Here is a 121,160-nt window from a genome sequence, read left to right as displayed (position 1 = left end):
AGGCTGGTGCACCCCCAAAGGTACTCCCAGGGGAGTCCCGGCCACCACAGGGGGAAGCTGCAGTCTCTAAACAGAAGGGTCATCCCCGCCCCCCCACCCCTCCCCAGGCAGTTTGCTGGGCCCTCCTCCTTTTCCCCCTCCTCCCCCCTTCCTCCTCTTCCTCCCCCTCCTCCCACCCTCCTCCCCCCTCTCCTCCTCCTCCTCCTCCAACCCCTCCTCCCCCTCCCCTTCCCCCTCCCTCTCCCCTTCCCCCTCTCCCCTCTCCCCCCTCCCCCCTCCCCTCCTCCCCCCTCCTCCTCCTCTCCCTCCCCCTCCTCTCCCTCCCCCTCCCCTCCCTCCCCCTCCTCCCCCTTCCCCCTTCTCCCCCTTCCCCCTCTTCTCCCTCCCCCTCCTCCCCCCTCCCCCTCCTTTCCCTTCCCCTCCTCTCCCTCCCCCTCCCCTCCTCCCCCCTCCCCTCTTCCCCCCTCCTCCTCCTCTCCCTCCCCCTCCTCTCCCTCCCCCTCCCCTCCCTCCCCCTCCTCCCCCTTCCCCCTTCTCCCCCTTCCCCTTCCTCTCCCTCCCCCTCCTCCCCCCTCCCCCTCCTTTCCCTTCCCCTCCTCTCCCTCCCCCTCCCCTCCTCCCCCCTCCCCTCCTCCCCCCTCCTCCTCCTCCCCCTTCCCCCTCCTCTCCCTCCCCCTCCTCTCCCTCCCCCTCCTCTCCCTCCCCCTCCTCCCCCTTCCCCCTCCTCTCCCTCCTCCTCCCCGCCCACTCTCCCCGAGGTCCCCGCGGCGGCAGCTTTGTCTTCTGCGCGGCCACCGGGAGAGCCGAGCAGCCGCGGGGAGCTGTCCAGCGCCCCGGTGCTGAAGCTCGTCCCTCCGGAGCTACGATGTGAGCCATGAGCAGAGGCGCAGCCCGGGCAGCGCGGCCATGGAGGAAGACCTGTTCCAGCTCCGGCAGCTGCCGTGAGTACCCGGGGTGGAGGGCGGCGGGGGCGCTGGGCACGCAGCCTTTCTCCCCCGAAGCCCGCGGCCGGCCAAGGAGCGGGTGCAGCTCCGTCCCCCCGCCAGGCTCCTCGCCCCGTCCGCCGAGGGAGGAGACCAGGCCTGGAGCAGACAAGCCATTTTCCCAACCCCGGGGGGCCACAGCCGCTTCCACTGGGTTGACTCCCAGGGATTGTTTTACACCCGATCCTGATAAAGGGGAGTCGTGCCTGGGGGGAGGGGAGTCGTGTGCACCCCCCTTCCCCCCTTAAAAAAAAGGCTTCCCATTCTTAAAGAGATTGGAAGATCGGCGCTTTAAGAGAGCCTCGGCTGCCGACTGGAAATGTGGACAGAATTGATCAGGAACGCATGCCATCTGTCCTTCCCTTGGAGCCCTGCTCCCAGACTGTGACATTCCTGCTTCCTCCCCCCCCCCCATACGCCCCCTTTTTCTGCAAGGTCTTTTGGAAAGGAATGAAAGAGGTTGCAAAGAGGTTTCTTTTTTAAAAAAAAAATGCTGAGGTTCTTTCCTTCTGAGAAGACAGGCTGGGGCACAGTGCTGCTGTTTACGGAGCATGTGCGCGAGAGAGGCTGAGCTTGGGGGTGCTGGGGGGTGCGAGGAACCTCGCCCCTTCTTCTGAATGAAAGGGGAGGATCACCCTGGGATGGAGCTGTTCGGGAAGCTACTCCAGGCAACTGGAAGAAAGGACCGGGGCCTTGGAAGGAGGGGAAAGGGGAAGTCTTACAGATCTTTCTCATTACAAGCAGATGGCGACTCTTTTAAGCTAATTCCAAAAGTAAGGCAGGGAGCATGCAAAAAAGAATGTTTGGTTTTTTTTTTTTTGGGGGGGGGACTGTTCTGTTTTAACTTTTAGAATCACTAGCCATTTGGATGGCAAAGTAGACTCCATATGTGTCTGATGGATGCTGTTGAACTGGAAGGCTATTTTATTGGTAGCAAGTGTGGATTTTCTTGGCTTAAAAAAAAAAAAAAAAAAAAAAAAGGTGTGTTTTTCCCTCCTGGCTACTGAGGATTTCTCCCAAGTGACTTCTGAGGTACCTTGGTTGTTTTCTGAAGGCTCTGTTACTGAGGGAGATTACAGAGACCATAACTTCACCATCGGTGTGACATTTGTGTTCATCTGAAAAATTTTTAATTAATTTAAATTTCACTTTGAAGCTTGTAGTAATTGATCCACAAATGAATACACTGCTGTATTTTACACACGGGAATGGGTTCCTGGTTATACAGTCCTGAGATTGGCTCAGGAGTATATAAAAAGGCAAATGTCTGAATGCAAATCTCCCAAGCAGAGCACAACCACTTTCTTTTAAATTAACTATGCTAGATTTCATTTCCTAAATAGCAGAGTTTCTAAGAAAATGCAATCTCTTTTTTTTTTCTTTTTCTGGTATGGAGACTTAAACTCAGGGCCCCATACTCTCACTTAGCTTTTCCATGCAAGGCTGGCTCTCTCCCACTTGAGCCAAAGCTCCATGTCTAGCCTTTTGCTGGTTAATTAGAAATAAGTGTCTCTTAGATTTGTCTGCCTGGGCTGGCTTCAAACTGTGATCCTCAGAGCTCAGCCTATTGAATAGCTCAGATTACAGGCATGAGTCACCAGCCCATGTGTTTGATTATTCTTTTTGATGTCATATATATATATATATATATAATTTATTAGAAAGATCAAATTGTTTACTGCTCTGAATACTGGCTCTGAGTCAGACTTGGGTGCCAATCTTGACTGTTACTTTCAGCTGTGTGATGTAAGCAAGCATGTCAACCTTTCTGAGACTCAGTTTCCCTAGTTAGAATATTGATATCATAGCTGGGCATTTGTGGCTCACACCTGTAATCCTAGCTACTTAGGAGACTGAGATCTGAGGATCACAGTTCAAAGCCAGCCCTGACAGGAAAGTCAATGAGACTCTCATCTCCTATAAAACACCAGAAAACCAGAAGTGGCACTGTGGCTCAAGTGGTAGAGTGCTAACCTTGAGCTGAAGAACTGAGGGACAGGGCTCAGGCCCAGAGTTCAAGCCCTACAACTGACCAAAAAAAAAAAAAGAAATTGGTATTGTGAGGTTGGCAGTGGATCTCAGAGGGGAGTATGTGCTTGGCTTACTCAAGGCCCAGGGTCTGATCCCTAGCACCAAAAATAAACAAAATTGCAACATAATAGTACATACTTCTGGTGGTTATTTTGAAGACCAAATGAGATAAATCAGCAATACATTGAAGGTTGTGGGTGTAGCTCGGTGGTAAGAGCATTTGCCTAGCATGCACAAGGCCCTGGGTTTGATCCCCAGCACTGCAAAAAGAGACAAATGTGCTAGGTACTTGATTAAGCATAAAACATCTACCACAATTAGCTATGTATTGTTGCATCACTATTATTGTGGTTTTGACGTCTGAAACATCATTTGTAAAAACAAAAGATGTCGGTTCCTTAGTGCCCGACTCACAAATGGCCATTTGAAAGCCTCCAACTACATTTGAATGGAGTCAAAAGAATCCCTGAAACATATTGCCTTCAATTTATAAAAAGGAGGCATAAGTAAAAAGCCTTGTGAGTCTGAGTGGGTTACAAATCACGACTTAGATATTTTTTTAAACCATACCTTGCATATATTATGCACAGATTGCAAGCGACAGACTTCCTGAGAACAATATGATTTAAAAAAATAATTCAGATTGCCTCAGAGAGGGATGGAACAGACTCAGTCCCGTGGGAGGCCAAGTGTGAATGGATCACACTAATCACCCGGCAGTTGACAGGGTGGGGAAGGGGTGAGGTCCCTGGGGAGATACTGCCTTCTTGAATTTGGGGCCTTCGTACAGCTCTGGGGTGTGGTTCTTTTGAGCCCCCAGCCACCCCCTGATATCTCTGTGTTGTCCTCAAAGACAGCAGCATGCACAGGAGATCTGGACCGCTAAGCTTTGGCATCATGTCTACCTTTCTGGTGCCTTTACACATGCTAGGCTAGCACTCTTTCTCTAGGCTGGATCCTCAGGCCCCAGATGACTTCTTGTTATTCTAACCATGAATGACTAGAATTGTTTGTGTTCTCATTGACAGACCTACCCATTGGTCTACCCATCCATCCATCCACCTATCTACACACCCATCCATTCACCCATCTATCCATCTACATATCCATCCATCCATCCACTTACCTACTTTTCATTTACCCACTCACCCATCCACTACCCATCCCCCACTATCCATCCATCCATCCATTCATATATCCACCCATCCATCCATCCATCCATCCATCCATCTGTCCACCCATCCACCTATACATCTATCAATCCATCTATCCATCTATCCACCCACTTGGATATTATCCATAGCATAAAGGATTCTACAACTAAGACAGAATGGTCTCTTTTATTGCCAGACCTGGGGCTTGAATTCAGGGCCTGGGCACTGTCCCTGAGCCTTTCTGTGCTCAAAGCTAGCACTCTACCACTTGAGCCACAGTGCCACTAGCTTTTTTTTAATGTGGTACTGAGGAGTCAAACCCAGGACTTCATGGTTGCTAGGCAAGCACTCTACCAAACCACATTCCCAGCCCCAACAGAATGGTCTTTGTTTTGAGCTTTCACAATCTAGAGCTGCACTGTACACTATGGTAAATACTATATGTGGCTATTTAAAATTAAATTTATAGCCAAGAGCCAGTAGCTCACATCTGTAATCCTAGCTACTCAAGAGGCTGAGATCTGGAGAAGGACAGTTTGAAGTTAGCCCCAGCAAAAAGCCAGAAGTAGACCTGTGGCTCAAGTGGTAGAGTGCCAGCCTTGAGCAGTAAAGCCTAGCAAGAGCAGAAAAGCCCCAGTACACACACACACACACACACACACACACACACACACACACACACACACACACACACAGAGATTGTCTGTTTATAGATCAACCACACCTCCAACAGTATCTCCTCCATGGGTGACAAGGACCATCTTTCCTTTGTCTGTCCCCATGCTCAACACCCAGCCAGCCATCGGTCAGCTCTTATTGAAATAACCAAGTGATGGTGCCTGTCTCCTCCGGACTCTCTTTCTGGTGACTTCCTCACCTCCGGGGAAACCTGAGAGGCAGGAATTACCATCTCCGTTTAATACTGGGGAAACAGAGATTGAGAAAGGTGAAATAACTTTCCCAGGGTCACACAACTACTGAAGAGTGTGGCTCAGTGGTTCACACCAAAGTCAGATGCTCACCATAAGTGGACTCCTCTCCCTCCCACCCCCCAACCATGGTGGACCATCTGTCCTCACACAGGACTCTTAAGTTCAATCCTGTGGAAATTAGCTCCATTTAAGCTTCCTGTTCCCTGTGATAGATTTGTGAACTCAAGGAACAGAATTCCAGAAGCTCAGGTGAAAAGACAGAAAACTGGGAAGCCCTGAGATCCAAACCTAGTAGCACCAGAATTAAGCCAATAAATAAGTGAATCCACATTTTGTTCTTTTAAACTTCCTTATCTACATATCTTAATCAAGGACTGGGTATGGTGGCACCTATCTGCAATTAGGTAGTAGAAATTGGGGAGATTGTGGTTTGAGGCCAGCCTGGGCAAGTTAGCGAGACTGCCCACCCCTTCCCCCATCTCAACAAAGGTGTACTCATCTAAGCTACAGAGTTTATAGTTTGGAGGATAGAAGTCCAGCCTCAAGCAAAGCTGAGGCTGAGATTGAGAGGACTGTGGCTCCAGGTCTGGGCCAGCCCAAGCATCCATACAAGACCTCCTTCTCAACCAGTAGCTGAGTGCTATGATGCATGCCTCTCATCCTAGCTATGGGGAAAAGGGGATTGGGAGTACTCAGGTTCAAGCCAGCCCAGGCAGAAAAGACTGAGACTCCATTTCTATGGAAGAAGCTGAGCATAACAGCACACACCTGTCATCTCAGTGATGGTAGGAAGTGAAAAATAGGAAGATTGAAGTCCAGGCCCAATTCTAGTCAAGAAGCAAGACCTTCATTAAAAAAATAATGAGAGGGGGGCTGGGAAGGTGGCTCAGTGGTAGAGCGCTTGCCTTGCATGCCTGAGGCCCTGGGTTCGATTCCTCAGCACCACATAAGCAAAAAGAAAAAAGCCGGAAGTGGTGCTGTGGCTCAAGTGGTATAGTACGAGTCTTGAGCTGAAGAGCTGAGGGACAGCGCCCAGGCCCAGAGTTCAGGCCCCATGACTGGACCCCCCAAAAAATAATAATAATGAGAGGCTAGAGTGCTTGCCTAGCATGCATACAGCCCTGGGTTCAATTCCTCAGTACCACATAAACATAAAAAGCCGGAAGTGGCGCTGTGGCTCAAGTGGTAGAGTGCTAACCTTGAGTGAAAGAAGTTCAGGGACAGTGCTCAGGCCCTGAGTTAAAGCCCCAAGCCTGGTAATAATAATAATAATAATAATAATAATAATAATAATAGGTCTGGGAAGGTGGCTCAGTGGTAGAGCGCTTGCCTTGCATGCATGAGTCCATGGGTTCGATTCCTCAGCACCATATAAGCAAAAAAGGAAAAACCGGAAGTGGCGCTGTGGCTCAAGTGGTAGAGCGCTAGCCTTGAACTGAAGAGCTGAGGGACAGCGTCCAGGCCCAGAGTACAGGCCCCATGACTGGACCAAAAAATAATAATAATAATGAGAGTAGCCAGCCACTGGTGGCTCATGCCTATAATTCTAGCTATTCAGGAGGCTGAGATCTGAGAATTGTGGTTCAAAGCCAGCTTGGACAGGAAAGCCCATGAGACTCTAATCTCTAGTTAACCACCAGAAAACTGGAAATGGCACTGTGGCTCAAGTGGTAGAGCCCTCACTTTAAGCTGAAGAGCTCAGGGACAGCACCCAGGCCCAGAGTTCAAGCCCCATTACAGACAAAAAATGAGAGCAAAAAAGGGCTGGAGGTATGGCTCAAGTAGTAGAGTGCCTACATATTAACTATGATGCCCTGAGTTCAAACCCTAGTACCAACCACAACAAAAAAATAAAAACATAACAGACTACCCTAATTAAGTCAAAGGTGCTAAGGTAAGGGGCTGATGGTACATGTAAGATCTTTATGTTGACATCTATTTCCTTAAGTTATTCTCTACCTTAAATAGCAAAATTATGTAAAAGAAATGTTCCTAACTATTTTGGTAAGGTATAAGCTATATATAAAAAATACATACAACAGATGCCAAGAAATAAGTGAGGAGAGCCAGCCTGCTTGGGCCCTTATATATTAACATATGGCAGTGCTATTTGCTTTTTATTTCATATTAAGCTCCCCTCCACACACACCCCCTTAGCAAATCTTGGCTCATGTCATTGATATTTTTAGGAATCCAATTGATTCAAACATAGTCTGGGGACTGGGAATGTGACTCAGTGGTAGAGTGCTTGCCTAGCATGCATGAAGACCTGGGTTTGATTCCTCAGTAACACATAAAACAGGGAACAAAAATCCTGAAGTGGCGCTGTGGCTCAAGTGGTTAAAGCACTAGCTCTGAACAAAAGAAGATCAGAGACAGTGCCCAGGCCCTGAGTTCAGGCCCCACAACCGACAATAATAAAATGATGATGATGATGATGATGATGATGATGATGATGATGGCAGAAGATGGTGGGAGTGGAATGGTGGCTTGAATGGTAGAGCCCCTACCTAGCAAATGAGAGGCCTGGAGTTCGAGTTCTAGTACTGCCCCCCAACAAAACCCCAGGCCCTGCGGGTGCTAAGCTATCTCCTCAAAGTCACATTTAACAAAGGACCAAGATCAAGACAGAGGGTGTCGGAGGGCAGCTCCACACCTTCAGGACACCACCGCCCGCGTTGCACGAACCACAGGCAACCGACTTCCAGAGCCCAGAGGCCAAGAACCCCGAAACAGACACCGCTGTCGTTCATGCGGATAGCGAAGCCCTCGCCACCAACGCCAAACTCCACTGTTAGACCCAAGACGCAGAGGCAGTTTCTCCTCCATCAGAACTCCGCCTCCACTTAGCCACGCCCACCGCCTAGCCACGCCTGCTATTTAGCCACGCCCACCTCCCAGCCACACCTACCCAGCACATGGCCACGCCCATCTCCTAGCGACACCCAGCTCAAATAACAACCAGGAGGGGTGGGGGGCTGGGAGTTGGGACTATGACTTTGCCACAACCTAGTAGAGCCTTTGTGGGATCTTAGGCAAGCTTGTGTGGTCATGGGCAAGTTTCCAGCCTGTGTCTTCATGTGAGAAATGAGCATAGCAAAAAAAAAAAAAAAAAAAAAAATGTAAGGGTTAAACCCAGCACGTGGCTCACAGGATCCTAGCTTCTTGGGAGGCTGAGATCTGAAGGATCATGGTTCAAGGCCAGCTAAGGCAAAAAAAAAAAAAAATTCAAGACACTCTCAACAGAAAAAAAGCCTGATGTGGTGTGCATCACACCTGCCATCCTACATTGGTGACCATAGCAAATAAGAGGATCAGAGTCTGCACCCTCCTGGGCCAAAACAAAACAAAAACAAAAAACAAACCCAAGATCCTATTCTCCAAATAACCAGAACTGGAAGAATGACTGAAACAGTAGCGCACCTGCCTAGCAAGAGTGAAGCCCTGAGTTCAAAACCCCAGCACTCCTGATAAATAAATCAACGAATAAAAGCCCAAATGCAGTGACCCCTGTGCAACAAACTGAAGTCTGAGTGTATCAGTCTACAATCCGTACCAGGCAGCACTTGGACTGGAACCTGGCCTCCCTGTGCCGGTCTCTAGTCAATTACCAGCAAAGCAATAAACTTGGGAAAGACCACACATTACCTGCCAAAAAAGAGAGAGAGAGAGAGAGAGAGAGAGAGAGGTTTCAGTGTTGACAGAGGAAGTTCACCAGGCCCCAGTCAAGGCTCTCCACCATGCTCTCCTCAGAGTCCGGGCCGATCCACCCAGCTTCCCTTCATCGATAAAGTATGTCAGCAGCCTTCTCTCTCCTAGTAATCCTCTGTGTTCCCAACCTGGAAATTTATGTTTCTGATTTAGGGGTCAGGGAACCCAGTTCTTCCCTGTCATATTACTGGGACCAATTTCACATGGTCCCTAACTGAGCCAATTCTAGACTTAAAACCTCAGCCACCATCCAGGGCTTTTCAGAGGCCCAGGGTCCCTGCAGCTTGTCTTCCGGTGTTAGCACGTGTGTCTTGTTCTCTTTTATTCAACTTATTTTCTGGGGCAGGAAGTACAATGATTTCAACTCGCAAATCCATATCTCATTAAAACAATTTTTTTGCTCCAATAGAAAAATTCTAGAGGGCTGGAAAGGTGGCTCAGTGGTAGAGCGCTTGCCTTGCATGCTCGAGGCCCTAGGTTCGATTCCTCAGCACAACATAAGCAAAAAGAAAAAAGCCGGAAGTGGCGCTGTGGCTCAAGTGGTAGAGCGCTAGCCTTGAGCTGAAGAGCTGAGGGACAGCGCCCAGGCCCAGAGTTCAGGCCCCACGACCGAAACCCCCCACAAAAAAAATTCTAGAATTCAGATGGATTCTTGGAGGACAGGGAACAGAACACAATCTTGGATTAGAGGTTTTCCACTGGGCAGGGTGGCACAGGCCTGTAATCCTAGTATTTGTGAGGTGGAGATCAGGAAGATTGCCATTCGAGACCAGCCTGGGCATAAAAGTTCTTGAGACTGGGAGCCGGTGGCTCACACCTGTAACCCTCGCTACTCAGGAGGCTGAGATCTGAGGATCACAGTTCAAAGCCAGCCTGGGCAGGAAAGTCCATGAGACTCTTACCTCCAATAAACCACCAGAAAACTGGAAATGGCACTAAGGCTCAAGTGGTAGAGCGCTAACCTTGAGCTGAAGAGCTGAAGGACAGCGCCCAGGCCCAGAGTTCAAGCCCCACAACTGGCCAAAGGTGCCCAGTTGTTCCTTCCTGGGCGTGCAGACGGAGGAGTGGAGGCCGGGGCCGGGGCGGGTTTCCCGCAGCCAGGGGCCTCATGCTGAGTGGTTGTGGTTCCATGCAATGATTGTGGGGCCAGTCCACTCCAGTGGTGACCGCAGTATCCGTCTACCCTGGCAGCCGCCTCGGTCTGCAGCGGCCTGCTCGGGGGTGGTCACAGGGAGTGGCCCCTGGGTGTCATCTCAGACCATGTCCCCACGGTGATGCCAGGCCCGGCGCCAATGCTGAGCTGCGCTCGGGCCCAAAACAAACACCCCTTCACGTGCACGGCCATGCACGGGAGCTGAGCAACATGCCCTGCTGCACGTGGCAGCCCTTGATGCTCAGCCCTGGACACTGTCCTGCACATACCCCTCACCCACATGCCGTGGAAGCGCCAGTCTCCCCCAGCCCCAACTCCACCAAATGGCCGCTCACCTGAGCTGGGGGCCTGGGCCATGCTGGCCATGCTGACCATGCTGACCATTACTGCCATGCTGACCACGATGGCCATGCTGTCTATGCTGGTCATGCTGACCATGCTGACCACGCTGACCATGCTGATCATGCTGGCTAAGTTGACCATGCTGGCCATGCTGACCATGCTGGCTAAGTTGACCATACTGGCCATTTTCACCATGCTGACCATGATTACCATGCTGACCATGCTGGTCATGCTGACCATGCTGGCTAAACTGACCATGCTGACCGTGCTCACCATGCTGACCATGCTGACTGTGCTAGCCATGCTGACCATGACTGCCATACTGACCATGCTCACATTGGGGGTCATGCTGGCCATGCTGGCCATGCTGACCAGGCTGGCCATGCTGTCTGTGCTGTCCGTGCTGTCCGTGCTGGCCATGCTGATGGGCCGCACTGTCCCCCGCAGGGTGGTGAAGTTCCGGCGCACTGGGGAGAGCGCGAGGTCGGAGGAGGACGCGGCCTCGGGGGAGCATGAGGTCCAGATCGAGGGCGTCCGCGCCGGCCTCGAGGCAGTGGAACTGGACGACGGGGCCGCCGTGCCCAAGGAGTTCGCCAACCCCACGGATGGTGAGGGGCCCACATGCCCAGGCCGCCTCCCCGGGGGCCTCCGTCAGCTGGCATGAAGGGGTGCGGGGAGGGCACAGAGGGCCCCCCGGGGTGACACTGGAAATGGGGGTGCCACTGTGTCACAATCCCTGCCAGGCAGCATCACCACACACTTGGCTGAGGACAAAGCCATAATAGTGGTGATGATGGTGCTGGTGCTGGTGATGGTGGTGGTGATGATGGTGATGGTGGTGATGGTGATGATGATGGTGATGATGGTGGTGGTGATGACTGTAGTGATCTCCAGACTTCACAAGTTTGTCTGTGCCTCGGCTCCTGCACACCGTCCAGCACACCGCACTCTCTGGCCGCCGCGTTTTATTCAGCATGCCCCCGGCACATGTGTCACGCTGTTTACCTCAGCCCGAGAGGAAGATGTTTCTTGAAAAACACTCAGAAGTTATAGAAACATCCAGAAGTGGGAAGACAAGCATTATTCTCAAAGACAAGCCACCTCGCCCATGGCCTGTGGACGTCCACTTGGCCTTTGTCCCCACGCATCAGTCATGTGCTGGGGCACGCATTTGTGCACGTTGAGATGTGCTCTTGCATACCTTTTTATTTGGGTTGGCCTCGAATTGTGATCCTCCCAACCTTTGTCTCCCAAGTGGCTAGGATTACAGGTGTGAGCCAGCATGCCCACTGGCACATTCTTTTTAACAGTTGGTTCTTATTTCATCGTGTGTGTGTGTGTGTGTGTGTGTGTGTGTGTGTGTGTGTGTGTGTGTATCACAACTCATTTAAGCGCTTGATAGACTTTCTGAAAGGCACTTCCAGGATGAGGTCGGAACTAGACACAGCCCAGACCGTTAGGGAAGCACACAGGTCCCGCTTCCCTGCCCCCTCTCCTTCTCAGATACCTTCATGGTGGAAGACGCGGTGGAAGCGATTGGGTTTGGAAAATTCCAGTGGAAGCTGTCTGTTCTCACCGGCTTGGCTTGGGCAAGTATTTGGGGGAGTGTGTCTCCAGGGGTCCCCTCATGCTGCTCAAATGGGTTTCCATGTAAGGTTCAGGAATCTGCCCCCCGCCCCACACACACCACTACCACAAAAGACAATTTATCTTTGGCTTTAAGGAGATCTCCAGCCCTAACTCAGATCTCCACATGGGGGCGGCCTGATCTCCATTTACTAGTATAGGAGGCATGCGAACTATTTTTCCAAATGGATCATCATTTCTCCCTATCTATCATTTCTTGCTCCAGTCTGTTGTTTTTGTTTTGTGCCAGTCCTGGGGTTTGAACTCAGGACCTGGGCACTGTCCCTGAGCTTCTCTGTGCTCAAGGCTTGCGCTCTATCACTTGAGCCACAGATCCATTTCCGTTCTTTATTTTTTCTTCTTCCTGGTGATGAACTGGAGATCAGAGTCTCATGGGACTTTCTTGCCCTGGCTGGCTTTGAACCTCCATTCTCAGATCGCAGCCTCCTGAGTAGCTAGGATTACAGGTGTGAGCCACCGGTGCCCAACTTCTCTAGTCTGCTTTTAAACTCTAGTTTATAATATTCTGTCTAGTCCTGAAAAGATACTTAGTTACTAGGGCTTTCTAGTGTGTTTTAATATGCTTTACTTATTTCTTGTTATTAGTTATTACTATACAGGGGGTTGTCATTTCATAAATCAGATAATGAATACATTTATTTTTTTTGGATGACCTCACCCCTTCCTTCACTTTTCCCCAGTTTAAAAAAAAAATTCACGCTTGTTAAATATCCAGAGACTTCTACACAGGCAACCTACCATCCCAAAACAAACTAGTGTTTATTTACATCAGAGAATAGGGAAGAAACTTTTTTTTTTTTTTTTTTTTTTTGCCAGGCTTAAACTCAGGGCCTAGGCACTGTCCCTGAGCTGGTTTTGCTCTAGGCTAGCACTCTGCCACTTGAGCCACAGCGCCACTTCCAGCTTTTTCTGTGTATGTGGGTACTGAGGAATTGAACCCAGGGCTTCATGCAGGCTAGGCAAGCACTCTACCACGGAGCCACCTTCCTAGCCTTGTTATTGTTAAGTATGGGAAAAATAGAGTAAACATTCCCGGTCTCTGTGGGTCCCTGCCTGGCAATTCAGGTCTTTGACCACTGGAGGGAGCCCCGCTCAGCTGTCCCCAGCACAGGGTGGTACTGGGATTTGAACTCAGGGCCTCACCCACCTCCTTCCCCCCTGCAGATGGCGGATGCCATGGAGATGATGATCCTCAGCGTCCTGGCACCACAGCTGCACTGCGAGTGGCAGCTGCCCAGCTGGCAGGTGGCGCTGCTGACCTCGGTAAGGCGGCCCGGTGTGGCGGTGTCCACTTCTGGTCCTCTGGGTAGCCTTGAAGGATGTCCCTGGTTCCCTGGGCGGGACTTCCTGTAGTCGCTCCCTCCCCTAACTCCCATCTCCTGGCTGGTTCACGGCAGACACTGCCCCAATTCAGAGTCCAGTATGGGGCCCCCAGACATCCACCATGGACCCCTCCTACAGGGACCCCGCCCCCTCAGCTCGCTCCTCTCACCCAGGGGTGAGTTGAAGATCAAAGCCAAAGCCGGTACAGAGCTGGCACGTTGCAGGTGCTGAGAAATAGTACTCGGTGCTGCGGTCTGGACCGAGGGCCTAGCGGAGGACAGGGCTGAGCCCTCTGCTTTTGCTAGGGGATGGACTTTCTAAATGGGACGGGAGCCACCAGGCCAGCGTGAAGATCGCTCCAAAGCAAATACTTAGTGAGTTCCTGCAAGGCCAAGGGCTTAAGCCACGTTGTAGAAACAGTATGCATTGCCTAGTCTACAGTGGGCCTGCGGGGGTGGGTCTCCCGCTAACTGAGAAAAATGAGGCACAGAGAGATTGAGCCACTCCCTCATGGTCACACAGCCTGGCTGGTGGCAGAGATAGCAATTGTTAACAAGGGGAGAATGAAGGTATTATTATTATTGTTGTTGTTGCTATTGATAACTGTTGGAATAGCTTGAGTGCCTTCTACAACAAAACACAGCCTAAGGTCAGCAAGAAGGCCACTTGGGCTCAGTGACACAGCCACTGGAACTGTGACCTTGAGCCCAGGCTCCGAGGCTTACACCTGTAATCCAGAGGATTAAGGTTAGAAATCCAGACAGGAAAAAGTCCAAGAGATGCCGTCTCCAAGGAGCCAGCAACTACCTCCAGAGCTAGAAGCCGTGGGCCAGCAAGCCAAGCTAGTTGGGAAGCCATGAATTCAAGCCCTGGTACCACCCAAACCCAAACCCCAAATCATAAAACCAGAGTCCACGCCTGGGCCCCCCCTCCCCCGGCGGCAAATATAGGTGCCTCCTCATTCCTGGGTGTGAGGTCACGGGGCAGGATGTGTGATGTCACCGGTGGGCAGCATGACGTCACATCTCTCTCTCTTTGCACCCCCAGGTGGTCTTCGTAGGCATGATGTCCAGCTCCACGCTCTGGGGTAACATCTCAGACCAGTACGGCAGGAAAACAGTAAGGCAACCTCCTCCCAAGGCGCATGCGCTCCGTGTGTCCCCCCCCCCCACCGCCGGGACCCAAGGATGGGCATCTCAGGGTCAAGATGATGCTCCTGGGCCAGCTGGGGTCCCCTGGACATCCTCAGGCCTTCCTGGGGCACCTGAAGGGTGGCAGCGCAGCCAGATGGAAAGGCAGGGTCCCCGTGCGCCGCTGGCAGCTGTAGACGGCTTGTATCTGCTATCTGCTGGCTTACCCCACCCCCACCTCGCCTAGCCGCCTTCCCACTCCATCGTGGGATCACTGCCAAGTCACCACCACTGTGGTGGTGAACACCTGTAAGACCAGCACTCAGAAGACACAGGCAGGAGGGTTGAGAGTTTGAGGCCAGCCTATACCGAGAGACCCTGAATCAAAATGTAGGAAAAGAGCCTGGTGCACATGTCCCAGGGCTAGAATCTTAGCTATTTAAGAGGCTGAGATCTGAAGATGGAGATTCAAAAACCTTCCCAGGAAGTCACGTCTGAGACACTCTATCTCCAACTAATCAGCAAAAAGCTGGAAGTGGAAATGTAGCTCAAGTGGTAGAGCACCAGCCTTGAGTGGAAAAGCCAAGAGAGTGTGAGACCTTAGTTCAAGCACAGTACTGGCTCAAAAAAAAAAAAAAATCAAGAAAAGAAATAAAAGAGCCTGGTGCTGGTGGCTCACATCGGTAATCCTAGCTACTCCGGAGGCTGAGATAGGAGGATTGTGGTTCAAAGCCAGCCTGGGCAAGAAAGTCTGTGAAGCTCTTTATTTCCATTTAACCACCAGAAAACTGGAAGTTGAGCTGTGGCTCAAAGTGGTAGAATGCTAGCCTTGAGCAAAAGAGCTCAGGGACAGCATCCAGGTCCTGGGTTCAAGTCCCACAATGAACAAAAAACATAAAGAAATAAAAAGAGGGAGAGAGGGAGGAAAGGATTCTTGACCGTGAAGCAGTGAGAACACATCAGTTCTTTTTGGGCCTCAGTTTCCTTATTGATACCAGAGGAGGTTAGAATAGCTACCATTAACTACATTTCCCAGACTGAAGGACACCGGAGGCTTCTGTGCCTCTTCTAATCACTCAGTAATTTGGTCAGTTTTTACCCTCACGGACACAGACAACTTTAGGAAGTGGGGAGAGGACTTGTTTTAGCTTCTGGTTTCACAGGGTTCAGGTCCCAGTCCTGGCTCTGTCGTTAGAATGGAGTAGGGAATAGGAAGAGGAGAAGGGGGGGAGGAGGAAGGGGGAGGAGAGGGAGGAGAAGGAGAAGAAAGAAGGGAAGAAGGAACAAAAAGAAGGAGGGAGGAGGGAGCAGGGGAGAGGAGGAGGAGGGGACAGGAAGAGGGAGGAGGGACCGGGGAGAGGGGGAGGACCGTGGAGGAGACTAATCCCCCTGCTGTTAGGAAGCTAACTGAAGGAACAGGGGTGAGGGATGAGTTTGAAAGCCTTGACACACATACCCGCTCCCAGTGACTCCCTCCAGCTAGATCTCACTCACTAAAGTTTCCAGAACCTCCCAGAATAGTGCCACCAGCTATGGAACAACATAGGAGTCTTTTAAAAGGGATACAACATTTCCAAACTGTCAGAAAAAGTAGAAACATGGATTTGAAGAGCCAGAAAAAACCTCTTGGAATGGTGCTGTGATGGATTAGTGATGTCTGCCCTGGACACGGGGTCTACAATGTGGAATGATTGCTACACACTGAAGAAAGAGGCCAAACCTGTCTTGTTCTCTAAAATGGTCCCTGGTCTGATGCAGTACCTGGTTCATCACAGATCCGAAATAAAGACTTCCAGGCTGCTATTTCCTGTCCCTTTCACACCAGCAGCTGACTCTACTGATGAATGTTCCCAGTTTACTTATAGCAAAGGGCCCTGACTGTCCTAGGAAGAGTGAGTATTCTGCCATCCAGGATGGTCGCTCCTCTCTCTGTGCCCAGGAGAAAGTAAAGAAGAGCAATGGAAGCTTGCATTTTAAAAAGGTGTGTGTGTGTGTGTGTGTGTGTGTGTGTGTGTGTGTGTGTGTGTGTGTGTGTGTGTGTGTGTTGCCAGTCCCGGGGCTTGAACTCAGGGCCTGGGTGCTGTCTCTGAGCTTCTTTTTGCTCAAGGCTCTACCACTTTGAGCCACAGCTCCACTTTTGGTTTTCTGGTGGTTCATTGGAGATAAGAGTCTCACAGAGGGCTGGGAAGGTGGCTCAGTGGTAGAGCGCTTGCCTTGCATGCATGAGGCCCTGGGTTCGATTCCCCAGCACCACATAAGCAAAAAGAAAAAAGCCGGAAGTGGTGCTGTGGCTCAAGTGGTAGAGCGCTAGCCTTGAGCTGAAGAGCTGAGAGACAGCGCCCAGGCCCAGAGTTCAGGCCCCACGACTGGACCAAAAAAAAAAAAGAGTCTCACAGACTTTCCTGCCTGGGCTGGCTTCGATCCATGATCCTCAGATCTCAGCCTCCTGAGTAGCTAGAGTGACAGGTGTGAGCTTCCAGCGCCCAGCTGTAGTGGGGTTTTTGGTAAAGACATAACTCCTGTGGAATATGGCTGCATTTTCCATCTTCTAGAAGAATGAGGAGGGGGATGTTTGGCCGTGTTTAGACACATTTCGGGCTGTGACAACTAGGAAAAAGGGCCCCTCTTTGGTAGAAACTGAGGATGCAGGATACACCTCCCAGACGGAGAAGGAAGGACCCAGACCAAGCCATCACTGGCAAGATTGACAAAAGGGTGAAAAGTACTCTGCGAAGCCAAACTGCAGTATTTCAGAGCGCTCATCTCACACCTCCTTCTCCATCTCCGGGGACTGCCCAGCCCGCCTTGGGTTCCTTCCTACAAGTCACTCGTGTCGGCCAGGGGGCTGCTCCGTCTTTGCCAGGAGACGGCCTGGGCGCTGAGGCAGGCCGGTTCCAACCCCAGGCCTCGCCCCGGTGTCTCAGCGTGTTCATTCCAAAGTGGGAGAAAGCAGCATCTCCCAGGGGCTATGCTTAAGGGGAAACAGCTTTGCCCAGAAAGTTCTTGGCACTGAGAAAGAGTTCTGTTGTTATTCCCAGCACTGGCCAAGCCTGTGTGGAACCCACCGAGGTAGTATTAAGTAACGTAAAGATGCACGCGCCTCTGCCTCCACAGCTGCGTGTGACCTTCACTGTGACCTTGGAGGTAGAAGTGAATTCTCCCGCAGAATGCAGCTGATTGGTTGGGATGTCCATCCATCTCCAATAGGGAGGGCTTCCGGGCAGAGGGGCTGCCCATGGTTTCCTACCATTCTCCTGGCCAGCGGACTACGTTTGACCCTGACATGATACTGGTGGCCCCCATGTGGCACAGCTGCTGTGGTTAGCTGGATTCCAGCCACACCTCAGGCAACAGGGAGCTGGCCACCCTTAGAAAGCAGCTCGAGCCTAGTGCCAGTCTGGTGCCAGCTGTTTGCCAGTCCCTACAGGAGGGTCAGGTGGTGCAGGGCCCTGGAGGAACCTGTGACTGGGCTCTCCCTTCCTGCAGGGGCTGAAGATCAGCGTCCTCTGGACCCTCTACTACGGTGTCCTCAGTGCATTTGCACCCGTGTACAGCTGGATCCTGGTGCTCCGAGGCCTGGTGGGCTTTGGGATCGGAGGAGTCCCCCAGTCGTAAGTAAATGCCCCACCCCTACCCTCCAGCCAGGTAGACATGCAGGCAGGCAACTGGTCAACCTTCTCTATGCACAGGTTCAAAAGCCAACACAGACCAAGCCAGGTGCTGGTGTTCATGCCTGTCATCCTAGCTACTCAAGAGGCTGAGATAAGAGGATTGTGGCACAAAGCCAGACCAAGCAGGAAAATCCATGAGACTCTTATTTCCAATGAATCACCAAAAAACCAGAAGTGGTGCTGTGGCTCAAAGTGGTAAACTGCTAGCCTTGAGCCAAATTGCTCAGGGACAATGCCCAGGGGATGAGTTCAAGCTTCATGACTGACCAAAAAGAGAGAGAAGGAAGGAAGGAAGGAAGGAAGGAAGGAAGGAAGGAAGGAAGGAAGGAAGGAAGGAAGGAAGGAAGGAAGGAAGGAAGGAAGGAAGGAAAGAAAAGAAAAGCTGGGTGCTGGTGGCTCACACCTGTCATCCCAGATACTCAGGAGGCTGAGATCTGAGGATCCAGGTTCAAAGCCAGCCTGGGCAGGAAAGTCCATGAGACTCTTATCTCGGAAACCTGAAAGTAACGCTGTGGCTCAAGTGGTAGAGTACCCGCCTTGAGCTGAAGAGCTCAGGGACAGCGCCCAGGCCCAGAGTTCAAGCCCCATGACCAACAAAAAAGAAAAAAAAAAGAAAGAAAAAAGAAAGAACAGGAGGGTGCGTGTAGACTGCACAAATGCTGTAGTTTTATTAAAGGGACCTGAGTGTCCTTTGGGTTTTCTGCAGAATGTCCCATAGTTACCAGGAGATGCTCTCATTCCTCAGGGCTTTGGCGACTCAGGGGAGGCTCTGTGGGGCTGCATTAGAAGCTACAGTGAACTATGAGAGCAAGGTTGACATCTCTAACATAACCATAACACACAGGTCATAACAGTAACCACTTGAGCCACAGCATCCCTTCTGGCTTTTTACTGGTTAATTGGAGCTAAGAGGCTCACACACTTTCCTGCCCAGGCTGGCTTTGAACTTCAATCCTCAGACCTCAGTCTCCTGAGTAGCTAGGGTTACAGGTGTGAGCAGTGGAGATCCAGTTAAGCTATGATTTGAGTCTCCAAACCCTGTCCCTTCATGACTCCATGACCCAGCTCAAACAAAACCCAGGGCAAACAAAAACTGCACGCAAAATTACAAAAGAAATACTTAGCCACCCCAGAGACTGCCTGCTCTTTAGCACTTTACATAAAAACAATTATGTCTTAATTAGACAACGTTCTTATTAGATATAAAAATGACTCCCTAATGTTCATTATTGGGAGGCACTTAGTTGGAGATATTTTATGCAATTAAATGCAATTAAGCATTCTCATTCATTTAGAATAGCTTTACCCAATCATGACTGCTCCCCACACCATCTGAGTAAGATTGTTCTGTGTAGCTTAAAAAAAAACAAAACTCAGTAATATCTGGAAGTCTTTGTGAGTGTATTAGTCTGTTTTCCCTTGCTAATGAAGGTTGATTTATTTTTTTAATTTTTATTTTTGCTGGTCTTGGGGTTTGAACTCGGGGCCTGGAGGCTTTCCCTGAGTGTTTTGCTCAATGTTAGCATTCTACCACTTGAGCCATAGCTCCACTTCTGGCTCTGTGTGTGTGTGTGTGTGTGTGTGTGTGTGTGTGTGTGTGTGTGTGTGTGTGTGTGTGTGTGTGTGTGTGTTTAACTGAGATGGAGTCTTAGGAGCTTTTCTTTTTTTTCCTTGTGCTAGTCTCAAACCTTGATCCTCTGATCTCTGCCTCCCAAGTAGTTAATCACAGGCTGGGGTCCAAGCACCCAGCGTCTCCGCTTCTTTTTCTGCATCTACCAGGGTTCCAACATGGGAGGCTCTCACTGGGGGACCTTATCTAACTCCAACCACCTCCCCAAAGCTCTCACTTCTGGACACAGAATTGGGTTAAATTTCCACCCTCTGAAGACTTTGCTGTGAGATGAAAGATCTTTGCTGTGATTTTGGCATCAGTAAATACAAATCATGGGGCTGGGCATGTGGCTTAGTGGTAGAGTACTTGCCTAGCATGCACAAAGCCCTGGGTTCAATTCCTCAGTACCACATAAATAGAAAAAGCTGGAAGTGGTGCTGTGGCTCAAGTAATAGAATGCTAACCTTGAGCAAAAGAAGCTCAGGGACAGTGCCCAGGCCCTGAGTTCAAACCCCAGGACTGGCTAAATAAATAAATACAAATCATATTAGTGACGGGAAACCAATTCCTCTGCTCGTGTTCCTCCTCCCCTTGCTCTGTATGTTCCTTCATTTTTTCCCCTAGAGTTAAGGAATCCACAGTGGCGATAAAAAAACAAGTATAACATTTACTAACGACAGTGCCCACTGTAACCCGGCGAATCCATGGGTCAATGCGGGAGCTGGTGCTCAGGGCTCCTAGGTTGCTTGCTTAAGGTCAGACAGCCACAGGGTGAAGTGCGGGGTCAGCTTTTTGCCTTGTGATAAACTGTCACAACCATCATGGCTGAAGACAATGATTTCTTTAGCTCCCAAGTTCAGCAACTGGGGAACTGAGCAGTCTTTCCTAAGTCTTCCATCAACCCATGGGTGAGATCAGGGCTGGTGAGTCCAGCAAGGCCAGGTCCTATTTGTCTCTGCCCTGTAGGCCTCTCCGTGGAGAGCCAGGATCTGAGACAGCAAAGCCTTCTGCCATCAAATCTTGCAACTAGTAAAAGCTTCTGCTCACAGCTAGATTTGACCGGGACAGATAGCACTTTTCTTCCAGCAGAGGGCGCCATGTGCAGCAGCAGAGCGGCTGACAAGGTTTCCCTATCTGAGTGCTAGCTGGTCGGGATGCTAAGTACCCACCCAGCCCTGGGTGTGTGTGGCTCAGTAGGTAGAGTACACACTTAGCAGGCCTAAAGGCCTGGATTCCATCTTCAGCACCTAAGTAAGTAAAGAAATTAATGAAAAAAAGAAATAAAGCATAAGAAAGCAAGAAGAAGAAGAAGAAGAAGAAGAAGAAGAAGAAGAAGAAGAAGAAGAAGAAGAAGAAGAAGAAGAAGAAGAAGAAGAAGAAGAAGAAGAAGAAGAAGAAGAAGAAGAAGAAGAAGAAGAAGAAGAAGAAGAAGAAGAAGAAGAAGAAGGAGAGGAAGAAGAGGAAGAAGAGGAAGAAGAAGTAGTTAACACCCTAAGCCTGGTGCCAGTGGCTCACGCCTGTAATCCTAGCTACTCAGGGAGGCTGAGATCTGAGGATTGTGGTTCAAAGCCAGCCCAGACAGGAAAGTCCGTGAGACTCTTATCTCCAATAAACCAACAGAAAACCAGAAGTGGCACTGTGGCTCAAGTGGTAGAGTGCTTGCCTTGAGCTGAAGAGCTGAGGGACAGCACCCAAGCCCAGAGTTCAAGCCCCATGACCCCCCCCACCAAAAAATAAAATAAAATAAAAAAGAAAGAAATTAATACCCCAGGTAGCTTTCCACCAAAACCTTGATTTTTCCCACCCAGGGCTTGTGTTCTACCACTGAAACCATACCTACACTTGGAAGGCTTGTCTTTGAGACCTGCCTCTGATTGGCTCAGAAACCCATGTTTGTTTGTTTGTTTGTTTTGTCCAGGACCTGGACTGGAACTCTGTCTGATGCTTGCTTTCACTCATTAGCTCGTGCTCTACTACTTGAGCTACACTTTCAAACCCCCTAGACCCATGTTTACTCCACTCTTTCCTCCAAAGAAATGACAAATGAAAGTCATGGGTCATTTCTTCTTTCCAAGCACATGAATGAAATGCAACTCTGCAATTGCCCTGTGTGTTAAAAATGTGCTTATTTGCCAGGCGATTTATTTATTCCAGAATCAGCTGCTTCTTGGCATGGCTAATTTCATTATTGCTCATTCCTTTATCCATCCGCCTGATTGTTAATAATTGCCATTCCTTTGGGTGGAAATCAAGCAGCTTGTTTTCATAATGAGTAGCTGAAAATAACAGCCGAGAATGTGGGCCCAACAATGGCAGGGAAAGGTTTTGCGAGTGTAGCCTAGATGGCAAAAGCAAGACATTGAAAAATAATCTACGGGGCCCAGTAAGTAGGGTGGTGCACACTTGTTTAATCCTGGCTAGATGGGAAGTGGAGGTAGGTGGATCGCTGTTCTAGGCAGGCCCAAAGCAAAAAGAAAGATACTATCTGAAAAATAAAGCTAAACAGAAAGGGCCCAGAGTATGGCCAAATGGTAGAGTCTGAGGCCTGAAATTCAGACCCCCTGTTAGAATATTTTAGGCTTTGCCAGAAAAACCACGCAGACATCCAGGTACAAAGAACAAAGAAAAGGTTTATTGCGGGGAAAGGGGCTGGCAAGACCCGTTCTCACAGGGAGAAGTGAGAAGAAGCGCCAGCTATTGTCTGGGGTGACCTATATTACCTAGGAGGTTTAGGAGGGGCTAGAAGGGGCTAGGAGGCAGAGACCCTGGTGTGGATCTGAGGGCCAGGGGCTTCATCATGGCGGACTAGATTTATGGCTGCTGTTCCGACCAGAAGATCACTTTAAGGGGCTCTTGTTGCCTTATATGGTGGTAGTTGCCCCAGAGAAGTGCCAGCCCAAGGTAGAGGGGGTTGGAGGCTGATTATTTACTGGCTGATTATTTACTGCCTTTACTACATGAGCCTAGTGTTGCCTTGGAAAGGCACATGCTCAGCTGTGGAGAGGGGAAGGAGTGTACTAAGCTATGGGAAGGGAGCTCATTGGCCTAACACCCCCTCTACTGCCGGAAGTAAAAAGCAAAACCTAATTAGGAGGATTGTTCAGCTATTAAAAAGAATGCAGTCATGGAGCTGGGAAGGTGGCTCAGTGGTAGAGTGCTCGCCTTGCATGCATGAAGCACTGGGTTCGATTCCTCAGTACCACATAAACAGAAAAAGCCAGAACTGGCACTATGGCTCAACTGGTAGGGTACTAGACTTGAGCAAAAAGAAGCTCAGGGATAGTGCCCAGGCCCTGAGTTTAAATCCCAGGGCTGGCAAAAAAGAATAAAGTCAGGGAGACCCAGCATGGTGGCTGACCTCTATAATCCCAGCTCCTCTGGAGATGGACATAGAAGGCAGTCCTAGGGTTGTGGCTTAGTAACTGCTGACAGCTGTGGCTCTGGGGGGGCGTGAGCGGAAGCCATGGGGTGGAGGGAAGATCACTTAGGCCTCCCTCAATTGCTTGGCAGTGACTATGCACTCTGGTTCATACTTCCTAACCAAAATAAGAGGCAATAAAGTTGGAACACACACAAATACTTCCTGGGTTATACAAAACAAAAAACAAATCCTTGACCTCTGAGGATGGGAATAACTTTGTCCGTAGAATAAATTAGGGACATTTTTTTTTTCATCATCGTGAGTAGTTGGACTTTGTTTTGTTGGGCGAAAGGCAATGTGCCTCACATTTTAATATGATTCATTTTAAAAATAATATAAGCACGACATTTGGAAAATGGAATAAGATGTCAAAGAAGTCAGGCATGGTAAGTATTAAAAATCTCTTCAATTTGCCTCTTCAATTTGTCTAGATAGAGAGATTGCTCGTGGTATGGGAAGAGAGGTATCAGAAGGAGTAGAAATCGGAGCAATTTCTGGTCTATATCAAAAGTCTTAAAAATACAGCACAGCCTCTGACTCACACTCTATTTAGAGAACCTTCCTCAGGAAATTGTGTGCACACAAAAGGTTGAGCTTAAAGATTTGTTTGTTTGTTTGTTTATAGCTGCAACCTATCCAAATAAGGAAGCATGTGAGGGTTGCTTCTATGTCTGTAACTTATTAGATTTACAGTCCTGGACAAGAGCAGCTTTTCTGACATAGATGCAGATACGAAGGTGAAGCTGGAAGATACACAGACACATAGACACCCAGACACACAGACACATACAGTGGAAGTTATAACCACCGGCCTCATTCCTTGTAAATGCTACCAAACGATGTGAAACTCCCTGGCACACAGTAGGTCTGCAAATCAAACATGTGATTGTCATTAGGTTGACTAATGGCATGAAGTAGGGGTAAGGGTAGGTCCATGGTAGAAGAATTTTATGTTTTTGTTTTGCTAGTTCTAGGACTTGAATTTGGGGTGTAGTCCTGGAGTTCCTATTGCTCAAGGCTAGCACTCTGCCACTTGAGCTACAACGTCACTTGCAGCATTTTTTGTGGCCAATTGGAAATAAGAGTCTCATGGACTTTCCTGCCCGGGCTGGCTTCCATCCATCATTCTGAGATCTGGGTTTACGGAGAAGCTAGGATTACAATCATGACTCACTGGTTCCCAACTTCTGAAAGTTATTCTTGACATTTTATTATGTACTTAAAAATATATATATATGTATATATATTTACTGCCAGGTGCTGGTGGATCACACCTGTAATCCTACTACTCAGGAGGCTGACATCTGAGGATCACAGTTCAAAACCAGCCTGGGCAGGAAAAGTCCATGTGACTCTTATCTCCAATGAATCACTGGAAAACCAGAAGTGGAGCTGTGGCCCATAGAGTGCTAGCCTTGAGCAGAAAAGCTTAGGGACAGCACCTAGGGGCTGAATTTGAGCCCCATGACCAACAATAACAACAACAATGACAAAATGTCTTTACTACTACTATTATATTAGTTATACAGCCTCTCTATCTCCTTGTTCACCTAGGGTGACATTGTATGCTGAATTTCTTCCCATGAAATCCAGAGCCAAGTGTATTTTGCTGATCGAGGTGAGGTGGCTGGGCTTCCAGAGATTGGAAATTCCCTGGGAGATGCTAGCCAAGAGTCCTGAGCTGAAGGATCAGCTGAAGAAAAATAGACCTGGTGTGGGCGGGACTCTCGGGAGATGGGCGGCACCAGGGGCCAACCAGGCCATCGTACAGGCTGTCGGAAAGCGTCAGCCACTCTGACTTTTGCCAACTCCAGTGGCCCCTTTCTCACCTGATTCTCTCATCCACGGTGACCCCCCCCCCACCAAATTGCTCACTGTGTGGCCCACGCTCCCCCAGCCTCTAACGCTGAGCCCTGTTCTCCTGCGCAGGTCTTTTGGGCCATCGGGACAGTGTTCGAGGTCGCCCTGGCTGTGTTCGTGATGCCCAGCCTGGGCTGGCGTTGGCTGCTGGTCCTCTCAGCCGTCCCGCTCCTCCTCTTTGCTGTTCTGTGCTTCGTAGGTATCCTTGGAGCCTCTCCTTCCTGGGCCTTCACTGTGCTCTGTTTTGGTTGCAGGATGTACAGCCTCCTCTTAAGATGATTTCTTTTAGCCTGAAAATGACCCAAGGAATATTTGATTTTCCTTCAGATGGATGCTTTGGGGGGAGAGAGCTGGAGATGGGGCAAACACTGACCCCCTCATTGCAAGATAGATGTACGCTTAATGCGACTGTATTGGATTCATTAGGAGCCTTGAGTCCCAAGTGACAGAAACCTAATTCAGACCGGCTTGAGGAAAACAGAGGGATAGATACATGACAGATGATTCAGTAGTGGACTTCAGGCAGGAGCTCAAATGCTGTCTCTGCCTACATAAACCACACCCCAGACATTCATCATTTCATGTGTAGAACGCATGCATGAAACACTTTACAGCCAGTGAAGCTCCAAATAAGTGTATAAATGGATGGTTCTCACGTCTGAAAAATATTACAGTAATTCCCAATGAGGACAATAGGCATTCATATTTACTGAGCTCAACAGTTCCACAGGCTCTGTGCATGCGTTCTGATGTTTATTCTTCCCATTGGCCACGGGGGGGGGGGGGGGCGGGGATATTAGGCACCTGTATCATTTAGGATGACAAAAGCTTTTTGTTTTGTTTTTGGTGTCAGGCCTAGGGCCTGAACTCAGGACCTGAGCACTGTCCCTTCGCTTTTTTGCTCAAGGCTGGAATTCTACTACTTGAGCCATGGCTCCTCCTCTGGGTTTTTGCTGTTTAATTGGAGATACTTGAGTCTTATACATTCTCTTGTCTGGGCTGGCTTCAAACCTCAGTCCTCAGATCTCAGTGTCCTAAATAGCTAGGGTTATAGGTGTGAGCCACCACAGCGCCCAGCAATACCAGTTCTTATAATAGATAAAGCCACAAACTCAATATTTTTGGTTTGGGGTTTTTTGTTGTTTTTTTTGCAGGCCATGGGGCCTGAACTTCTGGGCCTGGGCGCTGCCTCTCAGCTCTTCAGCTCAAGGCTAGCGCTCTACCACTTTAGCCGCAATGCCACTTCCGGCTTTTTCTGCTTACGTGGTGCTAAGGAATCAAACCCAGGGCCTCATGCATGCAAGGCAACACTCTAACTCTGAGCCACCTTCCCAGTTCCACAAACTTAGTATTTTAACAGAGAATTTTATTTCTTGCTGGCAGGGAAAATGGGATTCTGTGTCCAGGTTTTCTTTCCAGCTTATGACTGCTATCCTCTGGACCCTTGGAGTTTTCTATGTGCAGATTACTGCCTGGGAAAGGAAAATGGAGATTATATACACCTGCCTGCTTCCATGCCATTGGTGGCAGCAAGTCACATGGCCCCACCTAGCTGCAAGGGAAGCCGGGAAATCTAGCTAGGTGGCCCCTAGTCAAGGGCAGTTCTGTACTTCGGTAAGGGAAGCATGAACTTTGGTGGGCATTAGCCATATCTGCCACATCCTTGTGTCATTGAGGAAGAAACAGGCCAGGGAGGTGACACACGTGTCAAAGGGCATGAAGGAAAAGAAACAAACAACAACAAAAACCAAGAACACACACACACACACACACCCCTCTTAATTTGAACCAGATTTTCTGATCCCAGGCCCATGCTTTTCTCAACTACTCCCGGCTACCTATTTCATAGCTCAATATGGCTTTATTTGGAAGAAGTGTATCTCTCTGGTCCCTTGGGGTTGGGACTCCCATTTAGGCTTAAAGGTTAGGAAATGAGGCAGAGCCCAGGTTAGGGAGCGTTTCTCTTGGGTGAGATTTGGGGGGGGGGGAAGGGGCTGGAGTGGAGAGTGGTTCTTTCAATTCAATCCTCACCTGCAGCTCTGAAAGCAGCATTGAATAATCTGACAACAGCCATGACCATAACAATCGCCACACAATCCTCCCCACAAGCCTATGAGGTTAGGAAGGAAGGAAGAGATGATGGAGGCAGAGAGATCAAGTCACCGACCCCAGGTCAGGAATCCATAGAATACAATGGAAAAGATAGCATTTGCCCCCAGGTGCCTGGAGTGCCTGCTCTTAGAGACCTCTCATAGATCAGCGTGTTTGGTGGCACCCTAAGCAGCCACACCCGTGTCTCCTGTCCTCCTCAGTGGCTGCCGGAGAGTGCGCGGTACGATGTGCTGTCTGGAAACCAAGAAAAGGCCATTGCCACCTTGAAGAGGATAGCGACGGAAAATGGAGCGCCCATGCCACTGGGGAAGCTCGTCATCTCCAGGCAGGTCAGTGTCTCGCCCACCAATGCAGGGGCCCTGTGTCCACGCATGCACACAGCCGAGGTGCGACTATTCACACACATGCGGGGGAGAGGGGGAGGTGCACGTGTGGGCAGTTTGCATGAGTGCTGTGTGTGCATCTGTATAAGCCAGAAGTGGGTGGGGTGCAGTAGGCTGGACCTGCTGAGGGGAATTGGGCAACTCCGATTTCCACTGTCGACTTCCGAAAATGCTACCAGGAGAATTTAGCCAGTGAGAGAGAAATGTGGTGTCCACAAATGAGTCCTGTACCTGCATCGGCTCCTGTGTTTACCTTGTAGTGCTGATCACGTCTAGCCAATGTGATGGATGGATGAACACTGTACAACAAAACCACATTAGAAAGTGAAATGTGCCCCCCCCATGGTGGCACATGCCTGTCATTCCAGCCCTTGGAAAGGCAGAGGCAGGAAGATCAGGAGTTGGAGGCCAGCTTGAGCTAAATGCCTGTCTAAAAAAAAAAGCAGGAAAAAGACCAGGCAGACACAAGCTTGTGATTCTAGCAACTCCAGAGGTAGGAATTTGGAGGATCGAGGTCTGAGGCTAGCCTGAGGGAAAGTTCATGAGTCTGTACATGCTGTAATAATCCCAGCTGAGTGGAGGTACAGATAGGAGGATTGTAGAGGTAGAATGATCGAGGTTTGAGGCCGATCCCAGGCAAAGATGATGAGACCCTAGCCAAAGAAATAAACAAAGAATCAAAGTTCTTAGCCGGGCGCTGGTGGCTCACGCCTGTAATCCTAGCTACTCAGGAGGCTGAGATCTGAGGATCGAGGTTCAAAGCCAGCCCGGACAGGAGAGACCGTGAGACTCCTATCTCCAATAAACCACCAGAAAACCGGAAGTGGCGCTGTAGCTCAAGTGGTAGAGCGCTCGCCTTGAGCTGGAGAGCTGAGGGACAGTGCCCAGGCCCAGAGTTCAAGCCCCACGACCAACAACAACAACGAAAAAAGAAACAAAGTTCTGGGTGGGGGCTTAAATACTACACTGTCCAGCATGTACAGGCCCTCCTTCCCTGAAGAAAAAAAAAAACAACTTCACAGAAAATGAAAAGGTATTTTTCTTGGTGACTAAAGTAGACACCTATAATCTTTCCCCCCACTTTTAGCATATCTAAATAGCAAACATTTCTGTTATCACGGTTATAGCATATGTGTTTCTGTGGAACATGATAAAGCTACGGTTTGAAAAAGTTCTTTAGTACTGACAGGTTGTTAGCAATTATATAAAACTTGCAAATGAGTGAGTCGCTAATCAATCTTTTGGCAAATGACTGGTAATAGGTTGTCTTTGTGGCACATTGATTGCTGACTTTGACTTAGAATTGGCTGTGTGTGTGTGTGTGTGTGTGTGTGTGTGTGTGTGTGTGTGTGTGTCCCTCCATGGGTCTGATCCCAAACTCCAGGCTCAGGGAACCAAGGCTCCTGGACCTTTGGTGCATCTCAGCTGCACAGGCTTCATGGCTGAACAGTATGGATTTGAGTCTTGGCTTCTTGCTCCTGGAGATGGGTAGGCACCGGTGTGTACCCACACATCCTGGAGGAGAGAATTGATAGCACACTTTTGTCTTGAGACAGGAAGACCGAGGCAAAATGAGGGACCTTTTCACGCCACATTTCAGATGGACAACCTTGCTGTTGTGGTTCATATGGTAAGATGGGCTTCTAACCCATGCGGCTCCACACACACCCCCCACCCCCCCGGCCCACTGCTGCCTTCCAAAATGCTATTTCTGGCTTCTTGCTAGTTAACTGGAAATAAGAGTCTTGTGGATTTTTCTGCCTCAATTGGCTTTGAATCTCTAACCTCAGATCTCAGCCTCCTGAGTAGCTAGAATTACAGGCACGAATCACAGGTACCTGGCTTAGATCTGTATCATTTATTTATTTGTTTGTTTGTTTATTTATTTTTCTATCCGTCTGTCCTGGAACCTGAACTCTGGGCCTGGGCGCTGTCCCTTAGGTCCTCAGCTCAAGGCTAGCGCTCTACCACTTGAGCCACAGCGCCACTTCTGGCTTTTTCTGCTTATGTGGTGCTGAGGAATTGAACCCAGGGCCTCATGCATGCAAGGCAAGCACTCTACCACTAAGCCACCTTCCCAGCCCAGATCTGTATCTTTTAAAAGAAAAACTTTGATCTTTAAAGGAAAACATGAATTGCAGGCCACAGATAAGAGAGCTTCCAGTGGAGCAGGGTGCCCAAAACTCACATCTGCAATCCTAGCTACTCAGGAGGCTGAGACCTGAAGATCACAGTCCCAAGCCAGCCCAGGCAAGAAATTCTGTGAGACTCTTATCTCCAAATTAACTACCAAGAAGCTGGAAATGGAGCTGTGGTGCAAGCAGCAGAGTGTTAGCGCAAAATCTCAGAAAAAACAACTAGACCCTGAATTCAAGCCCCAGGATTACCGTCCCCCAAAATAAAATAAGATCTTCCAGTAAAAAGTAGGCTCATTAAAGCTGGGTGCCAGTAGCTCACACCTGTAATCCTAGCTATTAAGGAGGCTGAGATCTGAGAATCATGGTTCAAAGCCAGCCTGAGCAGGAAAGTCTGTGAGACTCTAATTTCCAATTATCACCAGAAAACTGGAAACGGTGCTGTAACTCAAGTGGTAGAGCACTAGCCTTGAGCTGAAGAGCTGAGGGAAAGCATCTGGGCCCAGAGTTCAAGCCCCACAACTAACAGTTTGTCAAGACAACGAGCCTCTGTATTTAAGAGACTGAGGGAGAGGAAGAGGTTACAGATTCAATAGCATGAAACTGATACTAGGTTAAAATCAAAACAAGTGAAAGGAAACTTGAAAGGGATTTCTTTCCCACAACAAGGTTTAGTATTTGTGCTATTTCTTTTGTCACCTTGGGTCCCACCCACAACCCACCCATAGTTTAAAGACCCACCTGGAGCACCTGGCCATTCTTGGAACTTCCATTCAGATATTGTTCCACAGGGGAGGACTAGGGGAGGGGAGGTGTTTGCAGGGAGCAATTACCTTCCTCTTTACAGCAAATCAAATCCCAGCCATTCTCCCAACTCTCTTTCTACAAAATAGGCCTGGGGAGCATCTACAGTGTAAGGAAACCAGCCTGGCTTTAGGGCTTTGTGTTCTTTTTTTAACCTAGTCTCAATGTTCCTATTCACCTTTGAGCAGAGGGTGCTAATTAATAGGGAGTAGCCCTAGGGGTCAATTACAGAGACTAGGTGAGAACTGCTTTGATTATGCAAAGAACCCAGCTCAGCTCTACCCTGCAGTTCCTAGGAGATGAAGCAACCTCACCAGGGCTTGTTTTTTTTGTTTTTTGTTTTTTGTTTTTTGTTTGTTTGTTTGTTTTTTACAGCAGCTGAGAGCCCGGTACAGAGGTGGAAACTGCTGGGTTTGTTTTTTCTTTTTCTTTTTCCAGTTATGGAACTTGAACTCTGGGCCTGGGCGCTGTCCCTCAGCTCTTCAGCTCAAGGCTAGTGCTCTACCACTTGAGCCACAGCGCCACTTCTGGTTTTCCGGTGGTTCAGTGGAGATGAGAGTCTCATAGACTTTCCTGCCCAGGCTGGCTTTGCACCCGTGATCCTCAGATCTCAGCCTCCTGAGTAGCTAGAATTACAGGCATGAGCTACCAGTGCCCGGCTAAACTGCTGGAGTTTTAAGAAGGGACAGAGTTAAGAAGGCCTTCCTTTGAGAGTAATAATTCACTTGGGCCAATACTACTGAAGTCTTGAATTTTTTGGTGCATTGAAATTACTAGGCCAGATGACAGTGGCTCAAGCTTGTAATTCTAGCTCCTCAGAAGTCTGGGTTCCAAGGATTGTGGTTTGAAGCCAGCCCAGGCAGAAAAGTCTGTGAAACTCTTATCTCCAATTAACTACTCAAAACCAGGTAGTGGCGCTATGGCTCAAGTGGTAGAGCGCTAGCCTTGAGCACAAAGAGGCTCAGAAACAGTGCCCAGCCCCAAGTTCAAGCCCCATGACCAACAAAAATAAATAATAATTACTAGATTTGCTGGCACAAATTGTAACAACCCCAAGAAAATGGGACCATAGTGGTAGAGTGCTTGCTTTGCATTCATGAAGCCCTGAGTTCAATTCCTCAGTACTATATAAACAGAAAAAGCCAGAAGTGGTGTTGTGGCTCAAGTGGTAGAGTGCTAGTCTTGAGCAAAAGAAGCTCAGGGGCAGTGCCCAGGCCCTGAGTTCAAGCTCCAGGACTGGCAAACAAACAAACAAAAAACCCAAAACAAGAAATGAGCAAGGTGTCATTGCAGTCAGAAACTCTACACTCGTGTCCAACTTCACCAGGTTGATCCAGAAGCTGTGACAGATATCACTGAGTCTGTTAGCTTCCAAAATTTTTGTCCCCAGAGAAACAATGTTCATGTGCTTCCCCATTTCTGTCTCTCAGCCCAGTTTTTCTTTCTTTTCTTTTTTTAATGCTGGTACTGGGGCTTGAACTCAGAGTATATATATATGTCCTCATGGCTTGTTCACTCAAGGCTGGTGCTCTACCAACTTGAGCCACACCTCCATTTCCAGCTTTTTTTTTTTTTTTTTTGCTGATAAATTGAAGAGTCTCTCAGATTCTAGCACCGGTAGCTCGTGCCTGTAATCCCAGCTACTCAGAAGGCTGAGATTTGAGGATGGAGGTTCTGGGCCAGCCTGGGCAGAAGAGTCTTGGTGAGATTATCTCCAACTAACTACCAGAAAACTGGAAATGGAGCTATGGCTCAAAGTGGTAGAGCTAAAGCTCTGGCTTTGAGCAAAAAAAAACAAAAAAAAAAAAGAGTTCAGGGACAGTGCCCAGGCCTTGAGTTCAAGCCTCACAAACAACCAAAAAAAAAGTCTCTCTGATTTGTCTGCCTGGGCTGGCTTCAAACTGGAATCCTCAGATCCCAGCCTCCTGAGTAGCTAGAATTCCAGGCATGAGCCACTGGTGCCTGGCCCCAATGTTTTCCCTGTTAGGGAAACAGCCTTGAGAAAAGGGGTGTGTGGAATAGTCCATAGATTCTGGTCCTCCTAAGGGCACAGGAGCACTCCCCCTCCTCGCACCATGATTCTGGGTGCCTGCCAACTTCCTGCTCAAGACCTCCAGCCAAGCCCTAGAGACCCAGGGTGGTCCAAAGACTGGTCCCCAGCGGGCCAGGCGCTGGGAAGGGGGCGGGGGGGGGTGGCGTTCAGGGGAGGGGATGCGGCTCTGGTGTGGCTTTCTCTCCTCATCCCTTCATTGATCTTATTTGTTCCCGACAGGTTTTCCAATGCGTTTTCTTATTACGGGTTAGTGTTGCTCACCACGGAGCTCTTCCAGGCTGGGGACGTCTGCGGCAGTGAGTACCTCCCCGCCTCCCCCCACCCCGGGCTGCGCTGGCGCTCGCTGCCCGGGGCCCAGATCCACGGCTTCCAGGACACGGGCTGACCTTGTCATGGGGGCCTGTCACAGGAGAAGGGGTTAAGGGGCGGGAGTCCCACAGCTTCCCAATTTCTATCTCTTAGCCCAGTTTTTCTTTCTTTTCTTTTCTTTTTTTTTTTTTTATGCTGGTACTGGGGCTTGAACTTAGGGCCTGAGCACTGTCCCTGAATCTTTTTTTTTCCTGCCACAACTCCACTTCTGACTGTGTGTGTATGTGATTAATTAGAGATAAGAGTGCCACGAATTTCCATGCCCAGGTTGGCTTTGTACCATGATTCTCAGATCACAGCCTCTTGAGTAACTAGGATTATAGGCGTGAGTCACCAACACACACTGTGTGTGTGTATACTAAATTTTCCTGTCACCTCATCTATCTGTCTGTCTGTCTGTCTGTCTGTCTATCCATCCATCCTGCCACAAGTGGACAGGTTTGTGCTAAGCAGAAGATCCAGTGGGGTATAAGAAAGCTCTATTGGGAGCCAGATAGTGAATGTGCTCAGTGTTCCCACACAATGCTGCTGCTTGAGACAGGAAGGCAATTTCAAAGCAAGCAGCAATAGTATGTGCTAGATGTAGTAATGAAGGGAAATGTGCCATTCGCTGTCTGCAGGTTTGCTCGAGTAAACTGATGAAGTAGGTGTGCTGGGCTCTGGTGGCTTATGACTGTAATCCTAGCTACTCAAGAGGCTGTGATTTGAAGATCATAGTGCAAAGCCAGCCTGGGCAGAAAAGTCCATGAGACTCTTATCTCTAATTATCCACCAAAAAACTGAAAGTGGAGATGTGACTGAAATGGCAGAGTGCCAGCCTTGAGCAGAAAAGCTGAGGAACCGTGTCTAGGCCCTGAGTTCAAGCCCCAGTAACAGCACCAAATAATAATAATAATGAGGAGGAGGGAGAGGAAGAGGAAGAGGAGGAAGAGGAAGAGGAGGAGGAAGAAGAGGAGGAGGAGAAGGAGGAGGAGGAGCAGGAGGAGAAGGAGGAGGAGGAGGAGGAGGAGGAGGGGAATACACAGCAGAGCTCTGCTGTTTGCTTCCAAGCCTGTCACGCTTCCTGTCCTCTTTCTGGATCAGGTGCAGGGAAGAAGGGTGGGGTGCAGGCAGGTGTATGATTCCACACTCACGCTCTTCTTCCTCCCTCTGGCTCCTCTCCTAGTTTCCAGCCGGAAGAAGGCAGTAGAAGCGAAGTGCAGCCTGGCCTGTGAGTACCTCACTGAAGAGGACTACATGGACCTGCTGTGGACCACGCTCTCCGAGTTCCCAGGTGAGACCGGTGTCAGGTGAGGCCAGACATCCTCAGATCTCAGCCTCCTGAGGCGCTGGGGTGACAGATACATCCTTCTTGGAAGGTATCAAGCCTTCTTAGTGTCATGCATGCTGGCAGAAGACAGAAGATGCCTGGGTTGGAGGCATGAGGACTACTCTAGCAAATGGTTATCTATGGTGGAAAGAATAGTACCTTGCTGTCAGTGTCTCCTTGCCCCATTTCTACCTGGACAATGAAGAAGCCTGGGTGGATGATAGACATGTGATAGTTTCACAACACAGCTTGAGTATATGAGTGCATTAACAATGATGAAATACTTGAGCCTGGATAGTATATAAAGAAGAGACGTTCAGTGAGCTCACAGCAGCCTTGGAGGACTGCATGGTGGGTGACATCACAAAGGGTCACACACATGAGAGACAGGACAGCAGAGTCACTAAGGAGGGCACTCACCATCTCCCCAGTAGCCCACCTTTGTATCCAACTTCCCTAGGTAGAGATGGAGTCTCAAACCACAATCCTCCCAATCGCAGCCTCCCACATTGCTAGGATGATGGGCAGGTGCCATGGTACCCAGCTATATATTGAGATGGGAACTCTCAAACTTTTCAACCCAGTTTGGCCTCAAACCACAATCCTCTTGTTCTCAGCCTCCCAAGTACTTGGATTTCAGGTGTGAGCCACTGGTGCCTGGCTTCCAGCACCTCGTAACATCTGAAGAACAGTCCTTGGGGGACCCCCCCCCCTCAGAACTAAATACGAATCAGCTTGGTGGACCCCAAACTTAGGAGCCGCAAACCTGTTGTGAACATTGCCAGATACCTGCCCGATCTTTTATCCCAAAGGGAGGCATCATCTTTGTTATGTTCCTCAGTAAACCAATCTGCCCATAGTTCCCAAGGGAAAAAGCGTCTCTATCTTGCAAGGCTGTTTTTAATCAGATAAACAAACTTGAAAAGGTAGTCCTGAACAAAATAGCCTCTCTCGGCATTGCTTATGAGATTTGCGATGATAGGAGACTTATGAAGAATTGTCTTCTTGCACTCTGGAGGCTGAACACAGGAGGATCACGATTGCAGGCCTTCCTTGGCAGAAAAGTTCATGAGACCCTCTTCCCAATGTGCCGTAGTTAGGCACGAGGGTATGTCTGTCAACCTAGCTATGTGGAGGCTGAGATTAGAAGGATCATGGTTGCAGGCTTACCCAAGCACAAAAGGCCAGGAGACTCCATCTCAATGGAAAAATGTGGGGCTGTTGTTACATGCCTATCATCCTAGCCATGATGGGAAGCCTAAAATAGGAGGATCTTGGTGAAAGCAGGTGTCTGATCAGGAAGTGGGACCCTATTTCAAACAGCACATTGATCAAGATACATTGTATACATTGATCAAGATACAGAGCCAGGTGCTGGTGGCTCACGCCTGTAATCCTAGCTATTCAGGAGGCTGAGATCTGAGGATTGTAATTCAAAGCCGGCCTAGGCAGGAAAGACTTTGAGACTCATATCTAAATAACCACTTAAAAAACAGAATTGGAGCTGTGACTCAAAGTGGTAGAGTGCTAGCCTTGAGCAAAAATAATCTCAGGGATAGTGCCCAAGCCCTGAGTTCAAGTGCCATTACCACCACCAACAAAATACATTGTATTCATAATCTGACTTGTTAAATTGAAACTCCTTCCTACCACTTCTTAAAATAAATAAATAAATAAGCTGTGTGCTGGTGGCTCATGCCCATAATCCTAGCTGCTAAGGAGGCTGAGATCTGAGGATCATGGTTCAAAGCCAGCCCGGGAAGAAAAGTCCGTGAGGCTTTTATCTCCAATTAACCACCAGAAAATGGGAAGTGGTGCTGTGGCTCAAGTGGTAGAGTGTTAGGCTTGAGCTGAAGAGTTGAGGGACAGGGCCCAGGCCCAGAGTTCAAGCCCCACAACCAACAAAAATAAATAAATAAATATTAATTAAAAAAGAAGAAGAAAACAGAAAAACAGAAGAAGGCTAGAGAGCTAAAAGCTCAAGGGTTGTAGGCCTCGTGTCCATACTGGCTACTGTTCAGAGGTCATTTCAAGTCTTTGCTAGGTGACCTTCTCCATGCAGACAAACACATGAGAAGGCCGGGGGGGGGGGGGGGGCAAGGCTGGCAACAGAGGTCACAGTCTCTTTTACCCTATGTAGACTGAGAATCAACATCTGTCGCTTTCCTATATTTCCAGTCATTAGACTTCAGCCACAGTCTGGTCCAAGGGGAGGCGGGGACACAGGGCATGGAGAGCAGGTTGTTATCATGGCAACAAGGGAGGGGGAGAACAGGGTGTGGAGGACAGGGTGGCATCATGGGAGAGCAGGGTGGCATCATGGGAATCACGTGTCCTGCAGGTGTCTTTGTGACTCTGTGGATCATCGACCGCCTGGGCCGAAAGAAGACCATGGCCCTGTGCTTCGTCGTCTTCTCCTTCTGCGGCCTCCTGTTGTTCATCTGTGTGGGAAGGTGGGTAACCAGAGGGACCACCAGCCCTTTGCCCGGGCTGAGGCTCCAGGCTCCCTCCCAGTCATCCAGAAGCTCAAGCTCAAGGCTGGGGCCTCAGAGGGAGGCGGGCAGGGGAGGATGCAGAAGGTCACTTTGCCCCCAAGTTCCATCCAGTATCTTCCAGTGCAGGCTTTCCCTGAGATCATGCGGTAGTTCTACATTTTTCTGAGTGTGTTAACATTTGCTGAGTCTTCAATAGACCCCATTTTGCCATCCTGTTTTGGATAATTCTCCATTTTTCCAACTTCCAAGAACCTCCACATATAGAATTGACCTAGGCCTCTCCTGCTCCCACATCCCCCTTTAAAAGTGATAGGAAAGTTTCTTAGAGAAGGAAAAAATGGCAGAGGGAGAGAGCACATACACAGCACAGGTATGTCACGGGGGAAGACAGGGCTTCAGCCCATTGCTGCCATCTTGGCCAGCTCCCCCCTCCTCTCCTCTGAGAAGCACCCAGATCAAACCTAGTGAGGAATCCATGGGGTCCAGAAGGCTGGGGGACATGTTGTTTCTACCCTGAAACCTTGGCATGCTGAGACATGTCTAGGATCTCTCCTGGTCAGCAGGACTGACCTAAAATTACTGGCTCCTTGCCTGTCCCCTGTAAGCTCCCTTCCTAGCTTTACATTTATGGATTTGTTTGGGGGTGCGGGTGATTGAATTCAGGGCCTCACATAACCTAGGCAAGCGTTTTATCTCTAAGCCATATTCTTAGCCCTGGCTTTGACTATTTATATCACACACCCCCATCCTGTTCAACCTGAGCACAGCAAGTGGTCCCATCTGTTTGCCTGCTGCATTGGACACAACATAGCCTTTAGAGATACCAGGGCCTTTAGAGATGGCATTGCCATGAATGTGCCTGCCCATGAGCCTGTGAGCTAGCTGGGGGGCAGGGGTCGGGGAAGTAATCTTTGCCAATTTCTTTTTTTTTGGGGGGGGGAATGTGTATGTGGGGACCTAGGGCTTGAACTCAGGGCTTGGGGCATTGTCTCTGAGTTTCTTTTGCTCCAGGCTAGTGTTCTACTACTTGAGCCACAGCTCTACTTCTGGTACTTGTTTTTTTGTGTTTTTTTTTTTTTCCTGGTAGTTGATTGGAGCTAAGAGTCTTACAGACTTTCCTGCCTGGGCTGGCTTCAAATCACGATCCTCCAATCTCAGCCTCCTGAGTAGCTGGGATTACAGATCAGGGGCACCCAATACCCAGTGTCTTTGCCGATTTCTAAGGTGTACATTCTGCCAGGAGAAGGAAGGATTTTGCTGAAATAAACACAGAAAAAAAGAAGAAGAAAACAAAAATGAACAAAACCAAACCCTACTCATCTGGGGTTTTTTTGGTGTTCTTTTTCTCCCCTTCTCTAGAAATGTGCTCACTCTGTTACTCTTCATTGCAAGAGCGTTTATTTCTGGAGGCTTCCAAGCGGCCTATGTTTACACACCTGAGGTAGGAGAGGGGTCGGGAGCAGCTGTACCATCGTGGGGGGACATGGAGTCCCCAGAAACACCCAGCCTGGGTTGCTGGAATCCAGGGCGGGCTTTCCTTTTCTCCCCTTATTTTGTAATGTTTGGGTGGCCCTGAAGATTGACTTCAGGGCCTTGTGCTTACAAGGCAGGCATTCTACCACTTGAGCCACGCCTCCTGCACTTTTTTTTGTTGTTGGTCATGGGGCTTGAACTCTGGGCCTGAGTGCTGTCCCTTAGCTCTTCAGCTCAAGGCAAGCGCTCTACCACTTGAGCTACAGCGCCACTTCCAGTTTTCTGGTGGTTTATTGGAGATAGGAGTCTCACGGTCTTTTCTGCCCGGGCTGGCTTTGAACCGAGATCCTCAGATCTCAGCCTCCTGAGTAGCTAGAATTACAGGCGTGAGCCACCAGCGCCCGGCTGCACTTTTTTTTTTTTTTTTTAACATGGATTGTATTCAAGGTAGAGTCTCCCTTTATGCCCAGGCTGGCCTGAGCTGTGATCCATGCTCTGCCTCATTGAATTTCCTATTACCATGGCCCCAGTCTGCCACCCCCTGCCACTTACATGGGATGAGTGACACTTGAGCGATTTCCCTGGCTTCAGGTCTGTGGGGATTGGGGCCCTGGGTCCTGAGCCAAGGCGAGGAGGGACAGAGGGTTTCTGGCATTGTCCCCGGTCCACACGTGACTGCCGTTGCAGGTGTACCCCACGGCGACGCGGGCGCTGGGCCTGGGCACCTGCAGTGGCATGGCGAGAGTGGGTGCCCTCATCACTCCGTTCATCGCGCAGGTAGGGGCTTCTCCGGTCCCGAACCCTGAACCTCAGTCAGGGCCTCTGCCCAGCGCTTTGTGTGCATCTGCATTACCTTGTTGTACCTAACAACTCACCCTCAGGAGGAAAGAAATGGTCCTCACCTGTGATAAAACACAGGCTCAGAAGGGTTACAGAAAGTTGCCCATTTGGGGGGGAGGAGCAATTAAGTGCAAAAGACCCCAAAGATGCCACCATAGGCAATTTGATACTTTGTACATTGCCAGTGTTGTACAACCTCTATCTCTATTAAGTGTTCCAAAACATTGTTTGTTTGTTTGCTTTTTCCTGTGCCAGTCCTGGGCCTTAAATTCAGGGTCTGGGCGCTGTCCCTGAGCTTCTTTTGCTTAAGGCTAGCGTTCTACCACATCTAGCTTTTTTTTTTTTTTTTTTTTTAATAATTTATTGGAGAGAAGAGATCCATGGGCTTTTCTGTCTGGGCTGGCTTTGAACCATGAGCCTCAGATCTCAGCCTCCTGAGTAGCTAGGGTTAGAGGTGTGAGCCACCAGTGACTGGCCCACAATGTTCATAGTGGTCCTGGGAATTGAACTCAAGTTTGCTTGCTGGCAGGCATTCTACCACTTGAGCCATACCTCCAGTCCCTTTTTGTATTGGTTATTTTCTAGACAGGGTCTCACTTTATGCCCAGGTCCTCCTGGACTGAGATCCTCCTATTGGTGTTTCCCTGGGTCACTGGGATGATAGGCTTGTGCCATGACACTCAGCCATTGCTTGAGATGGAAATCTTGAGAACTTGCCTGCCCTGGCAGGCCTTGAACTATAACCCCTTGATCTCTGCCTTCCAGGTAAGCTAGGGTTACAGACCTGAGCCACCACATAGGCCTATTTGTTTTTGAGACAAGAACAAAGTTCAGGCTGAGCTTGAATTCACTATGCAGCCCAGGCTTACAATCCTCTTGCCTCAGCCTCTAAAGTACTGGGACTACAGGTGTGAACCACCACAGAGCCTTTCTATTCTGTGTTGTTGTGGCTCACTGTATGTCACTGGTTGTGAGCCTGCTGTGTGCTCTCCAGGCGCTCCCCATCTCTCCCCTCACCAGCAAGTAATACCAATCTATGCCCATTTGGCAGAGGGGGACAGGGGAGACAGGGAAGTTGGTTCAGGTCAGGTGGATTAATAAGGGGTCTGAACTTTAAAGCCTCATGGGCCCATGTTCAAATCCTAGCCCCATCTGAGTTGTCTTACCTGAGCCTTGGTATGCCACTTCATTTAGCACCTCAGTTTTCCCCTCTGTAAGATGGGGAGGGAGTGAAGCCCTCAGCTCATGGAACCATTGCATGGTGCACGCATCGCCTAAGACAAGACATTCTCCTCCCTCCCCAGGTGATGCTGGAGTCCTCCGTGTACTTGACGCTGGCCGTTTACAGCATCTGCTGCCTCCTGGCTGCCCTGGCATCGTGCTTTTTGCCCATTGAGACCAAAGGTCGAGGACTACAGGAGTCTAGTCACCGGGAGTGGGGCCAGGAGATGGTTGGCCGAGGGACACAGGGCACAGGTGCCCCCAGGTCGAACTCTGGCTCTCAGGAATAGTGACCGCTGGGGAAGGGGGGGCCGGGTGAGCTGGTCTTTGAGGCCGCAGGGCTGGGAGAGCTGGCCAAGCCCAGTTGGGCCAATCATGGGTCACTGTTGGCTTTAAGAACTCCCCCAGGACAAGCTGGACCAACAGGGTTTTGCGTGTTGACTGCATTTGTTCCTATTCACTGAGCACTCTGCCTCCTGGAGGCGTTTACTGGGGTGGGGGGGGTTCTCTGTGTGTGTGTCGGGGGGAAGCAGCCTGTGGTTCTGCATGGGGGGAGCTGAGGATGCTGGCAGCCACAAGGTGCCATGCAGAGTACCTACGAAAAGATCTCTGAAGATCCTTACCCTCCAGACCCCTGCCACCACCAGCTGGATTGGCTCGATAGGTTTCTCCTACATTCTGGCACAGACTTCCTTTGGAATTACAGGTCACTTAGACATGCAGCCTGGACAGCTTTTCTTTGGGTCAGAATTCTCCCCAGTTCAAAGTTCTCCCAGACCTGGCAGGGGCGGGGAAAGGGGGGTTCCCTCCCCCTCTGGCTGCCTCCCAGGCCCTGGCTGGTGGAGATACTGGTAGATAGACTTGCATTTGAACTTGAGCCATTTCCTTACCTGCCCCCTCTGCAATTGCTGTTTGTGGTACTAATGGGGGGGGACAAAGAGAGGAGGAGGAGGGGTCTCTGTGGGGAGCTAGGGGAGCTAGGCTGGTACCAAGTAACAAGCTCAGAATGTGGCTACCCCACCTCCAACCTGGAAATTGGAAACGGAGGCCCAAAGGAGTAACTGGGTGTGTGGGGGGGAGGTAGGGGGAGGTTCAAATTCAAAGCCAATGTAGCCAAGAGGCAGGCCAGGGCTGCTTTACCCTCTTCCTGCTGAATGGTAATGGCTGGAGAAAGAAAATGGTTCACTCAGGCTCCAGGACTTCGGATTTTGTGCCTAGGTAGATGGGCAAATGGTCCCAGGAACCTAAAGGGTATGGCCGAGTCACAGGGACCAGGTTGGGCGGCTCAGGATCCCCTGGGGACGAGCTCTCCCAGGGTCTCCACCACCCCACCCATCAAAGGCATCTAGCACTTTCCACAGGCTCAGCTCCTGCCATGGCTTCTAGGACAGGATGCTCTGGCATGAAGAGCAGCAGGATGACCCGAATGGGCAAAGTGTGTACACTGCAGAAGAGAGGGAGGCCTGGTGGGCAGAGTCAGGAGGAAGGGGTAGGTGCTAAGTGTCCCAAGCCTACACCTACTCCTGGGGTTGGGTCTACACAAGCCTCTTTTTCTGGCCTGGAAAGTTAGGCAGGAGACTCTCCAAAGGAGGAAAGAGGCTGCCCAGTCCTGGCAAAGGCCAGAGGAGACTGAACCCTTGCTCAACCTAAACATGGCAAGGAAGCCAAACGTGCGAACTGCTCATCTCTTATTAAAATACATGGATGGTGGACCCTGCAGGGCTCCAAGTTTGGTCCTTTGTGACGATGTGTGTGTGTGTGTGTGTGTGTGTGTGTGTGTGTGTGTGTGTGTGTGCTGGGTTTAAACTCAGGGCCCCTTCACACTCATTTGGCAATGGCACACAAGACTGGTGTTCTACCAATTGAATCACACTTCCACTTCTGGTTTTTGGTGGCTAATTGGAGATGAATGTCTCACAGACTTTTCTGCCCAGGCTGGATTCAAACCACGATCCTCAGATCTCAACCTCCTGAGTAGCTAGGATTACAGGTGTGAGCTACCTGAGCATAGTGACATTTCAACCTCAGGTTGTGGCTAACTTTACCATCTCAGAGAGTTCCCATTTTTCTATAACACACTCTCCAATGAGCCAGGAAGCTGAGTGGTTGCCTAGCAATGTTGCATCCTGGAGTCAAATGCAAGCAACATTTCCTTCCAATGGTGTGGAAGCCTGACTTCAGGCTCAAGTCTTAGGTCAGCTGTGACACCTTTTGTCCCTGAAGTAGGAGCTATGGGTTTCTCTGCCCCGGCAGGCAGGCAGGCAGACACAGCTGCGCAGAACTGCTTCTGCCCTAACAGCTGCATTTTCTTGAATCATGAGTTGTGGCTTTGATTATTTCTGGACAGCTCAGCTCTCCTGGGGAACACAGAACTTTTGCTGCCTCCTCTTCCTCTTCCTCCTCCTCCTCTTCCTCTTCCTCCTCCTCCTCCTCTTCTTCCTTCTTTTCTTCCAACTGGTCAGACAGTGCCAGATGATCATGCCTGCTCCTTCACTTTTAAACCACTGGGCAGGCTGAGGTTTGGTGGGCAGGAGTGTATCCCAGGGGCTGGGATGAAATCGGCGGTGTGGGGGCAGGGCAGTTTTTTTTCTTTTTCCTTTCTTTCTTTTTGGTCGGTCGTGGGGCCTGAACTCTGGGCCTAGACGCTGTCCCTCAGCTCTTCAGCTCAAGGCTAGCACTCTCCCACTTGAGCCACAGCACCACTTCCAGTTTTTTTCTGCTTATGTGGTGCTGAGGAATCGAACCCAGGGCCTCATGCATGCGAGGCAAGCGCTCTACCACTAAGCCACCTTCCCAGACTCTGGCAGTAAAGTTTTCTACAAAGAAAAAGAAGTTTTGTTTTTATTTTAAATCTCTATCTACATAACCTGCCCTTTATTTAAAAAAATCAATATTATTAATGGTGTAAGAACTCCCACAAAGGTTTCTCGTGCCTCTGGAATGCATTTAGCCTCATGCCAATGATATTTATGTCTAATTCTGAGCACTCTTGTTCAAAAAGGTTCCCGTTCCATTCACAGAAATGTCAGACATTTCTTTCTATGATAGCGAAGATTTTGGGAGATGTTAGAAGATGTTGAGAGTAGCATGAGTTCTATATTCCTCTCACATCAAGTACTCTCAACAGCACAGAAATGGCTTCAAGCTGGGTGCTGGTGGCTCTCAAGAGGCTGAGGTCTGAGGATCACAGTTCAAAGCCAGCCGAGGCAGGAAAGTTCGTGAGACTCTTATCTCCAATTAACTACTGGAAATGCCAGAAGTAGAGCTGTGGCTTGAGTGGTACAGTGCTAGCCTTGAGCACCAAAGCTCAGGGATACCACACAGGCCTTCAGTTCAAGTCCCAGGACCAGCACAGAAAAAGAGAAAGAAAGAAAGAAAGAAAGAAAGAAAGAAAGAAAGAAAGAAAGAAAGAAAGAAAGAAAGAAAGAAAGAAAGAAAGAAAGAAAAGTATCTTCGTTGTGGATCTTTCCAAAACCTTTAATACATTAGTGTGACTTGTGATCCAATTACTTAACCTTAGCTAACCTCATTTTTTTTTCTTATGCCTCTGAGCAGCTGGCTTCTTTGATTTTCTGAGTTTTCCTTTCTTCTGAGAACTTGTGGGATTAGAGCTCCAATTGTCCACAGTCTCAGACCCAGAGACCTAGGGGTGCCATCAGAGGGGGTGGAGGGGGGGCTGGATTTCCCTCCAATGATGGCCTTGACATTTCCTCCAATCAGCTGTCACTTTTGTGCAGGGAAGCCAGGGATGGGGGCTTATCGGGGCACACTGTTGATTACTAGATTGAGGGGTGTGCGAAGTCCTCTTGGTCACGGAAAAGTCCTCAGAGGTTGGATGGTGGCATCCTGCACAACTTCTTTTCTTCCAGAACTTTCCCAAAGAGCTTGGCCACCTCCAGGGCACAGCCCCAGTGAATTGTGAGCCCGTAGCCACTGTGGCCATAGTTGTGGATGACCTGGGAGAGACAAAAACAAATGGTAGCCAGGTTCTGGGAGCCAGTGATGATTTACTTCCCTGGGAGATTCAGGAACTTTCTGAGGTATCCTGGGCTTTCCTTGGTGGTTTGGGGAATGTTGGGTGAGCCCCTGGGCCCAGCAATAAGGGGCCCCGGTTCTCTGTGTGGAGACGGAGGACAGTACCCCAGGGCCTTGCCTTGTGGGTACAGCATGAGCCTCGGGTCACTGAAGTATCTGCTTGGGACAGATGAGCCCTCCGTCCCCTGGACACAGATGAGGAAGTGTCACCTCAGGAGCCAGGAGTGGGCCCTGTCGCCCTGTCGGGACCTACCTCTGTACTTGCTGATCCTGAGCGAACCCGTTCTCTTTCTAGTCGGATCTGGGGGCGAACCGGCCGGAAGCCAGTGAATTCACCAACAATTCTTGCTTTCTGGAAAGAAAGAAAAAGTTGGCCATTGTGGTTCTGGATTGTTCTTTTCCTGCTGTCACGACGATGAGGTGGTCCAGAGTGAGCCTTCAGAACCCCGTTGCCATGGTTACCAACACCTTCCCCTCCCCTCTGCCTATTAATTCCCATTTTCGTCAGCCACCACATCCCTCTCCATCACTGCTACCACCGCTACCACCGCCCACCTGTCGGCTCCTCCCTCTACCCCAGCCCCCACCATCACCACTGCCAGTCTGATCAACAGCCTCTTTGGTGACCATTATCATCAACGCCAACCACCACCGCCATCCATCCCCCCCGCCATACCACGGAAGCAGGCCAACACCAAAACAGACTTCCACAATAAGTGCACCTGCTCCTTGTGAAGACAGACTAAGATGTTTTGATTTGTTTTGGTTTGTTTTTGTTTTGTGTTTTGGACAGGTACTGGGGTTTGAACTCAAAATTTCATTGCTTGGGAGGGAGGCTCACTACTACTTGAGCTATGTACCCAGCCCTATGTTGCTTTAGTTATTTTTTTCAAATATGATCTGGGGGCTGGGAAGGTGGCTCAGTGGTAGAGCGCTTGCCTTGCATGCCTGAGGCCCTGGGTTCGATTCCTCAGCACCACATAAGCAAAAAGGAAAAAAACAAAAACAAGATCAAATACGATCTGGGCTTTCTGCCCAGGCCAATGTGGACTGCAGTCCTCCTATATGCCTTAGAATAACAGGCCTTCCCCCCTGCATCTGCCTTTTTATTGGTTGAGACAGGGGAGGGGGGTGGAGTCTTATGAACTTCTTTGCCTGAACTGATCTTAAACCACAGTCTTCCCCATCTCTGCTTCCCAGGTTCCTAGGATTTCAAGTGTGACTCATAGAACCCAGCTCAGACTGAGTTGTTTTAGAGATGTTATTTCAGGAGGGGTCTTTTTCCTCATGGCCAGTTACATTCATCCATCGGAGGAACGATCTCCCTGTACACTATCAAATTCTGGTGGATGCCCCAGCTCCTTGCTGGAATGGGTCCCTTCCCATGGCTGTCATCCTCAGGACCTCGCTGCCCGAGCCCTGGTCCAGGACACCGATGTCCCCGCCCACCTACCTTCAGCGTGGGCTCCAGGTGGCAGCAGCCCTTCCAGATGGTGGCGTGGTCCTGGCTGCTGCTCACCTCGCTCCAGTTCCCTAGCTGGAAGATGCCACCCAGCGTCAGCGAATGCATCCTATGGGCAAACACGGAGGATCAGGGCAAAGGGAAGCTTGGACAGTTATCACCTCCATCTCTACTGAACCACTACTTCCGGGCCTGGCCTCTGCCAGCACCAGCCTCATCCCCCTCAACTGCACTTCCTCCTCCTCTCCTTACCATGAGCTGTCACCACCTGCACCACGCAGTCAGCATCACCATTGAGATGGCAAAGGCAGCCACACTGCGAACACTGCCATTGAGATTGTCATCTCTGCCACCGGGCCAAACCATCGAAGGTGGCTCAGTGGCAGAGTGCTTGCCTAGCGTGCATGAGGCCCAGGGTTCGATTCCTCAGTACCACATACACAGAAAAAGCCAGAAAGTGGCACTGTGGCTCAAGTGGTAGAGTGCTAGCCTTGAGTACAGAGAGGCTCAAGGATAGTGCTCGGGCTCTTAGTTCAAGCTCCAGGACCAGCAAAAAACAAAACAAACAAACAAAAAGGCCCCTCTCTACCAGCACAGCCATCCACCCCACTCCACTGTCAACAACACGATCTCCTCCTCAAGCCCAGCCCCCCATCCCAAGAAACACCTCTGCTACCCTCGACACCAACCAACACACCCTCAGCGTGGTCTTTCCCATCTGAAGCAATAGCTTCTACTGCTGCCATTCTACGACACATCGGCCCCTACATCACCACCATTCCACTTGCGACAGTGCTCCCACTGATGCCTGTAATCATCAGCTGTCATTCCCCACCCCTGCTGCCTCTGACACTACTCCTGGTGACACCATTACTGTCATCCAAATGAGTGTTCACGAGGCAGCCCACAGCCAGGCTCTGGTGGCTCATACCTGGCCATGCTAGCTTCTCAGGAGGCTGAGATCTGAGGCTCACAGTTCAAAGCCAACCCAGGCAGAAAAGTCCATGAGATTCTTACCTCCAACGAACCAGTAGAAAACTGGAAGTGGAGCTGTGGCTCAAAGTGGTAGAGTGCTGGCCTTGAGCAAGAGAGCTCAAGGACAGCACCCATGACTGAGTTCAAGCCCCATGACTGATGAGATGGGGGGGGGGAGGGAGAGAGAGAGAGAGAGAGAGAGAGAGAGAGAGAGAGAGAGAAAGCCCAATTGCAGCAAAGTTTGCCTTCCCAGATGTAGTAAAAGCAATAAACAATCAAAAACACCTCTGGGAGAAGCCAGGCGTGGGCAGACAGGCAGTGGGGCATGGGGAGAGCAGGAAGGTGTGTTTTGTCCCCCCTGCAGCAGAGTGTTACCCTGGGATGATGTACGGGGACCTATAGATGCCGCTTCCTGGCTCATGAGTGATAATGAAGTGCTTCATCCATGGGGCCTCCACCTGTGGGTTTGGGACACAGAAATCAGACACAAACACACCAAGCCCTGTCAGGAACACTATGTACACACACACACATGCAGATGTGCAGGCACACACATGTGTGCCCACCATAGGCTTACCCTTACACATATGCACCCACCCTCCTGCAGTGAGGGCAGCCTGGGTCAGTGGTGGCCATCCAGGCTCCTAAGCTAGGTTTCCTGGGTTCGAATCCCAATCACATGTGGGCTGCTGTGTGTGTGGACTTTGCTGCCTCAGTGTACCGTCTCTGAAAGATGGCGGTGGCGATGTGATGGTGTCTATCTCAAGGGGTGGCGGTGACCACTACCTCCAATCAACCCCGGAAGGTGTGGAGCACGTGCCTGTCCCAGAGGAAACCACACTCACCTTGATGATCTGCCCCCGGCCTGGCTGCAGCAGGGGGTCCGGCTGCAGGGTCCCAGACCAAACCCCGGTGCAGTTGATGATCACGTCCACGCCTCCTCTTGCCACCTGGCAGCAACCGCAGATAGATAAGAAACAGCGAAGATCCCCACGCCCCCTCATCCTCTTCTTCCTCCCTCCTGTCTACTCTCTATGCAACAGTGGCTAGAAGTCCCAGTGAGGAAATCAGATGGACCGGGATCCAAATATCCACTCTGCCATTTACCTAATATCTGATCCTTCCCCCGCAAAAAAATAACTCCTTTATTTCCTCAAGGCTCAGCTCCCCCCATCCCTGCTCCCTTTATAATCATTTTATAATAGGGATAGTAATGCCTATATCACAGGCTGCTATGAGAATCCTATGTAACCCTTGATATAAAAGTGCTCCATGTTAGGTACAATGCATCACTCCTGTAATCCCAGCCACTCAGGAGGCAAATGTAAGGAGGAGGATCACGTTTCAAGGCCAACCAAGGCAAAAGTTTGCAAGACCTCATTTCAACCAACAAGCTGGATGTGATGGTACACATCCACAATCCTAGCTATGCCAGAGGCTTATGTGGAAGGATCTTAGTTTCAGGCCTGCCCAGACAAAAACAAGACCTTATATGAAAAATTATTAAAGCAAAAAATGGCTGAGGGAGTGATTCAAGTGGCAGAGCACCTAGCTGGCAAGGCCCTGAGAAAGAGAGGTGGGGGAGGACATAGGTAGATCATATCTGTAATCCTAGCTACCCAGGAGGCTGAGATCTGAGGATCAAGGTTCGAAACCAGCCGGGGCAGGAAAGTCCATGAGCTCTTATCTCCAATGAACCACCAGGAAACCTGAGGTGCTGTGGCTTAAAGTGGTAGAGTGCTGGCCTTGAGCAAATAGAGCTCAGAGATAGCACCTAGACTCTGAGTTCAAGCCCCAGGACTGGCACAGAACCAATGAAAGAGAGAAAGAAAGAAAGAAAGAAAGAAAGAAAGAAAGAAAGAAAGAAAGAAAGAAAGAAAGAAAGAAAGAAAAAAGAAAGAAAGAAAGAAAGAAAGAAAGAAAGAGAAAGAAGAAAGAAGAAATAAAGAAAAAGAGAAAAGAAGAAAGAGAGAAAGAGAAAGAGAAAGAGAAAGAAAGAGAAAGAGAGAGAAAGAAAGAAAAAGAGAGAAGAAAGAGAAAGAAAAAGAGAGAAGGAGGAAGGAAGGAAGAAAGGAAGGAAGGAATGGAGGGAGGGAAGGAGAGAAGGAGGGAAGATGAGAAGGAGGGAGGGAGAAGAAGAGAGAGGGAGGGGGAAAAGGAAGGATGGAGGGAGGAAAAGAGAGGAAGAGAGAGGGAGGGAGGGAAGGAAAGAAAGAGAGAAAGGGAGGAGGGAAGGAGGGAGGGAGGAAGGAAGCAGATGGAATGATCTGATGCTTGGTAACACATATCGTGGAAACCTCACAACCTCAAAGGGGTCAGAAGGAAAGGCCAGGTGGAACCCCATTCACCATCTCATTTCGCATCCTTCTCCCGCCCGCTACGCTGCCCAGACATTGGCTGGAGACTCCCCGTGTCTTGGATGCTTGTCAGCAAGGATGTAGGAGGAGCATCCAGGCCTGCAACCCAGCCCCAGGGCAGCAGCTCCCCTCCCAAATCATGGACACACACACATACACTGCAATGGACTCCAAACAGCCCGGAGCCAGCCTTTGGGAACCAGGTCTGTGGTGGTCACCCATGAGTCTCCAGGGTCTGACCAGAGCAGGAGGGTCCTGACTGTCCCATACTCCTCACTGTAGATACCCAGCGCCTCCTGCGTGTAAATCAGCATTCTAATAAATGCTGGGACTGGGACTGAATGAAGTCAGCACAGTCAAGCTCTGGTATGCTACCACTGCCCAACGATGGTGGCTGTTCCTGGCTATTCATGAGGGTGGGGTTGGGCTGTTTTGACCAGTATCCCAGCTGAGTGCCCGCACTCCACAGAAACCTCAATCAGAAGCCATTAAGAAGCATTTGGCAGGGGAGTGTGGCTGAGACTAAAGGGAGAAGCAGATAGCTCTTGAGCCCTAAAACAAGCTGGGTCATGGGTGTAAATGAGCCCCCACGGCCAGCATGATTTCATTCTTTCTTTGTTCTAGGAACCAACATCAAAGCAGATACCTCCAGCAACAAAGCTCTGATTAGTCATCCCTCCCCCCTTCCCTCTTTCCATGCCCTCCCAGCCCTACAGCTCACCTCCTCCAAAGATTTCACCTTCTGCTGGAAGAATTGCACTCCCCTCTCTTTTAACCTGGAGACATCAGACACATTTTTTTAATGGCTTCTCTGCCCCTCCAACTGAGTGGTGGCATAGGGGACATCTCTGGGGACATTAGTCTCACAGGACACTCCTTGAGAAGATGACTATGTAGTCAGATCCATTCATGAGCTCCTGGCTGGACTAGTGGCCTACAAAAATTGTCCCCCTCCTGGGGAAACAGCTTTCTGAGATGGGCCAAGCCTTTCAGGGGAGCAGGTGAAGGAGGGACTGAAGGTCATCAGTGAGTCTCAGTGAGAGACTGGGACTCAGACCCAGGCCTCTTCTTTTCCTCCAGTTCTACTGTCACTGCATGGTTTTACAATGTCAAAGGAGATGAGATTCAGGACAGGGGAAAAGGACAAGGTTGAGCCCATACCAAAATTAGAAGCTGGGCTCAGGACACCCACTGCTACATCCAAAAGTTTCAGATGACAGCTGGATGGATGCCAGAGGCTCATGCCTGCCATTTTAGCTACTCAGGAGGCAGAGATCTGAGGATCCACTGTTTGAAGCCAGCCTGAGGCAGAAAAGTCTGTGAGACTCTTACCTCCAATGAACCAGAAAAATGGTGAGATGTGGCTCAAGTGGTAGAATGCTAGCCTTGAGGGAAAACGCTAAAGGACAGGTCCTAAGTTCATGCACACACACACACACACACACACACACACACACACACACACACACACACACACAGTACCTTATTATTTGCAGATGATGTAAAGATATCTGGAAAGGTTTAAGAGAATCTATTTTAAGCTATTCCACAAGAATGAGGTTTTTGGATGAAGTTGCCAATAAGTATGATGTATGAAAAGCTGTCCAGGTTATTCTGATACCCAGCCAGGTACAAAACAATGGCTTCCACTCATGGTAGCTGTCAGGACCAAGGACAGCACCCACCCTGGCCTCAGGGTTTTCCTCCATAAGCTTGGGGAAAACCAGTCAACACAGAAAAATCCTACAACCACTCTTTCCCAGAGAATGGCCCCTTCTTAAAGCCTTACCTTTCGGTCAGCCACTGCAGATAGAATTGCCCCTCCAGAATCAGGCTTGTGTGGAACCAGCCGTAGCTAGAATCACAACAGGCAAAAGGTAGCAAGCAATAAAGGTCAGCACCAGCCATATTGGAAGAGATGGAGATGGGTCGCCAAAGACTGGGACCAGAACCACCAGCTGACGTTCAAGGGGTGGGGATGGAGGGTGAGGGGACAGGGAGCGATCTTCAGTTTAACACAAGGAGAATGCTTCTACCAGAGGACGTTAGCACAGGCAGTGGGTGTGAATGGATCTTGGATGTGCCTGGTAGAAGGGGCTCAGGCATGGGGTAGGGGGAGGAGAGGACTTCAGGCTGCGGAGGGAAGAGGAGGAAGGTCCACAAAGGCTGGGCTGGAGTCTCAGGGGATGACCTGGGAAGTCATTTGATCTCCTAAGAACTGGGACCTGGGTGGGGATGTTGGGGGGAAGTCCTTAAGTAATCAGGGAGCTTTCTGGAAAGGGATTGTGGGACCCACATACACACCCATCCTCAGTCTCTGCTTCCTGACTTGCGATATGAATTGATCTGGGACACAGTCCTGTGGTGATAAGCCCCCTGCCCCTTCCCCAGAGGGCCTAACTCTTTTTTTTTTTTTTGGTCTGGTTATGGAGCCTGAACTCTGGGCCTGGGCACTGTCCCTCAGCTCTTCAGCTCAAGGCTAGCGCTCCACCACTTGAGCCACAGCGCCACTTCCAGTTTTTTTCTTTTTTGCTTATGTGGTGCTGAGGAATTGAACCCAGGGCCTCAGGCATGCAAGGCAAGCACTCTACCACTGAGCCACCTTCCCAGTCCGAGGGCCTAACTCTTGACTTTGGATTTGAACCTCAAGAACCATAGGATAAAATAAACCTATTTTTAAACCTATAAGCAGCTTGTGTTGGGTATTTTATTACAGTTATGCAAATCTGACTGATACGCAGAGCTTCTGGGCTTGCACTGTGTGACTCCACGTCAGCCCAAAGCCCCCTGTGGGTGGGGCTTCTGTGAGGAGATGGACAGAGCGCCAGGAGACCCAGGCAAGGGGCACTAGATTAAATGGGAGTTTGGTGCCTCCATCCTCTGCTGTTTTCTAGATAGTTCTGCCTGGATCGGGTGCCCCCACCCCTTTGTGTGTGACAATAACCTTACCTGTAATCAGGGAACAACTCCAGCTCTCTAGGGGTGAGCTTCCGAAATCCCAGAACTATGTCTTTCCAGGGAGGGTCCTGAAGAGGAAGGAGAGAAGAGCACCCTTCACTAGCTCTCGATGATGATGATGATGATGATGATGATGATGATAAAAAGCTTATATAATGCTTGCCGTGCCTAAGATACCTACTGTTCCAGGCAGTTCCTTACATGAATTCCCTTCATCTTCGCAGCAAAGCCATTGGGGGTGAATGTCATACTTTTTCCCCAGTAGAAAAAGTGAGGCTTAGAGAGAGGTTAAGTAACTTGCGCAAGGTCACACAGCTCATAAATGGTGCAGCAGAGATTTGAACCCACACTGTTTAAAGCCCAGGTGACTCTAAGAGTCAGAGGACTAAGAGGTCGAGTGAAGGTAAGAAATAGGGGAGACATGGGGACCACATGAGGCTCCCCAAAAGGGTGGTGCAGGAGGCATTGGGACACATGGGCTCTGCTCACCCGGGAGGAGACCCCCAGCCTCGCCCCTGACTGCCTTGCAGCCTCTGAGCCTCTGCTGTCTTCTTTGTATTATGCAGTCAATAAATAACCATTCTTGGGTCCATGGGATGAACCGATAATGCGGACAAGGCTCTAAGCCCAGTGCTCAACGCTGAGAAACCGTGAGATCTGGCCTGGGGTGCGTGCTTCTTATTACACCATGCCATCCTCCTCAGTAGCCTGAGTGTAAGTAACCTCAAAGGCCGGGGGCATGCTGGACACCCTAAATCACAGGCTGTCTGGGACCACACCCCAGCTCTGCATCTGATGAGCTTTGTGGCTTTGGGTAAGTTGCCGCAGTGCTCTGAGCCTCTGTTTCCTCATCTGCAAGGTGGGGGGAAGGGCGACGTGGACTAGCTGGCTGCTGCCACAATGAAGGGAGTTACTAGTATAAAGTAGCCATAGCTGCATCTGGCATAGGTTTTTGGTGCTCTGTCTGTCTGTCTGTCTGTCTGTCTGTCTGTGTCTCTGTCTTTCCCCCTCTCTCTGTGCCAGTACTAAGGCTTGAACTTAGGGCCTGGGTGCTGCTTCTCCAGGCTAGTGCTCTACCACTTGAGCCACGCCTCTACTTCTGGCCTTATCTTTATTTCTTATTTTGTTTTTATTTTATTGGTGCCAGTCCTGGAGCTTGAATTCAGGGCCTGGGCACTGTCTCTGAGCCTTCCCCCCCCCCCTCAAATCTAGTGAGTATTCTAACACTGGAGCCACAGCTCCACTTCTGGCTTTTTGGTGGCTCATTGGAGATAAGAGTCTCACAGACTTTCCTGCCCAGGCTGGTTTCCAACTGTGATCCTCAGATCTCAGTTTCCTGAGTAGTAGGTTTACAGGCGTGAACAACCAGTGCCAGGCTTTTTGAGTCTATCTTGAAGAAGAGCCCTGGGATTTCCTGGGACACTTGGTATTTGGGGGTTCAATAATAAAAGCCCACTACTGCGGGACATGTAAGTGTTTTGCCTGCACCAACCAAAGTCTCATGTCCTCTACCCACATCCAACAAGCTTGTTGGTATCTGCCAAATTATAATAACATTAGAAACAGGCAAACAAGCAAAATCTGTGTGTATGCAGTACATATCACAATGAGATATACATATAACAAAAATATGTATATGTTTTCAAGAGAGGGCGCTTTGCCATTGTGCCTGCATTTACTTATCGTTTGTTTTTGTTTTGTTTTGTTTTGCAGTACCTGGGCTTGAATACAGAGCCTTGAACCTGTTAGGATAGCATGATGTCACTTAACTATGTCCCTAGCTGGAAAAACAATTTTTGTTGTTGTTGTTGTTGTTGGTTGTGGGGCTTGAACTCTGGGCCAGGGGGCTGTCCACTAGCTCTTCAGCTCAAGGCTAGTGCTCTACCACTTGAGCCACTTCTGGCTTTTTCTGCTTACGGGTGCTGAGGAATCGAACCCAGGGCCTCATGCATGCAAGGCAAGCACTCTACCACTGAGCCACCTTCCCTGCCCCAACAATTTTTTTTTTTAAAGCACAAGCAGAATTTAAAGTGATGGGTTAGGAACATAGTTCAAGTTGGTAGAGCACTTGCCTAGCATGATGAAAGGCTGTGGGTTCAATCCTGGCACCAAAGAATTAAATGCAAAGAAAGCCAAATACACTAAATTAGCTAAGTGATCCTAGCGACCTGTGGTGACACAAACCTATAGTTGCAATACTCCAGAAGCTGAGGTAGGAGAGTCACTTGAGCCCCAGGCGTCCCAAACTAGGCGTCCCAAACTCCTCTTGAGCCCCACCCAAAGAAATAAATAAGACTAAACTCAAATAAAGCTAATTTCAGCCCTAGAGTCTGGAGCTTAGGTGATTTCAGGTGTTTTCCCTAAGCTCTGGGCCCTTGTTCTTCCTTGGCTGTCAAGTACCCACCGGAACGGCTTCGCGGAAGAGGTTGTAGCCTGAGACCAGGGCCAGGCCCATTTGCTCAGCGTTGGGAGAATGCATATGGCTCAGGAGATAGTCAAAGGTCTGCCGGTTCCACTCCCTAGAAGGGAAGGGCCCACAGGATCTCAGCTTGCCATGGGACACAGGCATCCCCATGTGACTTCTGTAATGTCCCTTCTTCTCCTCCCCTCCTCCCCCCACACCCCCGCCCGACACTCCCCCATCCTCCCCATTCCCAGGCTGGACAGCAGAGGGGAGAGGAGGTACAGTGCTGGAGCCTTTGGGATGCATCTCCTGCTGGGTCTCAGCGGCCCTTTGGCCTCACTGTAGGCTCTACGCTGTCTTCCCAGGCAGCCTGGCTCTGGGATCCCTCCACCGCTCACAGCGTGGCCCACTCTGGCTTGCTTCTTTCAGATGTTTGACCTCTACATCCTGGGCACAAAAGCTCAACTACATTTCTTCTACTCGCTGGCCCGCACAGAGGTGGGGCTCTGTGATATGAGATTACACAGGGGGCCAGCCACCAGTGGCTCACACCTGTCATCCTAGCTACCCAGGAGGCTGAGATCTGAGGATCGCAGTTCAAAGCCAGCCCGAGCAGGAAGGTTCATGAAATTCTTATCTCCAATGAATAGCCAGAAAAATGGAAGTGGAGCTGTGGCTCAAGCGGTAGAGCACTTGGTTTGTTTGAGAAATTATTCTCTAGAAGGTTCAGCTGTGAAGGCACCTGGCAGTTTCTAAGCTGACATAGTGACCTTTGCATCTTCCACGTCACCTGCTTAGTTTTCTGGATTCATTGATGCCAAGGTGTCCTGAGGGCCACCCAGTGCAGGGGCGAGGTGGACAAAGCCCCCTCTGTTCCCCCATGTCTCTGACAGAGCAGAGGGAGTAGTCAGCACCATTCCTATTTCTTGTTTTGCTCTTAGAGACAGGGTCTTGCTACATAGCTCAGCCTAGCCTCGAACTACACGGTCAGGTATCCTCCAGCCTCAACATCTTTCATGGTGGGGACTGTAATCCACTTCTGGTTCATTAGTTGTGTCTTCCTTCTCTTCCTCTTTTTCTTCCTCTTTCTACTCTTCCTTTTCCTCCTTCACTCCTTCAGCCTCCTCTTCCTTCTCTTCTTCCTCCTGCTCTTTCTCTTCCTCCTCTTCCTCCGCCTCCTCCTTCCTCTCTTTCTTCTCTTTTCCTTTTTTTCTTTTTGGCAGTGCTTGGGTCTGAACTCAGGGCTTCAAGATTGCTGGGCAAGTGCTCTACCACTTGAGACACATTGGCAGCCTTTTTTTTTTTTTTTTTGTCAGTTGTGGGACTTCAACTCTGGGTCTGGGCACTGTCCCTCAGCTCTTCAGCTCAAGGCGAGTGCTCTACCGCTTGAGCCACAGTGCCACTTCCAGTTTTCTAGTGGTTTATTGAAGATAAGAGTCTCATGGACTTTCCTGCCCAGGCTGGCTTTGAACCACAATCCTCAGATTTCAGCCTCCTGAGTAGCTAGGATTACAACAGCTTTTTTTTGTTCTTATTGTTGTTTACTATTATTATTGTGTTGTTGTTATTATTATGTGCCCTCCTGGGGCTTAAACTCAGGGCCTGGGTACAGTCCATGTTTGTTTGTTGTTTTTTGTTTGCTAGCACTCTACCGCTTCAGCTACAGCTCCACTTCTGGGTTTTGGGTGGTTCAATGAAGATAAAAGTTCTCACAGTCTTTCCTGTATGGGCTGACTTCAAACAAACGTCAGATGTCAGCCTCGAGGGGAACTAGGATTACAGGCATGAGCCACCTGCTCCTATCTATACTTTCACTATTTTCAGGTATGTATTTTTACCCAGGGTCAGCCTCAGTCCTAGATTCTCCTATCTACAGCCTCCATCTAGCTGAAATCCTAGTTATGCGCATGCCACCACACCTGGCTTATTGATTGAGATAGAGTCTTGTTAACTCTTTAACTAGGCTGGCCTCAAACTGCCTTCCTCTCAGTGTCCACCTCCCGAGTAGCTGGGATGACAGGCATGAACCACTGCACCCAGCCTAGAATTTTCTTCCTATGTCAGATCAGAGCTTCCACAAAGGACAGCTTAACGGGAGGGTCCCCTCTGCAGCCTTCACCTTGCGGGTGCCCAGGTCTGCCCTCGGGACCCTCACTCACATCTCCTGGGGGTCGCTGGGGGTAGAGAGATAGGGCTGCCAGAGGCCAGCAGCTACATCGGTGGTGGTGAGTGGGGTGAAGCGGTCGGCGTAGACCTTGATGTCCAGCGGCTGCAGGACGGAGTGGTAGCGCTCATGAATGCACAGGGCAGTGGAGAGCCCGATGACCCCCGCTCCGATCACCACCACACGCATCGGACCGGTCTGCAAGAAGGAAGGGGAGATTGTAGTGTTTTATTCTCTCTATGGCTCCCATCATTGTCCCGGTCATCAACAACATCTCCTGATTGCTGAGAGTACCAAGCACTGCTAAGCCCTTTATGTCTGTCTATCTGTCTGTCTGTGTACATATATATATATATATATATATATATATATATATATATATATGTATGTATGTATGTATTTTTTTTGCCAGTCCTGGGGCTTGAACCCAGGGCCTAGCCACTGTCTCTGAGCTTCTTTGACTCAAGGCTAGTGCTCTACCCCTTGAGCCACAGCACCACTTTTGGTTTTTTCTGAGTGGTTTATTGGAGATGAGTCACACAGACTTTTCTGCCCATCTGGCTTCAAACCCCAGTCCTCAGATCTCAGCCTCCTGAGTAGCTAGGCTTACAGGCATGAGCCAGTGCTCAGCCCCAACACTTTTTATATGTGGTCATCAAGACCCAACTATTTTCCCACTTAGCAGATAGAGGCACAGAGAAACAAAGCGCTTGGCCAAAGTCACACAGTGACAAGTAACAGCTTTTGCTGGAGACCTTTCTGGATGCTCCCAAACCTTAGGCTGGGGACATAAATGGTTTGGCAGAACCCCCGGTCACCTGCACACTGGGTCATCTGTGGTTAGAACAATGTGTTCTGGCTTCGAATCTTAGATCTCAGCTCGGCCACCCACCAGTCATTAACCTTGGGCAAAAACTTCATGAACTTCAATTTCTTGCAGCGGGGAGCTCAGAGGATGGGCAGGCTACTTCACATGCTGTCAAATCAAGGGGAGGTGAAGCAACTCGCTCGCTGACTTTTGTGCATAACTACTGTGCACCAGTTCCAGGGCTGTGTCTTACATGCATCATTTGATCTCAGTCTTCCAATATTCTGAGGTAGGGGCTGCTGTGTTGAATCCCATTTCACAGATTAAGGAAACTGAGGCTCAGAGAGGTGGAGTGACTTACCTGAGTCCACACAGCCAAGTAGTGGCGCCACTGGGAGGATTGAGTTCCAAGCTGCACCGACTGCACCCCTACTGGGTGCTAAACTGCCAGCTAGCGGATGCCGAGAGCAGCTTAGAACTGGGTCTTCCAGCACAGAACTTGGCCTGCCTTAGGCCGGCTGGGCCCTCAGAAGTTTATTATAAGGCCAGCAGCTTTTGACCTTGAACTTCTCTGCTGGCTCCTGCTAAGGCAGGACAAGAGGACTGTCTGTGCCCGGAAGGGCCAGATTTAACTTTTCCTCCTTTTTCTTCTGCCCTCCATAGACCCGGCTCCTGGCAACTTGGGCCTCTGTGGTCCTGAACAGCAGGACATTCTCAACACGGCCTAGTTTTGCAAAGGGGGAAAATGGCTCCAGCCCGAGAGAGCTGGACTCGGCCGGGGTTTCAGAAGCCAAGTTGGACATCGAATCAACAAACAGAAAGGTATCGTTCTTCTAGACTGTTCTCCTTCCAGCTTGAAGCCTAGACTTGGATGCTGAGGGGTTGGGGGAGGAGACACAGCCAAGGACCCCCTTGTCTCCTCCCTTCTCCTTTTCTCCTGCACTTTGTCTCAGGACATGTGACCCCCCACCCCCCATCTGTAAGACAGTAGTAACCACAATTTCCCAGGTTATCCCAAGATGAAATGATGAGTTCTGGACTGAAGATGTAGTTCAGTTACAAGGTCTAGCATAATTGAAGCCCTACATTCAATCTCAGTGTGCACACTAGTGTGTGTGTGTGTGTGTGTGTGTGTGTGTGTGTGTGTGTGTGTGTGTGTGTTCCACAAAGGTTCCCAATTCAGTGCCTGGCACACAGTAGGTCCTCTGCACACAGTAGGTTTTCCTCTGTCCCCTAACATCTTGAAAAATCTCAGTGGGAAAACAGTCTCAAGGAAGAAGGAGAAGACAAGTCAGAGCTAGTAGGAATTCTGGATTACTGTGTGATCTTTGCCAGATTCTTTCACTCTCTGCGCCTCCTGACTGCATCATCTCTGGAGAGTTGGTCATTCTTTTATATCAATAGTAACTAAAGGACTCTCCTGTATTTTCAGAAATCCCTATAAGCCAGGCGCTGGTGGCTCACGCCTGTAATCCTAGCTACTCAGAAGGCTGAGATCTGAGGATTGCAGTTCAAAGCCAGCCCAGGTGGGAAAATCCAAGAGACTCTTATCTCCAATGAACCACTCAGAAAACCAGAAGTGGTGCTGTGGCTCAAGTGGTAGAGCACTTGCCTTGAGCTGAAGAGCTGAGGGACAGCGCCCAGGCCCAGAGTTCAAGTCCCACGATTGACTAAAAGAAATAAAAAAAATCCCCATGATAAAAATGCTAGAAATGGGGCTGGGAAGGTGGCTCAGTGGTAGAGCGCTTGCCTTGCATGCCTGAGGCCCTGGGTTCGATTCCTCAGCACCACATAAGCAAAAAGAAAAAAGCCACAAGTGGCACTGTGGCTCAAGTGGTAGAGCGCTAGCCTTGAGCTGAAGAGCTGAGGGACAGCGTCCAGGCCCAGAGTTCAGGCCCCACGACCAGACCCCCCCCCCAAAAAATGTTAGAAATGGGGGTGGGTGAGGTGCTGACAGTGACAGCTGGACAGGACCTCCCAGCCTAACTCTGGCACACACTAGTTAAGTCCCTCTAATTGACTGGGTGATGGGTCCCCAACCTCTCCAGTTTGTCCTGGATTAAGGGTGTTCTCAGGATCATAATTTTCAGTGACAAAAGATGGAGAGACCTCAATGAGCTAAGATAAGTTGGTCGGTCCTAACTGAGCCCTGGCTTCCTCTTTGATAGATCTTTCCAGGGTAGCAAAGCCTGCCCCTTAGGGCCTCCCCCCTCCTCACTTCCAGCATATCAGCCTGCAGGAATTTGATCTTGTTCTTTGCCCCGTCCCCAGGCCTATATTAGTGATAAGCAAGGCCTGGTTGCACAAACGGAGTTCTTAGGAGGATTAAAAAAATAAAAAAGTAACCAGTGCCAAAGAAGCTGGGACATGGGTCAGAAGTGGAGCACTTGCTTAGCAAGCATGAGGCCCTGAGTCCAGAGTACAGAACAACTAAAAGAAAACAATCCTAAAATAATTAAAAATAGCCAGGCACCAGTAGCTCACGCCTGTAATCCCAGCTACTCAGGAGGCTGAGAGCTGAGGTTCATGATTCTAAGACAGCCTGGGCAGGAAAGTCCATGAGACTCTTATTGCCAATGAACCACCAGAAAACCAGAAGTGGTGTTGTGGCTCAAGTGGTAGAGGGTTCGCCTTGCGCTGAAGAACTGAGGGACAGCGCCCAGGCCCCAAGTTCAAGCCCCACAACTGACAAAAAAGAGAGGCGGAGGGCATGGTTCAAGTAGTAATATGTTTGCTTAAAGAGTATGAGGTAGGCGGGGCCCTTGTGGCTCATGCCTGTAATTCTAGCTACACAGGAGGCTGACAGCTGAGGATCACAGTTCAAAGTGAGCTCGGGCAGGAAAGTCCATGAGACTCTTATCTCCAATGGACCACCAGAAAACTGGAAGTGGTTCTGTGGCCCAACTGGAAGTGGCTCTGTGGCTCTGTGTTAGTCGTGGGGCCTAAACTCTGGGTCTGGGCACTGTCCCTTTGCTCTTCAGCTCAAGGCTAGTGCTACAGTGCCACTTCTGGTTTTTCTGGTGGCTTATTGGAGATAAGAGTCTCACAGACTTTCTTGCCTGGGCTGGCTTTGAACTGTGATCCTCAGATCTCAGTCTCCTGAGCTGAGTGTGAGCCACCGGCACCCGGCTTTATTCCAGTTTTTAGATGGTTAACTGGAGATAAGAGTCTCCTGGATTTTCCTGCCTAAGCTGGCTTCAAACTTGAACTTCACATCTCAATCCTCTAAGTGGCTATGATTATAGGCACAAGCCACTGGTACTGGTTTTGTGTCCATTTTATACCAATAACTGCAACCAAGCAAATATAAAGTGTGTATGCAGGGAGGTGAAGCAGTGTGTCACTGTGTGTGTTGCACGTGTGTGTGAGCGAGAGAGATTATAATATCTTGCAAGCTCAGTGGAACAAGGAAACCAATGCCTTTTGTTTCTGTCATGTGAAGATTCTGGATAGACACAACCCCTCACCCCGGCTCTTTCCACCGCTCAAGGAGCTCAGAATAATTATGACAGTCTAGGTGCCCAAGATTGAGATTCAGAGAGGGAAAGCCAGTCACCCCAGGTGACACAGCTAGGACGATGGTGCTCAGGGCTGACCCAGTTCCTCTCCAGCTTTGCATACTGCACACTAGAAATATTTAGGCAGCTGGCAGTAAGCTGAACTGGAATTCTCTTTTCTTTCTTTCTTTCTTTTCTTTCTTTCTTTTTTTCTTTCTTTCTTTCTTTCTTTCTCTCCTTCTCTCTCTCTCTCTCTCTCTCTCTCTCTCTCCCTCCCTTCATTCACTCCTTCCTTCCTTCCTTCCTTCCTTCCTGCCTGCCTGCCTGCCTGTCTGCCTTTCTTTTTCCTTGTCTTTCGGTCTTGTCTGAGTTTGTCTGTGTCCTTCTTGTCCCCGGAAAACCAGCCTCGGAGGCAGCTTCTGCCTTTAGCTGCTCTGTGTTCACAGCAAAGAATGTGAAAGACTTCTAAGGAAACCAAAAAGTCTTCTGGGCTTATACCTGTCATCCTAACTATTCAAGAGGCTGAGATCTGGAAAGGGCTGGAAAGTCTGGGACACTCTTATTTCCTAGGAATCACCTGCCTGCCTCCCCCACCACCCCCAAAAATGCCAGAAATGAAGCTGTGACTTCAGTGGGCAGGTATCAGCCTTGAGAGAAAAAAAAAAAGTTTCAGGGACAAAGCATTCACCCAGGGCCCAAATTCAAGCCTTAGGACCAACACAGACAGACAGACAGACAGAGTTGAGTCACGATCCCATGTCTCAGGTGGGAAAAGGAGGGCTGGAGATAAGAAATTACTTACCTGCAAACCCCCACCTGACTCCAGGCTAGAGCTTTACCTCTCTGGGGAGACCGTTGCCCAAAGCCAAGTTTGTCTTCTCTGTATCTAATGCTGAGCCTGGTCTGTTGACACTAGGACGATCCTGTGTCCTTCTACCCTCCTCCTCTCCCCCTCAAAAGTGTACTTGTGTCACTCACCCCACGTAGCAGACCTGTGGAGGAACGTGGCAGCTTCTGGGGTGCAGGGTCCTGTTTCCTGCAGGAAAACTCCTTTTTTTTGGAGGTAGGGTGTGGGGGGAAACCTTCTGACTTCAATCCTTCTGTCTGACAGCCAGCAGAACAGCACAGTGGGGTCAAAGTCTAAATTGTGGACCCTAGGGTAGCAAGGGGTGGGGCTGACCAGCCCTGGGCTGGCCTGGAAACTGGACTTAGCGCGACCAGCCAAGAGACCTCTCCTCCCCTTGCTCCAAGTCACTGAAAAGTTGCCTGACTTTTCTGGCTGATCCCAAGTCCCTGAGGACAGGCTTTGCGGTGGAGGGGGGGGAGGAGGAAGAGAGGGAGGGAGGGCTTTCTCTCAGGGCACAAGGAAGTCTGTCTCTCTGGCCAGCTGGAGACGATCTTCTTTCTGTCTTCGTCCTGCTGGCAGAGGGGAGGGCAGATCCCTTGGCTGCTTGTGAGCCTGGCCTGCAGCATGGGGGGGGGTGGTCACCAAGCAGCCCCTGAGTGGAAGACAGGCCAAGCTGGCCAGCCCACTGCTATCCTGCAACACTGGACAGATGAGGTCAAGGAGGGGGGTTAAGGGGGCAGCTATTTGGGCTGGGAGGATGTGTGGCTCATTGCTTTCCCCTCCTTCCCCTTCCCCCTTCCCTCCCTCCCTCCCTCCCTCCCTCCCTCCCTTCCTTCCTTCTTTTCTTTCTGTGCTGGAGTGGGTACTGAACTCAGGGCCTAGGAGCTATCCCTTAGCTTTTTTATGCTGAAGGCTGGAACTTTATCACTTGAATCATAACTCTACTTCCAGCTTTTTAGTGGTTAATTGAGTCTCATTAACTTTTCTTCCTGGGCTGGCTTTGAACCGTGATCCTCAGATCTCAGTCTTGAGCGTGGCTAAGATTACAGGAGTGAGCCACCAGTTCCTGGCTCTATTTTTGTGTCTTTCTATAAGCTATTCACCTGGCTGACACCTTGGAATCCAGGAAGGACAGCACTGATGATGGGGGCTGGGAAGGTGGCTCAGTGGTAGAGTGCTTACCTTGCATGCTTGAGGCCTTGGGTTAGATTCCTGAGCACCACATAAGCAGAAAAAGCAGGAAGTGGTGCTGTGGCTCAAGTGGTAGAGCTGAAGAGCTGAGGGACAGTGCCAGGCCCAGAGTTCAGGCCCTTTGACAGACCAAAAAAAAAAAAAAAAAAGGAAGAAGAAGAAAGGATGGAAGGAATTGCCAATAAGGAAAGGGACTGGAAGTTTGTTCAGAAAGGACCACCCCCACCCCCACCCCCAGGTAACAATCACTTGTCGCCTGCCTCAAGGGATGACAGAAATAACAACTTCTCCAGAATCTCCTTTAAAAGCTGCTTTTGCTGGGCCTTGGAATTAACTCAAAGCAGGAGAAAAGCTTGACATCTCTGCCTCCATTTCATAAGTGTAGCTACAGTAAACTATTCTCTCTGCACTCAATTGGCAATCAACTTGGAATCTGGGAAGGACACATTATCTTTATGAGGGCCAGTCAAAATCACCCTTAAGGACAGACCACCTACCCGGCATCTATGTCTTATTGATGGTAAGGAGTGCTGACAGTGCTAGCAATTCTCCAGAATTCTCCCCAAACAAATACTAAGATAATGACCAACCATGCCATACTTTGGCCAAGACTGTTTAATCATCATAAATCATCCCTTCCACTGCCTCCCCCAGCCCCCCAATTCTTTGTCTATAATACCTGAAGCTCATGTCTGTAGCCTAAAACACACATAAAGAGGAACTAAAGTGCTGCCTTCATGGCATGCTCATGCTGTGATATAAAATCTCCTTTCCCTGCTCTTCACCTGAGTCTTTACTTGGCTGACAAGGGCAAGTGGAAGTCCTGGAGTTTGGGCCTGGGGTCCAAAATTCCAGTTTCTAGACACTTAGAAGCAAAGCTTTCAAATCCTAGGCCTGGAGCATACTAGGTAAGCACCCTACTACAAAACTAGCCTCCTCCACAAGCAAACCAATTTTTTTTGGTTGGTTGTGGGGCTTGAACTCAGGGCCTGGGCTCTGGTCCCTGAGCCTCTTTGTGCTCACAGCTAGCGTTTTACTACTTGAGCCACAGCACCACTTCTTCTGGTGTTTTCTGTTTGTTTTTGTCGGTCGTGGGGCTTGAACTCTGGGCCTGGGCACTGTCCCTGAGCTCTTCAGCTCAAGATTAGTGCTCTACCACTTGAGCCACAGTGCTACTTCTGGTTTTCTGTTGGTTCATTGGAGGTAAGAGTCTCATGGACTTTCCTTCTGGGCTGGCTTTGAACCGTGATCCTCAAATCTCAGCCTCCTAAGTAGCTAGGATGACAAGCCTGAGCCACCGGCGCCCGGCTAGCAAACTAATTTTTAAGTGCATGCAATAATCTCAGGAACCTCAATCAAATCCCCAAGAATGGGCCTAATCTTTGCTCACTTTTGTATACTGAACGCTTAGTATTCAGTAGAAGCTCAACAAATGGTTCATAAATGAATGAGTAAACGAATTGAATTTCTGCAAAGTCTAGCAAGAGGAATTCTTTTATTTCTGAGTCATTGCACGCATCATCCCCTGAAGAGTCTGGACCACGTAGTCCACAGGCCTCAGTTTTCCCACCCTGGTCAGCTCCGCAGGCCGACTTCCGGAGGCGGTCCTCATGGTGGCCACGCCCCCGCCCGGATACCCAAGGCCAATTGAGGCAAGCGAGAGCCGGCCCGCAGCTTCCTCTTCGCGTGCGCAGTGTTCCGCCCCGCCCCTTCGGCCCCGCCCCTCCTTCCATTCCCTCCTCTGCCTATTCCGTCCCGCCCCCTCCTCCCTGCCCCGCCCCTCACCGTCCGCTCGGCTCCGCCCCGCCAGCTCAACCCCTCCTCCAACCCGCCCTCGAGGACACGCCCCCTTCCGCTCCCCCTACCCCCTCCGGCTCAGCGGGAGGGGCGCGCGCGCCGGCGCGGGAGGCGGCGGGGCGGGGGCGACGGACGCTGAGGGCGAGGGGCGGGCCCGGCCCGGCTCGGCCCGGCCGCCCGCCCGCCCGCCCGCCCGCGCGCGGCTCCTGGAGGCCCCGGGCTCGGCCCGGCGGCGTCGGCGGCGTCTCTAGTTCCAGGCCTCGGCGGCGCCCGCGCCCCACGCGGCAGCCATGGCCCTGGTGACCCTGCAGCGCTCGCCCACGCCCAGCGCCGCCTCCTCCTCGGCCAGCAACAGCGAGGTGAGCCGGGGCCGGCGCGGGGCCTGGGCCGCGCGTGCGGGGAGGGGACCCGGGGCTCCGCTGGGTGGGACTGACGGGGACCCCCGGCGGGAGCGGCCTGCGGGGAAGCCGGGGCGTCGTGCCCACCGGGGCCCGACCCTGCCCGGCTGCCAGGCTGTCGCCCTGGCGGCCGGCCCCGGGGGGTGGTGGCCGTGTCTTCTGGGTGGGTCCCTGTGTCCCTGCGTGACCATCACTGAGCATGCTCTGGGGCTCGGGGCTGGCTCTTGTGTCCGTGCGTGGCTGGGAATGGAGTTTTCCTTTTCCATCCTTCCGCTCGGTCTTCATCGGCGTGTTTTCTAGGCCTTTCTGGGGCTTGGGGGGGTTTCAGACTGCTACGGGGCAGAGGGTGTTATAGCTGCTCCGTGCCGGTGACCAGGCCCTGGTTTAGTGGGCTCTATGTTTTCTGGAATAATTGGGGCAAGTGCCTCCCCTATGAGTCTGCAGAATGAGGCTTTCTGCCCAAGGCCAGGGCCTCATCCTTGGAGTTGGTCACAGCAGCAGCTGAAGGCTGGCCCACCTTCTCTTGGAGAACCCTAAAGGCGAAATTCCTAGCCGACTGTAGACGGCAGGGCAGCAGGAGCCCCTTAGCTCTGTGGAGAGAACAGAGCAGCAGCCCTGCAGGCCAGGGAAGTAGCCAGCCAGCATCTGGGGTAGGCCAACTCTGGAGCTGCAGATCCACTGTCAACATGGGAAGGGTTGTGTGTGACCGTGTGAGACGTCTCCCCCCTTACAGCTCTTCAGCTTCTCCTTACTGGGACTGGCAAGAACTTTTGCAGAGTAGCTGTGAGGTAAAGCCTCCCACTCCTGCCTACGGATTAGAGGCAAAAGAATATTGGTGGTCTCTTTCTGCAACCAAAAGTTAGGTTAGGTTGTCCTGGTGACCCTGCCCTGCAGCGCTCTGTTCTCCTAATCACTCCTGTTACTGCCAGTCTGGAAGTTTTACAAAATACTTTCATGCACTTAATCTCACTTTTTTTTGTTTGTTTGTTTGTTGGTCGTGGGGCCTGAACTCTGGGCCTGGGCGCTGTACCTCAGCTCTTCAGCTCAAGGCTAGCACTCTACCACTTGAGCCACAGCACCACTTCCAGCTTTTTCTGCTTATGTGGTGCTGAGGAATCAAACCCAGGGCCTCATGCATGCAAGGCAAGCGCTCTACCACTGAGCTACCTTCCCAGACCCTAATCTCAGATTCTTTCTCTCTCTGTCTCTGTCTCTGTCTCTGTCTCTGTCTCTGGTGGTGCTGAGGAATCAAACCCAGGGCCTCATGCATGCAAGGCAAGCGCTCTACCACTGAGCCACCTTCCCAGACTCTATCTCAGATTCTTACACACACACACACACACACTACTGAGAGCTGGGGGAAGTGATCTGCTCCTGTCTCAGACACATTTTTCAATTCCTCTTTTATCTTGCAGTGGAGATAGAATTCCTGTACTGTCCACTCACTGTTTCAAGCTCACAAGTTGGTGGTTCTTTAGTATATTCACAGGATTGTTCAACCATCACCACTAATTTCAGAACCTTTTCGTCACCCCAGGAAGCAAACATAGCCATTAACTATTGCCCACTAATCCTTTCTCTCTCTCTCTCTCTCTCTCTCTCTCTCTCTTTCTCTCTTCCTCCCTCCCTCTCTCTCTCCCTCGCTCTCTTGCTCTCTCTCTCAGGATTTGCCTGTTCTGACCGTTTCATCTAAGAAGAATTGTGCATAATATGGCCTTTTATGTCTGGCTTCTTTCACTTAGCATTATGGTTTCAAAATTCATCCACATTGTAGTATGTGCCAGTATTTAATTCCTTTTTGTGGCTGAATAATACTCTTTGGTTGTACCACATTTTGCTTCTATTAGACACATTTTAAATTATAAAACATGTATTATCAATTGCCAGTGATATCAACAGACTGAAACGGCAGCCAGCTTTTCTGTTACTTCAGTACATTGGCACATGTCTGGCCCCATGAGGGAGCAGGGGCTGGGATGTACCTTGGAAGGCAAGAATCTTCCAGACTGTAGTCCATCCTTTCTCCAGTTGCCTTCCCCTTTGTCTGTGCCCCAGCTTGTCCAGACACCCACATTACCTCTTATGGGGTTCTTTGGCATCTGTAGCTTCTCAGGAATAACTGGCCAAACGTTGCCCTTCACCGGAGTACCTCAGAGGGTGACGGAGAAGTTTGTGCCCACAAATCACTGCATCACTCATCAAAATGCAACTCCTTCTGTGAGTCAGAAAAACTGCTTCCTGACACAGCCGGGCTGGCTGTGAGGCGTGGGAAAGGCAGGGAAATCACAGCCCTTTGCCCTGAAGCAACTCCCCTCTTGGTTATTTTTTTTTTCTTCCTCATTCTTTAATTATCTCATGTATGTCATTTTCCTGTTAACCTAATCTCAACTCCTTTGTGAGAACAGGCAGCAAAGAGGCACAGATAAATCAGCGGTCTGCAGGAAGAGATGGCTCACATTGTTATTTTTGACCACTATTCAAAGTGACTAAATTTTCATGGGCAGATCTCCAGGCACTTGCAGGGAGGTTTCTAACACATGGGACCAGAACATTCTCCATGATGGGGGCTGTCCTGTCCTGTGGAATGTTTTAAAGCCTCTAGTTCTCTCCCTACTAGGTAGCAATAGCACCCTCCAAAATCCATGGCAGATATTGCCCAGTGTTCCTGGTGCAGGGGACTTGCTGGCGTCCACCTTTGTTGTTAATATGGCTGTGTCGTTTGCCGCCCTGCAGGATGGATGGCCCAGCTCTGTGGTCTGGAGTCCACAGAGCCTTCCCTGGCTTTCCCACTGCCTCTCAGTGTAGGATAGGACATGTCGGGGAAGGTGCCCTGGTGTGTGAGGCCATGTCATTACATACACACATGGTCATGCAGGGCCTGTGGTGGGCTTATTCTTGGTTGAGATGACCACTTCCCTCCTTAAAGCGCTAGATTGTTGTTTTGCCCCCGACGTTGGCCTCCTTTCTGTCCCCAGTCAGCCTCGCATCCCTCCTGACCAAGATGCTGTTCCAGGATTCTCATTCCATTCGGTGGGCACCTTCTGTGTACCATGCAGACGTGCGAAGGCCCTGTGATGCGGAGGCCCTGGGGATGTGAATTCTTCTACAAAAGTGAAATAAAGAAAAATTGTGATGGAGGCTGAAGTCAGAGTTAATTTTGGAGATCAACCTCTTGGCCTTTGGCTTTTAGAAATATCGAATATTCTTTTCTGTCAATTATATAAATAAACTAACAGTCTCCAATGATTCATATTAAATATTTAAGTTTTTCTGAGAACCAGCAAAAGCTTTTGAGCTCCACAGCCTAACCCCTGGCTGCCTTCTGTGGTACAAGTCTTGCTGAAATGGACTGGTTTTGCTTGTTTTTATTTCTTGAGACAGGATCTTCTAGCTCAGGCTGGTCTTGAACTCCTGGACTCAAGGATCTTCCTGCTTCAGTATTCTTAGTAGCTGTGAGGTGATAGGTATGGAGCCCCCTTTGGGACAGAGTTTTATTATTTGGAATTTTTAAAGTTTTTTACATTTGTGGATTGAACTAAGGGCCTCACGCTTGCTAAGCACACACACTATACTTGAGCCATACCACTAGTCCCTTTCTGCATTGGTTCTTTTCCTTTTTGTGTGCCAATACCAGGGCTTGAACTCAGGGTCTCATGTTCTTGCTCATAGTTAGTGCTCTACCTTGTGAACCTCTAATCTAGTGGTTTGTTGTTGTTGTTTTCTTTTGTTAATTGGAGATGGATCTCTCAGACTCCTACTCATGATCCTCCGGGTCTCAGCCTCCTGAGTAGCTGAGATTTCAGGTGTGATTCACTGGCTGCATTCATTGGTTATGTCCAAAATAGGGTCTTACTTTCTGCCCAGGCCAGCTTGGGTGTGCTTCCCTGTGTTGCTGGCGATGGTAGTAGTTTGCCATTGTGCCCATCCATTGGTTGAGAGGCCTGGGCTGGCCTGGGCCCATGATTCTCCCACCCCCATCTCCACCTCCCAGGAAGGTAGGCTGATCGGCATGAAACACTCACTATACCACTTTGGATTTTTTATTTTATTTTTTTTTGAGATAGGGTCAACTGTGTAGCCCAAGCTGGCTTTGGATTCAAATGGAGTTTCTTGTTTAGCTGTTGCCTTGCTTTTGACAGAAGGGATGCATTCTCTTAAGATCCTAGCCCCTTTCCTTAAAAGCAAAACAGGATAAGATCCAGAACAAGTTTTGGGAAGTTGAAAGCTGAGGGCTAAAAGATGGTTGGGTAGCGACACCAGTTAGGAAATCCTGTGTTCACAAGGGCCCGTCCCCCGGATGGTGGCAAGAATGTGCGTAAACATTTAGAAATCTGGAAATTCCTCAAAGGAGCAGCAGAGCAGGTTGGGGAGGAAAGGGCAGGGCTGTTCAGAAGTAGCCAGGTTTCCTGGATGTCTTTTATCTACTCTCTGGACACCAGGGAAGAGAACGTGAGCTGCTGGCTGAGGCCGAGGCCACCCAAGAGTGCTGTCTGGTGTGACATTGTCTTTCTTTCCCTGTAGCTGGAGGCTGGCAGCGATGAAGAACGAAAGTTAAACCTCAGGTAAGCAGATTGTATTTGAGTTTCTTCAGTTTTTTTTCTTCAGTCTTTCTTCCAAGCATGGAAGGGTTACATTTGTTGCCTTTGGGAAGGAAAAGCCCTCAGGAATGCACTGGGATTAAAAAAAATTTTTTTTTTTTTTTAGTGCTTTAAAATTTTTACCTTAAAGCATAAAAGTCATGCTTACAAAACTGCATAACTACAGTGTTAAAAGCTGGGTGAAGGCACGCTTGGAATCATAGCAGTTTGGGAGACGGGATTGTGAATTCAGCCTCAGACAAGACCCTGTCTCAAAATGAAATGAGATAAAAAAATAATAATTGAACATATTTAACCATAGACAGGTTTAATTGGACATATTTAACTGTAGATGGTAGGGGCGGGGAGACGGGTGATGCTAGGAATCAAACCCAGGGCCTTAAACCTGTTAAGTTGTATGACTAAGCTCCAACCCCGCCTTTTAAGCAGCTGTAATAACAGTATATCACATTTAGAAAGAAAGTGTTGCAGTTATTCTGCCATCTTAGCATGCTAAGCATCTTCGTGTATTTTCCTGTAGACTTTTCCTGTGTGGTTAAAAAATAGCCTCTATAGTATGCCCTCACTTTCCTATCCTGTTTGGGTTAGCTTTTCCTTTTCCGGTTAAATATACCGCTAGTTTGAAATTGATCTTCAGCCTCTTAGTTAATCAGCTAATTCAAGGTGGGCTATTTGCATGAACTTGTGAGAAATCTTCAGCTATCTATGCTTATTTTTTAAAATCCCTAATAATGTATTCCTATGTACTATATTCACAAGTAGATCCCAAAGACATTTGTTTTTTTGTTTTTTTTTTTTTCTCTAGCCAGAAATGAGAGCCTTCCCTTTGTTCTGGTATTTGCCGGTTTACAGAAGAGCAGGCACTCACTTCATTATACAACATTCCTTTGTAGCGTGGAGGTCAGCGAACTTTAGAACATCAGCACCATAAACAAACCATCAAGGATTTCATTCCTTAAAAACAAATATCTGTTTTATCTTATGAGGAGGAAGAACATTAGTTGGGAGAGGAAAGAAGTATTCAGAAATTGGGGTCAGCCATTCATTGCTGGGAGCAGGATGTTTTCTTGGCCTAAACTCATGCAGAAGTGGGGGAAATATGCTCATCCCATCTTTGAAGTTTTCTAATGTTCAAGCAAAGGGAGGGAAGCTGATCTTGATGATTGTGGCACCCCCTGTTTGTAAAGATTATGGGGCTAGGGATATAGTAGCATGCAAAAATCAGAGATGTCTCTTCATAGTGGCTGGGTCTTGTTTAGAATGTTAGTTCGGCTCAGGGCAGAGGACAAATGGCTTCTTTTACCCCTAGGGTTTGGGTCTGGTCAGGGCCAAGGCCTGGGTTCCCAAGCTAGAAGCCAAAGCCTTTGAGCTCACAAGTAGGAGTGGTAATGGGTCTTACTGCTTCAGCATCTGGTGGAGGAAGAGGGGAAATGGAATCCAGACCGGAACTGGGAAAGGAGTTTGCTGGCCCCTGGGACTGGCCCTCAGGGCCTCTGCAGCTGTGTGCCACCCCCTGCCCCCTCCCCTGCACCCTCACTGCCCTTTCCTGGGGTTAGAATTCCTTCTACCTTCCACCTACCCCTTTCCAGACTCTGGTCCCAGTTTAGCATTGAGCTTGCTCCATGGACTGTCTTTGGGCAGTGAATTGGTCTGTTAATTACCCTTCCTGAGCTGACAGCCTATTGTTTGGAGGAGTGTACAGTTAAGAGCTATCCCAGTTTGTGAAGAAACGTGGATGTGGTCCGCTTTCGCTGGCAAAGGCCCCTTTCCTGCCTGGAGGGACTCAATCCAAAGGATGGATTGGAACTCACCTCACCCCAGCTTTATGTGTTGTCCTGCTTTATCTTCAACACAGCCCCAAAGGAAGGCATTTTTAACTGATTCCAGGTGGGGAGCAAGCAAGAAGGTTGCATGTGAGAAATAACCACATTCAGATTGACGCTCCCTCACTTCTAAACCCCAGGAAGACCATATGACCTTTCTGGAGACCAGGCCAGTTGTCCTGGTGAACCAGCTGTCCTGAACTTGCAGGTGAGGGTACTTGTCTCAGGACAGGCAGGTGGCTCAGTGACAGGCCCAGAACCTGGCTAACTCCAGGCAGCTGTCTCTTGGAGCCTCAGGTCACTCTGGGCTCACAGCAGGTCTTCAATGCCATTGGCGACACCTGGAGCTCCTCTTGGGGACCAAGCCTCTCACCCAGGATGAGATGCTGGCTTCTGAGCTTATCCAAGTCCTGATTCAGTTGTCCTCACAGATCATCCCTCTTTTTTGTTTTTTGGGGTTTTGGTTTTTTTTTGGGGGGGGGTGGGGAGGTACTCCCAGCCTGTGTACTATCCCTAAGCTCCTTTGCTCGAGGCTAGCACTCTACCACTTGAGCTACCGTTCTGCTTCCAGCTTTTTCTGTGATTAACTAGAGATAAGAGGTTCGCTGACTTTCCTTCTCAGGCTGGCTTCAAACTGCCATCCTCAGATCTCAGCCTCCTGAGTAGTTAGGATGACAATGTGAGCCGCTGGCACCTGGCCTGATATTTATTTATTTAGCCCATCCTAGAGCTTGAACTCAGGCCTGAGCACTGTCCCTGGGCTTCTTTTTGCACTCTCACTTGAGCCACAGCGCCACTTCCGGCTTTTTCTGTGTATGTGGTACTAAGGAATCAAACCCAGGGCTTCATGCATGCTAGACAAGCACTCTACAACTAAGCCACATTCCCAGCCCCCTGATTTTTATTTTTGTGGCAGTCCTGGGGCTGAACTCAGGGCCTTAGCCCTGTCCCTGAGCTGCTTTTGCTCAAGGCTCTACCACTGAGCCACAGCATCACTGCTAGCTGTTTTGCTAGTCTTATGGATTTTTTTGCTGAGGCTGGTTCCAAATCCAATTCTCAGATCTCAGCCTCTTCTTTTTTTTTTTTTTTGTTGGTCATGGGGCTTGAACTCTGGGCCTGGGTGCTGTCCCTCAGCTCTTCAGCTCAAGGCGAGCGCTCTACCACTTGAGCTACAGCGCCACTTCCGGTTTTCTGGTAGTTTATTGGAGATAGGAGTCTCATGGTCTCTCCTGCCCGGGCTGGCTTTGAACCGTGATCCTCAGATCTCAGCCTCCTGAGTAGCTAGGATTACAGGCATGAGCCACCATCGGCCAGCCAGATCTCAGCCTCTTAAGTAGCTAGGATTACTGGTGTGAGTCACTGACCCCTGGTCTTTTTTAGGCAAAGAATACCATTCTACTTTCTGTTCCTTTCCCAAACAGGAAGGTTCTCTGTCCTGGTTTAACCTTTGAACCTTATTTGCATTTTTACGCCAAGTCTGTTGTAGACAAACATTGTGGGGTCTGTGGTGGTTTGTGTTTTGGCAGAATTGAGGGAGAGATTCCTTTCTGCTTCATATTGATCTAGGAGGTACTGTTGTTGTTTGTTTTTTCTTTTTTCCCTGAGACAGGTTTTACTGTATAGCTCAGCTTGAGCTTGTGAAATTCCTGCTTTACCATCCCAAGTTCTGGGATTATAGGTATGAACCACCATGCCTGGCTGAATTATAGTTCCTAAAGAATGCTGACAGGGAGAAAAACTAGGGGAGCAGGGGCTTCCCTCTCCTTCTCTCAGTCCATTATTTATTATGCCTAGTCCTCTGTATTCTTGCTCCCGCATCCCCAGGTTCCAACCACCCAGGCTGTTACAATGTTGCTGGCCAGCACATGTACAGTTTTTCCTAAACAATTCAGGATAGCAACTGTTTACGAAGTGTTTACTAATAGTTGGGTCTTAAGCAATCAAGGCATGATTTAAAGTCCATGGGAGATTGTAAGCCGGTTCCATGTAAACAGGAAGCCATTTTAAATGGGTGACTTGAGTACCTGCACAGTTTAGTATCTGTAGGGCATCCTTGAGTCCCTGGCCCATGGATGTGGGGATAGTTTAGTTCTTCAGTCGTCCAAGTCGGAGTCATCCATGCACAGCAATTTGTTGGATCCCTGGGTTGAGGTCCTCTCCTGAGGACCTGCGGTCCTCTTCTGTGTCCCCTTGGTGCCTCCTGGCCTCATTCCCTTACCTCCCATTGCATCTCAGGTTCATCCATCAACCTACCCTTCTCCCAGAGCGTGGCACCGCAGGGCCCTTGGTGCTTCTCCCTCCTGGTCCCCCTTTCCTTCCCATCCTCTGGCATGTACTGTTTCTCCATTTGATTTTGGGACTACGCCCTGTCCCTCCCCACGCCCTGTCCCTAGTCTGTTTCTTTCCCACTGGCCTATTCAAGTGCCCGTCCAGCCACTGTCATCAGTGTGTTTCTTTGTGACAGAGGCTGTCATTACCACCCTGTGGCTGCTGTGTGTTTTGTCATAGTCCTGACTGCAAGTGCTCTCTTCCCTGGCAGGCTTCATTCTCTGCCTGCCAACAGCACCTACACAATTGAAGAGGGGACTTTGGGCCTTGCAGACATTGCAGGCCTGTGAAAATAGCAGGAGCTCCAAGTCGGGCAGGCATGCATGTAGCTTCTGGTTCCTATGCCCACATTCAAACTTCCATGCCTGTATAAGTGCCCAGAGGCTCTGGGGCAGAGCTCTGTGTCGGTGTGGGTTCCTGGGGCTCTGTGGGGTAGCTAGCAGCTGGTCTGAAGCCCTTTGCACAGAATAGTGTGCTCATGGGCTTGGGGCTGTTTGGTATTGCTCAATGCAGTTTCGCCTCTTGGCAGTGCTGTGTCCTGGCCTTGGAGGGTCACTGTGGGTAAGCACCGTGCCTGGGAGCAGCCCTCCTGACTTCAGCTCTGTTTCTATAAGATATAAACCAATGTACCCTGGAGGGATTTTGACAGTTTCTCTGAAGGCCTTCTAGAAAAGTCTCAGGAACTAACCATCTCTCACTCAGACATAGACAATTGGTGCCCAGTGGCAGAGCCCAGGTTTTCTCCTCGTTCCTTGCTGCTGGGCCTGAGCTGGGCTCTTCTGGAAGGGGAGCTGTTCAGACTGTGGGAATCGGTGAGCAGATGGCACTGCTGGCACAGCTCCTGGCTCCCTTGCCATCCTGGGAGCTGGCTCAGGCTGGCATCAGATACAAGTGGTTGTGCGCCAGGCAGAGCACTGGGGAGAGGAGATGGTAGTGGAGTCCCCAGTGTATGGATTGGGAGTGAGGGCTTCTTTCTTTAATCTGGTATTTCTTGTTTTGTTTTGGGAGAGGGAGTTGGCAGTACTGGGTATGGAACTCAGGACTTTAGGCTTGCTAGACAAGTATGTACCACTTGAGTCCCAACTTCAGCCCTTATAGCATTCATTACTTTTTTTTTTTGGTCGGTCATGGGGCTTGAACTCTGGGCCTGGGCGCTGTCCCTCAGCTCTTCAGCTCTACTACTTGAGCTACAGCGCCACTTCCGGTTTTCTGGTGGGTTTATTGGAGATAGGAGTCTCATGGTCTTTCCTGCCCGGGCTGGCTTTGAACCGTGATCCTCAGATCTCAGCCTCCTGAGTAGCTAGGATTACAGGCGTGAGCCACCAGCACCCGGCTGCGTTAATTACTTTTTAAATAGCATTTTATGCATATGCCTGGTCATATATCCGGATAGTAGTCCTATGTATGCTTCCTGTGTAGCTGGGATGACAGGTGCACACCACAGCACGCAGCTTTGTTCTCTGTTTTATTTGGTTTCAGTGGTAAACTGTAAAACTCCCTTCCACCTCTCTCTGCTGTCCTCAGTACTCCTTCCCCTTCTGGTCTTGACCTGGGGTTCACGGGAACCCTATTCTGCCTTCAGCTTCTGGAAATATGGTTTTGTCTTCTCTCCCTTCCACAGGGCGGGGATGGGCAGAGTCAGCCTGTCCCTGCCCTGAGGGCCACACTTCCTCTTCTTCATTGAGCACCTGTCTTGTGCCCCATCTACTCTCTAGGATTCCCCTCTTCTTGCCCAAGAGTGATTTCAGCCTGGCCTTCATAATCTCTGTTGATCTGTCTAGGAGAGTCCTGGGGAGAGGTTGCCCCTGCAACGTGTCCAGGTTCTGTGTTTGGCTTCCATGCTGCCTCTGGTCATGTGTGTCGGTTATTGTCAAATCACCCATTGCTGCAAAACAAGTGGTTGCAAACTTTTAGCCTTTAAAAACAGTACACATTTGTCAGGCTGGGAGTGTAGTTCAATGGGAGAGCACTTACATCCATGTGCAAGTCCCTGGGTTCCGTTGCTAATGCACGTGCATGCACACACACACCAAGCACACGTGTGCGTACACACACAAGAACCAGTTCATGTTTGCCATCACGATGCAGAGTGTAGGGTGTGAATGAGCTGTCAGCCCTTTCCAGCAGACCAAGGACTCTGGAGGGCAGGCCTTCCTAGCCTTTGGCTCACAATGCCCAGCGTGCCCCGGCTGGCCATGGAGTTCGTGTACATCGAGTTTTCCGTGTTGTCTTGCATGGAGCAGCCAAGAGTGGTCGTGGACCACATCCCGTAAACAGGACGAAGCATCCTCCCTGCCCTTTTCCTCTGCAGCTGGCGGCAGAAGCACTTTCAAGCAGCCTCGGTACCCCTCTACCCAATCTCTAAACCAAGGAGCCATTTATTATCAAATGTTTATTGAGCTCCTACTGTGTGCCAAACTTTGTTCTGGCATGAGGGAATACAGCAGTGGGTGTGACAGACAAAACTCCTGCCCCAAGGCTGATGTTCTGTTGGCAGACAAGACTGGAAGTCACTGAGGAGGAAAATAAAGCTGGGATGGAGGACGTGAACTGAGTGCTCAGCTACACCCTTGTGTGGGTCTCATTTCACCTATGCTAAAGTCCTGGCAGGAAGACACTGTGTTTATTCTGCTCTGCCCAGCTGGGTGCATGAGAAGACAGACTGCGAGGCGAGCCGCCTCGTTTTATATGGTGGTACACAGCGGAGCCACGGTAAAAACTCGAGCACCTCACCCCCCTCCTCCCACAGAGCACTAGGTGGCAGCGTGGAGTTGTCTCGAAGACCATTCTGGCTGCAGACATCTGGTCCAGGCTGAGCTGCTTGCTTTCCTGAGAAGATAACTGGGGGCTGGGCCTGTAGGTCAGGCCCTGAGCTGGCCTCTGAATCTGTGAACACAGGTGTGTCATTCCTCTCTCTAGACTCCTCTCTCAGGAGTTGCAGAGCTACACATGTGCCAGTCTGTATGTAGATTGTGCCAATCTGTCCTGTCCCTTCCCTTCCCCATGGCCTCTCACTCCCTTTGAATACTGAGCTACACACACTGTTAAGCTTGTGGGCCATTGAGCCCGGAGCTGTGGCTCGTGTCTGTAATTCTAGTTACTCAGGAGTTGAGATGTGGAGGATCAAAGTTTGAAGCCAGCCAGCCTTGTCAGAAAAATCCTGGAGACTTCATGTCCATTTAACCAGCAAAACGTTATAGTGGAGGCATGGTTCAAGGTAGAATACTAGCCACGAGCAAAGGTTTGAAGCTCATGGTTTGAAGTTCAAGCAATACCAGCACAACACAAAGAAATCTGGGCTATTGTAATATACTTGGGAGGTTCCTTTTAGTTCAACTTAGGTGTTATTCCCAAATAGGTTTTTTTATTTTAAAATCAGAATTTTCCTTCAATGTGTATGTATGTGTATATATATATATACAAAATATATATATATATATATATAATTTTTTATACCTGTAGCAGTTGTGAGTTGAAGACAGTGAGGTGAAGAGTTAATTTGGCCTTATCAGATCTTAATTAAACTTCTCATTACAGTTAAATAAAATTTGCCTAGCATTTGTTACTAGGTTCCATTAACCTTTTGAAATGCCAGTACTCAAGAGTTCAGAAGAGTACTCTGGTCTCATTCTCTTCATTCTGGAATGTGCCACACAGGAGCAGGAGCACTGGAAGTCTGGCAGTGGCTCTGGGGTATGGGGGTGAAGCTGCTGCGCTCTCCTTCACCCATGCGGTGAGGGGACTTGCTCCGGAGCCTCTGCCCACCGGGGAGAGCACCTGGGCAGCCTTACCACTGAGACAGGGGCGTGGCAGAGAGGAGGGTCTCTTGTGAAGCAACCTGGTCATAAGGGTGTTTCTTCCTTTGTTATTTGCTTTATTAACCCAGTCAGTGTGTATTTGGTGCTTATCTATGGCTTCTGTGCCAAATACTCAGAATTCCATGTTGAGTAAGAAGAGTCCTTCCCCCTTCTTCTTACCCATAATGTGTGGGCTGTGTCTACTGTGGCTCATTCCTGAAATGATTTGAAATAGCTTTAAATTCATAGAAAGCAATGGATTATTATATTAGTGAGGCATGGTGAATGTAGAGAGAAATAAGATAAAGTTGGGTAAAATTTATACATGACATACATTGATAGTTACCAGAGTTTGACTGCAAGTCTGACTGAGCCTCTTAGTCATCAGTGTAAGAGAGAAACAAGATCTATGGCTTGATTCATTGTGCCCTTAAAATATGAGCAAGTCAGAGAGCCAAGCATGGTAGTACACGCCTATAGTCCCAACTACTTGGGAGTCTGTGTTAAGATCACTTGGAAAATTACTTGAATTCTTGAGTTTGAGACCAGCCTGGGATAACATTAGCCAGTTCAGTCTCAAAACAAGCAAGCAGTTCCTCTGAATAACTCTCCTGAGAAATAATGTGTGGTGCTTCACCAGGACGCACCATGGGACAAATGAGCAAGCAGGTTGTCTTGGATGTGGTCCCAAGGCCCACAGGGAAGGCCTGGTGCTGCATGTCCGTCTTGCCAGTTAACCTGGGTAATTGCGGGTGAGGTAAAAGCAGCACTCCGTGCCAAGGCTACCACTGCCCCAAACATGGGAGCAGGATGCTGAGTCACATCCTGCTGGGCTGAGCATCCTGGCTTCCCTGCTCCTCACAATGGGAGGCCCGGTCAGGCAGGGCGGCCCTTGTGATCCCGACTTGCGGTCCCAGCAGGAGAATGCTAAAATTAGGTCTTCTGTATGGGAGAGCCCTGGGGTCTGTGCATGTAGATGAGAGGCCCTGGGAGAGCCGCGCTTCCTGCTGTTCTCACCCTCTCTGTTCTGGGAAACACTAAGAGGGAAAAGGGCCTCAGGCTGAGAAAGGGCTACATTAGTGAAGGTAAAGAGATAGAAAGGGGAGAGTCATGAAATATGCCAGTAAAAATCAGTATAGTGACGCATACCTGTATCCCAGCACTAGAGAGCTGTAGGAAGAGGGATCGCTAATTTGGGGCCAGCCTGGTCTACATGTTGAAACCCTGTCTTTAAAAAGCCACAAACCCAAATCACGGCAAAACAAAGCGGTCAGCAAATGGGCTGAGTGTAGCTTCATGGTAGCATATTGGCCTGGCATGTCCCAGGCATGGATTTCATCCCCAGTTACACACACACACACACACACACACACACACACACACACACACACACACACACACACACACACACACACACACACACACACACACACACACACACACACACACACACACACACACACACACACACACACATATTACAAAAATCTGATTAACAGACTTTTAAAAGGAAACAAGTTTTAATTTCAAACTTACAGAGAAGTTGTTCCTGCAGTGTCCATTATAAAAGCAGCTAGCTCGGGAGGGCTCATTGCCTTTAGCTTTCTGATTTAGTCTGGCCTAGTCCTCCAACTTCCTCTGGCTTTTACAACCTGGGCACTGTGGTATCTGAGCACACATTTGGTAGTGTGTGGCATCTTGATGTGGTGTCTGCTGGCTCTTCAGTGGCCATGTTCATCTTTGGCAGAAACAGAACCGCATGTGACTGAGGCAAAGCCTTTAACACGTGATCCTATGCAGGATACTCGCCTGAGCCCTCTTGGTGGGTTTTGCCTGGCTTCTGAGAAAATTAGGTTACAGTCTGGTCCCCGTCAGTGGTGGACTTCTTAGTGTATTTGTGTCTGTATGCACATGTGGTGTACCATCTGGTAATTATGTCATTAACATTCAGACGTCTCACGGTGGCTTCAGCGTGCCTCTGACATGTGCGTAAAATATTTCTGTGTGTTTTGGTACTGGATTTTCCAGGCCTCATTGTGCCCTTCCCTGCCTGCTTCCTTTCAGTAGAGGATGCGGTTTAGGGGCCATTGGGCCTAGCTTTATTGCTTTGGGATATCGTAGCCTCGGGTCCTCTGGGGCAGAGGTCGAGAGCATACGTGTGGATGTGCATGTATAAGCACATGTATTTATCTGTTTAAACATGCTGAAAACCAAGAATTCAAACTTATGCCTCCAGTTCTCATACAACACCTCCCAGTCTATCTTGAGTGGGTTTTTTTTCCCTCCCTTCATATTATGTAGTCTCCTCCACCCACTCCTACCCAACCCCCACCTCACCCTGGCTTTTGTCACTCTCTAAGTGTGTGAGTTTGAGCAAGTAATTCAACCATAGAGGAAAGAGAGCCATGGCCTCAGCTAGAGCAGCCAGGGAAGGCTTCCTGGGGGAAACGAGGTGTCAGAAGGCAGCACCCTGGAGAGAGGGGGAGGCCATGCTAGCACCCAGGGTCTCTAAGGACCACAGTGGGCAAGGAGGTGTCAGGAAATATGGTGTGGTAGAGGAGGAAGTCATGTGAGAGTTCGTACGAGGAAGACTTTTATTACAGTCTTTTCTCTGACTGTATTATGAGCTCCCTGAGTTCAGGACTGTCAGTTTAATGAAACTGAAGTTAATGACCTGTGACCAACAGCTATAGACGGTTGTGACTGCCATAGAAAACCTTAGCCCAGGAAGTTTGGGCTGTGTGGATAATGTCATGTTATGGAAAGTTCTGGGGCTGGAGAGGAATGCACTGAAATCAGTGACTAAACTGTGCGGAGCAGGCTTGAGACCCAGAGGCCTCTGCCTGGCTTCTCGCCAGCCTGAGGCTCCCTTGGCCTCAGCCATAGGCTGAGGTAAAATTGCTATTCTTTTTTTTATAGTACTAGGAATTGAACCCAGAGTCTCACATACGCTAGGCAAGTATCTTACTACTATAATACTAAGTTAATTAGCAGTTTAGTTCTTTGGTCACACTGACCAAATTTCAAGTGTCCAGTAGGCCCCTATGGCCAGTAGCTACCATAGTGGGCAGTACTAAGAAAACATGTCCACCTTCTCAGACAGCTCTGCCCTACAGGACATTCTGGGCCCCCCGGCTCTAGGGGGCTGGGGGATTGTTGTAAGACTGGAACTCAAGGTTCTCAGAAGCTAGGAAGCCCCTGAAAAATTTGTGTCCAGGTAACTAGTGCCTAGGCGACGGAGCGACAGCATGAACAGCACTGAGTACCTGCGATGGTGGAGCTAATAATCTGCTGTGGGAACTTGTGAGTTGTTACAGAATCAGTTCCTCCGCGCCTGCTGTTTCTGGCTGGCTGGCTGGCTTTGCTGCCATAGCGTTTCCTGCACAATGCAGCCTTTATGCCTTCTGCCCCCAGGAAGAAGGGGGGCTTCAGGCCGGCCTGGTATCTCAGATGACGAAGGCCGCAGAACTCTGGTCCCACCGGCCAGAGGGCGCCCAGGGTTCATCAAAGAGCTATCCTAAGGTTTGAAGAGCCTTGTCGGGCTCATCATTGGCCGTCTTTCTCTCTTCTTAGGTGAACGAATGGGTTGCTTGCCCCTGCCCATTAGTATGAAGGCGGCTGTGAAGCTGGCTGGAAGACTGTCTCTTGCTGTCTGAAATGCTGCTGGACATTCCTTCTCTCTGAGAGAAACCTACGCCTCCAGCCAAACAATACATAGCCTGGCAGCACAGACGTCTATAATGAGTCCTGTCCCTGGGCATCCAGCCCCACACAGCCAGTTTCCCTCTAGTCAGCACTGTGTGTTTAGGAGAACAATTTGGGAGCGCTCACTGACAAGTGTGTCCCCTGAGCCACCTGTTTCCTTGTGCTCTGAAGAATGGGGTTTGGAGCAAGGCCCTGCTGAATCACACACACACATTTGAGATCAAAGAATAACAGCTCATCTAATGTGTGTGAAATGAGTGAGGCCATAACCTCTTTGTACATCATCTTTATAATAACAAATTTTGTTTTGTTTTGTTTTGTTTGTCCTAGGGCTTGAACTCAGCCTGAGTGCTGGCCCTGAGTTCTGTTTTTGTTCAAGGCTAGCACTTTACCACTTTGAGCCACAGCGCGCGCGCCACTTGTTTTTCTGGTGGTTTATTGGAGATAAGAGTCTTGCAGACTTTTCTGCCTGGGCTGTCTTTGAACTGTGATCCTCAGATCTCAGCCTCCTGAGCAGCTAGGATTACAGGGGTGAGCCACCAGCGCCCAGCTAAAAAATTTAATAAAGAAAAAAATGAGTGAGGAAAGCCCCTGTGGGAGAGCATTAGAAACCTGCTGTCCTTAACTAATCTCTCCAAATAGTAAGTCTTCATTCTCCTTTTCATCTAGTATTCAATTTATATCCTTCTAAATCACCGTATTTTGAGGCTGTTCTGTATCCATGAGCCTTGTCTGTTGCCATAGCTGCTGCAGGTCCAACCATCTGGCCCTCTGCCCTGGGATTCAGCAGGAAAAGCCCATGGCTTGGAGCTTCCCCACTCTATCCTGCCCACTTTCCGTAGACCTACAGAAGCTGTGCATCTTCTCCCAGTCTTGGTTCTTTCATCATAAGAATGGAATTGCACTGATTAAGTGAAACGACATTGGGTGAGCCTTCTGTAAACTACAAAGCGCCATTCAGACCAGAGCTGTAATTTACTTATTTAAGTCCATGTGCACTGAGTGCCTGCAGGGGACCAGGCTTTTGGGTGCTGAGAACCTGCTATGCTGACAGATTGATGGCTCAGCCACAAGCCTAGGGTTTGGTTTCTCAGTGTTGTACATTCTGCAACTTGATTTATGAGTTTACCCAGTGATGATCAAGTTCTGAGGAGCCACTTTATGCTCACTAAGCATCTAAGGAACTGACAAAAAAAGAATTTACAAACACATATTTGTGAACATTCATCCACAGTGGGGCCTTTTACAAAAGAAGCTACATCCTCTTCTGGTCCCTGGAGGGCATGTGTCACATGTCCTTTCGACTCTGCTCTTTAGTGATGTTCTTGCAGCCTGGCTCAGTCTCAGGAGCCCCTGTGAGTGCATGCCTGCAGTACCTGAATCTCCTTTCCTGAGCCTGTCTGACCCACAAGACTGTGCGATTTTCCCTGGGCAGATGCCGGATTGCTGTTTTTAGTCCCAGGGCTTAGCCCTCTCTGGGCACTGTAGACATTCAGTAAATATTTCTTGATCTAAAGAATTAGCAAGGCCTGACATGCATCTCATCTGCAGTGACTTCATGTTAGTTCTTTTTTACTCTGTAATCCCTTCAGCAGTCACCATTGATCCATAGTATCACTTCTGGCTTTGGAGCGGTTAATTGGAGATAACAGTCTCATGGGAGACTTTTCTGCCCAGGCTGGCTTTGAACTGTCATCCTCAGAGCTCAGCCTCCTAAGTAGCTAGAATTATAGGCATGAGCCACTGGCGGCCAGCTTTAAGGGTTTTCTGTGAAATCCAACAAGTGGTCTTCTATCACTGTTCCGTTCAGGGCTTTGAGTCCTGGTTTATGTACACCCAGCCAGCACCTGCAACTTTATAAGAGGCTGGGCCTCAGAGTTCCAAAGGCTGTTAAGGTATGTGGCCAGCAATCACAATTACCTATTTGTGTTCTATAAGCAATTGTGTTATGATGACATGTCCTCACTCAATGTAGGCACATGCATTCCCCCGTGCCCTTCACTGACCAAGTGATCAGGTGTGTGAACAAGTGATCAGGTGTGTGAAGGAGTGTGCATTCAAACCCAGACAGCTTGTGGGGTGGCTCTGTGCTAGAGCACTTCCTAGCATGGCTGAGGCCCGGGGCTCATCCCAGCATCTCAACCAATAATCGTAATGAGAAGATCCTAGAAGATGGATTCCCAGGACAGTGCTTTGTATTTCCTTAGGCTTTCATGTGCCCCAGAATCCCACTGTGGGTGCCCAGGCTGTCTTTGGGGATTTGAGTTCCGAGTCTGCCTGATTCTTTGACTTGTTTTTGTGGGGAATAAATTGCTGAGCTGCAGGAAGTTGACAACGCGGGTGGCTGAGCACCACACAGGCCTCTGCCAACTTGGTCCACACTCATCGAGGGGAGTCCATTTTGAAAGCATGGACCTTGCATTCAGGACTAGCTGATCACGTGGGAGCTGGGGGGAAGCCTCCCAGACAAGACCTTCTAGAATCATCTTCTTCATGCCCCATCCCCTCCTGTGTTCCCTACCTACCACTTGTTTGCTGACTTTCCTCTTCTAGTTAGGACACTTACCGTATCTTCCCTTGTGGTCATTCATGTCCTTATTCCCAGGGTGAAGGAAGGGCCCCAAAACAGCCCACTCCTGGAAGTTTGGCTGGTAAATTTGGGGATTGTGGTCCCTCCCCATGCTCCCCCCCCCCTCCGTGGGCCTGGTCCAACACTCCCCATAGAAGCTTCCAGGTATGGCTCCCTCCATCTAGACTGTCCCCAGCTGAGGGTCACTAGGCTGCTCACGTAGCTATTAGCATGACTGAAGCAATTTCAGAATGTAAAAGCACTTCTGAAAATGGGGACTGAGTAACTGTGGTGCTGCCCACGTCCCTCTTCATCCCCTGTTGGGTGGATGTGTGATTATTTGAGAGAACATTGATTCTAACCAGAATGGGGTCCTCTTGCTTGTGTTTTGTTACTCGGTGGCCAGCTGTGTCCCCTCGTGGCTCTCAGTGCACCCCCATGGCTTGTTCCCGAAGCCACCGCAGCAAAGCTGTAGGAGTGAAGTGATGAGAGGAACTTAGGCTGTTTCGCTCCTCTGAATGGGTCCCTTTCATCCTGCAAGGCTGGGACAAGGGCCTTTTCAAGCCAAAATATCAGAGCAAGACAAGAGCCACTTGCTCCTTGGGTGTGACCGTCGTCGTCGTGGAAGGAGGACTTCACCACTGCCTCTCCTGTGGAAGAGCGGCCAGCCTCCTCACCTGCCCTGTGTCCGGTGGGGAGTGGACGGCAGGGCCCCTCAGCACTGGATGTCTCAGAGGGGGTGGTAAATATGTGAACTCTGCACTTTGCAGTCATGGACCTCTGTTATTTTTCTGACTTCTGCGTCTTCCTTCGACCAACTAAGTACCTCCACTGTTCCGAGGTTTGCAGCCCAAATTAGTACGTATGACCACAGCAGCCTGTGTTCCCCCTGCCCGTGGGTTCTGGATGGCACCTGCTGTTTATGTTCCAACGGCTGGGCTGCGGGGGGGTGGGGGGGGACAGCGCTGATTGTAGGTTGTGTCTGTCTTCCTGTCTTCTTTGCTTGTAGAAACTTTCATCTTGCAGGGTCTCCCCAGAGGGCTGTAGTCAGTGTCTGAGGAGAAGGCACTGGCACTGCAGAGATAAAAGCACTGAGTTGGGGTGGTGGGGAGGGGAGCGGCCTAACTTTTTTTTTTTTAATTCACTTGGCAAGAGTTTTCTTAGCAGTGGAGGAGTGTGACCCAGTGTGTCTTTTGGGGACACGGACTCCTTTTGTGAGAAGGCTGGTTTGTTGGTGCCTGGGGGGGTCGGTGGTAGATGGGTTTATAGGCTTCCTCGCTGTGGTGCACACCATCATCCATGTGGACTTCTTAAACAGGCTCTCCAGCAGGTGCCCTGGGTGCCCCTGGGTCTGGGCACTGAGCTGCTGGGTGTTGGAAGCTGCAGAGAGAATCCTGGGAGGCCCTGGAGTTCCATTGGGAATAGTCCTCCAAACCCTCGCAGGAAAGGCTACAGGTGACAGTCCTGCAGGGGCCAGGTCACAGACAGTGTCTGCACGGATGCCTTGACTGGCCACATTCTGTGGCACCTAAACCGAGCAGCATCCCGGGACGTGGGTGAGCTCAGCCTGCCCTCTTCTGAGCTGTCAAGCTTGCTCTCTGTGAGGCTTCCAGGACCCCAGACTTGGTGCGGGTGGTTGTGGTTGGTGGGGAGGGACTCCGATTCTTATCAGGCTGAGCATAGTCAGTTTGTAGTGATCACAGAGTTCAACCAACTTTTTTTTTAATTGTTCCCTTTTTTTCCAAAGGAAATGTAAGGGAAGCTAAGGGGAATTTTTGCCCATGATTTCCAAGGCAAAGGTCACCATTTGTGGTTGGCTGTTTCCAGTGTGTTGTGGTTTCTGGTCAGTATGGATTTTTTTTTCTTTTCCCCAAACTCATGAACAAAGAAAGGATGATGTTGCCTTGAAAGGATTCCCCCAGCTTAGCTTTGATTGTTTTGCTTCATGGCCTGAGAGCCCCTGGCCCGGCTCTTTGGGTTTGGAGGAACACACATAACAAATGAGGTGTGTGAGGATCAGCATAGTTCCACACTGACTTGGTGGGACAGTTGGGTGGGACGATTAGGGGGTCCAGTGGCCTGCCGAGGAGACCGCCTGCATTGTGGCTGTGCCAGGTGGGTACTCAAGTGCTCCGCGCTTCATGTGGGTGAGGGGAGGCAGGGTAAAGGATCTATCTCCCTTCTTTCACTGCTTACTGCCCGGGGCTTCCTGGTCCTTGGAACTCAAAGCAGGAAGGGAAACTTGGCAGCAGATTGGGGTAGTAGCTAAAAAAGTGCTGCATACCTGTGAATTGTAGGTGTCAGAAATAATCAGTTGTTGGTATTACAAAGGCCCGTAGTTGCAAGGCAGACCAAGGCTTACTTTTCAGGGCCGAGCACTCTGTTGTAGCATAGGAATTTAGCCGGAACAATGAACAGATCTGATGATGGACTTTCTCAGAAGCCACTGGCCTACTTGCTAGTTCATATGCTACTTCCTTAACACTTGGAGTTATATTCTGAACTTAGCTGAGTTTTTGTTGTTTGTTCGAGACGGGATCTTTCTATGTATCCAGGATGACTTCGAACTTGAAATACTCCTATCTCAGTCTCCCAAGTACTAGGATTATGGGTGTGCACTACTTTTTCTCTCTTTTACTACTGTTTTTCTGAGATAAAAAGGTTCAATTACTAAAATTAGATACTTGGAATAAAGTTGTTTTTTTTTTGGTCAGTCATGGGGCTTGAACTCTGGGCTTGGTCACTGTCCCTCTTCAGCTCAAGGCTAGCGTTCTGCCACTTGAGCCACAGCACCACTTCCTGTTTGAGTAGTTTATAAGGGTCTCACGGACTTTCCTGCCCAAGCTGGCTTTGAACCAAGATCCTCAGATCTCAGTCTCCTAAGTAGCTAGGATTATAGGTGTGAGCCACTGGCGCCCAGCTTTGCTTTTTTGTATTATGTTAAATACCTTCTGTTTTCTGCCAGGAACTGATTTCCCTATGTCTTAGAGGCTCTATTGTTGGAAGTCCTGCTTTTTCTGAAAGATTTTCCTTCAAGACACATACATTAATTGGCTGTTCATGGGAGAATTGCTGCATTTTATAGATCTGTAATTTGAACTGATTTTTTTTTTTGCAAAATTACTAAATAAGATTTTTATTGTTGTATTTTACATGTTTCATGTTACCTTGGAACTAAAAATAGTGTGTTCAGAATGGGCTGGAGCATGGCTAAGCATTGGGGAGGTAGAAACAAAACCAGACAGCAAGAGGGGGCACCAGCTAAGCAAGAGGGGGCCAGCAGCTCCCTCTGCTCACCAGGCTTGCTCTGTCTTGGGGAGACCCTGCACTGAGACCCCGTCTCGTGTCTGCTGGAAGGGGCCCTTGGTACTCGGAGAGCACACAAGGAACCTTGGTCCTTTTAACAGGGGTGTTCATTCATTCCTGAGACTGCAGCAAGCTTTCTGCGAGGGTGAGGGTGGGAAGAGTGACATACAGAGTTAAATAAAACTAGTTCATATCATTTGCCTTGTATGCCATCTGTCCCCTCTGAAGCTTTCCCTCTGCAGCGGGTCTGGGCCCATTTTCCGCTGCGAATGCAGTCTAACTGTGCTCTGGTTTTGTTCTTCCCAGCTTAAGCGAGAGCTTTTTCATGGTGAAAGGAGCTGCACTCTTTCTCCAGCAGGGAAGCAGCCCTCAGGGCCAGCGGAGTCTTCAGCACCCTCACAAGCATGCAGGTGACCGCTCTCCCTCTCTGCTCTTACCTTGGGAACCTTCCGTGGTGGGTGGGGAGCAGTTTGCTGGGGGTCTTGAGGCCAGGAAAACAGTGGACATGGGTGTGTGAGGGATGGGTATGGGTGGAGATTCAGGTGCTTATATGGAGCCCTGGGAGGAGTGAGCCTTAGCAGTTGTGTGTGCCTGTGAGACGTGAGGGGTCAGCCGTGACCTGTTGGGAACAACTACAGACTTTAATTATGGTGGGACTGCTAAACAAATGTGCCGAAATGTCTCCTAGGCTGATGTGGTCCACTTGAAAATAAGCACCTAAGGTGCTGTGCACCTGCAGACTGCTGCCATTTCTCTGAGCATTTGGTCCACATGAGCTCACTTGGCTTTTTTCCCCTCATGGCCAGTGTTCTACCACTAAAGTCACAACTCAGCTTCTGGCTCTTGCTGGTTAATTGGAGATAAGAGTCTCGCAGATTTGTCTGCCCCAGCTAGCTTCAAACTAGGATTCCTCTCAGATCTCAGCCTCCTCTGTGGCTAGGATAACGGGTGTGAGCCATGGGCTGTTTTGTTGTTCTGGTGGTGCTGGGTCATGACCTCTGGGCCCTGCACTTGCTAGGCAAGTGTTCTACAACTTGAGCCAGGCCCCGAGCACTTTCTGCTTTAGTTACTTTGTAGATAGCATCTGTCAGGCCTAGCCTCAGACTGCAGTCTTTCCTGTGTCTCCTATATAGCTAGATTACAGGTGCCTGCCATCATGCCTGACTTTTTGTTGAAATGGGAGTCTTGACAATTTTTTCTGCCCAGGCTGGCCTCCTACCATCCTCCTCCCGATTTCTGCCTTCCAAGCAGCTGTGATTACAGGTGTGCACCACTATGCTCAATGGAAATTTCTTTCTTTAAAATCTTTGGCTTGGCTCTGGGAAGGTGGCTCAGTGGTAGAGCGCTTGCCTTGCATGCCTGAGGCCCTGGGTTCGATTCCTCAGCACCACATAAGTAAAAAGAAAAAAAGCCGGAAGTGGCACTGTGACTCAAGTGGTAGAGTGCTAGCCTTGAGCTGAAGAGCTGAGGGACAGTGCCCAGGTCCACGACCAGGCCCCCCCCAAAAAAATCTTTGGCTTGCACTCTGAGTGGTCTCTGTGATGAAATGTTTTCATTCAATGGTGACCAGTTTGGTTTTGGAAAAAGGACAAAAGTACTGGAGTGGCATTCATAGAGAATATTAGCATAGGTCCAAACACAAACTAGTAGGTAAAGCCTGGAAAATATTAAGACTGGTTTTCTTAGGCAACATCACTCCGAAGCCAAAGGCAGTCTGAAAGAGGAATTCATCAGACACTTGCCTGCGGGTGGATCCTGAAGTAGGTCAGGGCCTCCTGGGGCACCTCTCTGAGAGGCAGCATAGGAGCCGGGAAGACATGGCCTTTTAGAACTGTAGTGAGTGAGACCAGCCAGCCATGGGGCTGTCATCCTGTCACCTGGAATTCTTCTGTCTGCTTAGGGTCTTGAGGCTCAGGTCAGAATTTCATGCCTTTTAATTTCCAGCCCCCCCACTTAGTCCAGATTTTCACAGACTGATAATGACAAAGGGAAAGCTCTTTGCTACCAGGTATTGTCCACCAAGTATGACAGCAACTCCTCATAGCTCTTGACATGAGGGCAAACTCCTCCTCCTACCCTGAAGAGCCCACTCATTGCAAGTATTTCAGATATAAGAGGACTTTGCACCTTGGGGCAGTAAGCTGTGAATCAGAGTTCATTTGGGGCTCAGGAGGGACAAGAAGGGTTTATTTGATGTTTCTCCTGTGGTGGGATAGAGAGATTTTAACTTCCACGTCTTCAGCCCTCAAGGGCAGCCTTCAGAGGCTCCTTCCCAGAAAGCAGGCAAGCCTTCCAGCGAGCGGCCTTCTCACATTGCCCCTTGCTCCCACAGGGGACCTGCCGCAGCACCTGCAAGTGATGATCAACCTCCTGCGCTGTGAGGACAGAATTAAGCTGGTAGGAACGGCGGGCAGAGCAGTTCTTGTTCCTTCTGGCACTTGGTGGAAGCTTCTACATACCAGTGTCTTCTCTCACACTGGGCTGAGGGTGGAGCTTGGCAGTGGAACTCATGCTTAGCATGGGCAGGGCCCTGCAAAGCGGAGCCAGAGGTCCAGCAGAGGCGGCCCCTGTGTTGGCCTGTGCTGAGTGTAGATGTCTTCCTCTAGTTCACGCATGCTGGGTGGCGTTCTGCACCAGCTCTGTGTCTGCCAGCGATGGAAGTGAGGCCTGCCTTCTGTGTTGTTTGTCTCCCCTCAGGAAGGGAAACCCATTGGTCTTCATTTGGGGAGGGAGTGAGGCTGGGAGGGCCAGCCACTGAGAGCAAGAACATCATCTCCATGCAGGCCGTGCGCTTGGAGAGCGCCTGGACCGACCGCGTCCGCTACATGGTGGTGGTGTACAGCAGCGGGCGCCAGGACACGGAGGAGAATATCCTGCTGGGCGTCGACTTCTCCAGTAAGGAAAGGTGAGTCTCAGGCATGCTGCTTCAAGGGCTGCTGCAGAAGAGGCTCCTGTGGTGTCTTGTATCCACAGGCGAGAGTGGGAGGCATGATGGGGGGCAGGGAAGACTTGAAACCTGGTAATAGGAGTGCTGCTGGCTGAGCTTCTGCATTCCATTGCCATTCCTGGTCCAGTGTCTGCTGGCAGGAAGTCAGAGTATACTGAGAGGTCAGGAGAGTCACCCTGCCTAGAGCTCAGCACTGGGATCTGGAGGAGAGGGGAGGAGGGCTTTGATCCCCTCCCTCTTATTACAGCAGAAATACATGGGACTGACAGTTGATGAAGAAAAGAGTTTTGTTTAGCTCATGGTTTTAGAAGCTGGAAGTTGAAGATGGGTAGGTAGGTGCTGGTGGCACACCCCTATAATCCTAACTACTCAGCTATTCAAGAGGCAGCCCAGGCAGAAAGTTCTGTGAGACTCTGATCTCCACTTAACCACCAAAATGTCAAAAGTGGAGCTGTGGTTCAAGTGGTAGAGCACTAGCATTGAGCATAAAAGTTCAGGGACACTGCCCAGACCGTGAGTTCAAACCTTAAGACTGGCACACAAAAAAAATTAAAAGTGGGTCGACTCTTCTTACTTTTTTTTTTTTTTTTGGGTCCGGTCGTGGGGCCTGAACTCTGGGCCTGGGCGCTGTCCCTCAGCGCTGCAGCTCAAGGGGGGCGCAAGTGGGTAGACTGTTCTGTGTGCTCTCTTCTGTGGGCCTCAGCTGTGTAGTCTCAGAGGAATGCCCTCCTCTGCATGGCCTCTTCTGTGTGGTCTCTTCTGTGTGACATCACAATGGGGGAGCCCATGGGTCAGAGGTCGTCATAATCACCGGCTCTCACAGGAAATGAGCCACTCTGTGAAACCAGCACTCATTCCTTCCCTGGGTACCTGTACTACCACTTAGGGGCTGAGGCTGGAGGCCTGCACTTCGTTGAGGCTGTCAGAAACAGACGCCTCCAGCCTCAGCATGAGGCGGAGACATTAGTTGCTCTCAGTATGGCAGTTGTGATGGTTTGTTCCGACGAGAATGGGCATATTCTGGTTGGTCTGGCTGTCGACTGATTCTTTCTTCAATCACTGCCCAGCCCTTTAGGAACCTTCCAAGGCCTTCTCTCAACACAGAGTCCATTCCCATAACTCGCTGTTCTTGAACTAGATACTGTCTGTGTGCCCTGTACCCCTCACTTTGATTCAACACGACCTGTAGAAGCCTTTTCCTATCATCTCGGTTGTGAGCTGTGAGCACAGTGCAGCACAGGATGCCCAGGAGCTACTCGAATCCTCCAGTCACCCTGGGCGCAGTGGTCCTGCTCCACACCTTGCAGACGAGGAACCGTGGGGTCACCAGGGTCAGCCCAGCCAAACTCAGAGCAAAGTTGGGTCAGACCCTCCTCTTCTTTCCCCAAATGCTGCTGCAGCTCTCTTCTATACATTTGATCATTCATTCATTCATCCATAATTTCTTTCCTACCTCATTCAGTCATTCATTTGTTCATGATAGCAAACTCACGATACAGCCTCACACTGTATCTGCACACGCGTCCTTGGGAGGCCAGAGCAGCCACTTGTAGATCTTGAGTGAACTTGGGATCAGGGTCAGGAGCATTTCCAACACCATCAGCTTTGTGTGCTAGTGTGTTGCCTGTTGCTGTCTAGGAAGGTCTTCCAGAATGGACTCTAGGGACAGGCCTGTCTGTCCAGGTCCAGCTAGCTCTTGCTCTGATTACCTTGGGATCTGCTTTTTGCTCCATAGTTTCTCATACCAACTTCATTCTTCAGGAACCACCACCACCACCACCACCACCACCACCACCTCCTCCTCCTCCTCCTCCCCCCCTCCCCCTCCTCCCCCTCCCTCCCCCCTCCCCCTCCCCCTCCCCCTCCCCCTCCTGCCAATCCTGGGGCTTGAACTCTGGGCCTGGGCACTGTCCCTGAGCCTCTTTGTGTTCAAGGCTAGCGCTCTACCACTTGAGTCATAGAGCCACTTTTGGCTCTCTCTGAGTAGTTCATTAGAGATAGCAGTCTCATAGACTTTTCTACCTGGGCTGGCTTTGAACCACGATTCTCAGATCTCAGCCTCCTGAGTAGCTAGGATTATAGACTTGAGCACCAGCACCTGGCACGTTCTTCTTCCTAAGAGATCCCCAGTGTCCCTTCCCTATCCCCACATGTGTGACCTCATAGTCCCCTTCTTCACTGTAGAATCGTAATTGCCAGTCACTATGGGGCTGTTGAAGGTGTGGAGGTGTGGAGGTGCTGTTGTGTCATGTCCCTGCTAGTTCTCGGTCTCTGCTCCTCTGTGGGCTTTGGCCCCACCACTGTAGAGCATGCCTGCTTCTTCCTCCCTCTGTCTGTGCTTAAGGAAGGAAAGCCAGTATGCCTCCACCTACCCTGGCCTTGGGCTGCAGCCTGTGCACCGTGCACCTGCGTATAACAATCTCCTTCTCTTCTGCCATAATCCCCTTCTCTCTGCCACTCCTGGTGTGGGTGATTAGCCCAGATCCAGTCTTCAGGACCAGGCCTGTCTGGCTATTGGAGTGTCACATTTGGTCCCTAAAGGATGGTTGTTTCCTGGCACGGACTTACCTGAGCGGTGCCAAGGGCTCTAGAGACTCAACATGAATTTTGCAGCTCTGCAGAGGAAATACAGTGAGCAGGAAGGGGAGTCAGAATTGGCCAAACTCTAATGGCTTAACCTGAAGGCCTTTGAACTACTCCCTCCCTCAAAGATGCAGGAAGGCAGGATTCAGGAGGCACTCTTGGTGGGCAACGCCCCAGAGCAGGAGCTGGCTCCAGCCCCAGAACCATCTTATCTGTGTGTGCCCACAAGGGTAGGGTTGCCCCTCCCTTCTCCCCCAAGGCTGCTAAGCAGTAGCAGAGGTATAAGCTCAGGATTCCTGAGGCTTGGCGGAGCTGAATCTTGGCATCACTGCAGCCATTTCTTACAACCTAACTCTTCTTTAAGTGCCCAAAGAATTTTCAACATAATCTGAGGAGACCCCTCTGAGTAGCCCTTTCTCTCTGTTTTTCAGTGGCGCCAGGCTCTAAAGTCAATAAGTATCGTTTCACTTTTGGGATGGGCAAAACAAAAATCAGTGTGAGCTAGTGTGTGCAGTGCATGAAAATTAGAAGAGCAGAAATCTGAGCGTAAACTGCAATCAATGGTGGTATGGCTCTCTTCCTTCTCCTATCCCCCAGGACACATGAGGCCAGGGTTGGCTGCCACTGATTGTTTGTGGACCCTGGCAAGGTGTGGCCCTCTGCCAGTGCGTGGCCAACTGTGTGCTCACAATTCCCCAAGAGGCTCAGCTGGTTTACAGAGGTGCAGCCACACAAGTGGTGCAACCATCCTCTTAGTGACTTGCTTCCATACCAGGACCCATGTCTGGTGAACCCAGTGGTGAGGGGCTCCTGCAAGGCAGCCTGAGAACTTGTCCACATGCACAGTCAGGTGGTGGGCTGTGAGCTGGCCAGGCTAAGTGAACATTGAGGGAAGACTACATGTTCTAGGTGGATGCTGACTCTTTGCCTTCTCTTTCCCCACTAGTAAGAGTTGCACCATTGGGATGGTTCTCCGGCTGTGGAGTGACACCAAGATCCACCTTGATGGAGATGGGTAAGGACATGTCTTGAGAAGGCCCTGAGCCTTGTAGACCCTGAGCCTGAGCTGGTTGGGTACCTGGGAAAGGGGTTCAGCTCATGGAGTGTCACTGGAAGCGTCCCAGTGTGTGACACACTCTGTGTGACACACATGAGCGCAGGCAGCTTGCTTGGTGGCAAATCCTCACTCTGCATCTTCTGTGGGCTGCGCCCAGGCAGTCCACAGAGTGTAGCCCAGCAGGGCTCTGTTCTGTGGGGCCAGGAAGGAACAACTTCCTGGGGCCACTTTGGGGGCTGCAGAAGAGGAAGATTGAGGGAAGGGCCACCTCGGTTCCATATGTACTTCCTCCAGGGAGTGCATGGGGAGAGAAATTGCTTTTTTTTTTGTCGGTCGTGGGGCTGGAACTCTGGGCCTGGGCGCTGTCCCTCTGCTCTTCAGCTCAAGGCTAGTACTCTACCACTTGAGCCACAGCGCCACTTCTGGTTTTCTGAGTGGTTTATTGGAGATAAGAGTCTCACGGACTTTCCTGCCCAGGCTGGCTTTGAACCACGATCTTCAGATCTCAGCCTCCTGAGTAGCATGAGCCACCAGGGCCCAGCAGAAAGAGAAATCTCATAGCTTCAACATGTATCAAAACATGTTGCTAAAATGGTAGGATGATGGGGATATTTTTCCTTTTTATAAATATTTTGTTCCATTAATGTATTTTCATTAATTTTTTTTAAAAAAAAGAGGGGCTGGGAAGGTGACTCAGTGATAGAGTGCTTGCCTTGCATGCATGAGCCTCTGGGTTCGATTCCTCAACACCACATAAGCAGAAAAAGCCGGAAGTGGTACACTGGCTCAAGTGGTAGAGCACTAATCTTGAGCTGAAGAGCTGAGGGACAGCACCCAGGCCTAGAGTTCAGGCTCCACGACCTACAAAAAAGGAATGGGTACATAGTGCCTGAGGTAGTGGGTGGAAGGGATGGTTGTGGAAACAGGATGTTGATGCCACCTTGCCTGGCCCCTTTTTCTGTTTTCTCTTTGTTTGTTTGTTTCTGGCCTGGCTGGTGAGACGCAGGTTTTCCTGGAGTGACACTGATCAAGATGCATTGTACTCATAAATTGGCATGTTGAATGAAACCCCTTTGTGCAACTACTTCTAAAGATAGTTTACATTAAAAACAAATCAACAGCTGGGCATGCTGGTGGCCCATGCCTGTAATCCTAGCTACTCAGGAGTCTGAGATCTAAGGATTGTGGTTCAAAGCCAGCTGAGGCAGGGAAATCTATGAGACTCTTATCTCCAATTAGCCAAACCTAAAAACCAGAAGTGAAGCTGTGGCTCAAAGTGGTAGTAGTCTGCTAGCCTTGAGTAAAAAGCTCAGGGATAATGTCCAGGCCCTGAGTTCAAGCTCCATGACCAAAAACAACACTAACAAAAAGGAAACCAACAGGTCTTCCTGTAATCCCCATCACGAACCCTTGAAGTGCGCCCTCCCCTCAGTGAGTCCGTTCAGGGCCTGACTGCTCAGCACAGTGTCTTCTTTTTGTTTTTCCGCTCTCAGTGGATTCAGCGTGAGCACTGCAGGAAGGATGCACATATTTAAGCCCGTATCTGTCCAAGCCATGTGGTAAGTGAGGTTTGGGAACCTTTTAACTCCTTAGAAATAATTTTCTAGCCAGGCACTGGTGGCCCACGCCTTTAATCCTAGCTACCTCAGGAAGTTGAGATCTGAGGATCACAGTTCAAAGCCAGCCTAGGCAGGAAAGACTGTGAGATTCTTACTGCCAGTTAACCACTAGAAAACCAGAAGTGGTGCTGTGGCTCAAAGTGGTAGTAGTCTGCTAGCCTTGAGTGCAAAAGCTCAGGGACAGCACCCAGGCTCTGAGTTCAAGGCTTAGTTTTCTCTGGAGTGGTGAGAGTTAGGCCACAGAGCAGTATCAAACCTCATTCCTCCTCCATTCCTCCTTGCTGCAGCCAGTCCCTGATTCCTGGGGAATCAGGAAATCATGACCTTGCTGCACTCATGCCCCAGATGATTCTTGGTGTCTGGATAGTTTTTTGTCTCTTCAGGGAAGTGAAACAGTTAGGTCCACTTTTTTTTTTTCTGAAAACGTCAGAACTCAATTTCGTAAATGTTCAGCTCAAGGATTATTTCTCCCAGCAGTGGGCGGCTTGCAATCTCTATGGCATCTCACACATTCTTCATCACCCCCCCTTCCCACCTCCCACGGCTCTTTTACCTCTGCTGGGGTCTCTTGCACCCACTTACTGAGACATGGCCAGCCGGGATTCTCTTTTGAAAGGTAAAAGAGGGTGACTAAATAAAACAAACACCTACTATTGTGTCTTCTGTCTCTCCAAACCTGCTCCCAGGGAGCTTTTAGAGCACATTTCCTTCAGAAATCTAAGCATCTGAGCTTTTTAGCACATGGTAGGTCAGTGCGGGGTGGAATGGCTAAGGACATGGTCAGATGCCGGGCCGATGGTCCTACCGTGAGGCCTCCCTGTGCTTCCTGCATTTGTGGTTACCATGGCGTCAGAAGTAAACCTTAATTCGATGTAGTGAATTGGTAGAGTATAAAGTAACCTGTGGCTGGGCACTGGTGGCTCATGACTGTAAGCCTAGCTACCCAGGAGGCTGAGATCTGAAGATCATGGTTTGAAGCCAGCTGAGCAAGAAAGTCTGCCAGGACTCTTACCTCCAATTAACCACCAGAAAAGCCAAAAGTGGAGCTGTGGCTAAAGTGGTAGAATGCTAGCATTGAGCAAAAAAGCTCAGAGCCAGTTCCCTGGCCCTGAGGTCAAGCCCCATTACCACCACCAACAACAAAAAACCCTGTGAACTAGCCGGGTTGGAAGTTCAGGGTGGGGCATTGTTTATTTTTTTCCCTTTGGAGATGGGAGGGATGTTCTATGCACTGGAGGACTTTGTTGGTACCTGGGTTCAAGACCAGTGGTAGGACCCCACAGCTGTAAGTTTCAGGCTGTCGAGTGTCCTCCGTACAGCCTGTTTGTATGCAGGACTCCAAAGGACTGACCCACTGCCCTGCCTAAACCTTGTGTGGGAGGGGAGAACCAGCCCTTCTCGTGCCTTCCCAGACCTGACACCCCTCCCCTCCTCAGGTCTGCACTGCAGGTACTACACAAGGCCTGCGAAGTGGCACGGAGGCACAACTACTTCCCCGGGGGCGTGGCACTCATCTGGGCCACCTACTATGAGAGCTGCATCGGCTCAGAGCAGAGCTGCATCAATGAATGGAATGCCATGCAGGACCTGGAGTCCACTCGGCCTGACTCCCCAGCCTTGTTTGTGGACAAGTATGTACCAAGCCTGCCTCCCCATCCCCTGGGCCTGACCTTGAGCCTGCACAAGGTCATTCCTTGTATAGGCCCTTGATGACAGTCACCTTCTTAGAACCAGTGTCTAAGGCCCTGTCCTGGTCTGGAGCCTATGGGCAGTCTCTACAGGACTAGCCCCTCACTTCTGTCATTCCCCACAGGACTGTGCTGCTCTGTATTTCCCACTCCTAACAGTGCTGTGTCCAGGCCTTTCTGCTGGAAGCCTGCCTTGCTCTTAGAGGAGCCTGGGTGCAGCCTCTGCTTCCTGAAGCTCCTTGTTCCAGGCCGCTCTCCCTGATGCACTCAGAGCACTTGGCTGTGTCATATGAGCTAAGGCCATGTCATGTGGCCTGAAGCTGCATTCTTCAAAGTCTTGTTTGAGATGACGAAGAAGAAGGAGAAGCTATTCTTTGCTTCTCTCTCAATCAGGCTTCCGGTCACTCCAGACCTCTGTGTTGTGCTGGCGCCTGTGTTTTAGGAGGATAGCGACAGTCCTGAAAAGGAGTGGGAGAAGTGGTGGTCACCTTCCTGGGGAAGGATTGCTGTGGTCTAGGTGGCCTCGGGCCTTGTTAGCAGAGCGCTGGCTTGTAGAAGTTACAAGAGTGAGTCCATGTGAGAGGAAGTAGCAGGAACTGGACACAGCTGGGACAGGTAGCTCAGGAAGCAGCAGTAGCCACACACCCAGGCATGCCCAGGTAGAGCCCCAAGGGCCCAGTGGAGTGCGGATGTTCCGCTGGCAGTTCCGGTGTCTTGCCCCAGAGGTCTGCAGGGTCTCAATGGGAACAAGTTTCTAAATGATCACCTGTCTGACCTGCTTGCCACTCTGTAGGCTCCTCCTGTGGGAAGTGGAGCAAACTCTGCTTCTCTACTTCTCCTGACCCCTGAGAATCTGCCTCTGCATAACTACCTACACACCACCAGACCCAAGTGCCTGGTGTTTCTGCATCCTCTGACTTTAGTCCTGTGCTCCTGCTGTTTCCTAAATGCCCTTTCTTTCCAGGCCAACAGAAGGGGAAAGAACCGAGCGTCTCATCAAAGCCAAACTTCGGAGCATCATGATGAGCCAGGATCTTGAGAATGTGACCTCCAAAGAGGTAAGAGAATGTTCCCTGCCCTAGCAGGCTCTTCTCTGCTTGTGCTGTGGCGCAGCAGTACCAGTGGGGGTATAGGTGTTAGAGTCAGGCTGTAGTTTGACTCTGGAGCTACTGCTAGTAAAGTTGGTCTCATGTCTGATCCTCTCTAACCTTATCTGTATAATCTAAGACCTTGGGTTACACTGAAAACTACCTCCCTATTTATTAGTTTATTTGCTTATTTATTTTTTTGTCAGTTGTGGGCCTTGAACTCTGGGCCTGGTCTCTGTCCCTCAGCAATTCAGCTCAAGGTGAGAGCTCTACCACTTGAACCACAGTGCCACTTCCAGTTTTCTGGTGGTTTATTTGCTACCTGGGCTGGCTTTAAACCCAGATCCTCAGATCTTAGCCTCCTGAGTAGCTAAGATTATAGGCGTGAGCTACCAGTGCCCAGCGCTACTTATTTATTACTGGTCTTTGGGATTGAACTCAGGGCTTGAACACTGTCCTTGAGCTTTTTTCACTTAAGGCTGGCACTCTGCCACTTGAGCCACAGCTCTACTTCTGGCTTTTTGCTTGTTAACTGAAGGTAATGGTCTCGTGGACTTTCCTGCCTGGGCTGACTTTGAACCACAATCCTCATATCTCAGCCTTCTGAGTAGGTAGTATTACAGGCTTCAGCCACCAGTGCCTAGCTAGCACTTTGCTTTAAAAGCCCTCTCCTTGTGAAGAAAGAATGCAATGGATTTTAATGGCAGCTTGGACTAGGTAGATCTAAGAACTTGAAGTCGCTATTTTAAAAGCCCATATGCTGTCCTATTATTAATACTTCTAGAGGTTTTTATTTTGTCTGCTTTTGAAACAGGGTCTTACTGTATAATCTAGGCCGACTTTACATTCTGTCTTTCTGCCTCAGTCTCCTGAATGCTGGATTTGTGGGTATGCACTACCCCACCTGGCTTAATAAACATACTTTAGAACTTTATTTTTTATTTATTTATTTTTTGTTTTGTTTTTGGTTGGTCGTGGGGCTTGAACTGTGGGCTTGGGCGCTGTCCCTGCGTTCTTCAGCTCAAGGCAAGCGTTCTACCCCTTGAGCCACAGCACCACTTCCGGTTTTCTAGTGGTTTATTGGAAATAAGAGTCTCACGGACTTTCCTGCCCGGGCTGGCTTTGAACCGCGATCCTCAGATCTCAGCCTTCTGAGTAAGCTAGGATTACAGGCGTGAGCCACTGGCGCCCAGCTACTTTAGAACTTTATTGTGCTACATTCCTGAGACTGGCTTTACATTCTCAGGACAATGTATTTAATAGTTAATTGTAAACATGAGCACCTTCCACTCAATGGAAATGAACTCAGGTAAAGCAGATCCCTTGTGTGAAATCACAAATTCCTCCGCTTGGGTTTATTCATAAGCTGAGTAACCACTTTCCTGCCACCTACACACAAATGTTGCGAGTGTCGAAGTGCTTTACTGTGGATGGGGGGAGATAAAACATATCTCCCTTTTTGTAAACACCATGGTTTGCATTGTGATTTTAATCATTTAGAGGTGGGCAATTGTTTTCTTTAACAAATCACTTTTCCTAATGGTTTGTGCTCTGCAGATCCGTAATGAGTTGGAGAAACAGATGAACTGTAATTTGAAAGAATTCAAGGAATTCATAGACAATGAGATGCTACTTATCTTGGGACAGATGGACAAGCCTTCTCTTATCTTCGACCATCTTTATCTTGTAAGAAGCACAGCTCGGTGGTATCTAAGTTGGGATCAGAAATCAGACCTCACTGTTTGGGGCGGGGGGGGGGGGGGGGGGGAGGGGAGTAGGTAGAAAACTTGGGTCATGGAGCCTCTGCCCCGACCCTTTCTCTGGCCCACAGCCTCTGCCCTGCTCTGGAGCCAGGTGTTTGAGGTGTAGCTTCAGCTGAGTTTCGGGGAGTTACCTGGAAGCAATTTGGCCTCATCTGGTGGTATGTGCTTTCAAATCCTTGCTAATGCACTAGCCCATCTAGTTACCCCCAAATGGTTCATGGGCCATAGACCACCCCGTGACTAACAGACAGATAGCCACCAACCCCACAGTTCCACCGGGACAGAGTGCACAACTGAATTGTAGCTTCTCCAGGCCGGCCAACTCCTGTACCCCACCCCGAACCCACCCACCAGGGTGGCTTGTGCTGACTCCTAGTATGCAAGCCCGTGCTCAGTGTCTTCATGCTGTAAATCTCCTTAGAAGGCAACTGGCAAGTGTTCAAAGGCAAGCATGTTGCTAAAATTAGAGCAGCAGCTGAGGGGTGGAGAGGAAGTCAGACCCAGCAGGGCAGACTTTCTTCTCTGCTGCCTTACCTGCTCTGACTTTCAGCTGGTCAGTTGGCCTCTCCTGTCCTCCATCCTGGACCTCATGGGTGATGCCGGGATTGCATAAGACACACCCTAAGATGCCAGAGCATTGGCCATGAATGGAGATCAGGGGTAGGGAGGCTGAGGGAAGAGGGACCCTGGCTGCTGAGACCAGGGTGGCTTCCCTTCCACCTCAGAAAGTGAGCAGTCCCTCAGATGGCTCTGTGGTAGTTTTCTGCATAGATACATGTGTTTCAGTGCTCTCAATGTGTGGACGTGTGCCTAGATAGAGGCTTTGTGTTAGACGTTAACATGTAGAGGCACATGTGGGTTTGAAGCTGTCCTTGAAAGATACTGGAATGGGCTAGGCTGATCTCCCTGAAAGCCATGCATGTGAAGGCTCCCCTTTCTCCTCCTCCCTCCAGTCTCCACTAGGTGGTGGTAACAATCAGAGGAAGCTCACAGCCTCTAGAACCCTGGGCCCTCTCCGTGTGGTTTGGTGCTTTATGTCACTTTTTCCATGAGAAATATGAAAAGAATTTTTATAGTTGAGGTTCTCCTTCAAATATGAAAACCCAGCTCACAGCACGGTTTGCCAACATGGTCAGAGCCATTGAGTCCCAAGGGCCCTGCAGGGACTTGGCCTGGAGCTGTACACTGGGTGTCTCTCATATCATCTGCCTCCTAAGAGCAGTGACCCTTTCTGCTTGCTGTTTTCCCTTCTGTTTCTCTGAGTGCTAAGGAAGAGAATGGAAGAGTTTCTTTAGTTTTGTTTGTTAACACTAATACTTATTTAAGTATTAAGCTAGTAAGTTGTAGACAGTCGGGAATGAGAATCCATGAGAGGAAGAAAAAGGCACTTTGGAGTCCCACACTCATGGTGGTCCCTCATAACATCTTGGTGGGTTTATTTTCCATGTCTTGTTTTTTTTTTTTGCTTTTTGGGGTGTTTTTTTTTTTTTTTTGGAATTGAGTGTGGGCCATCATTGAGTGTGGGCTTCTTCGGTGCCTGTGTAGCTTCTTAAGAAAGAAAGAAAAGGAAGCAATCATAATGTTGGTTTATACACATTCTTTTTTCGTTGTTATTTTCTTTTTCCTTACATGGTGTCTCCAAAAGGCTGCTTTATCTTAATGGCTCCATTATAGGCCTCTCTCGTCATTTATTTTATCGGTTTCTTCCTGTGGGTCCTTTGGGTTATTTCCATTGTTTTATTATGAATAACCATAAATATCCTTGCCCTTAAATCTATGTGAATTCTGGTCATTTCCTCAGGATAGCTTTTTGACAGAGTGCAATTACTGGGTCAGAGGGTAGGAACTTTTACAGTATTGCCAGAATACTTCCCAGCAAAGGTAGACCAATTCCCATGGTGACCCAGGGGGAAGGGAGGCACAGACTGTAGCCTCTGATGGCTGAAACAATAGGGTGGAAGAGCTGGGGTCCCTAAAGCCAAGGGACTAGTGAGGACTGTGCACGTGCATGCGGGCAGGCACATGCACACACACACACACACACACACACACACATACACACACACACACACATACACACACACACACATACACACACACACACACATACACACACACACATACACACACACACACACACATACACACACACACACATACACACACACACACACACACACACACACACACAGTCATGCTGTTGGACCTCAGGACCCTGCTTGGATTTCAGCCTCTGCCAGTTCTGTCTCCAAGGCCGCAGGGTTAGGGAAAACTGTGCATCCATAGCAGCTCTGAGGCTGACGTGTGACACTCATGGGGTTTGTGTGATCTGTCCCCCAGGGCTCTGAATGGAATGCATCCAATCTGGAGGAGCTGCAGGGCTCAGGGTGAGTCTGCTCCCTTGTCTTCCTCTCCTTCCAGCAGCTTAGGAAGCCTCCACTCAGCCTTGGCTGTGGGGCCCAAGACCAGGGCTGCCCACTGCTGACTGCCTCTCCCTGCTCTCAGAAGTGGCTGGAGGGGCTTTTGCATAATGAAACTGAAGCCCATCAGTGATTATTTAGTGATGGATGGGTTTTTAATTCTGGAGTCTTGAGTGATGGAGTATGTCAGGGAGAAGCCTCCTAAATCATACTCAAATGACGCATAGGACAGCCTGGACCTGCTTGGGCCCTAAGCTCCCTACCACTGCCTCCTCCATGCCACTGCCTCCTCCATGAAACGTAGCCGCTGCCCCCGTGTGCACGGTGTGTTTGGGCTGTGTGACCAGTCCACAGCCCTGATAGCTCCATCACTCCCGCCTCTGTCTGGTGTTCTACTTTGAGTCCTGGGGGGAATCTTGAACTGAGTGCTGTGTGTTGGGCAGGAACATGCTTGTCTTGGAGCAGAACTCAGCAGTGTAAGTGAAAATGTTTAACGGAGACCTTCAAGAACAGATGTCTGGACTTCTGTTAAACAACAACAACAAAAAACAGAGCCACAAAATCACCTTTCTGTGGTCTGAGGTGACAGCCTTCTTGAATTGCTACATTTGAAAACCAAGACTAAACAAATCTTAAAATATCTCTTTAAAACTATTGGTTAAGAAGTGTGCTCAGCCGAGTGGCACTCAGCTGTGGGGAGACACTCCATGCTTCCATTTTGCTGGGACCCATAGGTGGCTTTTAAAGATACTGTTTGATACATCTTAAGTACTTATTTGTGAAACCTATGGGAGATGTTTTCCAACTCCTGAAATTATTTTGGTGGTCTTGCAGAAATTAAAGTACATCTTGGATGCCATCCTCCTCCTTACACTTCCCAAACAACTGAGATGACAGGTGTGAACCACCACGTCCAGCTTTTTTCTTGAGATAAGTCTCATTAACTTTATGCCCTTGCTGGCCTTGAACTGAGATCCTCTGGATTTCTGCCTCTTTTGCACAGCTGGGATTATAAATGTGAGCCACCATACCTTGGTCCCCACCTTTTTTTTTTTTAAGATAACATTCTCATTTCTGCCTTGCCATAGCTGGGATTACTATTACAGGTAGTTGTTGTAAGTTTTGGAACTTTAGAAATGTAGTTAAATAACAAATACGTTTGCTTTTCAGGGTTAACAGTGTTTCAGACTAAATTTTCTTTTCCTTTTTCTCGCCCTTCCTTCTTGCTTTTTTTTTTTTTTCAATGTGATGGTACTGAGACTTGAACTCAGGGCCTGGACTCTGTCCTTGAACTTTTTTTTTTTTTTTTGGTCTGTCATGGGGCTTTAACTCTGGGCCTGGGCACTGTCCCTCAGCTCTTCAGCTCAAGGCTAGCACTCTACCACTTGAGCCGCAACACCACTTCCGGCTTTTTCTGTTTATAATGGTGCCGAGGAATCAAACCCAGGGCCTCATGCATGTGAGGCAAGCGTTCTACCACTGAGCCACCTTCTCAGCCCCTGTCCTGGAACTTTTTAAAAGTTAATACTCCACCACTTGAGCCACAGCTCCACTTCTGGCTTTTTTGGGATTGTTAATTGGAGATGAGAGTCTCACAGACTTTCCTGCCTGGGCTGGCTTTGTACCTCAGTCTCCTGAGTAGGATTACAGGCATGAGCCACCAGCACCCAGAACCGTTTTCTTTATTAAAAGGTTTTTTAAAATAGATTTTTGTGTAAGAGTCACATGTGGGATGTGTGTGTGTGTGTGTGTAAATATTCATTTTTATCACCTGTAGGCAATATAAAAAAATTACTGTCCAGTAAAAACAGAATCTTAACCTTTATTTGTATGTATTTAAATTGTCTTTCTCTGCCAGTTTTTTGTTACTTTGTTTTTTTATAGCTCCTCATTCTGAGTCTCCAGATTTGTTTTTGCTTTGTTTCCATTGCAGGGTTGACTACATTTTAAATGTTACTAGAGAAATAGACAATTTTTTCCCCGGCTTATTTGCATACCACAACATCCGAGTGTATGATGAGGAGACCACAGACCTGCTTGCCCACTGGAACGAGGCGTACCATTTCATAAACAAAGCCAAGTAAGTGGGCAGCGAGCAGGGCTCAGCCAGAGGCTGGGCAGGCAGAGGTGCAGGGTAGGCCAGGGCTCAGGAGCTGGCTGGATGGAGGAAACATTGCCATCTGCTGACCTTTGGTTTTAGCTGCAAGACCCAGGCACCAGAGTGGAAGTTGGGTCTTCTCCAGGTGGGGTCCTGATGGGCTTCTCTCCCAGCTGCCTTGATAATGGCACGAAAGCATCATGAGCAACACTGACTCCAGGCAAAGGCTCCATGCCAGGGGCCCCTGGGGGCTCCCTCCAGTGGGGGGGAAGTTCTCTGGGTCAGGGAAGAGCCGACACTTTCTGGCTTAGATCTCTTGGATCTGGCCTTAGATTTCTTAGATCTCTTGCTCCCCAGAATAGAGGCTGCTTTCTCCCCCTCAAGTTAGTTCCATCCTCCTGTTCCTGAACAGTCCACCTCTTACTGAGGTCCAGGGTGGTGACATAGTTAACCCTGAGTTAAGAAACATCCTCCTCCTCCTCTGTACTGCTCCAGCCTAAAGATGCAGGTGTGCCCTTGCCAAACCCCAGGGACACACTCAGGGCTCCCTGGATGGAGACTGTGGCAGAAGGAATTGTAGACCTGGGGTACAGAGAGCTGGAACCCAGTCCTACTGGGTGGGTCTCCCTCGCATGAAAATCAAGGTTCACAGGTACAGCCCTTCCCAGCATGACATTCCTTTTTTTTTTGGCGGGGGGGAGGTCAGTTGTGGAGCTTGAACTCAGGGCCTGGGCACTGTCTCTGAGCTCTTTTTGCTCAAGGCTAGCACTCTACCAAATTGAGCCATAGCACCACTTCTGGTTTTCTGGTGGTTCACTGGAGATAAGAGTTTCATGGACTTTCCTGCCTGGGCTGGCTTTGAACCACGATCCTCAAATCTCAGCCTCCTGAGTACAGATACGAGCCACCAGCACCCAGCTTATGCATTCCCTCTCATCAGGAGCAGGACTTAGAGAGATGCTGTCCCCACCCTGGCTGGGAATATGGCTACATCAGCCATGCCTGGGCCTGGCCCTGCCTCCCTACAAGTCACAATCAGCCCCATCTTCCTCCCTGAGTCTGGACTGTGCTGTCCACTCTCGCCCTGGCTAGCCCCACACTGCTCATTCCCCATGGCCCAGCTTTGCTGACCTCGTTTCCTCAGCCAGCACCTCCATCTGCAGAGACAGTTGGGGGAAGCCTTTGCTGAGGCCCCTCAAGCAGCTCCTGGCTCCCCAGGAAGGTTTGTGGGTGGCCTCACCTGTCCCAGGGCTGGACTGGCTCCCAGTTTGTCCCTAAGGACTGTGCACTTGAGCTCTGCCAAGTGAGGCCCTGCCCGGTCAAGGCAGGTTTCTCATGCTCTCTGTGGTGTGCTGATCTGCCTCTCAGCAGCGCTGTTTCCTTTGCAGGCTGGTTGAATGAGCCCCAGAAATGGAGGACTTGAGAGGGCTTGGGCTGTGAGATAATTTGAGGGTTTGGAAACCTCCGGTGGCAGAGCCTGCGTGATGAACATGTCTAATCCCTGCTCCCCTCCCTGCAGGAGGAACCATTCCAAGTGCCTGGTCCATTGCAAAATGGGCGTCAGCCGATCTGCATCCACGGTCATTGCCTACGCCATGAAGGAATTCGGCTGGCCCCTGGAGAAAGCGTATAACTATGTGAAGCAGAAGCGGAGCGTCACCCGGCCCAACGCCGGCTTTATGAGGCAGCTGTCTGAGTATGAAGGCATCTTGGATGCCAGGTGGGTGCTGGCCTTGGGAGAGGGGGGCGGGCAGGCAGAGCCTAGCCAGCCAGGTTGACAGTGGCTTCTGAAGCTAAAAGTGTAGGAAGTGAGCTAGTTTGAGAAAAACATCTACTATTTGGGTTTCAATTTGTAGTTTCCGGGAGGAATCCATTTGAGTTTGTTGGCACACTGAAAGCTTCAGGGAAGGAGCCTGACCCCTTCACTGAGGCAGCTTGCTACCCAGTATGTGCTGTGGGTACACACCCCTCCCATTTGCTCTCTCCCAGCCATCAGGTGCCACCAGGGATGTGCTGGCAGTCTCTCTAAACCCTCCTCCCCTCTCCTGTACTCTCCTGAATGTCAGCTCTGCAGGCACTGTGAGAAGCATTATGGCGGTCCCTCCAGAGCCCCAAGGAAAGCCGCTGCATGGCCCAGCCTTTCGCCTGGGGTGTGTACCAGGATTCTAGGGTTTATTTTACATAGCAGCAACCCTTGAAAGCAGCCCAAAGGTGGCCACAGATGGATGGATGGATAAATAATGGGAGACACACACACAATGGAACTTTTCCCTGCCATAAGAAGGAAGAGAATTATAGTCCGGCCAGGTAGTGTATGCCTGTAGTCTCCGCGCCGTGGGAGTCTTGAGGTGGCAGGATCGCTTGAGTCCAGGAACTCAAGGCCAGTCTGGTCCACATAGTAGACTACATGTCAACAAAAGGAAGGAAGGAAATCTGTCACTTGCTATACCATGAATGAACCTTAGGGTATTGTGCTAAGTGAAAAAAGCCAGTGGCACTAAAGGCATAGAATAGCTCTGCATTTATTTGAAGGCCTTGAATAGTCAGACTTAAAGAGACAGAAAGTAGGGCAGTGTTGCCAGAGGCCAGGGGAAAGGAGAGTTAGTGTTTAATGGGACCTGGAGCTCTAGCAAGATGGAAGCCGCTATGGAAGCAGATGGTGGTGATGGGTGAACATTATAAATGTTCACTGCAGAGCTGTGCACTTGAAATGATCAAGTATGTGTACTTAACCACTCTTACATTCTATTAACCACCAAAAAAAGGGAAGTGGAGGCAAAGAGCTCAGGGACAGCACTCAGGCCAGGAGTTCAAGCCTCACAACCACCACCACCAACAAAAATCTATAAGTCCTCAATAAATGTAGGTGCTAAAATCTGTGACTTTATTCTTGAAAGGGTCTTTCTGCTTCAGTCTCTCCTCTTTATGAGGACGAAGAAGGAGCTGGCGCTGTCTGCCTCACAGCCAATGGACAGCAGGAGGGAGATAGATGCACAGGCCAGTCAGTGATGGCCTTGGTAGCAGAGAGAGCTCAGTGAGGGGGCCCTGAGGTTTTCTGCCTACTTCAGGTGGTGGGGGCGGGGCCCCTGCGTGACTGATAGCCCAGGCTGTCCACACAGAAGCCAAGAGCTCAGGGCTCGCTCTCTTCCTCCCTCTTACCTTCCCTCAGTCTGTGTGAGTGGCGGCCTTCCGGATTCTTTCTGCCTTGTGTTGGAAAGAAGCCAGAAGTGAAGTCCATCAGCTTCTTGGCCAAGTTTGGGAAAGCAGGCGTGTTCTGGCAGAGTTGAACAGTCCAGAGAACTGCTCAGGGCATCTCTGGACTCCTTCACTGTTAGTCAGTGAAGAGCAGCTGGACTGGTCCCCAGGCAGGGCTAGGAGAGGAGAAAGAAGGGGAAGGGAGGAAGGAGGAGGAAGACTCAGCTGGTCACTCACCATATTCACTGCAGCTGAATTGGGTCTGCAGGCTGGGCATGGGGCTGCACAAGATTGACCTTGCATTGTGGCTCTCAGAGTACCCCATGGTCAGGATGCTTTCTCTCCCTGGAGCCTCTTAGCGTACACTGCGCTGTGGTTACTTATCTTCTCCCTCCCACACCATGCCAACACTTTTCCTGTGAGGCCTGTGGAAGTGTCTTTATTTCATTACATATACGTCTGTCTGTCTACCTGTCTTCCTCCCTCTCTCCCCCCCTTTCTTGCATAGTTCAGTAGAGGAGCACTAATTAGCCTAGGAATCACAAGGCCCTAGGATTCCATCCTCAGCACTAGAAAACAAAGCAAAACAAAATCTAAATGATGTGTACTAAGGTATTTAAAACTGATCCATAATCTCTGGCCTAAACAAATAGCAATTTTCTAGGCTCTTCCCAAATGTATTTATGCACATTGTGTTTCCATTACATTAGTGTGTAGATTTCACTACAGTTGAGTTGGAGAACAGACAAACACTGAGCAAGGGATATCAGTGTGTGCCAAGTGTGCGCAGTTAGATAGAGCCAAACTCCTGGGCACAGGTGACAGTCAGAACTCCCTCCACACATCTGCCTCACTGTCTCCACATTGGAAAAGTTACACAGCGTCTTGTGGGAGCCTTGATGATTTAGGTCCCAGGTATATTCCTGGGAGCCCAGCACCCTCACCAGGGCCCTGGGTCCTAGGGTGCAATCCTTCTGACACCCCTTCCTCTACCCTTCCTCCCCACAGCAAACAGCGGCACAACAAGCTGTGGCGCCAGCAGACGGACAGCAGCCTCCAGCCACCTGTGGAAGACCCCACGGAGCCCAGCGACTTCTTGCCTGAGAGCCTGGATGATGCCCCAGACACCCAGCTGCTCTGCCTACACGATGCCACCCAGCCCGGGCTTCCAGGAGGCCAGACCCCAGGAGGGCCCTCTCTCCCCTACTCATTCCGGAGACTCTCTGATCCCCACAATGGTGCAGGCAGCTTAGTCCACCTAGAAGATCTTGAGAGGGATGCTATGTTGGATGAGGCAGCCCAGCCAGCGGAGGCGCCCAAGCAGGCCCCGCAACCCCAGGAAGAAACTGGGCTCTGCAACAAGGACGTGAAGAAGAGACTGGAGTTCAGGAGCCCCGAAGCCCACAGCGCCTTGCAGCAGATGGAGGACATGGACCCGGAGGAGAGCCCCAGGGTGGGGAGGTGGGGGCGGCCTGCTGCCCCGCCTGCGAGGAGCCCACTCAACCGGGAAAACCTAAACAATAACAACAGCAAGAGGAGCTGTCCTGATGACTTTGAGGTAAGCCGGAGTGGGGAGATGCCCGCTCCACAGAGCAGCCCCCCGCCCTCCCCGCTACCTTCCATGGTTCACATCTCAGCCACCTGCGAGTTTACAGAGTTGGGGGGGGGGGACTGGGGCTGGCCAACTAGGAAGGTATGTGTACCTATCTAGGAGATGAGGGTCAGGAGGGAATAACTGGACCCCAAGAGCCATCTACCCCTCATACCCCTTATTTGTATCTTGGGTAAAATTTCCAGCTCATTTCTTTCCCTTCCTCCCTCCCTCCCTCCCTTTCTCCCTCCCTTCTTTCCTTCCTTCCTTTTCTCCCTCTCCATCTCCCTGAACTTTTGTGCTCAAAGCTAGTAGGCCACAGCTCCACTCCTAGCTTTTTGGTGGTTAACTGGAGATAAGAGTCTCATGGAATCCCAGCCTGTGACTGCTGATCTCAGCCTCCTGAGTAGCTAGATTATAGGTGCCTGGCTTCTTTTTTATGTATAAAGTCTAAAGCATGCAACTCATCACCAGGTTCACCTCTCATCAGTATATGGATGACACCCTCCCCTCCCCCCCCCCCCCCCCCCCCCAGTGCTCCACTGTGTGGTCACAGTGCCATGTCAGCCTTTGGGAAAGCAGCAATAGTTCCTCCATCCTTAGTATCTGGTCTTCTGGTTCCCTGTCCCTTGAAGCTATTGGTTGGAGTGAGTGGTGTATAGCAAGGCCAAGCCTTAACCTCATTCTTACTCAGAAAATCAGCCACCTGTCTCAGAACTGGCCCAGGGGCTGGGGCTGGTTTTGTGTGGGGCTGGCTCTCTGGAGGGTGGAGGGTAGTCTTGGGTATTGCCTCTGCTCTGGCTTCCCAAGGCATGGGGCTAGGAGCTAGCTTCATGCTCCCTGGCATTCCCTGCCCACCTCACAGGCAGCTGGGGTTCATTCTCATGTGAGAGCAGAAAGGACACGGAGGTGGAGAGCCAGCTTGTCTAACACAAGTCCCAGCACAAAGTGTGCTCCTGTGCACACCCCAAGCCATCCAGTGCATTGCAGGTGGGAGAAGCCATGCTTGTGGATTCCTCCACTTCTCACCACGCCTCAGAAAGCAGATTCCCCCAAAGACATGCTGCAGAACCGCTTCATCCCGGAGTGGTGCCCTGACTGGTTCCAGTGGCCTGACCGAGCCACTGCATGGTGACCAGGGGAGGGGCTGGCATAGGACTTGGGCTCCTTCACCCACCAGCATTCAGTCAGGTTCCTGGCAGCAGCAGAACAGGACCTAGCGACAAGCATCCGTCAGCGTGTCCCAGTCCCGTTATTCACCATGGTGTCAGGATGGCACAGGGCTGGGCTTCCCATCAGATCACCCTGCACACTCACAGTTGGATGGGGTAGCTGGAGGGCAAACGTGAGGACGTGACAATGGTGACATCATGCAGCCGGCACAGGGAGTGCTGACAGATCAGCCGTGGCAGTGACTAGCTCAGCGAGGCTGAGAAGGACTGCCATGCAGAGCCTCCTGGGTGGAGAGAGCTTGGCGGGAGAGGGAGGTGACAAGTCACGCCGGCAGGACAAGACTGCCAGCTGAGATTCTGCCACGACGGGCAAGGATATGCAGCTCACCCCTCTGTCTTACAGCCCTGTTGCCCCATGGCCTGGTCAGCCCCTGCTTGTCCAAGAGGTTTCTGCTGAGGCACCCATTGCACTGAGTAGCCTTGCTCTGGGGAGGCTCCGCTCAGCCCACCCACCCTAGCACTTCACACAGCTTCCAGATCCCTCCACATTGTGAGCCCCAGGGCTGTGTCTTGCTCACAGACCATGCCCAGTTGAGATCTTGGCATGGAACAGCACTCCCTAAATGAATGAAGGCATTCACTCCTGCCTGTGTGCCCCGGGCTCTGTAAGGTGCACTCATACCTCAACTGTGCCAGATCTCAGCCCAGGTTCGAGAAGAAATTAACTTGTAGACGCTTTGGTTAAAGTCTCAGGCAAGCTTCTAGGTCAAGAAAGCTGGTCCAGCCAAGCACCAGTGGCTCTCACCTGTAATCCTGCTTACTCAAGGAAGCTGTGATCTGAGGATCTGAGACTTGAAGCCAGCCTGAGCAGGAAAGTCTGTGAAACTCTTCTTTTTTTTTTTTTTTTTTTTTTGCCGGTTATGGGGCCTAAACTCTGGGCCTGGGCACTGTCCCTCAGCTCTTCAGCTCAAGGCTAGTGCTCTACCACTTGAGCCATAGCACCACTTCCGGATTTTTTTGCTTATGTGGTACTGAGGAATCGAACTCAGGGCCTCACACATGCAAGGCAAGCACTCTACCACTGAGCTACCTTCCCAGCTGTGAAACTCTTATCTCTAATAAACTACTCAGAAAAAGCCAGAATTGGCGCTGGAGCTCAAGTAGTGGAGTGCTAGCCTTGAACACGGAGAGGCTCAGAAACAGAGCCCAAGCACTGAATTTAAGCCTCAAGACTGACAACAGAAGCCAGGCGCTGGTGGCTCCCACCTATAGTCCTAGCTACTCAGAAGGCCGAGATCCTTGGATCTCAGTTCAAAGGCAGCCTGAGCAGAAAAGGCCGTGAAACTATTATCTCCAATAAACCACTCAGAAAACCTGAAGTGGTGCTGTGGCTCTAATGGTAGAGTGCTTAGCCTTGAGCTGAGGAGCTGAGGGACAGCACCTAGGCCCAGAGTTCAAGCCCCAAGACCGACAAAAAAAAAATGACAACAAGAGGGCTGGGAAGGTGGCTCAGTGGTAGAGCGCTTGCCTTGCATGCATGGGGCCCTGGGTTCTATTCCTCAGTACCACATAAGCAGAAAAAGCCAGAAGTGGTAGTGGCTCAAGTGGTAGAGTGCTAGCCTTGAGCTGAAGAGCTGAGGGACAGCTCCCAGGCCCAGAGTTTAGGCCCAAGACCACCACCAGCAAAAAAAAAAAAAAAACACAAGAAGAAAAAGAAAAGCTGATCCCAGGGTTCCTGACAAAGAGAAGCCCATCCCTGCTGCCATGCACCTGTGTCTGCTCCACAGGCTCAGAGGTGGAGCCCAGTATTCTTTGGGCTTCTCTTTTTTTTTTTTTTTTTTTTTTGGGTCCAGTCGTGGGGCCTGAACTCTGGGCCTGAGCGCTGTCCCTCAGCTCTTCAGCTCAAGGCGAGCGCTCTACCACTTGAGCCACAGCGCCACTTCTGGCTTTTTTCTTTTTGCTTATGTGGTGCTGAGGAATCGAACCCAGGGCCTCTGGCATGCAAGGCATGCGCTCTACCACTAAGCCACCTTCCCAGCCTCTGGGCTTCTCTTTTGTTGGGCCACCTTGACTTATGACCTTGGAGAACTTGGATGCACTGGATGGCATTACTTTGGTTATGGCTCCACTCATGGGGAAGGGGGCCTGGAGGGAGGGGCTCATGAGAAGCCTCCATAGTTCTTAACCTGGGAATTCTTGACCCAGCTCCAGCATCTCATTGCCACCATAGCACAGAGTCGGCCCCTGGCTGCCCGTGTGTTTCTTGTCTCTATCTCAGCCCCCTTCTGTTGGCCTATGATGGGGCAAGGGCTGACCTGGCTAGCAGGGGGACAAGAAGTGGAGGCTCACATTCCGTCCACACAGACCCCCCCAGGAACCAGAAGTCCATGATAGAAACTGGCGTAAAACCTACCTCCGCCCAACCTCCATCTGGGCCTGTAGGCGCCCGATGCGGGTCGGGGAGAGCTGTCAGCCGCCTGTGGCAGCAACCATGCTTCCAGAGCCACGCGGTGCTCCTGCCACACAGCAAGGACTGTGCACACACACCTCCCCCACTCCCCAAGTGCAAATTCTCTCTGCTGGGGAGAGGGGAGGGCGTTTTCAATGTTTGTCAGAACATCCTCTGATTCCTTTTTCCAGAACCACTGGCTGCAGGGTGGTAACCTGCTTTCCAGGTGAGATCAGGGCCTGGAAAGGCTCACCCTGTGCTTGTGCCAGGGGGCTGAGAAGACAGGGCCTGCGAGGCTCTACCTAACCGTACTGGCCATGGCCGGGGCCCGCCCTGGGCCTAGGGTCAGTTTTGGCATCTCAAGTACTCTCTGACCTCACTTCCTCGTGATCTAATGGGTTCCAGAGGTCTGAGGGATTCATGAGCCACATGGGCAGCCTCCCCACGCCCCGCCACTGCTGCCCGCCTTGCCCTCTGCTTCCCGGCTCAGCGTTGCCCTGTCTCACCGTGTTCCGTCCCTTTGCAGCACGATGCTATGTTTGGGATCCTTAACAAAGTGAAGCCTTCCTACAAACCCTGTGCGGACTGCATGTACCCTACAGCCGGCGGGGCTCCTGAGGCCCTCCGGGAGCCACGCGAGGACCCCAGCGCTCCCGCCATCTGCACCCAGCCAGCTTTCCTGCCCCACGTCACTTCTTCCCCTGTGGCCCACGCGTCCAGCAGGTCTCAAGCCCTGGACAAACCAGCTTCTGGCCCAGCTGACACTTCCCCATTCCTACCACCAGCAGGCTCCAAGAGGCGGGAGAGCAGTGACTCTGGGGCTGCCCCAGAGCTGTCAGCTGGCCTTCCAGAGCCTTCTAGAGAGACCCCAAAAGTCCTGCCAAAGTCCCTTCTGTTGAAGAATTTTCACTGTGATAAGAGTCCTCCCTGCATGGAGGTTGTAAAGGAAGAGATGTCCCCCAGGAGAGACCCGAGAGCAGCTAAGGACCTGAGGCTCCTGTTCACCAGCGAGTCTGAGAGACCCACGAGCAACAGCTACCTGACGCAGCACCAGGAGTCCATCGTTCAGCTGCAGAAGGCAGGCCTGGTCCGCAAGCACACCAAACAGCTAGAGAAGCTGAAGAGCCTGCCCGCAGACGCCGCCACGGCGGCCCGCAGGGACAGCGCAGCCAGCAGACTGGAGGCCAGCATCCCCGAGGGCCAGGAGCTGGCTGCCGGGCAGGAGCCGGGGCCCCCTGCTCTGCCGGGCGATGACAAACCAGAGGCCGCTCCACCGCCATCCGAAGGAGCCTCCCTCAAGAGTCCTGCTTGCTTCCTCTCCCGCCTCGATCACACCAGTAACTTCACAAAAGACTTCCTGAAGACCATCTGCTACACCCCTACCTCCTCCTCCATGAGCTCCAACCTGACCCGGAGTTCGAGCAGCGACAGCATCCACAGCGTCCGTGGGAAGCCCGGCCTGGTGAAACAGCGGACGCAGGAGATCGAGACCCGGCTGCGGCTGGCGGGCCTGACCGTGTCATCCCCGCTGAAACGCTCCCACTCTCTTGCCAAGCTTGGAAGCCTCAACTTCTCCACGGAAGACCTGTCCAGTGAGGCTGATGTGTCCACCATTGCCGACTCCCAGGATGCCAAGTGGAGCGAGTCTTCCTTCCTCCAGGAACCCCAGTCTACTCTGAGGAACCCAGCCGCAGCCTCTAAACCATCAGGGAAATCCGCCCCAGAACACTTGAAAAGCCCCTCGCAGATGAGCAAAACCTGACCCACCTTTTGCTTCCATGGACCTAGGATTCCCTCCCTTTGTCTCATTGTGGATTCCAAGCCGCCCCTTACATCTTGATTTGTCTCAGACAACGGGAGTCATCCAGTCTCTCCCCCTCTCCCCTCCCTCTTGCCATAAAGAAGAAACGAAATAAAAATAACATACAGCACAAGAAGGGAGACTGGGCATGGCCTGGAAATCCAGACACCGTCAGCCAGGGACACGGGACTGCGATCCCCACGCTCCTGGCTTTGAGGAGATGATATCTGCGCCCATGTTCCTTAGCCCAGTCAGCCTTGTGGGAAAGCCCTTGGATGGCAATAAGTCCTACCTCTATTCTTGCTGTGCTTTTTGTTTTGAAAATAGGATCATGACCAAGACTCATTCCCAGGAGTAATAATGCTGTGTCACAAAGGATTTTTCCAAGAGCAGAAGGATTTAGGGGGTGTTTTTTTTTTTAATTCCTCATGATTGGCACCCCAGAGTGGTCTAGACTTCACTGGTCCACACCAGGTACTTACTAGATAAAACTGTCAGATAAAGACATCTAGTTAGCACTGTTGAGCTCGCTCTGTACTGAGTGGTGATCAACTGTGTGGTCAGAGTCCTTTGTCTTGGCTCTGTGATTGTGGTTGAGTGGTGAACATTCAGTTAGCATCGAGGTCAAGTGGGAGAAATGTGGGCCATGTTGTCGCTAGCAGTGGTGTCACATACATCGCCTCCGGTCAGGTGGGGAAGGGCCCCAAAGCATTGTTGGGCTGCAATCCATTACTAACTTGGGACATGGCTGCAGTTAGGTTTCAGGGGAACTCAAGCATCTGGCAGGTCTAGGATGCAGAACATCCTGCTAGGATAGGATGCCTGGTCCTCAGCCTTGTCAGGTCCTATCTACTCATTTCGGGGTCTGAGACTGTTGAAAAACTTCCCAGATGTTTACAGGTGTCCCTTCCTGCCAGATAATACTCCTTCCTATTCTCCCAGCCACAGTGATAAGTGGAGGGTGCTGGGTCTTGAGCCTCTGTTCAGCGTAGCACCTTTAAACATCAGATGGTTTCAGTGTAGCAGGTAGTCCTAGGTGCTGGGTTCAAATCAAAGGGCTCATCTGTCAGCAAGACAAAATGCTAACATATTTTAAGACAGATAAACAGTACAGTAGAAAGGCAGAAGTGCCTGATTCAGGGTTCACCAAACTGTATGTACAGCCCTGAGGGCTAAGAATGGTTTGTTTGTGTGTGTGTGTGTGTGTGTCTGTGTGTCTGTGTGTCTGTGTGTGTCTGTGTGTGTCTGTGTGTGTCTGTGTGTGTCTGTGTCTGTGTGTGTCTGTGTTGTGTGTGTGCTGGTCCTGAGGCTTGAACTAAGGGCCTGGGCATCGTTTCTGAGCTTTTGTGCTAAAGGTAGCACTCTACAACACTTTTTTGGTAGTTAATTGGAGGTAAGAGTCTCATGGACTTTCCTGCCCAGGCTGGCTTCGAACTGTGATCCTCAGAATTCAGCCTCCTGAGTAGCTGGGATTACAGGCTTGAGCCACCAGTGCCTGCCCAGTTTTACATTTTTAAGGAATTATAAAAATAAGTGGAGTGTGGTGGTTCATGCCTGTAATTCCAGCGCTCGGCAGGCAGAGGCAGGAGGATTACCAATTCCATGCCAGCCTGGGCTGTGTACCAAGACCTGCTCCAAAAAAGTAAACTTAAAAGAAAAAGTTAAAATGATCATGTGTCCTGCAGAGCTTTAGATATTTACTGTTGGCCAGTGCCAGGTTTATGTGATGACACTGGGCTGCCTGTGGCCCTGTAGGAAGAAACAACTCATGGGAAGGCCTTTTCTGCCTCAGGCCAGACCCTGGCCCCCTCCCACCCCAGGCCTTTCCAGCTCACACCCTCTCAGCCCCTTGTTCAGAATGGAATTGTCTGTCTTGTTTGTCCAGTCTATGTCCCATCATCTGGGAGTATTCCAGCTTGTGCCCAGCACCATCTTGTGTCAGCTGTATCAGCTCAGTGATACCAGAAACGCCCCCAAAGCCTGCCACATCTGACCACGGGAATGGGCTGCCACCTCTCCTTGTCAGAATGGAGCCCCAAAATAGCTGCCTGGAAGAGCACCAGGGCTGGATGGACAAGCATGGAGCCAGTTCTTACTTCAGCTAATGGGAAGAGTTTTGGCAAATTCCCTTGTCAGCAGGAACTTTTTCTTCCTGGTATGATTTTTTTTTTTTTTGAGTGGGGGGTGGTTAGGGAAGCTTATTTTATAAGGATTTGTTTTCTTATTAGCAGTAAATGTAATCACTTTAACAGGTGATTATGCTCTTGTTCCAAAACCCTATGGGTTTTCTTCCCCTTTCCCTCAGCCAACAAAAGCATATTAAAGGAAAAAAAAAAGCAAGTTCAATATGTTTTGCCAAATTCACTTTCACATAGTAGATCAATTTTTGTGTCAAAATAATCCTGAGACTTGGTGATGATAGGCTTACGTTGGTGTTTTAATTAAGTCTGTGTAGGAGAGTGGTGTATTTTTGAAAACTTTACTTTTGAAAGCCATCATTTTCCTTTTCCTATTGAAGAGTGGGGGTGGGAGGATTCCACACCCGCAGGGATTGTTGGCTCTGGCAGTTTACCCGTTCCTCCTCTAGAAGCTCAGTATATATATCAAACAACACCCAAACAGACCAACGGCTCCAGCCCCATCATCACATGGTTTTACACCATTCTAGCCTAGAGAAAAGGGTGGAGATTTTTCTCAAGACTCAAACCAGTTGCCTCTAAACATATAGTATCTGGTTCTTAAAGTTACACTAACAAAACAAAGGCATTCCACCAGACTGGGGGCACCCTGGCAGTGACTGCCCCATACTGGTCTCAGAACAAGCTGGCTGTGTAAGCTAGGCCAACACTTGGCCACTGCTTCGCACATCATCTTAGGTGATGGGGAGATTGCAAGCGTCAGTGGCACCAGACAGCAGCAGGCAGAGGACGAAGGCAGGAGTTAGGCTTGTGCAAGTCATTGGTTTCTGTGTTCATTACAGCCTTTGTTGAATTAAGACAACAATTCTGATTAACCTGATACTCTGGATTTTCGGTTTTTTCCTCCTTCCATCCCACCTGAATTCATACAGTGTGCCAAAAGTTAGCCTGCCTCTTGTGCATGGTAGAGAAAAGCAGGTTTGTCAAGCATAGGGGGATGGTGGTCTCAGTGAGAAAGCAAGCAAGCCAGAGAGCCACGCGGACTTGCATTGCTTTCCCCTGCATACATGTCAGGGTCTTCCAGCATTGTCCCTGTGAACTAAGAACAGGATTCTTCTTCTCCCCATTCCCTGTTTCCTGTCCGCCGTGCAGAGACCCCTGCCAACTTCCGGGCTGCCACATAGCTCACCACTGGGTAACAGGCCCTTCTCTGGCACCATGTTGCTGAGACATTCAGGTGCCTGCAGCTGGCCCAGCCCTGTACATCCCTCACTGCCTTCCCCAATCAGTCCACAAGTGCAGTCCCCAGATGAGCCCAGAGGACTGGGCTAAGGCTGGCTAGGTCTCTAGGGAACCCCTGTTCCTCTCCACTCTCGTCCCAGGGCCTATCCTCAAAAGTTGAACCTCTTCCCTGCTTCCCTGGGGCCATTTCTCCCCAACAGGAGCAGGTACTCCATCATCTAGTGGAGATACTAAAGAGCCTGGCCCAAGGCTCCCAAGGATAGAGAATGGCTTCCCCAAGGCCAGAATGTCTTAGTGCCAGAATTCACTTCCTCATCCCTGCTGGTTGGCCGGCCATCAAGAAGGGCTCCTCACAAAACCCTGTGAGGGCATCCAGCTCACTTGGGCAAGAGAGCCAGGCAGATTCAAGAGACAGCACGGCAGCATCTGGCCAGCATAGCACATTCACAGCTGCATGTGTCCTCGTCCCCAGCTTCCAACTACAAAATGGACCAAGCGAAGCTCAGTGACACCCCCCACATTCAGCCCCCTCTGCAGTTGAGTACCTAGTGGAGAGGCCACTGCCCACATCTGTGTGCCCATCTGTCTTTCCGTGTGTGCATCACAACCATATATGGCTTGAGACAAATAATGGTGCATCGTTTTTCTCGTCCACATGCTGTGTCACCCAGGCCACCATGGAATCTTCTGTTCCCATCTGCACTGATGCTGCCCAGTGCCACCTTGTTCTTATTTGGCAGCCTGTCAAAAGTCCCTCTTTCAAACAACAGTCTGTGTAGCAGACTTCCCTCCTGCCCACCCACCCGGCCTCTGCTGCCCTCACTATCTATCGGCCTTGTTACATGAGGAGAAGCTGCTTCCTACACTGTAATTATTGTTTTACAATTGAGTGCCTTAATAATAGTTTATAAATACTATGTATTTATGCAGAACTCTTTGTAAGTTTTCATCTTTTGTGACTGGGTACATGGTCCTGTCTTGGTGGTTGGCGTTAGGCTTTGAGCTGGTCCTCCCTGGGACTCAGGTTTATTCTGCTATGCAGTTTGACATTTTGTGTTCACGACTACTCCTCAGAGCCTGCTAGAAACAGTGCCGAGTTCCTGCAGGCCAGGCGGGCATTGGCCAGGGTGGTGCTGCCTATGGTGGCCAGTGAAGGAACATAGTTTGGTTTGCCAGGTAGCTGCGGACTGGTGCAGCCTGGCACCTGCTAAAACACAGCCCCCACCTCCCCAGCCCCGGAATGTACTCCTGTTTGATTGAGCTTTTATTACCATCATGGCCATCTGGTTCCTCTCTCAGTGTCCTGGGCTCTCTTACAGTAAACTGTAGGTACAGTCAACCCCACCCCTGCTCAGAGCTCCACCAGAGTTTTGTTGGGTTTTGAGACGCTGCCGATGGATTCCTGTGTGTTACATTACAATATCAATGATTTTTTAATTGCTTTTCCTTCTTTTTTTTATATTACGTATTTAAAAGGCAGTATCTTTTGTACTGTGAACTGGCAGTAGAAGATGCATAATGCACTTTTTTTTTTTTACTTCTGTTGGTATGTACTGTGTAGTCTGTATTTCTTGTGATGAAAATAAACCTTTTATAAATGCCTGATGACTATGAATACGTGCAAAAGAAACTGCCCTGCCCGATGCTGGTGGCTCACGCCTGTCACCCTAGCTACTCAGGAGGCTGAGATCTGAGGATCACGGTTCAAAGCCAGAAAGACAGGAAAGTCCATGAGACTCTTATCTCCATTGAACCACCAGAAAACTGGGAGTAGCGTTGTGGCTCAAATGGTAGAGCGCTTGCCTTGAGCTGAAGAGCTGAAGGACAGCGTCCAGGCCCAGAGTTCAAGCCTCACGACCGACCAAAAAAAAAAAGAAACTGCCCTGAGTCCTCGATGAGACATCTGGTCCTCATCCCCCACCAGCTGCATCAGGGGCAGTTCTGAGTAGCTGCTCTGCTCAAACACCTGGACAAGGCCACCCAAAGAGCCTGGAAGAGACACCAGCCATCCCATCCACTCCCCCCACCCCCGCCCAGGACCAGTCTCCAGCTTCCCATCACTGAGTGAAAATACCTGAGAAAGCCAACTTAAAAAGCCAGGCACCAGTGGTTCACGCCTGTAATCCTAACTACTCAGAAAGCTGAGATCTGAGGATCGCAGTTCAAAGCCAGCTCAGGCAGAAAAGTCTCCGTGAGACTCCTATCTCCAATTAACCACTCAAAAACCGGAAGTGGCTCAAGTGGCAGAGCACTAACCTTGAACATAAAGAGGCTCAGGGACAGTGCCTAGGCCTTGAGTTCAAGCCCCACAACTGACAAAAAATAAAGAGGAAAGGCTTGTCAGCTCACATTCTCAAACTTCCATCCATATGGCTTGGAGGCTGTGGTGAGGAAAGAGCATCGTGGCAGAAGGGTGGGGTGGAAAACTATTCACCTCCTGTTGGCCAGAAAGCAAAAGACAGGAAAGGAGCAGAGTGGGCCCCACTCTTCCCTTCCAGGGCCCCACCAAGAGTTTCTCCACCTCCCAACAGTACCTCCTGCTGGGGACGGAGCCTTCAGTACCTGAGCCCTAACACTTGTTGACTCAGGAAGGAAGATAGGCTGGCTGCTGCCCAGAGCCTTCCAGCCTTGCAGTTGTGGGAAAGGAGCAGGTGTCTCCTCCCCCCCGCCCCCCCCCCCCCCCGTGGGCACCACATATACCATGACGGAGACCAAGGCTCAAGCCAATGACTGTGGGTAGGCTGGACACAGGATTTGGGGAGCACCGCCTGCCTCATGCGCATAAGTGGGACCCTAAAGTCCAGTGGCTGCAGACCCAGTTCCAACTTGTGTCTCAGCTGGACTCCTGAGAGACTGATAGATAAACCAGAATGTAAATTCATTACCTTGTAATAATTACAACAGTCGAGTGACTGAATTAAAAAAACAAAAACAAAAAAAAAAACCATTCCTAACAGGACACCATTGACTCACACCTGTAATTCTAACTACTCAGGAGGCTGAATTCCAGAGGATCATAGTTCAAGGTCAGCTGTGGTGGGGGAGGGGTGTCTATCTTCAAAATAACCAGCAAAAAAAAGAAAAACGAGCATAGCTCAAGTGGTAGAATGCCAACAGCAAATGTGA

At 50.0% G+C, this 121,160-nt stretch overlaps 3 protein-coding genes and 1 non-coding gene across 6 annotated transcripts; 3 read left to right on the top strand and 1 right to left on the bottom strand.

Moving 5' to 3' along the window:
- Nucleotides 1-815: 815 nt before the first annotated feature.
- On the top strand, nucleotides 816-41,876 carry Svop (SV2 related protein). The gene is made up of 16 exons (XM_069994662.1): nucleotides 816-941; nucleotides 10,754-10,914; nucleotides 11,810-11,895; nucleotides 13,118-13,216; nucleotides 14,324-14,395; nucleotides 17,893-18,017; nucleotides 24,665-24,728; nucleotides 25,040-25,165; nucleotides 27,283-27,411; nucleotides 29,022-29,095; nucleotides 32,677-32,753; nucleotides 33,992-34,099; nucleotides 36,477-36,588; nucleotides 37,990-38,071; nucleotides 38,791-38,880; nucleotides 40,248-41,876. The coding sequence occupies exons 1-16, from the start codon at nucleotides 907-909 to the stop codon at nucleotides 40,452-40,454; spliced, it is 1,647 nt and encodes a 548-aa protein (XP_069850763.1). The 5' UTR covers nucleotides 816-906; the 3' UTR covers nucleotides 40,455-41,876.
- Trnaa-agc (transfer RNA alanine (anticodon AGC)) lies at nucleotides 3,207-3,280 on the top strand. Its single transcript has one exon. It is a non-coding gene; the product is annotated as a tRNA-Ala (tRNA).
- A 1,126-nt stretch (nucleotides 41,877-43,002) lies between the features above and the next one.
- Dao (D-amino acid oxidase) lies at nucleotides 43,003-62,013 on the bottom strand. 2 transcript variants are annotated; one of them, XM_069994663.1, is made up of 11 exons: nucleotides 61,803-62,013; nucleotides 56,515-56,717; nucleotides 54,356-54,470; nucleotides 51,943-52,019; nucleotides 50,783-50,848; nucleotides 49,715-49,769; nucleotides 47,482-47,586; nucleotides 47,012-47,094; nucleotides 45,653-45,770; nucleotides 44,453-44,551; nucleotides 43,003-44,120 (listed from the first exon to the last, which is right to left on the bottom strand). In XM_069994663.1, exons 2-11 carry the CDS (start codon nucleotides 56,706-56,708, stop codon nucleotides 43,989-43,991), a joined length of 1,044 nt encoding a protein of 347 aa, XP_069850764.1. In that variant the 5' UTR covers nucleotides 56,709-56,717; nucleotides 61,803-62,013; the 3' UTR covers nucleotides 43,003-43,988. The 2 variants fall into 2 exon arrangements, with proteins under 2 accessions (XP_069850764.1, XP_069850765.1); XM_069994664.1 differs by lacking the exon at nucleotides 61,803-62,013 and adding an exon at nucleotides 61,627-61,780.
- A 2,895-nt stretch (nucleotides 62,014-64,908) lies between these two features.
- Ssh1 (slingshot protein phosphatase 1) lies at nucleotides 64,909-119,635 on the top strand. Of its 2 annotated transcripts, XM_069994660.1 has the most exons (15): nucleotides 64,909-65,018; nucleotides 69,579-69,619; nucleotides 87,490-87,593; nucleotides 89,516-89,580; nucleotides 89,967-90,088; nucleotides 93,660-93,728; nucleotides 95,264-95,329; nucleotides 96,826-97,020; nucleotides 98,042-98,135; nucleotides 99,723-99,851; nucleotides 102,269-102,315; nucleotides 104,282-104,428; nucleotides 105,966-106,166; nucleotides 108,650-109,199; nucleotides 113,380-119,635. In XM_069994660.1, exons 1-15 carry the CDS (start codon nucleotides 64,950-64,952, stop codon nucleotides 114,613-114,615), a joined length of 3,135 nt encoding a protein of 1,044 aa, XP_069850761.1. In that variant the 5' UTR covers nucleotides 64,909-64,949; the 3' UTR covers nucleotides 114,616-119,635. The 2 variants fall into 2 exon arrangements, with proteins under 2 accessions (XP_069850761.1, XP_069850762.1); XM_069994661.1 differs by lacking the exons at nucleotides 64,909-65,018; nucleotides 69,579-69,619 and adding an exon at nucleotides 84,368-84,735.
- Nucleotides 119,636-121,160: the final 1,525 nt, after the last annotated feature.

This window comes from Dipodomys merriami, unplaced genomic scaffold (genome assembly GCF_024711535.1).
Source record: "Dipodomys merriami isolate MVZ:Mamm:240054 unplaced genomic scaffold, mDipMer1.0.p SCAF_45, whole genome shotgun sequence".
NCBI classification, from domain to species: Eukaryota; Metazoa; Chordata; class Mammalia; order Rodentia; family Heteromyidae; genus Dipodomys; species Dipodomys merriami.
The sequence above is the reverse complement of the archived record's forward strand: the minus strand, read 5'-3'. Positions and strand labels throughout refer to the sequence as shown.

Coding starts and splice junctions, on each gene's coding strand:
- Svop (XM_069994662.1), top strand. CDS start 907: ATGGAGGAAGACCTGTTCCAGCTCCGGCAGCTGCC. Junction 10,915..11,809: donor GTTCGCCAACCCCACGGATG/GTGAGGGGCCCA, acceptor TCTCCTTCTCAG/ATACCTTCATGGTGGAAGAC. Junction 13,217..14,323: donor AGGTGGCGCTGCTGACCTCG/GTAAGGCGGCCC, acceptor TTGCACCCCCAG/GTGGTCTTCGTAGGCATGAT.
- Dao (XM_069994663.1), bottom strand. CDS start 56,708: ATGCGTGTGGTGGTGATCGGAGCGGGGGTCATCGGGCTCTCCACTGCC. Junction 50,849..51,942: donor GAGTTGTTCCCTGATTACAG/GTAAGGTTATTG, acceptor TTGTGATTCTAG/CTACGGCTGGTTCCACACAA. Junction 44,552..45,652: donor ACCTGGAGCCCACGCTGAAG/GTAGGTGGGCGG, acceptor CTTTCTTTCCAG/AAAGCAAGAATTGTTGGTGA.
- Ssh1 (XM_069994660.1), top strand. CDS start 64,950: ATGGCCCTGGTGACCCTGCAGCGCTCGCCCACGCCCAGCGCCGCCTCC. Junction 69,620..87,489: donor GAACGAAAGTTAAACCTCAG/GTAAGCAGATTG, acceptor TGTTCTTCCCAG/CTTAAGCGAGAGCTTTTTCA. Junction 95,330..96,825: donor GTATCTGTCCAAGCCATGTG/GTAAGTGAGGTT, acceptor TCCCCTCCTCAG/GTCTGCACTGCAGGTACTAC.